A 144,179-nucleotide genomic window follows, 5' to 3' on the forward strand; every position below is an offset into this window, starting at 1 on the left:
CGAACGGGGTCACATTTGTGGTAGATGACATGTGGCCAAGGATAGATTGGATAGCCCAAGCCAAAGATCGTCGGGAGTGCTGGAGGGTTCGGATTGCTTGCTGAAGTTTGAGGAAGCGGTCCTCTGGGAGGAAGGCTTTCTGGAGAGTGGAGTCTATCACGGCTCCTATGAACTGGATTCGTTGTGTCGGGGTGAGATGGGATTTTTCCTGGTTTACAACCAGACCCAGGTCCTGCAAAAGAGACAAGGTGTAATGAATATCGTTGTGTAGTTGTGTTCTCGAAATAGAACAAAATAACCAGTCATCCAGGTACTGAAAAACTGTGATGCCTTGTTGGCGGAGATGTGCAGCTATGACAGACATGCATTTTGTGAACACTCTGGGTGCCGTGGACAAGCCGAATGCGAGAGAATTGAAGGAGAAGTGGTTGTCTTGCACCGCAAAGGTCAGGAACCTGCGGTGGGCCTCCCTAATTGAGATGTGGAAGTAGGCGTCTCGGAGGTCTACTGTCGCCAACCACGATTGTGGTGGAATGAAAGGGAGTATGTTAGGAAGTGTAACCATGCGAAATTTGCGGGGTGTAATGAAAGTGTTGAGTCTGCGTAAATCCAGGATGGGGCGTAGACCCCCATCTCTTTTGTCTATCAGGAAATATCGAGAGAAAAAGCAGCTGCTGGCATTCTGTGAAGGGCTAGGAGATATGGCGCCCTTTTGAAGGAGAGAGTGTACTTCCTCCCAGATCTCCTGGGAGGGTTGAGTGAGGAGGATCCTACCCACAGGTGGGTAAGAGTCGAATTCTATTGCGTATCCCCTTTCGACTATGTCCAGGACCCAGGCATCTGTAGTGATAGACTGCCATGCTGGAAGAAAGGGTTGTAGCCTGTTTAGGTATGTAAGTGGTTGTGTATGTATGGAGGGATGAGTGGTAATGGTTACTGGTGTGCTAAAAACGACGTTTGTTGTTGTTGGCAGGCCTGGTACCACGGTACTGACCTCTGAAGGGGAGCTGTGGCCGTCTTGGAGCTGTAGACTGGGCGTAGGATCTTTGACGTCCCCTGTAGAAGGAGGTATTGTAGGGTCTGTTGTAGTAGTGGGGGCGGTAGTAATATGAGCCCCACCGTTGCCGTTGGTGAGAATATGGTTGTTGGTCATATTTGAAGACCGTTTGTTTCATCTTATGAGAATGCTCAAGTTGTGAATCAGTTTCAGGATTGAAGAGTCCTGCCTCATCCATAGGAAGGTTTTCAGTAAGGGTGCGTTGTGATTGGGAGAGGATTGCAGCCCTTAGCCAGGCGTGGCGACGAAGGGCCACTGAGCCTGCAATGAGTTTCCCTGACGTGTCAGCTGTGTTCCTTGCAAGGTCTTTTTGCAAAGATGATAAAAGGAGGGCTTCTTGTTTAAGAGCCAGAGCCAGTGGTTGGTTGGCTGGAGGTAATAACTCTAAGTAAGGGGATATCTTGTTCCACAAATGGGTTTGGTACACACTCATGTATACTCCATAGTGAGCCATGCGTGCAAACAGGCATGCTGAGGAGTAAAATTTTTTGGCCATAGAGTCAAGTTTTCTTCCCTCTTTGTCAGAGGGGGAAGTCTGGTTTGTTTGTACAGGTTTTGGCTGAGCATCCGTTACAATGGAATTTGCTTTAGGCATTTTAGAAAGCCATGAAGCTGAGAACAGATCAATACGATATAAATTGTCTGCTCTTTTGGGAGTTGCCGGGACCATAGCCGGGGCAACTCCAGTATTTTTCAAGATTTTTAGTAAATAAGGTAAAGTGGGCAACACAGTGGAAGCTGGTTGTTGTTGTTCAGTAGAGGTGAAGCATGGGTCTGCCACAGTATCTGTGGGTTCAGGTGTGGCAAGATTCAAAGCTCTAGAGAGTCTTATGAAGAGGGCAGAAAATTTTTTAAACTCTTCTAAATTTTTAGGGGAAGGGTCAGAGTCTGGGATAGGATCATGGAGAAGCGGGGTGTCATCAGTGGATTCAAGCTCCACTGCTTCAGAGTCATGGTGAACTAGAGTGAGGGGGTCTTGAAAGGGTTGGGGAGGGTCCGGTTCCGTTTGATCTTCTGGAGGATGAGAGAGTGTAGCTGTTGGGGGTGCATGTGGAGGCTGTGGATAACTGAACTGCAGTGGATAATGGGCACTGTAGTCCTTGGGATGGTTAGGGGGGGGTGGATAGTAGAAGGGATATATTGGATAGGGAGGGGGAGGAGGGTAGAGATGGTAAGGGTAGTCCTGGGGACCATAAGGATGGTATTGTTGAGGAGGGTGAGATCTAGCCCTCTTGGGAGGGTGGGGGTTAGGAGAGGGCTGAGGGGAAGGAGAAGGAGAACGCTGGCGGCGGCGTGGGGCTTGCGCCGCGGAGGCTTGTTGTCCTGGAGGAGGAGTTTCCCTGGGAACCGGGGAATCTGGTGGGCTGAGGGAAGGAGGGGGTGAGGCTTGGGAGGGAGGGAGGGGCGGAGGAGAAAGCTCCGCTGTGGGCTGGGCTTGCAACTCAAGCTGAGGAGCCAGGAGCTCCAGGGGGGGGAAGATAAGAAGGATCGTCCATGTGGAGCATGGCTGGGAGGGGCTCCTGGAGCTGGAGGACGACACCGGGGAGATGAGGCATCGGTTCCAGCATAGGAGGACTCAAGGGCTGTTCGCCAGTGAGTTGCCGTCCCTTTTTCTGTTTGGTAGATTTTTCTTTCGATTTTGCAGCCCTTGAGGCTTGCTTAGAGGGCTTGGATTTCTTTCTAGGCGGCTCCGCGGGGGAAGCGCTTGCCTGGCCCAAGTCCCGCCTGTCCCCAACGCGTGGGGAGGAAGGCTGGGGGGGCTCTTGAGCTGGGGAGGAATGGGAGGGGGCGGGAAGAGCCTGGGGAGCCAAGGCACGCTCGTAAAGCAGAGCCTTCAATCTGGCGTCTCTGCCCTTGCGGGCTCTAGTGGTAAAACTCAAACATATCTCGCAAGTCTGGAGATTGTGAGCCTCCCCCAAACAAAGTAAGCATTTAGAATGCTTATCGGCCTCAGGGAGGGTAGCTCCGCAGGCCGAGCAATTTTTGAAATAGGGAGAAGACATCTAGCCTGATTAGAGAGTCGTCAGCCAGTCCGGGTCAGGAATGGAGAAGGTGGAAGCCAGAAAAAACAGTCCAAAGGTCGATATAGCCAGTAGATACAGAGAGAACGTTCCGAGATGCTGCCGGATTAGCGCGGAAAAAGGAACTACTCCTCAGCCGCATGCAGCGGCATATATACCGAGGGGGCGGGGAGAGGGGCGGAGCCTCACAAATAATCATTTTTAATTTCATTAAACTTTAGAATGTTCCGGATTTCTGCGCATGCGCAAAGGAAAACCCATAGGTGTGGATTTCGCAGAGGACACGAAGAATAAGAGGCATGATGAGGGCCATGTATAAATATGTGAGAGGAAATCATAGGGAGGAGGGAGCAAGCTTGTTTTCTGCTGCCCTGGAGACTAGGATTTATTTATTTATTTATTTATGCACTTGTATACCGCTAATATCTCAGCCTAAATCGGCGACTCATTGCGGTTTACAACACTTAGAAAACAACAATATTCAGTTTAAAAACATAAAACACATATACAATACACAGTATTGGGCCACCAATACAGACCAATGCATCTCTTAACTAAAATCATAATCCAATTTCATCGTCTGTGATTACCAGTCCTTGATCATCAACTTCATCGCACCGGATTAGCCGAATGCTTGTTCAAACATCCATGTCTTCAGTCTTTTTCGAAATACCATCAGCGAGGAGGCTGATCTTATCTCTATGGGGAGGGCATTCCAAAGCCGAGGGGCCACCACAGAAAAGGCCCTGTCTCTCGTTCCCGCCAGCCGCACCTGTGAAGCAGGTGGGATGGAGAGCAGGATGCAGAACAATGGCTTCAAACTACAAGAAAGGAGATTCCATTTGAACATTAGCTTCCTGCAAAAGCTGTTCAGCAGTGGAACTCTTTGCCCCAGAATGTGGTGGAGGCTCCTTCTTTGGAGGCTTTTAAACAGAGGCTGAATGGCCATCTGTCAGGGGTGCTTTGAATGTGATTTTCCTGCTTCTTGGCAGGGGGTTGGACTGGATGGCCCACGAGGCCTTTTCCAACTTTGATTCTAAGTTTTAGACTACAGACAGTCGGGTGGCTGGAGGCACACAATGTTGTACTAGAGCTCAGCAATTGTGTTCTATAATACCTCCTCACCATCACATGGATAGGCACAGTGCTAGTCGGTTGTCAGAGAAGACATTACAGTTTCCAAGGTTACTAATCAGGAAAAAACTCGGAGCAGGGCTTTGAGTCTCCTTTTTGGAGAAAAAGTGAGGTATAAATAAATATAGGTTACTTACCTGTAACCGTAGTTTCCTGAGTGGTCACCTGTGAATTCGCACATATGATGCTGCTCTGCGCAGGTGCAGAGATTACCATATGTGCGATTCACAGTTGAACATGATGGGAAATTATAGTGGTCTCTGCAGAAGATGCTCCAGCTGTACTTCATAGAAAGGAAAACCAGCCTATTTAGCAAGCCTTGCAAATGCTGGTTTGTTATCAGTAAAGGTTTTATTTTCTATTCCTGGGATCGCATACAAATGATCAGGCCAAAAGGAATCCCAAGTAAGAAAGTTTAAGAATTAATTATGTATACTGCACAACAGATTTGTGTAAATGACTAAAACAGTCACTTGTCATATTTTTCGGGCATCAAGACCCACAAAGCAGCAGTGACTTAGGCCCGTTCTACACTGCCATATAAAATCCAGGTTATCTGTTGGCAGTGTAGACTCCTATAATCCAGTTCAAAGCAGAGTCTCGCTTATCCAACAAACGGGCCGGCAGAATGTTGGATAAGCGAAAATGTTAGATAATAAGGAGGGAGCATTGAAACAGCTGTGGATCCGGGCAGGATGCAGACGGTGTTGGATAATACAGAATGTTGGATGAGCAAAGGTTGGATACACGAGACTCTACTGTAATCTAGATCAGTGGTTCCCACTATTGGTCTGCAAGAACAAAAATATGGTCTGCGGCCTCACTATTACACTGTTGTTTCAAAACCCCGTGGCAATTAGAGCGACTTAACCCTCTTATAGAGCCGAGGCAACGGGGAGGCTGACTATCCACAAAAGATTGCTACTACCACATCAGCTCTAGATTATTAAATATGGTGTTCTGTGGGTGAATACATGGCGACTACTGGATGTTCTGTATCAGAAACTAGAACTGATGTAGTCTATCCAATACAATTTTCTGAATCAGCACCCTAAATAACCAACCTGAATCTAAAGTTGACCAAAAACAGATGTAGTCCTTTAGGTACTAACGTTGAACAGTGGTCCCTGGTGAAAAAAAGGTTGAGAACCACTGATCTAGATCATCTGTTTTGATAATCTGGATTATTAGACAGTGTAGAAGGGGCTTTAGAGGCATGTTGGTACCTATGGGGAAATTCAATAGAGAAGATGATGGATACAGGTTCAAAAGCAGACTTGTGGGAAACCAACACAACATCCGTGAAATCCACTCACTTTTAAGAGATCCACTTGCACAACACAGCAAACAGTGAACACAGGAAAACACCCAACAGTTTGACTTTTTATTTTATTGGTTTTTTTAAACAACTTTTTTTGGTTTTTATTTATTAAACAAACCAGCTCGACCACCTGTTTAAAAACTCAACGCTTCCTATTTCAAACTCAGGGGAGCAAATGGACAGGAGAGGAGGCAAGCTCCCAGTCTCACTTCCCCCCGGCCCCCATAAATAGAAGAGGGGAGAGGTGAGACCCCCATGTGTTCATATTTATATATATTTACACTCCACATCTCAGAGCTGCTCCCCCCTCAGATCAAAAGGGCAACCTTAGCCCCTTGCCAGGAAAAAAAAGGAAAAAAATCAGAAACAAAACTTGGGTTGAAACCAAAGGAAATAAGCAAAGATACATTCAGCTGGGAGCTTCCCAAAATCCTGATCCTTGCCTCCCTCCCGTACACTAAGTGTCTAACACCCCCTAACTGAGGGGGCAAATTCCAGTGTCGCCCTCCTCACAAAACAGAAAAGGAATCAAGGAGACACCCCATATTCAGGATACACCAAGGGGGGGGGGGAGGAGGAAGAGGAGGACAGAGCCCCCACAAAACAGCCCCCTTCCCAGCATTTTCGAGGAAGGGGACAGAATGAAAAAGGGAAGGACTCCGCATCCTGGACTAGTGGTGGCTAGAGAGACTGGGGTCTTGTTTGTCGCTGTGGGAGCGGGGGTCCGGCTCGAGGCGTCGAGGGGGCGCACCGTCACGGGGTTGGGGCGCTCGCTCCCAGGCACGCGGGCTCCAGCGCACGTCCGACTGCAAAGCCAAGGAGGGAGAGGGAGGTCACACAAGGGCATCATTTATTTATTTGCGGTATTTAAATACCACCCTTCTCAATCCCGAAGGGGACTCTGGGCGATTCAATAAATAAAAAAATAAAATAAAATACCTGCAGTACCCGCACACTAATGACATAATAATGCGCTACATTTTTCTTTTTAAAGAAGAGCTAGCACTATCCATCCATCAAGAAGCCACTAACCTGCTGGTAGACCTCAAAGCGCTGGGCGCGGAAGATGCTACCATAGCCAGACGCAGGGGATTTCAGCCTGGCATTGAAGCCTCCAGAGAAAGGCCTGTGAATGAGAAGAGCGGAGCGGGTTTCAACAAAGGGGGAGAAACCCACATTTAGCCTCTGTCTAGCCCAGTGGCGCTCAACCTTCCTAATGCCACGACCCCCTTAATACAGGTCCTCATGTTGTGGTGACCCCCAATCATAAAATTACTTTTGTTGCTACTTCATAACTGTAATGTTGCTACTGTTATGAATCATTATGTAAATATCTGATATGCAGGATATATTTTTATGCACTGGACCAAATTTGGCACAAATACCTGATATGCCCAAATTTGAATACTGGTGGAGTTCGGGGGATTGATTTTGTTATTTGGGAGTTGCAGTTCCTGGGATTTATAGTTAATCTACATTCAAAGAGCATTCTGAACTCCATCAACAATGGAATTGAACCAAATTTGGCACACAGAACTCCCATCACCAACAGAAAATACTGAAAGGGCTTGGTGGGCATTGACCTTGAGTTTTGGAGTTGTAGTTCACCTACATCCAGAGAGCACTGTGGACTCAAACAATGATGGATCTGGTCCAAACTTTGCACAAATGCTCAATATGCCCAAATGTGAACACTGGCGGAGTTTGGGGGAAACAGACCTTGACATTTGGGAGTTGTGGTTGCTGGAATTTATAGTTCATCTAAACTCAAAGAGCAGTCTGAACCCCACCAAAGATAGAACTGGGCCAAACTTCCCACACAGAACCCCCATGATCAACAAAAAAATACTGTTGTTTCTGATGTTCTTTGGTGACCCCTCTGACACCCCCTTGCTACCCCCCAGCGGTCTCAACTCCCAGGTTGAGAAACACTGGTCTAGCCATTTCTGTTGGGCAAGTGGGCTTAATAACTAAGGAACCTCCCCATAAATGCACAGAAGAGTAACTTAACAGCAGCAGCTTGAGCCAGCACCAGTAGTCAAAAGTGATAAAAAGAACAAAAACACACAGATCAATGTTATCTCTTCCATAGGAGGCTTTTCTTTGAAGTAAAATAATATGGAACTAGGTATCCATTACACAAATAAACAAATACATAATAGCTTTACATGCTGTAGTCCCTTCACACTGGAGCTTTCTCACACAAGGATTCTCTCACACAGGGGTTTACCTCACAGTCCTCAGAACGACACTAGCTTTGGCCCACTGACTCTTAACAGGCTTTGGTCTACTAACTCTTTCAGTGCTTGACTCACACATTTGTAATCAAAACTATCCAGTTAATTTCTGACAGTTTTTTCCTTCCGCAGGTTACTCACCTGCCTCCAGAAGGGGGTCTGGCCCCTGCAGCCCCCAGGCCATTCAGCTTCCTGTAGTCTTGTAGTGGCTTCATTTCGAGGGCATGGAGCTGCAGAAGAGAATGGCCGTCAGAACCAGACAGAAGGTGGGGAGAAAGCCCTCACTCAACCCAAGCTCCCCTGCTCAAACCAGCTTCCTTACCTCACTACGGCCCACTCCGCCGTGAGGGAATGCTCTCACGGCTGGAGACATGAGGCGCCCCGGCATCTGTCCCGGCGGGCGCAAGGCCTGGGTGGCCATGGGGACAAGGGGCATGGGAGGCGGTGGTGGGGCGGTGGCTGTGGGCGGGGCTTGCTGCAAAGAGCCAAAGTTCACCACGGGTGGGAGTTGGGGCGGCTCCACCACTGGCAAAAGTACCTGGGCAAAAGAGAAGCAGAGAGCACACTAGAAGTGGAGGTGAGGAGGGGAACAGGAGCCCAGTTTCCTACCGGCTGTTAGGAATTGTGGGAATTGAAGTCCAAAACACCTGGAGGGCCAAAGTTTAACCATGCTTTGCTCACCTGCTGTGCTGGGCCCGTGGCTGTCAGAAAGTTGCTCTGGCTTCCTTGCCCAAGGGTAGCGGGGTAGTACTCCGACGGGGAGGCCAGCTCTTGGCGCATCTGCTGAAAAAGCAGACCGTGAATCACAAATAACAGGGAGACAATCACTGGGCTTATGCCGTGAAATAACAGAGCAGGCCGCAATCTGGACACTTATGCTCAGCGAAGGACGGCTGGCCTGATCAATGGTTTGGAAGCCAAGCCCTTTGAGGAGCATCTTAAAAGGCTGGGCCTGTTTAGCTTGGGAAAAAGAAGGCTAAGAGGGGACATAGCAGCAAGGTTTCATTCTTTGAAAGAATATCACACCGAGGAGGGAGCAAGCTTGTTTTCTGCTACTGTGGAGACTAGGACACAGAGTAATGGATTCAACTTGCAGGAAAAGACATTCCACTTGTTGAATATCCCTTAATCAAAATACTTGTGACTGGAAGTGTTTGGGATGTCTGAAAACCTGGATTTGCATATATGTACATAATCTTGGTGTAGCCCCCAGTGGTGCAGTGGGTTAAAGCGCTGAGCTGCGGAACCTGCTGACTGAAAGGTTAGCGGTTCAAATCTGGGGAGTGGGGTGAGTGCCCACTGTTAGCCCCAGTTTCTTCCAATCTAGCAGTTCAAAAGCATGCAAATGTCAGTAGATCAATAGGTACTGCTTTGGCGGGAAGGTAACAGCGCGCCATGCAGTCATGCTGGCCACATGACCTTGGAGGCGTCTATGGATAATGCTGGTTCTTCTGCTTAGAAATGGAGATGAGCACCACCCCCCAGAGTCAGACACAACTAGACTTAATCTTGGAAAGGAGACCTTTACTTAATCTTGGAAAGGAGGCCAAAGTCTGAACAAAACATTGAGTTATACATTTCAAATATATCTGATATCACATAGCCTGAAGGTAATTCTATGCAATATTTTAATCGTTTTGGGCAAGGAACTAAGTTTGTGTGTACTGACCCATGAGAAAGCAAGGGCATTACTGTTTCAGCCAGCCATGTGGTCAGTTTTGGGGTATGTCAGATAAGGGATATTCACCCTGTATGTGTGTGTGTGTGTGTGTGTGTGTGTGTGTGTGTGTGTGTGTGTGTGTGTATATATATATATATATATATATATATATATATATATATATTGGTCTCAGGACATATCCACTAGAAAGATCAACTGATGCTGTGAATGTTACACAGTGTATTGTGTTCTCTGTTTTATCAAGGGACTCGGAAATGAGATAATACAACTATATCTAAAGCGAAATCTATGAAGATAAATTACTCCCAGGGCACTCTTTGTTGCTAAGCACTTAGGGAGAAATACAGGTCCATTATTAATTTTAATCAGACAGAAAGTACAGCTATTTAAAGCTAAAAGGTGCAAGACTCTTACTGCTATTTTATGTAACATGACGATTTGAGATTTACATTGTGAACCAAGGCCTACACTTGAGACCATTGACAAAGGCATTCTATCCTGAGTTGTAGTGAGTTTACTGGGCTGTATGGCCATGGTCCATAATCATTTTCTCCTGACGTTACTGATATATAAACCCCACTTGCATAGTTTCCAACAGACCTCACAACCTCTGAGGATGTCTGCCATAGGTGCAAGCAAAACGTCAGGAGAGAATGCTTCTGGAACATGGCAATACAGCCTGGAAAACTCACAGCAACCTAGTGATTCTCGCCATGAAAGCCTTCGACAACACGGAGTTCTATCTTGTCTGCAAAATACATGTATACAAGTCTCTCTGACTATCTAAGCCTATGAAGACTCTATTTTCCATTTTTCCTTCATCCATTTTGAACTTCAAGGCACTTCACCAAACCATTTAGAACAGATGTGTCAAACTTATAGCCCCCCAAGGTGTTTGACACCCCCAACTCCTAGAGTCCTAACTAGATTGTCCAATGGCCAGGAATTCTGGGAAATAAAGTCCAAAACACCCGAAGGGCCACAAGTGTGACAATACTGATTTAGAAATTTTTGAGATGACTTCCTGATCGATTTTGGAACTGTCAAGGAAAAAAAAAAACCCTGGAAATTGTGTGGAACCTCCTGTATTGTTCCCATTTTACCAATGAGGAAACACACTTGCCTTTTGGCACCAGACAGGAATTGCATTCCTTTCTAGCATGGCTGGGAAGGGGCAAACCCATATCACAATTCTGGATCTCTCCACTTTCCAAGCACAACCAAAAGCTACTGAATCCCCCACAAATGCTGCCTTGGTGCGCCAGTACCTGAAGCATGGCTTGCTCTGGAGGAAGCTGGCTGCCGCAGAAGGCCGAGCTGTAGATGAAGGAAGGCGGGGGCGCCTGGTACAGCAACCCCGTGGCCGGCAGCTTGGGGAGTTCGGCCGCCTGCAGGGCCGAGATCTCCACGTACTGCCCCTTCAGTGCCACCCCCGAGAGCAAGGCCGAGCTGGAGAGAACAGCGCCCGCTGCCCCCTGAGCGGGAGAGGCCGGACCCGGGCTGGGCTGGAGGTACAGGTGCTGGGACCTAATGGAGAAAGAAGCCAATTGGGGTTGGTGGAGGAAGTCCGTAGAATGGGCAAATGGACAACACTGAAAAGGCCCATCTTATCCCTCTCCTTCCCTCCTCCCTTCCCACCTGTAAGTGTGCAAGGAGGGGGTGCTCGGACGGTGGTAATTGCTGGCCCCGCTTGTCCCATGAAGCTGCGACTCTAGCTGAGAAGTGGGGACCTGCAGGGGTGAGACACAAAGAGCAGTCAGTCAGAACATGAGGCAATGTTTCCAATGCGGGAGGGAGGGAGGCAGCCAGCAAGACACAGCACCATCGTGTCTCGTCCAGCTGCCGTTTGGAGCCCCTCTCACCAACTATCTGTCATTACATTGCCCACTGAGTGGGAGGGAGGTAGCCAGCCAGACATAGTAATATTGTGTCGTATGTAATACTAGCCTGGGTCCCTGGGATATTTGAAAAAGTCAATATTTTAATTGTACGAAATGCATAAGGTTGTGGGTGAACTACAACTCACATCATGCCAGGATAACCCTGAGAAACCCCACCAGTACTTAAAAGTTTGTTAAGTTGAGCAAGTTTGCTCTAGATGTCTCATCGGTGGGGTTCAGTGTGCTCTCTGGCTGTAGGGTAAACTACAATCCCCACTATGGTGAGTCAGTTCCCTCAAGTTGGTTGAGGTTGAGTTAGTCATGGGGGTTCTGTGTGCCAAGTTTGGTCCAGGCCCATCATCAGTGGAGGTCAGTTTCTCTGGTTGTGGGTGAACTACAACTCCCAGAAAGGAAGGTCAGTTCCCCTCAAACCCCTCCAGTCATCAAATTTTGGCATTATCAGGTATGTGTGCCAAGTTTGGTCCAGATCCATCTGTGTTTGGGATTACAGTCCTCTCTGGACGTAGGTGAACTACAGCTTCTCCAAATCAAGGTGAATTTTCCCCAAAGACTTGTAGTTTTTGCTGGTCATGGGGGCTCTGTGTGCCAACTTTGGTCCAATCCCATCTTTGGTGGAGTTCAGAGTGCTCATTGATTGCAGGTGAACTATACATCCCTGTACCTACAACTCCTATAAATCATGGTGAATTCTTCCCAAATCTCTCTAATATGTTCAGTTGCTGATCAATTCCTGTTTGCTGTGTGCCACAGAAAAGAATAGGAAAGGGTTATGAGAGAGGCAGTGGGTGGGGCCATGCAAATTATACACCAATGGAGAGAGTCAGAAACATTCGGATGTCTGTGGTGGAGGACAAACAGAAAATCTAAGATGAAACTGTCCCTGTATGAAAGTGTTAATTTGGGTGGTGGGCAGTATGGTCTTTGTGGAGGACATTGGCATGGCTCTTGTACATGTTTATGGCACTTTCTATAACCTGCAATGTCATTGGAGGACGAGCCATTGGTATCTCCTCAGTAGGAGTTTGTGGAAGTGGACACCCCAGACACACAAACACATATTTTCACTTTTATTGTGTGTATAGATGTATGTATGTAATAAAAGTCAAAGTATGTATGTATGTATGTATGTATTCATCTATGTATGGATGGAGCACATGTCCAGAGAGATCTGTGAACCCCACTAACAATAGATCTGGACCAAACTCGGCACATATGACCAACTCTAACTACTGGTGTGGTTTGGGAGCAATAACAGATGATGATGGGAGTTGCAGTTTACCAAAATCTTTATATGTTTTCTAATGGGACCATTTATAGAATCCACCCCCCCTCCCCAAAAAAACAACAACAAACAAACAAACAAACAATGACTATTTCTAATATTTATCGTTACAGAATACCTAACCGGGCATCACCGGGTGCCTAATCTCGTTTATGTAATAATCATTAATTTTATGTACATTTTAAACCTGAGGGCAAAATAATAATAATAATAATAATAATAATAATAATAATTGTTAAGGCACTCTGAGGAGTGGGATGAATATTCTCAAAAATAAAAAAACATTAATGAGGACCCATAATTCCAACAAGTTCTTTTTCGTCTCCCTTCTCCACCCCGGACTACCAAAAGGAACAGGAGATTGTACCTGGTTCCCATAGAAGAGCTCTGGGTAGAGTCGCTGGCCCTGGCCTCGCTCGCCTGCACAGACAGAAACACAGAAAGGTCATGCATCCACTGCCTGGCGAACACTGAAAGGACACCCTTCCTCCTCAATCCCAGGCCTCTCTTAACTACCTGAGAACATAGAGGACTCTGCTGGGAGGCTCTGCAGGCATGAAGCAGTGGAGACAGTAGCTGGGGCGACCGAGAATGGCCGGGCATCACAGGAGCGGCCAGGAAGCATCTCGGGGGAAGCTCTGTGGCTGGCAGGAGGCGGGGGAAGCAGCTCCCATTCCCGGGGGGCAGAGGCCAGCTGAGGAGAAGGAAGGTCAACAGGGACCATGAGAAGAGAGGAAAAGGCAGGCAGGCATACTACAGTTATCCTATTGCCTCCCTTAATTCTTGCTCAAAATACGCCAAGTTGATACCCTGTTTTTTCAGAGACTCTCACAAAAAAGATAGTGAAGTAGAATTGATGGAGTTGTTGTAAGTTTTTTGGCCTGTATGGTCATGTTTTAGAAGTATTCTCTCTTGACGTTTTGCATCTATGGCAGGCATCCTCAGAGGTTGTGAGGTCTGCTGGAAACTAGGAAAATTGGGTTTAGATCTCTGTGGAATGTCCATAGTGAGAGAAAGAACTCTTGTCTGTTGGAGGTAGGTGTCAATGTTTCAATTGGCCACCTTCATTAGCATTTAATGGCCTAGCAGTTTCAAGGTGTAGCTTCTTGCTGCCTGGGGGAATCCTTTGTTGAGAGGTGATTAGCTGTCCCTGATTGTTTTTTGTCTAGAATTCCCGTTTTTGAGTGTTGTTCTGATTTTAGAGTTTTAAAATATTGATAGCTAGATTTTATTCATTTTCCATGGTTTCTTCCTTTCTGTTGAGATTGTCAACATGCTTGAGAACAACACACAAAAACAGGGGAACTCCAGACAGGAAGCAATCAGGGACAGCAAAACTTACAACAATCTAGTGATTATGGTCATGAAAGCCTTCGACAATACGTAGAACTGATTGTTGTATAGTGAAGAAATCTGGATAAAATGCCAAAACAGGAAGAACAGACTCCATCTATTTCAGTCTACCAGGCATGGGTAAACTCTGACACCTTCAGGTGTTTTGGATTTCAACTCTCACAATTCCTAACAGCCAGTAAGTTTGCCCATACCTAGTATGCAGCAACAAAGAAGTATTTCGTGATGTTTAAGGAACCTGTCTGTTGAAACCTCTGTTTCAGGATGCCAATGGTTTCTGAGAGACCTTCAGAGAGCAGCCCCATATAATGTATTACAGCAGTCAAGCTATGGATAATTTTTGACTGTCAGTGAAGTAAGAGCCTGACCATAAGAGATGTTCAACAGTAGAACTCACTGCCTCATAGTGGGGTAGAAGCTCACTCTTTGGAAGCTTTTAAACAAGAGACTGGGTGGCCCTTGGGCTCTTTACCAATTCTATGATTTTATTGTGACGACTTGGCCATTGTAATTATATGATTGTATTTTTGGTATTTTAATGTGTTAGTGTATTACAGAATGTGATGTTTTTAAACGATCGCTTGTGATATTATTGCTGGAAACTGGCCTGAGTCCCACCACGGAGGTGAGAAGACTGGTATCTATAGGTTGCTCACCTGTAACCATGGTTTCCTGAGTAGTCACCTGTGAATTCGCACATGTGATATCTCAGCGCTTGCGCAATAGCTTTCGGAACCTTCTAGAATACAAGAAAAAACACTTGACTCCCGGTTGGCCCCACCCACCTCGCCCCGAGTATAAGTAGCCCGTGGGAGGGGCCAGCCGTCAGTTCTTTTCCGCCGTAATGCAGAGAGAACGCGGGCATGACACTCGAGGGGAGGACGGGTGGGGATGTGCGAATTCACAGGTGACTACTCAGGAAACCATGGTTACAGGTGAGCAACCTATAGTTTCCTGTCGTAGTCCCTGTGAATCGCACATGTGATAAATTAGCGAGCTCTTCACCTTGGATGGTGGGCGTCATGCCACCGCGGAAAACAACACGGCTCTGCCAAACTGCGCATCCCTTCTGGACACAACATCCATCTTGTAATGGGTGACAAAGGAAAGGGGGGACGACCATAGGGCCGCCCTACAAACTGCATCCAGCGGGACGCCCCTCCAGTGTGCCGTGGAGGCCGAGACGGACCTCGTGGAATGACCTCTCACTGGGAGAGGCAAGTGTGTACGGGATATGCGGTAAGCCAGTTGGATAGTGGAAACGATCCACGAAGACAGTCGTTGAGGGGAAACAGGGCCACCAAGAACATCAGGACGATACTTAATGAAAAGTCTAGGAGTCTTCCTGATAGGGGCAGTCCTGTCCACATAAAAGGCCAGCGCCCTGCGGACATCCAGAAGGTGAAGATTCTGTTCCAAGGGAGAAGTAGGACTCTGGAAAAAGGAGGGCAAAATCAAGTCCTGGGAGAGGTGAAAGGACGTAGCAACTTTAGGAAGGAAGGCTATATCAGTCCTCAGGACAACCTTATCAGCATGGAATCTCAAATATGGGGGGTCCGCTCTGAGGGCACAGAGCTCGCTAGCCCGTCGAGCCGATGTGACTGCCACCAAAAACGCAGTTTTCCACGAAAGGTAGGACAGGCTAATGGTCGCTAGCGGTTCAAATGGAGGTCTCATCAGTATTTTAAGCACCAGATCCAAGCTCCATGAAGGGACTACGGGGGTGGTGGGGGGGTCTAATGTTTAATATCCCCCTCAAAAACGTCTTTACTAGTGGGTCTGCAAAGCAAGAGGGCATACCCGATCTCCTGCGGAACCAGGAGATGGAGGCAAGGTAGCATTTAATAGAGGGGTGGGAGAGGCCCGCGTCCAAAAGGGACGCCAAAAAATCCAGTACGACGGGGATTGGTGCCGTATTGGGATCCAATCCGCGGGAGTTAGTGAAGGATGTAAACTTGGACCATTTGTACAAGTAGGAACGTTTGGTAGAGGGCCTATGGGCCGCCTCAAGGATTCGAAGTACGGGGTCGGGGAGGTCAGAGAAGGGAGTTAGGTGACGGGCAGGATTCGCCATGCCGTGAGCTTCAGTCTGTGTACCTCTGGGTACAACACTTGATCTTGCTGACATGTCAGCAGATCGGGTCTGGGGGGAAGCCGTACGAATATCCCCTGTGCCAATTGGCGGAGGGGGGAGAACCAAGGTTGCCTCGGCCACCAAGGCGTCACTAGGATGCAGCAAGTGGCGTCCCTCTGTATCTTCGCTACGGTGCGGAGGAGCAGGGGGAAAGGTGGAAACGCATATGTTGTCCAGCCCGACCAGATGTGCAGGAAGGCGTCCCCCAGACACCCCTCCTCCGTGGAGGGGTGGGCCCTCGCGCAGTAAAGCGGACACTTTGTGTTGAATTTTGACGCAAACAGGTCGACGTTCGGGGTCCCCCACGCTCGGAAGAGTCTGTGGACTTCCTCCCCGTTCAAGGACCACTCGTGGTGTGCAAGGGGGTTGCGGCTGAGGGAGTCCGCCAACACGTTCTGCTCCCCGGGTACGTATGTTGCTAAGAGATGAATCCCCCTGTCTATACACCACTCCCAAATCTGGAAGGACAACGTCAGTAGGTTCGGGGAGTGGGTGCCGCCCTGTTTGTTCAGGTAGTACATTACCGTCGTATTGTCGGTAAGCACCTGTACTACCTGACCCGTGACCACCTTTTCGAAGGATTTTAGTGCCCTGTCGACGGCCATGAGCTCTAGAACGTTTATGTGGAGCTCGTTTTCTTGGCCTAACCACACGCCGTGAGCTACCAGACCTTGGGAGTGTGCACCCCACCCCGTTAGTGAAGAGTCCGTAGTGACAGTTCTCGTAGCAGGGGGAATGTGGAAAGACAGGCCCGAGCAGGCCCAAGTAGGGTCCAACCAGCAGCAGAGTGACGAGCGGACCCAGGGGGGGGGGTGATAGTATGGTCGACGGACTGTCCAGCAGGGGATTGAAGGCGGACAGGAACCAGGACTGCAGCGGGCGCATGCGAAGTCTGGCATACAGGATGGCTGACGTAGTCGACGCCATGTGGCCTAATAGCACTTGCAGCTGCCTGGCCGTCACGTGAGGCTCTGCCAGAACCCGTTCGACCAGGTCTGCGATGGTGGTGAAGCGGTCTTCCGGGAGGTAGGCCTTCTCGTGGACGGAGTCCAGGAGCACCCCGATGAACCGGATCTGCTGCGTCGGCACCAGGACGGACTTCTCTCGGTTCAGGACAAGACCTAGGGACTGGAGGAGAGACAAGACCATGGAGATATGCGTTTGGAGTTTAAGGTAAGTGTCTGCCACAATTAACCAGTCGTCAATATAGGGGTAGACCGTGACCCCCCTGGTCCTAAGGTGGGCCATCACCACGGCCATACACTTGGTGAAGACCCTCGGGGCCGTAGAAAGGCCAAATGGGAGGACGTTAAAACAGTAGGACTGACCCTTAATCCTAAAGGAAAGGAACCGTCGGTGGTGCGGGGCGATAGAAATATGAAAATACGCGTCCCTGAGGTCAATGGTGGCGAACCAGGCGCGTTTAGGAATAAGCGGGGTTATCGAAGCAAGAGTCACCATGCGAAACCGTTTCGGTTTGATGTGTTTATTGAGCTCTCGCAAGTCCAAAATGGGACGCAGCCCACCACCTTTTTTAATCACCAGAAAGTAACGGGAATAAAAACAGAAGGGAGCAGAAGCAGGGTCAACCATGGAAACAGCCCCCTTATCCATCAACATTCTAATCTCTTGCATGAGTTGCATAGAAAATGGGGTCTCACGGAACAAACCAACCCTGGGGGTATCATCGAACTCTATAGCGTAGCCTCCTGAGACAATAGCTAGTACCCAACGGTCTGAGGTAATCTTCTCCCACTCCGAGTAGAAACCGGAGAGGCGGTCAGTGAAGAAGGGCAACGGCCCTGAGGAAGTCTCCTGGGGCTCAACATCTAGACAGAGGGGGAAGGGTAACTTGGGTTGCTCGGTCACGACGGAACTTGCAACTGGGGTCGTGCCCGGCTTAGAGGTGGGGGGAGAGGCGTCAAAGACGCTTCTTTGAGGCACCAGGAGCTTTGGCTTTTCCCTGGAAGGGTTGTGCCCTTGGTTTCTGGGAGTAGGGGGTTCGCCTTCCCCCCTGGAATCTGGGCTGGCCCCCGAATCTGCCCCTAAGGGGCGTGGAATAGGAGTTACCAAATGACCTCCGGTAGGAGGGGGTACTCGGTTGCCACCTCCCCTTTTGTTGGGAGTAGGGCTGCCATGTGTAGCCGAACTTGGAGGCGGATTGTCTCACATCTTGCTTCTGCTTAAGCCGGTCATCGGTGTTAGGATTGAACAGCCCCTCCTCGTGGAAGGGAAGGTCCTCAGCGAGGGCCTTCCCCTCCTCCGAAAGGTTGGCAGCCCGCAGCCAAGCGTGGCGCCTGATGGAGGTGGCGGTGGCAAACAAGTTGCCAGAGGCCTCCGCCATGTGCTTCGCGAAGTCCTTTTGGAGCTTAGCGAGGGACAGAGCTTCGGTTTGAAGGGCTCTAGTAAAGCGTTGATCGTCAGGTGGTAGGACCTCTATGTAGGGTAGCAACCGGTTCCAAAGGAGGGTCTGGTACCCTGACATATAGGTCGCATAGTGGGCCATCCTTGTGAAGAGGCCCGCGGAAAGATAGGCTTTCTTCCCCAGTGTATCGAGTTTCCTGCCCTCCCTGTCGGGAGGGGCAGTTTGGGAAGGCTTAGAGCGCTTCGACTTCGACACCTCGGCCACCACTGTGTTAGCCTTGGGAGGCGCCAAAACCCATTTAGCGGTGGCCATATCTATTTTATACATAGAGTCTAGGCGTCTAGGCACAGCTGGTACAGACGAGGGGGGTACATCAATTATCTTAGCCAACTTCAGGAGGTAAGGGAGATGGGGGAGGGTGGAGGACACAACCACGTTCTGTTCCTCCGAAGGGAACATGGGGTCCTCCACATGCTCCGGGGGTTTCGGGACGGGAATCTCCAGGGCCTTAATCATACGTTCCACTAAGGCAGCGAACTTATTAAAGTCTGCAGGCAAAACATTGTCCTCACCCCCCTGCAGCTGAGGAGCCTCAAGCGGCTCAGCGTCTGAGTCAGTGTCCGGCAGTTCCCCTTCGTCGTGGGTCACTGGATCAGGCGGATCCGCACTAGAGGCCATCAGTGGGGTGTTGGAGGCCTGTGGTGCGGGCAAAGGCACGGTAAGAGGCGCCACAGGTTGGTGGGTCAGGGCCAGTGCGCCAGCAGGGGCGGACCCTTCTGACCTTCCCAAGTCAGTCAGGTTCGAATTGGGGTCCCAAGCCCCGGTCCCGGGGGTGGGGTCCGTTGCAGGCAAGGGGACTACCGGCCTGGCAGGTGTGGCAGAGACCATCCCGGTCATCAGGGCAGCGGAAGGGTGCTGAGGCGCCGCCGGAGGAGGAGGAGGCATCGTCAGCTGTGAGGGCATCGACACATAGACGAGCTGTCCTGTTGGGCCCAGTTGCCAGCACCCCAGCGGTGGGACGTGGGCCGGTGGAAAGGCCCCCGGGCGGCAGGAAGAGGAGCGGGAGAACCTCGAGCCGCGGCGGCGTCTTCTGCGCGGAGGGGAGGAGGAGGAGGTAGAGGAGGAGGAGGACGATGATGATGATGAAGATCTCGCCCTGCTTCTCGTGTGAGAGCGACGTCGACGGTGTCGAGAACCTCCGCTCCGCCGGGAGGGTGATCGGGAGCGACGCCTGCGCCTGCTGGAGTGGCGCGCAGAACGGCCCCATCTCGTCGACCTCGCCTCGGGCGAGGGGGGGGCAGGAGGCGGCGGCGGCATGGCGAGCTCGTGGCTCCCTGTCAGCAATGCCGAACTCCCTGCCGTCGCTCCCATCCCGGGGCTCGTTTCTCTCGGCGTCGGGACGCTCGAGCCCTGTGTGGGCGGGGCTCCAGCAGGGACGCTCGAGCCCTGTGTGGGCGGGGCTCCGGCAGCCGCGCGCTGTGTGGGCGGGGTGCCCCTGCCGACTTCCTGTGGGGGCGGAGCTTGCTGCTCAGGGCTCGCGATGGTGTTTGGCGAGCCCTGGGTCCCAGCCGGGACCGAGATTACATTCGGGCCCGGGGAAAGGGCGGCAGGCATGAGAGGTGTTCCTCCTAAGGCTGGAGGAAGGGCAGTTTCGGGAGGCAGGAGCACGGGCATCGGCCCAGGCGAAGCGAGATCTCTCATCCCCTCAACGGTGGATGGCGCCGCAATGGAGGAGCCTGCAATGGTGTTGGTGGCCGGCAGGGGCCGCTGGAGGCTCGGCAAGGCTCTCCCCGAGAGGGAGGGGGGAGCGGAGGTCTTATCCGCGGTTCCCGCTCTTTTAGGAGCCGTTTTCTTCGGCAGGGCAGAGCGGCCGCCATCTTGAGCGCCCTTTTCTTTGGGTTTTTTGGCCTTCTTCTTGGCCCTGGGATCATCCTGAAGCGAAAAGGGTAAGTTGGGGCCGGGAGAGGGCCCTGCATGGCCAAGGGGAGACGGAGGAAGAAGGGCCTTCTCATACAAGGCGGCCTTAAGTCGCACCTCCCTATTCTTCCTGGTTTGAGCCGTAAAGGCCAAACAAACCGCACAGGATTGGGCGAGATGACCTTCGCCCAGGCAGGCCAGGCATAGAGAGTGGCCGTCGGTGTCAGGGAAGGTATTGGGGCAAGAGGGGTTAGAACACCTCTTGAAGGAAGTAGTCGACATAGCGGATCGTCGAGAGGCGGCCGAATCAGAGGTTGGGGAGGTGAGAATGGTCAGGCAATCCAAGTCTAAAGCCGGCAGAGGGAACAGTCCAAAACGCTAACCAATACCTTCGTCAAATCAAGCCAAGCCAAGTCCGTTAGGGTATAATCAGTCCGATAAAGAGTCAAGTCAGAGCAAAACAAGGGTTCCCAAGCTATCCGTGGAGCGCGGAAAAGAGAACTGACGGCTGGCCCCTCCCACGGGCTACTTATACTCGGGGCGAGGTGGGTGGGGCCAACCGGGAGTCAAGTGTTTTTTCTTGTATTCTAGAAGGTTCCGAAAGCTATTGCGCAAGCGCTGAGATATCACATGTGCGATTCACAGGGACTACGACAGGAAAACAAAAGTTCTAAATAAATAAAAAAAAATGTTCTTAGCAATGTATCCAACAATCCTGGCATCATGTACCATAAAAATAGAGAGGGCGCCTAAACAAAATAAGCCACTTGCCTCTCTGGCCAATACTGGAATATTTCAATGTCGTAATGTAATCCGGGGGACCACTGGGGAACACCACACTGCCTGTGACTACAATGGGGTTATTTGTATCTTCACAATTGGCAGGCAAGGATAGCAATTTACCAGAAATTGGGAAGCAGTATTTTTTTCCCCAATTACAACCGTCAAAACTCCCAAGCCAGCCGCTCTTTGGCCCCTTGAGCCCCCACATCATGCAGAACCACTCACCCCTTCAGTAAGTGCTTCTTTGTCAGCTTTCGGGCCTTCATTCACTATGAAGCGGAGATCAGCATCCTGAAGGAGATTAGGAATCCAATGTATTGCGCTCAGAAACCGGGGGGGGGGGGGGGGGGGGGGGCGGTGGGAGAAATGAGCCAACCCCACCCCAACTCTTTGTCCTTACCTTTTCACTGGCTCCAAACTGGATGGGTGGGCAGGCCCCCGAGTTATCCAGCTGAGCCCCTGCCTCTGACTTCATGGTGCCCAGACCCTCACTGCTGTCTTTTGCCTTCTCTGCTCGCTGGGAACGCTCAGTGCCGATTGCGCCAGGAGGAGGGTGGTCTCGGGGCGGAGGTTCAGGGGAACCACTCACCTAATCAGAAAAGGTAGAGTGGTGAGCCTTAGGGAGCCCTCTTGACCCAGGAAGCAAATGGATCAGTTGAGAGTCCATTTGCCCTTTGCAGCAAGGAAGCTGTACTTTCACTCATATTGCAGAGCAGTCTTTCCCAACCTTGTGCCCTCCAGATGTTCTGGATGGGAATCTCCATCTCTCTCCAAAGTAGGAACTGCAATCCAAGACATCCAGAGGACATAAGATTTGAGAAAACTGTGTGTGTGAAGGTTTCCTGGTCCCTTGAAGAGAGTTTCTACTAGTCACATGCATTCAGGCCAAAATGCATACTGTTTTTGGGTCTGTTTCTGTCTGATCCCTAATTTCGTTTACCAAAAAGTTAGCCAAAAAGGGAGGGGTGTTTTCACTTTCATTCGGCAGAGATTCGGCCCATTGGCTACAATGGGAAACATCATAAAGTCTCAATCTTCAGCCATTTTAAGGCCTATTTGCATGAAATACCTCGGTTGTAGACCCCATTTACAACTGCAGGCCTCAATATAATAATAAATAATAAAACTTTATTTATACCCAGCCGCCATCTCCCCAAGGGGACTCGAGGCGGCTTACATGAGGCCAAGCCCAACAACACACCAGTAAAAACAAAACAGCAAGCAAATAAAACAGTACAATTAATATAATTCACATATAAACAATAACACAGAGAATTTAAACCTTATGGCCAGGCCAGATGTAATAAATTAAATTTTTTAAAATAAACACTGGATGTGAACAGAGATTGGATGTATGCCTTCCAAGTTTCAAAACAATCCACCAAAGGACAAGAGGGTCCTCTCACCTCTGCAGGAGCCTACTGTATACCATGCAGCTGTGGACAAGTCTACATAGGGACCACCAAATGCAGCAGCATTGCCCAGACACAAATCAAAAAACATGAAAGGCACTGCAGACTAATTCAAACAGAGAAGTCAGCCATAGCGGAGCACCTAATTAACTAACATGGACACAGCATATTATATGAGAACACAGAAATGCTAGACCGCTCTAAAACTACCATGTCAGGCTACACAGAGAAGCCACTGAAATCCACATGCATGTGGACAATTTCAACAGAAAGGAAGGAACCATGAAAATGAACAAAATCTGGCTACCAGTATTAAAAAACTCTAAAAATTAAAACAGTAAATAAAAAACAAAACTCAAACACAGGGAAACTCCAGACAAGAATTAATCAGGAATACCTAATCATCCCTCAAGAAAGAAATTTCCCAGGTAGTAACAAACCACACCTAAAAACTGTCAGGCCATCAAGTGCTAATCAAGGTGTCCAATTGAAACATTCACACCTAGCTCCAACAGACAAGCTGGATTACATTACAACATTTCTCTCACCCTGGTCCTTCCAAGATATATAAACCCAATTTTCCTAGTTTCCAACAAACCTCACAACCTCTGAGGATGCTTGCCACAGATGCAGGCAAAATGTCAAGAGAGAATGCTTCTACAACATGGCCACACAGCCAGAAAAACTTACAACAACCCAATTTACCAATCTACTTATTTTTTAAGAATTATTTTAAGTTTTAAACGTAGCATTTTAAAAAATAAGACAAACCACAAGAGACAGTTCTGGGAATTGTAGTTGCAGCTTGTGTCCATTCTTAGCCAATTAGAGTATGGACACCACCAGGCTTTTAATTGATTGACAGACACATAAGGAAAAACTTCAACACCCATCATGCTCCAAGAGGAACTTCCAATGGCTACCCTATGCTAGTACCACTAGGATAGCGACTTCTAAGGGCTCTCTCTGGAGGACGAGGGAACTTTCCAAGAAAAAATGAAGGAATCTTCTGCTGGGGAGAGAAAAAGACTCCACAGATTCCCCCTGCCTCTGTAGAGGCAGAGAGAATTAACTCTTTTGTGGACTTAACTCTTTCCGAAAATATCATCTCTCTGAATTAGTTTCACTGGTCTTTTAGTCTCTCTCTTTCCCTTTCTGTTTTCGAAATTTGCACGAAAATGGCCATTCAAAAACTACAAATCATAGAATCATAGAATCAAAGAGTTGGAAGAGACCTCATGGGCCATCCAGTCCAACCCCCTGCCAAGAAGCAGGAATATTGCATTCAAATCACCCCTGACAGATGGACATCCAGCCTCTGCTTAAAAGCTTCCAAAGAAGGAGCCTCCACCACACTCCGGGGCAGAGAGTTCCACTGCTGAACGGCTCTCACAGTCAGGAAGTTCTTCCTAATGTTCAGATGGAATCTCCTCTCTTGTAGTTTGAAGCCATTGTTCCGCGTCCTAGTCTCCAAGGAAGCAGAAAACAAGCTTGCTTGCTCCCTCCTCCCTGTGGCTTCCTCTCCCATATTTATACATGGCTATCATGTCTCCTCTCAGCCTTCTCTTCTTCAGGCTAAACATGCCCAGTTCCCTAAGCCGTTCCTCATAGGGCTTGTTCTCCAAATCTTTTCGTTAACAGTGATTTGGGCCCAACTCTACTTTGTACCTTCTCCTTGAGCAGACTGGAGTCCCTGGTTGGTGGTGGCCGCCGTCTCTGCTCTTTCGGCTCAGCTCCTTCAGGTCCAGTTGCAACCGTCGTGTCACTGCTCCCCGTGCCGATGGCTCCACTGTGTTTGTTGCCAGTGTCCGGTGTGGCCTTCAGGCCCCCGTCAGGAGAACTTCGCTGGCTGCACGTGGCTGAAGAGACCTGCGAGTCGCTGCTGAGATCCACGCCACTGTCGGAGAGGCTCATCTGAGGAAAGAGCAGAAATGTTTTATCCAAGTGGGTTGGAAGCAGAAAGAAGAGCCCCAGATGGGAAGGCTTTCCAGTTCTTTTCTCTATAGGGAACATCTCTGGAGCAGGTTTTTCCCACCTTTTAACCGAACACGTGGCAGCTCGTGTCCTCACCTCTGTACTGGCAACCTCTTCAAAGGCATTCAAGGGGTCAATCCAGGGCTCCACAGATGCAGGCCTATAGCTTTTCCTGGAGGCGTCTGATGAAGAACCAAAGGGTGGATGAGAATGGTCTTGTCCTCCTCTCAAAAGGCCTTTGCTCCACCCTCCCAAGAACTTTCAGCCCAATACCAAATTCTAATTCAGCCACCCTCTCTTACCACCCCCCCCCATTACAAGATTCCAAAGGAAGCGAAGATTTTCAGAATGGATGAGGAATCACTCAATAATATAGCCATCTTTAGTAACTCAATAATAGTAAGAAAAAATAAAACTTTATTTATACCTCGCCACCATCTCCCAGAGGGACTCAGGGTGGCTTAAAAGGCACTCAAAGGTGCAGCACATAAAATACAAATAATGTAGAAATAGTAACATAAAACATTAAGAGCCAGCATAAATATCACATTCTCTCCATATCCTTCTCCACTCCCCCCCAACCCAAGTGTTTTGAGTCTATCCCTCTTGTCTCTTTATTTCAGGAAACTCACTAGAATTCAATTGGTTCCAAATCTGTGGGGCTAGCCCCTCAGACACTGGGACACTTCTGCTGCGCGGCTCCCCGGGAGCCTCTTCTTTGGGGGCTGAAAATCCTGGGCCACTGGGGAAGGCCAGGGATTCCTGAGAAAGAGGGAGAAGGGGAGAAAGTTATTTCTGAGAACTGGAAACAGAAGCCCTTTGTCATTCCACTCAAAAGGACGATGGAAAAATATGGGTTGTTTGCGTACCTGCTGCAATAGGTCTTGCTTGCGAGGCCGTTCCCGTTGCTTTGCAGGAAAGTTGCTCAATGTGCTAGAGTCTTTTAGGGGCCCGCTGTTGGAGTGGAGCAGTTGGTTCTTGTCTAGGAAGCAAGAATCTGGATGGGAGGAATACAGTATGCAGAATCTCTGGTCAAATGGGATCTTTTGGTAGGAACAGGAAACGAAAGGGATTGGGGGGGGGGTATACATGGAAACCTATCTCACTGAGGATGGAGGCCCTAAGATTTTCCATCTCTGAGTCTAGAAGCACTCGACTGCAGCATACGCCACAAGGACCCTCACCGCTTGACAGCAACTCTTAATAGTCTGTAGAGGCATGTTCTGAGGAAACACGGCCTCTAAAGCAGAACTTTCCAAACCTGTCATGTTGATGACACATTTTTTAGACTCAGAATTGAAAGGGATAACATGGGCCATCCATTCCACCCCCCACCATGCAGGGAAAGCACAATTAAAGCACCCCCAGAGAATGGCTATGCAGTCTCTGCTTTAAAACCTCCGTAGGAGCATTGAGGCAGTAAGTTCTACTGTTGAAAAACTCTTACAACTGCACCATTTCGCAACACCGTAACTGGCAAAACAGAGGTTAAACCAACCCCTTATAAGATATAGGGTCACACGCATGAATTATAACACAAAATGTATGGGGCCACAACATATCTCATAAAAAAACTCTGATTTGCACTTTTTATGGTAAGATACTATAATGAATTTCCATTTTTTTCATTTCTTGTTACGTTCAAGTGACAAGAAATGAAACTGCAAACCAACATACTTAATGTGACACAACAAACAGTTTGAGAAGTTCTGCTCTAGAGTTATTTGTTTGCTTCCAAAAAATCTAGGTTCACACAACAGAAGGCATAAATTCCCCCCCCCCCCCCCGCCTTCTTAAGAGCTACTGGTGGCAGATTCAGCTGAAGAGTTAATAAAGTGACATCCTCAGCAAAACAAGCTAAGTAACGAAGAAAGCTGCCTTACTCTGAGTCAGAGCATAAATCTCCAGTTAGTCCAGTGCTGTCTACTCTGGCTGGCAGCAGCTCACCAAGCTTTGATCCACGATTCCTTCTGAATCCTCCAGAAGCTCTCCCCCTTCAAGTACCAATCTCAATCCTGTGAAGCTTCATAAATCAGAGGCTATAAGACAGACGTGGGAAAACTTCGGCCCTCCAGGTATAAGCTGGCCGAGATTTCTGAGAGCTGAAGTCCAAAACACCTGAAGGCCAAAGTTTGTCCATGCCTGCTATAAGCTATGGCATACAAGGGGGAAAACATACTAGCTGGTTCTCCAAAACGCCTTCTGCCATCTCCTCCTCCCTTCCATCCAGAGAAATAGGGTTCCTTTTACCACCCAGCCCATGCTTCAAAGGGGTAAAAAGAGGACTGGGGTAGTCTAGTTCCAGAGAAGCCAGAGCTGAAGGCTGGATGTCCAAAGGCATCACAAGTTACCTGTGCTCCCACTGCTCCTACTTTCAAAGCGTCCCAAGGGGAGGGAAGAGGAATTGCTGTTTCTGGACCCCAGGAAGGGCGGCTGGGCTGGACCAGGGGAGGAGGCTGGCTTGGAATGGCGGCTCCCAAGCTCGGCCAAGGCCTGCTGGATCCCAGCTGGGTCGCTGTGGATGACGCGGTCCAGGCGATACACTGTACTGGTGGTGGGCGCTGGAGGAAGACTCAGGCCTGGAGAATGGTCATCTGTGTTCCGGCTGGGGAAGCAGGAGGACGGCAAGGGAGGAAGCATTACAAAATGGAAGGCGAGCTTCCTTGTTGTAAAGGAGGGTTCATGAAAAAATTGGCAACAGTGAAAAGTTTCTGAATCCCACTCGTTTACACAAATCTGTGAGCAACAATATGCAGCATTTATGGTGGACTCTTCACAAGATGCTTAAACTGTACTCCATGAAAAAAAATATCAGGCTGTTTACCAAGCCTTGGAAATTATCAGTAATGGTTTGATTTTATACCTATCTTATACCTCTAAATTCTTAGGAGTCATGTAAATATATCTCAGGCAGAAAGGACTCACAAGTGGGGGAAAAGCCCTTTTCTATGCAGTATGTGTGAAAAAGATCTTGGGAGGCCTTGTGGAAAACAATTCAACATGAACCAATAATGTGATATGGCAGCTATTTATGGCCTGCATCAATAGGAGTCGAGTCTCTAGATCCAGGGAAGTCATGCTCCCTCTCTATTCTGCCTTGGTTAGACCACACCTGGAATCACACTGTGTCCAATTCTGGGCACCACAATTTAAGGGAAATGTTGGCAAGCTTGAATGTGTCCAGAGGAAGGCGACTAAAATGATCAAGGGTCTGGAGAACAAGCCCTATGAGGAGCGACTTAAAGAGCTGGGCATGTTTAGCCTGCAGAAGAGAAGGCTGAGAAGAGACATGATGAGGGCCATGTATAAATATGTGAGGGGAAGTCAAAGGGAGGAGGGAGCAGGCTTGTTTTCTGCTGTCCTGGAGCAATGGCTTCAAACTACAGGAAAGGAGATTCTCCCTGAACATTAGGAAGAACTTCCTAACCGTGAGCGCTCTTCAACAATGGTACTCTTTGCCACGGAGTGTCATGGAGGCTCCTTCTTTGGAGGCTTTTAAACAGAGGCTGGATGGCCATCTGCCAGGGGTGCTTTGAATGTGATTTTCCTACTTCTTGACAGGGGCTGGAATGGATGGCCCACGAGAGCTCTTTATGATTATATGCCAAGGTGTACCTCACTCCCTGGACTGCATGCTTTTTTAAAATGCTCCTATATGCACCTTCTATGGTGCCTGGAGAGTATCTCTATTTTATTCTTGTTCCCTGGTTCACTCAAGGCCCAGGAGAACCCCTTTTCTCAGACAAAAAGCGAGTAAGATCTAGCCTCTGGTTTATATGTATCAGTCTTCAAAGGTGTAAAATGATCCAGTAAGCCCCTAGAAAATGAGGATTTTTTTAAAAAAAACCAAGGATACTCTTGGGGGCATTACGGGGCAAAAAAAGTTATTTTTTGCAGAGGGCATATCCAATTCCCCAAGGTTTTCTGTGGGGTTGCTAGGTTGCCCACCCTTGCTCTAGATCAGGGCTTATTAAATGTTTTCCACCCACAACCCCTTTCTGCCTGAGAAAGTTTTGCATGACTTCAGGTATACACGTATATAAAATAAATACCAAAATCAAAACATTTATTGATAATAAATCAGCATTTACAAGGTTTACTGAAGTACAGCTGAAGCATCTTCTGCAGAGTACACACTAAACACTACACCATAGATTCATGTAAATGTCTAAAATGGCTACTGGGTCCTATTAAGAAATCTTTACTGTTGTCAAATTTTTCTGACCTCCAACACTTAGCTGAGGAGATCCCATTTGGAGTCAGGACCTACAGTTTAAGAAGCAGCACTCTAGATAATACATCCCAATTTGCTAATGAAAAATAAGCCCAAGATCAATTCACCTACACCCACCCCGCATGCAAAGAACACATAATTTTTAGAATGACCATACAGTTTAATGAGTCTCATAACAATTTCTTTGAGATAATTTGGAAGGAAAGTGAGGTAACTTTTCACTTGCACCAAAGCTCCTGTCTGACTATCTGTCACCAGGAAAGCAGAATATAGATAAAATAAAATACAGTGGGAGTTGTCCCAGGACCTGCTATGGACACCAAAAGGGATGTTGAAATTCCATCGTAAACAGTCACATAGTAAAATGGTATTCCTTTTTTTAAATGGTCAAATCAAGGTCTGATTTTGGGATTTTTAGGAAGGGAGATATTTTCTGAGTGGTTGAATCTGTGGATACAGATACCCTTCTGGATAAAGAGAGCAGGCTGAAAGATAAAATAGCTACTGGCTGAAGCCTCAGAATCTGACATATGATGCATAACCAGTTTAAATGTGAACTACAGACGCTGTCATTTTTTAGGCTTTGACCCAAAATTTGTTTTGCTCTGCCTCCTTAAACATGGGTTATTTTATTATTTATTTTTATCTTATTTATACCCCGCTTTTCTCTATCCCTAAAGGGACTCAAGGCAGCTTATATATAGGCAATTATTCAATGCCTTAAAAACATACAATTCCAGTAACATAAAAATAAAATGAATACATATTAAGCCTTTAATATGTTTGCTTAATCTCCCTTATGCAGGTATACTTCTCTCCTATGGCACAACGGGCCTAATACTGACTGGCAGCAATCACACAAGCTACAATGACCTTCAGATGGTCTATATGGGATTGCCTTTGAATAGGCTACTTCACATATTGGCTATTTAGACACATCTTTATCAGCTAGCTCTTTCTTTCCCAGGGATGCTTTTGACTCATTAAGCCCTTAAACAGCCTGGACTTCATGTACTTGGGGAATGTCTCCTCCCATACAGGCGTTCCCCAAGTTAAGGCTGTCTTTAAATTCTTACTCATTCAGAAGTCAAATCAGTGAGAAACACAACAGCTTCCACCATGCCCCCAATGCATCTTTATGACTACCTTCCAAAATTTGTTTTTCAAATTTTATCAACTTTCACCCAGATTTGCCACTTTTTGTTTACTATGAACTACAATTTGCATGTTTGTATACAAATATATATAGCGAGTACTGGTATAAAAATATAAAAATAGGACTAGTGTCCACATTTTGCTCATATTCCAACTCACATCGCCTTTTCCACCAACCTAATGGTAAAGGATTATGAAAATAGTATTGAATTAGAAATATACATGCAAGTCCAAAAACTTTAGTTTCCAAACCAATGCCCTCCTAAATGGATCAATTTATCCATGGGTCAATATAAGCACTGTATTTTAACTCTTAATTTAAAAGGACTTACTCACTTCTCTGAGTGGCAAGAAGTCTTAGTCCAACCTGGGAGAATGTAAAAGAAGAGCTGATCTCCTATACTCTCTCTGCTGTGCCACTGCTTTTGATTTTCCTGAATATTCAAATGCTCCCAAGGCCATTTTACTATCTACCCAACAGGTTTTATCCCTCCTGTTGATCAATTCCTCATTTCAAGTTAGATATGAACCTCCCCTGGCTTTACCTGTCTCTTTCCCAGGTCAAGATTGTCCCCCCACCCTTCAGTCACACATGCCTACCCATTCCCTCATGGCCTTCCGCAAGGGCCTGAAAACCTGGCTCTTCGAAAAGGCCTTCAACTAAGTGCTATGTTTTTGGAATGACCACCGGAATGGATTATGACTACGAGATTGATTATGACCCCAAACAAGACGAAGCGGATTTTTAGTTTAATTAGCTGTGTATTAGTAAGATGTGTGTTATGGTCCTGATCTACTGTAAACTGTTGTCTTTATGTTCTATGTTCTGTACACCGCCACGAGTCGCCCTCGGGCTGAGAGTGGCGGTTAACAAGTGCAAATAATAAATAAATAAATAAATAATAATAAATTCCCCTCGAATCCCCCTCTTCCAAGGACTTGCCTGCGGTTCTTGGGAGAGGGCCAGCTTCTCTTGTCACCACCGCTTCGCCCGCTGCCACTCCCTCCACGGCCAGTCCTGCCGCCTCCTCCACCAGGGGCAGGATTGGAGCGGCGGTTCTGGCGGTCCATGCCAGGTCGCTGGCTGGAGAAGCTGCGCTTGGACATCTCCTTCCTCTGGGCTAAGCTGAGCTCATTGTTGGAAGGCCGTCCACCGACAGAAGGTGCACCCGAACAGCCCCCTTTCAGGAAGGCAGTAGGGGGAGGCCCGCCCGGTGCTGGCTCCTTCTCGCCTCCGCCCCTGCGCTCTGTGAAGTCGCTGCTCTCTGAAGCGGTTTCCCACTCCTCATTGGCCTGGTCAGAGTTCTGATTGGAGAGATCAGGGGACTTTGTGCCGGCCACGCGCCTGCTGGTTGATTCCTCTGGCACCGGGACCGAAGCTGTTGGGGGAAAAGGTTGTGCTGCTCTCTGCTCCCCGTTGAGCCGGGCTGCATTTTCGCGCTCCTGTTTCAGCCTCCGGAAGCGGGGAGGTTTGTCCTGCTGTTGAGAACGCCCATGGCGCCGTCGTCGGGGTGGCCGGTCAAAGCCACGGTCTGGGTTGGGACCAAGAGGCTGTTGTTTTGGGGGACCTTGGAAAACATTGGAGTCCTCTGGGGTCACTGCAGGAGGTCCAGATGGGACCTTCTCCTTTCCAGAGGACTCCATAGGTGCCTCTTGTTGCTTCTCAGGCTTCTTGTTGGGCTGGGGCTTGGATGGGGGGCTCCATCCACCAGGAGGGGCACGGCCACCACCTCTGCCCCGCCGTGAGGGCACACCGCGAGGGGTAAAGACACGCCCACCACGGGTGCCAGGATCCGAGAGACGTGGAGGCATCTTGTCAGCAAACCGAGGTAAGCCAGGGTGCAGCGAAGAGGGTGCAGATGTGTTTGTCATCGGGTGCCCTCGGTTGCGCTGGCTCGGGGCTGGTTCTTTAGTCACCTCCTTGTCTGAATGGGCCACGTCACTGGCACTCTCGTGAGTCTCGCTCCCCGTTTCTGATCCCCGCTGGCGTCGCCTTTTGGGTATCTCTTCATACTCCGAGCCTTCGCTCCGTGTCTCGCTGGCATTGCGTGGGCGGAAATTGGAGCCCGGCCCAGGGGGCTTACCAGGTCCATCGTCCAGCCGGTAGAAAGGTTCACGGTAGCTACGGAACTCCCGGCTTCTCCCCCGCCCCCCTCGCCCACGGCCGCTATAGGCTCCCCGGAAACCCCGACCTCTGGCAAAATACTCTCCGCGTCCCCTGGCTCGGCCACGGCCAGCATAGCCACCACCACGCTCAAAGGGGCCATCTCGACGCCGACGACTTGGCGACAATGGGCCCTGTTGTTGTTGTTGTTGCTGCTGCTCTTTAGGTGGCATGATTGTTCCCCCATTTAACACTGGCTTGGCCTTGTTCTCCTTTCCAGGTTTTGGGGACTCTTTAGGGGGCTCTGGTTTGTTGCTTACAGCCTCTGCAACTTCCTTGGCCTTCCCTGCAGGACGAGTCTCCTCACTTTCGTCCTTCATCTCCTTTGGAGGCAGAGGCTTCTTGATAGGCCCAGCTCGCCGCGGGGCCTTTTCCCCAGAGATCTCCTCAGTCCGCCGGCTGCTGCCAGGACGGGGCCCCCAACGTGTCTCCGTCTTGGACTCCCGCCGGGGCTGCTTATGGAATTCATGCTGCTGCCGCGGTGGTTTTTCCACTCTCCGCAGAACCTCCTCTTTGACAGGAACCTCTTCTTTGGGCTGTTCAGCAGGAGGCTTCTTGGCTAACACTGGCCGAATGACAGGAGGTTCGGCTGCTTTACTCTCTTCAGGGGGCTCGCGATGCAGCAGTGGCGGCTCTTCTTCATTTTTGCGAGTTGGCTGGATCTGGGGTTCAGGGCGCACATTTCTGTTCACCTCTGCTGATGCTGCCAAGGTTATGTTCGCTTGCCACGGTGGACCCGGCCTTGGTGGCTCGTCCACTGGGAAACGGTGCAGTGGAGCAGAACCGCCATTTTCTGAGAAACCCTGGTAGTTTCCCATGTAAGGCTGGGGGGTAACAGCATCGCGTAGACGAACCGGGGGTGTCTCACTCCTAAAACAAAAGGAAACGCATTTCATTGTAAACATTGTACCAAGAAGTGTATCTACCCCCTCTCCATCTGCCTAGCCTAAGATATTACGCGGGTTTCAAAAAAATTCCGATAATGTCTTCTATACACACCTTGGGGTATAGGATCTTGGCCAGTATCTGAAAATGTTACTTTTTTGTACAACAACTCCTGGAATAGGATTGTCAAACTCACTTTCAGCAAAGGTCGCATCTTTCAGAAATATTAAAAATCAACTAGGTATTTTTAATTACAAAAATGTGAGTCAAGCACTGAAAGGGTTAAATGGATGCAGTGACTCAGCAAAAGCTGCAGTTCTATAAACAAGTAGTTTAGTAGCCTCGATCTGTGAGAGGTCTCTGTAGGAGAAGGGCCTCAGTGTGTTTATGGAATTCAGGCTGCTGTCGCGGTGGCTTTTCCACTTGCCGCAGAACCTCCTCTCAGTGTGAGAGGCATCAGTCTGAGAGCCCTCAGTGTGAGGTAGATCTCAGTGTTATTTCGGCTCAGTGTGAGAAGACCTGGTGTGAGCAGCTTCAGTGAGAGAAGCCCATCACGTGTGAAGCTTGAGTGTAAAAGGGTGCTGTGCATAAAAGGCTACTGTATAACTTCGATGAGAAGAGGCTCTGTGAGATTGAAGCTATTTATCTGCGTGAGAAAGAAGCCCAGCATGGAAGCGAAGAAGAAAGTGTAAAAAACTTTATTTGTGTTATAGAAACCTTGTTATTGTAAATAGCATAACCGTATTATTTTACTACAAAGAAAAGCCGTCTATGGAAGAGATAACATTAGTCTGTGTGTTTTTGTGTTCTTTTTATCTCTTTTGGCTACTGGTGCTGGCTCACACCGCCGCTGATAAGTTACTTTGCTGTACATCAGGGGTCCTCAAACTTTTCAAACAGAGGGCCAGGTCACAGTCCCTAAAACTGGAGGGCCAGATTATAATTTGAAAAAAAAAATGAATGAATTCCTGTGCACTCTGCACATATCTTATTTGTAGTGCAAAAACACTTAAAAACAATACAATAATTAAAACGAGGAACAATTATAACAAATATAAACTTATTAGTATTTCAATGGGAAGTGTGGGCCTGCTTTTGGCTGATGAAATAGGATTGTTGTTGTGTGCTTTCAAATTGTTTCAGACTTAGGTTGACCCTGAGCGAGGGCTGGGTAAATGACCTTGGAGGGCCGTATCCGGCCCCCGCGCCTTAGTTTGAGGACCTCTGCTGTGCATTTATGAGGGTCTTTTGTTAATAAGCCCACTCGCCCAACAACATCAGCATGATGGTTGCCTTCAAAGGATCATTGAATCCATGGTTGGTGCTCTCTAGTTTTTAACCAATTTGAATACCCAGATGTTACTGAACAACAAGCCTCCTGCTTCTGAATATCTACCATACAGACTGGGGATAATGGAAACTGCAACCCAACAGTTCTGAGATTGGGGAAAGGTTAAAGAACATTTTAAACTCAGACATCATATCCAAAAGCCTTGTATCTAAATTGAAGCCCCACCATCCTGACTCAACAGAACAAACTGCAGCCTTCCAGGTGTTACTGTATCACAACGCCCATTAATTCTAGCTGTGATGTCTAACAGTAAGGAATACAGTGGCCTAGAACCTCCTTGCCAGCATGGCTATACTGGCTGAGGGATTTCAAGATCTCATCTCACCCGCTTTTATGGTGTCAAAGCAAGCAACACCATTAGTTGTTGTTGACCAGGATCTCCACTTCTGAGATGCTCCTGTGGTGCTAATAATTAAAGAGGAGCCCTTCCCTTACCTTAATGCTTTCTCTTCCTCTTCTTGCTGCTGTCGAAGGGCCGCTGCTTGAGGACGCGAGTCTGTGTTGGAAGGAGCATTCGTGAAGACATCTCCGGCCCAGGCCATTTTGGGATCCACAGGTGGAGTGCCCCGCTCTCGGAGGATGGGAGGGTGGCGGTCAAACTGCTCTGAGCTGGAGCCCCCACTGTCCGATCTCTCGCGAGGCAAAAGCCCTGATGGTGAGAAAGAAGGCCAACACAAAGCGACATCAGTCCTAACAGCTCAGGTCACTTCTCAAACCTCTGCCCACTACATTAGTATCAAAATTTGGGCTTCTCTAGCATCACCTTACCAGAAGGGTGTACCCCCGGGGGGAAGAAATCCATGGGGGGCCGCCCTTGCATCATGCGGGGGTCCATGTAAGGTGGGATCATCATCCAGCGAGGGTCAAAGTTCATCTGAGGCATCGGTGGGGGCCGCCCAATGGAGCCTGGGTACATGCCTTTGGGAGGAGCCTGCTGGGATGGAGGCGGGGCCGGAGGCTGTTGTGTCCCTGGTGGCCCGGCCTGAGGGTGGACGCTGCCTGAAGGGCCCATTGTAGTCAGAGAAGCGCTGGCCGCCTGCTGCTGGGCTGAAGAAGCCAACGAAGGCTGGACCTGATTGTGTTGTTGCTGCTGCTGCTGCTGTTGCCACTGCTGTTGCTGCTTTAACAACTGCTCCTGAAAGGACATAGAGGGGTGAAAGGGAGAATGAGTAAGCCAGAATAGTCATCCTAAGGAGGCCATTTACTGTGCTAGAGAGCCGCATTAGGTGGAGGAGATACAAACTGTTGCTCAGGTAGCTGTGAGGACATCAGTAGATGTCAGAGACTCTAGTCTAAAGACTCATCATTGCAACAAAACTTCAGTGTGAGAAGAGGCTTTGTGAGAGCAAAGCTGTTTTATCTGAATAAGAAAGAAGCCCAACGTAGAAGCAACGAAGGAAGGATAAAGAACTTCATTTGTGTTACAGAAATCTTGTTCTTGTAAATAGTGTGACCATATAATTTTCTACAAAGAAAAGCCTCCTGTGGAAGAGATAACATTGGTCTCTGTGTTTTTTTTATCACTTTGAGCTACTGATACTGGGTCATGCTGCTGCTAATAAGTTACTCTATACATTTATGAGGGTTTTCTTAATAAGCCCACTTTTTCAACAAGGGTTATGGGCCCAGTATAATCCAGTCTAGCCTAGTACAGGCTATATTGATGCTGAAGAAGTATGGCAATGGCATTTCAAGTAAGTGGACTGTCTTTTGAATAGTTGAATGCCTTATACGAGTCTAGTGTCTAGATCCAGGGAAATCATGCTACCCCTCTATTCTAGCTTGGTCAGACCACATCTGGAACCACGCTGTGTCCAATTCTGGGCACCACAATTGAAAGGAGATGTTGACAAGCCGGAATGTATCCAGGGGAGGGCAGCTAAAATTATCAAGGGTCTGGAAAACAAGCCCTGTGAGGAGCGGCTTAAAGAGTTGGACATGTTTAGCCTGCAGTAGGAAAGGCTGAGAGGAGACACGATGAGGGCTATGTATGTGAGGGAATATGTGAGGGGAAGTCATAGGGAGGAGGCTTATTTTCTGCTGCCCTGGAGACTAGGATGAGGAACAATGGCTTCAAACTACAGGAAAGGAGATTCCACCTGAAAACAATTAGAACTTCCGGACTGTGAGAGCAGTTCAGCAGTGGAACTCTCTGCCCCGGAGTATAGTGGAGGTTCCTTCTTTGTAGGCTTTTAAACAGAGGCCGGATGGCCATGTCAGGGGAGCTTTGAATGCGATTTTCCTGCTTCCTGGCAGGGTGTTGGACTGGATGGCCCACGACATCTCTTCCAACTCTATGATCCTAAATAAAAGCTATTTGTCTGACCTTGGGTGCACAGCTCCATTCCCCATACCTGCTGCTGTCTTTGGAAGCGAGGTGGCAATGATTTCTGATACTTTGAGTAGCCAAGAGTCTGGGCTGGAGGCGGCTGGCGTGTCTGAAGGACCGTCTCCCCTTTGGGTTCCACCTTCGCTGGAATAGGAGCTGCTGCTGCTGGCACAGCAGGTACAGGCAAGACTGGTGGCTCTTCCCTCAGTTTTGGTACTTCCTTCAAAGGAGCAGGCAGAGGTGGCTCAACTGTGGAGTATAGCAATGTGTGAGAGAGACAAGAGAACCAGCAAATGGCTTCCCCCTCTGTTAACTTCCAGTATTCATTAACTAAAGGGAAGTTCTTCCTATACCAAGTCACATATGTCAAAAAAGAGAAGATTTTCTCAAAGTTAACTTTGACTTACTAGGGGACAATCCATGGAACAACTTACTGGTGTATTTTACTGCCACTTCTACTATCCTTTAAACACCTTTTAAAGTGCATTTTGAGGTCATGTGAGTTTAACTTAAAATGCTCATACTAGACAACTGAGGATGAAGATCAAATGTAAAGATGGGCAACGGCAGCAGGTTCAGGGGCCATGCAGACCACATGCCATTCCCATGAATCCGGACATTCATAAATTCAACCACAGGGTATTGAACAATAAGACACATCCAGTGGCACCGAGAGTCAGTTCCCAAGACCAGGGAAATCTGCCTATTTTTTAAGGAGAAAGTTATTCTTTGGTTCAAAAATCCAACGAGAGTAGCCTGTTCGAATCAATGAATTCAAAATTTGCTATTCAAAAACTTGAATCAATTGTAGTTAGGATTACACTATATAACATGATCTTTGTTCCTGGGTTATAAATGTCATTTACTAAATGGTTCTGTCATAAAAACATGGAAAAGGTATAATAAACTGCAAAAACTTTTGTTTTTGTGGGACATATTGCAGCACATTTTGCTATAGTTTTTCCATGAATATCTCATTGGGTTTCAAACAATTCAACAGAATGCGTAACAGCCACAAAAATGAAGTTTATGGAGTACAACAATTGTTTTCAAAGTAAATACCACAAATTAAACAGGAAATAATACTTTCAAACCAGGAACAGAACATTTTTGAAATTTTGCTACATAATCTTATCAACTGGATATAGGCCTATGTGACCATAGGCATGGCCATTTTTGGTGATGGCGCCACAGTTATTGAACACTTCCTCAGAACACTCACTTGGTACCTATTTTCTTATAGGTACCTATTGTCTGAATTTCCTGAGCTTTCAGAAATTCCAGTTAGTATTACTCCTTTTGAAAAAGGCTGGCTCTCTAGTTCCACTTTCAAAGAGCTTTTCATTATCAGCCATTTGGAACAACAGATAGAATACGATGATGGCAATTATAGTAATAACAACAACTTGCCTCACCTTGTGATTCGAGGCAGGACACAACATAGATAAAACAATTCACATAAAGCCCTTTAACAATTGCTTTAGCAAACAAAAATAGAAGAGTTACCATGAATGGCAGAGTCTAGGTTGCCTCCGTTGCTGCTGCTGCCGCCGCCACTGCCACCACCACCACCACCACCACCAACAATACTGCGAGGCTTGCTAGGCAACACAGGCTCCTCATTTTCCCTTTTCTCCTCTGGGAGGACTGGGGGAGCTGGTGGATTAGGGGGCACAGGGGTGGGAGCAGGCGGAGGGGCAGGAGGCTCCTTTGGTGGCTCTGGCTTCAGGCGTTTTTCCAGAGCGCCAAACTTCTCGTCCAAGCGCTTGAGTTTCTCAGCACAGGCAGCTCGGCGCTCCTCTTGCATACGCCGCTCCTCCTCCTCCCTCCTCCGGCGGGCTCGTTCTACAGCAGCAGAGATCTCTGACGATGACTGCTTCCGCCGCTGACGCCAAGCCTCGTCCTCATCTTCCTGGGGAGGTGGCCGTATGGGGCGGTCCTAGGGACGGGTTTAGAGAGAAGAGACTTGGTTCAAAGCTGCCTGGCGCATGAAAACCTGAACTGAAAGCTCAACCAAAGTTCCAAAACAGTTCTTTTTTCGGACCACAACTCCCAAAATGCTCCAGGCAGTACCAGATTCTAAGAGCTGTAGGCCACTATCCAAAATACATAAAATGTCCAGGCCCTGCCCTCAAACACATTACTTGATTTGATGGAAATAGCTGGTATGCTCTTTCCATCAAATCAAGTAATGTGCTTGTTCAAACAAGAAGTGCAATGACTGGTAATGACTATAGGAATGGAACAACGGAAATGATACTGGATTGTGGCCTGGACGATGAGACGACGCTGAATGGTTTTCGTAGTAATGATGATGTTTTTGTATAATACTGGATTGTGAATTGTTTTATACTGTGTCTTGAATTTTGTGGTTCCTATGTTGTACACCGCTGTGAGTCGCCCCTGGGCTGAGAACAGCGGTATATAAGCAAAGCAAAGCAAAATAAATAAATAAATAAATAAATTGTGCACATCACATATGATCCAGAAATGCATGAACAAAAAACCCAAAAGCCATCCTCAAAATTTGTTGGCTTTTAGTAACCCAAAAGAATTCTAGTTGCAACAACGCAACCCAAATGCCACTAAGTCAGAGCTGAGAGGAGTTGTTTTAAACGATATACGCAGTCCAACTTACATATGACTCATAGTTAAGAACAGGAGTGAGACAACAGGAAGTGAGAGGAAATCTACCCATAGGGAAGGAAATTAACTCCTGGAAAAGTTACCATGGGGAAAAGGTGTCTCAGGTGAAGCTTTATCGCCAATCTTTGTTTCCACAACAAGCTACATGTTTCAAAATCTAATTATCACAGGAACACAAAGTGATCTGAAATATTCTGAACAGGGGCACAGACAGCAAAACAAATGTCACAGGGGTGTTAACCCTTCCCTATGCTACCCAAACTTTATATATAAATCTTGTTTCTAACCCGGGGACTGTCTGCAGTTACCAAACTCCCTGCCTGTCTACTCCCTGGCTAGTTTGTGAAGTTTTATAATAATAATAATAATAATAATAATAATCATCATCATCATCATCATCATCTTTATTTATACCCTGCCACCATCTTCCCAATGGGGACTCAGAGCAGCTTACATGGGGCCAAGCTTGGACAACATATTACATCAAAATAAAACCAAAACATAAACAACAAGCTAAATCATCAAAATTACATAACACACACACACAAAATGTTTTGGGCCCATGCAGCAACTTTTCCAAGCTCTGGAGGGAATCTATGCAAAATGTCCCTGCTTCCTTGTCCTGGTAAGCTGGCAGTCTGCCTCTTGCATACAACGAACAAGAATGGTGAAGCGCAGAAATGTCACTGCTATGCCACCCTTCCCCAAGCTGCTGTTGAAGATAAAGACTACCAATAATGTAAACTCACCGGGAAGTCATTAGGCTGCCCCCAGTTGCCCCGGTTGGGTGGAGGTGGAGGTGGGGGAGGCGGCGGTCGGACTGCAGGAGGCGGTGGCTCTTTGGCGCTTTCTGGGGGATGCGAGTTTTCAGCCCAGGCTGTTTTTACCAGGGGTTGATCGTCTTTTGGAGTTCCAGCCTTCTTCACATCTGTACCTGAAGTCTGACCTTCTGGGCCAGAAGCCTCATTACTGTTTGGGGGAAAAGAGAGGATGAAGTCACACAGTGCTACAAGAGGAGTGCTGCATATATGTCTTTGTTGGGCGAATGAGCTTATTAACAAAATACCCTCCCCATAAATGTACAACAGAACAACTTGTTAGCAGCAGCATGACCCAGCACCAGTAGACAAAAGTGATAAACAGAACAAAAACACACAGACCAATGTCATCTCTTCCACAGGAGGCTTTTCTTTGTAGTAAAATAATATGGTCACACTATTTACAAGAACAAGGTTTTTATAAGACAAATAAAGTTCTTTATACTTCCATGCTAGGCTTCTCTCTCATGAAGATAAACAGCTTTGCTCTCAGAGCCTCTTCTCATACCAAAGTTACCCAAGAGCTTAACACAGTAGTTTTTTTTACACACAGCAGCCTTCACACTGGAGTTTCACACACTATGGCCTCCAATCTGAGGTTTCTCTCACTGAAGCTTCTCACACCGGGTCTTCTCATAGACTAAGGCCTACCCCACACTGTGAGGTCTTCTCTCACACACTAAGGCCTACCTCACACTGTGGGGTCTTCTCACAGACGGAGACCTTTCTCCCATCGAGGCAAACTAGCACAGAGGAAAACTAAGCTACAGGCACACCTGCTTATATTGAACTACAGCTTTTTCAGAGTCATTGCATCCATTTAAGCCTTTCAGTGCTTGACTCTTAATTTTTGTAATTAAAAATACTTAGCCAATTTTTCATATTTCTGACAGTCTTGGGAGAAAGGGAAACCAAAAACAAGGACTCGGTGCCATCTGGGTTCCTCTGCGCTGTGGTCACAACCTGCTCTGTAAGGGCTGCATCTGAACAGAATACCATTGGTAGAGCTGACTGAAGCTGCCCACCTTGCCACAGCTCTGGCACTCCGGAGTCCATTTAATGGGACAGAGGACACATGTGTCATCAGCCTCACAAGGCCCTCTTACCAGATCTTAACAGTTTCCTCATCAGATTCTTTCCCATCTTCCTCATCGCTGAATTTGAGCTTCTCAGTGTAGTCCACTTCCTCATGAGCTCCTGAGAGTAGCAAAACAGGAAGACTTTAGATTGACAAGAGCCAACCGGGATGGTGTGGAAAGAAAAAGAGCAGCAGTTAATACTGGCTGCTGAGGCTAGGCCCTCCAGTCACCTGCCCAGCCTTCATCATTCTCCTGGTCCAACTCATCAAATTCTTTCAGGTCGTCCTGCTTCAGGACAGGTGGTCGGCCCACAGGCTCTGAGGTGCGTGGCGGAGGTTGTGAGGGCCGAGGTCCTGGGAGCCGCTGGAACCTGGGGGAGGAGGAGGAAGCATGAGTTTCTCATTATCCTGCTACACTCAAAACAAAAGATGGTGGTCTGACTGCCTTTAGTAGCTTTCTCTAACCAGGGGCTCTGTGTACCTTCGGAGCAATGGTTCCCAACTTGCGATCTGTGGACCACCAGTGGTCCACCAGAACGAAAATATGGTTAGCGGCCTCACCATTACGACACCATTGCCTTGAAACCACATGGCAAGGAGAGCGACTGGTCTCGTGAAATCCTCTTATAGTGCCGAGGCAACTGGGATGTTGGGAGGGGAGTGGCTGGCTATCCACAAAAGATTACTGCTACTGCATCAAGTTTAGATTATTAAATATGGTTTTCTGTGGGCGAGCAGATGGCGACTAGTGGATGGCATATGTTCTGTATCAGCAACTACAGCTGATGTGGTCTATCTATTGTAATTTTCTGAAACTGCACCACAAATAACCAAACCGAATCTAAAATTGACCAAAAATAGATTTGTAACCCTTTTGGTACTAATGTTGGAAAGTGATCCTTGGTCAAAAAAGGTTGGAAGCCACTGCTTTGGACCTTCGTTCTTGTCCAGACATTATTTTGTATGGCAGCTCCTATAATGGCTATGTTGGCTGGGAAATTCTGGGAGTTGTAATCCCTCCAGAGCAGTTTTTCAAACTCAACACTCACTTATTTGAGATGATCTGGAATGCTAGCACACAGGTTGCTGAATATTTATTTATTATTTACTGTACTTATACCCCTCCTTTCTCTCCCCTGGGCGGCTTAAAACTATGGCAATAATTCTATCCCAGATTCAGACAATAACATAACAGTAAAACACAATATTAGAGACCTGTAAAAATATACATACACATCAATTAAAGTCTTTCAAATGATTAAAACATATCAAACTTCTTTGGAGGGGTGTAAAGAATTGCAGAGTATGAAGTGAGATCTGCCCATGGAAGTCGTTCACTGGTTTCCCCACCGGTCTTTACCAAGGTTTGAATAAAACTACTTTTGGGGGCTACTGCTCTCAGAATCTGTACCAGGCTATATAGAGATTTCTGGCACTTGCAATTCAAAATTTTCCCAGGCCGTTTTTTCCCTTTAAGGGATCAGAGGGTAGATAATAGAAGAAACTGCTTTATGTGCTGGTTCACAGATTAGAAAGATTGAAAAGGCTCCTTTGAAATCAAGAAGCAGTTGTGTATTTAAGTGACTAAGTGTCAACTGGGGTATCCTTCTTGGATGTTAGTACACAGAAGGCTGATAGAACAACTGGCTTTTATTTGTGCAGAAATGCTGGAAAGACAGAAGGAAATGCTTTCCCTCAAAGAGTCTCTATTTTTTATTTGTTCTTCTTCTGTATATTTCAATATATTTATAGAAATATGTTTTAATGTATGCATTTTACTGAATGTTTTTATGATGATGTTTTCAAACATGTTGTGTCCTGCCTTGAGCCATGGGGAAAGACACATAAGAAATAATATATTATTATTATTTCCTCTTCCTTAGGTGCCATCTCCTGCAGCCTCTTCTCCCCCTTCCCCCCAACACACACTTTTCACTGGCATGGCACACACATTTGTTTCAAAGGAGAACGAATTCTGCTAACAGAACTGCCCTTTGTTCACCTTGATTGCTCTTGGGAAAGGCTGAAAGCAAGCCTTTTTAGTCAGAAAGTGAAAGCTGTTTCAAAACCCCTCTCCTGGCCTCTACTGTTCATAGAATCAGCCACAAAGAGTCCCTAACTTCTATCTCCTGCCAGCCAATGGACTCTAACCTCCTGTTGGAGAACATCCTCTTCCCTAACCAAGGCTCTGTATTTCCATACATGCAACTCTCCTTCACAAAGACTATTTAGTACTATTGCTGCAGTCCATTTTTTGTACCTACCTCTGTGCCTCAGGTGTGGGGTAGCGGTAAGGTCCCTGTGGTCCATAGGGAGGCGGGAATGGGAGGTATGGGGGATACATCTGTTAAGGAGTACAGGAGGAATCCGTTACTGGAATGTAACTTAACAACCCTGAGCCAACAAGCCTGAGTCTTCTTTCAAAATATACTTACAAATGGCGGCATCATCCCCCGGTAGGGAGGGAATTGAGGCGGGACGTTGGGCTGCAAGCCGACCCCAGCCCGCCCGTCCTCAGGCACCAGCTCCCCGTCAGTGCCTCGCCCGCCTCCATCCCGCCAAGTGGTTGCGTCTGTGAGCAATGGGAGAGAGAAGAGAAGCATTAAGGGCTAGGAAAGATTTCAATGCTTCTAACAACATGAAGCTCTTAATCTGCACTGTTTTCTGCTAGCCCCAGACTTGAGACTCAGCTGCCTTTCAAGCAACACTACTTACTCTGGGGGCGGAGGTTTGGTCCGGGCCCATACGACGCATCGGTAGTGTCCTTTTCTTTGCCAGCTTTGTCCTGGTCGCCAGCTGCCTGCAGGGTCGGAAATTCCTCGCGAGAGAATCGCGACAGTAGGCTTGATCCCTTTCCACCTTGACATCAAAAAGAGAAGCTCCCTTAAGAGTTTGTAGGCTACTCCTTCACCCTCTTATCTCTGTGCCTATGAGGGATGGTTCTGCTTCTACGATCCAAGAGATAACAGTCCCAAGATTTGGGAAAGCCAAGACTGAATGGCCAAACTGTACTGGGGCAAGCTTTCTCTGAGCCCCCACCCCAAATGTCGCAAGATTTTTCACATTGCAGGGCCTTGGTGATAACCAATAATCACAACCCAAGGCTCAAAATTCTGCACTTGTAAATGGTACAAAGGACCTCGCAAGCCGATCTGGAACAGGATACTGACAAGCTAGCAGTTTCTGTAAGGAGTAAACCGCCTTTTGCTTCATCTCCTCAAATATTTCAAGACCCAGTGTCACGCAAAATTAGCCGGAGCACAACTCACCATCTCCTTGCGCTCCATGGGTAACGCTGGCCTGTGCCCAAGACTTTACCCCGCTTGCTACTGTAGGGGGATTCTGAAAGAAGAGGGATGAGAGTTTAACAATAAGGAACATACTTTCTTTTTGGCTTTGCTTTAACAAAGGGTTTTAAGCATTTGGGCAAAATCTACAGGATCACAGCTTTTATGAACTCATGCTTGACCGGGATGCGACAGACTCAAAAAACTCAATAAATAGGGTAATGTTTACGCTGGTCAGGTTTACCAATAAAGCATTGTGTCTTAATGTTTAAGCCTCTTTAGTGGACATGAGGATATCTTGTGGCTATTGATGCCCCATGTTTCCTATTCTTGGATGCTGCTTCTGGAAGGTGTCCCACACACTCTTGGGAAGGCCTGGGAATCCAGGACTTTCCCTCATGAAAAGAAGGAGAAGTAAACCAGGAAGCTGTCTTGCCAAAGTGCTATCAGCCAAGATCCACAAATTGGTAGGAAAGATTGCTTGAACCATGCAGAAGTTCCATTCTCTGACATAAGGCACTTTGTGGTGGAAAAGTGGAAGCAGAAGTTTCCAGTGTCCTCCTTGCCAGAAGATGGGGAAGTATAAAATCACAAAGGATGTGAAATCTAGGTTATAGTGAACTTGCTTCAACAAATGTTGTTAGCAAGAGCAAATGTAGGTCTATGCATCCATCCTCGTGTAAAACAGAATATTCAAGGACTGTACTGCACCCCAACAAAATTAAGAGACTGAAAAAAATAACTTTGAATTATGGAAGAACTATTAGATCATAAATGGAATTTGAAGCCAGAAATATACAACTGCCCAGAGAAAGGTTAACTCCCAAGTCCTCTACTCTGGCCCATGATTTACCTCTGGGGCCGTTGGGGGTCGTTTCGGTTGGTTTGAGGCAGGCGTCTGTGAAGCCGGCGGTGACTGCGATTCCGGCGGCTGAGCTGTCGAGGCATCGGTACTGAGGACAAAAGGAAAGGGAGCATGAGGATAGACTCTAGAGAGGGCAAACTGGAAGCCCTGCTCCCATCCAGCCTCAGAAAACAGCCATGGCCCTCTAGTCTCCCCTCACCTCTTTGGGTCTGGCTGTTCCTGCTTGCTTGCCCATCCTGTCCCGTCTTTCGGTACTAGTGAGACGTTGGGGTCATTGCCTTTGTTCTCCGCTTTTAAGCTTGGCAGGTTCGCAGGGGGTGGCATGCGCCGGGCAATAGCAACCTTACCGAGACTCTGCAAGCCATGGCGGGGAGTGACTGCAACAGGAGTGAGAAGCAGGGGTTACAGATAGACTTTGGGATGTGACAGGATGCACCCGCTGCCCACCCTTCAATTTCAGTAGAAACAGCTTTTCTTCCTGACAAATGGAAGTTACCCAACAGCTGTCTGGCTAAGCCTCAAATGGGCCTTTTAGGATGAAATCCAGGTGGGGGCAGCTGCTCAGGGCGCTGCGAGTGCCATCAGAGGGCATCAGAAACAAAGCAGATTCATCATAGCAACTGCCTCCTCCTCCAAACTCAAAGGCAATTTTACCTGTGGGTTTTTGGATCTCTAAGGATTTGCCCTTGTATGTATCAAACAGGTTGAGCGACGAATACTTTTTTCCATCCTTCCCCTTTGCTGTTTGCCCCAAACGATCTGACATTGCGCTGTAAGGTCATTGAGTACGATGGTTCCTCCTGGCTCCCCGCGAAACGTGCCTCTGTTGAATGAGAAGAGTGGGAAATTTAGAGGGAGAACCCTCAACAGTTCCATCCTTTCCCATCAATTGATCGCTCTCTATTAGACAAGCACATGGTGTTCCAGGCTGATTATCAAAAGATGCACAGATTTTCAGGTACATGTCAGAAAAAGCGCAATCAAATGCAGCTACGGGAATGGCTTTATTCACAAACCACCTATTTCAAAGGGTTACTGTGAGTTTTTCAGCTGCATGGCCATGTTCCAGAAGCATTCTTTCCTGATGTTTTGCCTACACCTATTTCAAAGACTGGTCAGAACTATTTTTAAATAGGAGTATTGGTCCATTGACAGACATAAAGCTGTTTGTTAACTTTTGAAAGATTTAGCCAGGGTCAAACATTATCTGGAATGGCCCTATGTAGATGGCAGCCCATACTTCCAATTGCATCAAAGCACCTCTACCTCAAGAGCAAAAGGAAATTGGAATGCCTTGGCTCTCAATCTTTCAGTTATCTAGATACACAAACATCCCAAGGATGAGAAGGGATCTCAATTCATACTGATCGGAAATGACATCTCTTGCTTAGAAACACTGTACACATCTCCAGCTCATGTGGTGCTGCCCAACATCCAGGTGAGTTGGACTACAACTCTATCATATTCAACCAGCATGTATGGAGGTTATCAGGGTTTCCGTCTAGCCCACTTGAAAATTATCAGATTGATACTGTTGGTACATGGTTACATGATGCTGTCAGCCACAAGTCACTAACCACAGCAGAATTTAATTGCTGTTTCATAACAGTTAGCAAAATGGTAACTGCCTCCCCCAATAATCAACTTAAGTCTTTCTCTATTTTGGTCCTACTAAATTAATGCTTTAAACACCTGGCCAATAGTTGACCCCACCAATTGGCCAAGTATATTTCGATGAGACAAACCCTCAACATGATCTGTAATAGGATCAGCAACATCTGTTGGGGATAGTTTAGGATTAAAAGAGTCGATATCCTTTCCACAGATGCACCCATGATTATTTAAAACCAATGTTACTTTCTCCTTGAAGTCCTTGCCAGGGCACTGGAAGAAGAGATGGGTTTTCCTCATGCAGTAAAACTGAGCTACAAAGGCAGAGACTTCATCAATCTCAAACTATTGTTGTTATTATTATTCAGCTTTTTCTTTCTTAAAAGCTACTCAAAGCTGCAAAACACACTAAAAATCATCAACTATACTCAAACAATACAATTGGCATATGTAACAATGACATCTGAAGCAGAGCAAAGTGGTACAAGCAAAAATGCAGGCTTCTGGACAGGGCTACCCCCTGGAAAAGATGGGGGTACTTAAAGAGTGGGCAACCTCAAATTCTGCAGACCAAACAAGTATTGTGGGGTTCCCCCCAAATGATCACTCTCTCTTGCACCATGGTCCCACTTTTTGTGTTTGGATTAATTTTCACTCCCCCCACTCTAAAAGCTTGAGACATTTCCCCTAATAATTAATCACTGACAACAAAAAAAAAACCCTGTCAGGCTTCATCCTTTTGCATTTTATTTATTTACTTGCTTGCTTGCTAGCTTACTATATTTATACCCTGCTCTCTCTCTCTCTCCTCAAAGGGGACTAAGAGCAGTTTACAAACTGGCAATAATTCAATGCCATATAAACAAACATGTAAAAACAATTAAGTGTATACATTAAAAATAACACCTATGTATTAAAAACCAATTATTAAACCACACAAATCTAAACTCATAGCCCAGGAGCCATTAACATGCACTTGTTTCATATCCACTGATTGCACTGAATTACTCTCTGAAGGCTTGGTCCCACAGCCAAGTTTTTAAATTTCTTTCTAAAGGTCAGAAGGGAGAGAGCGGATATAATTTCACTAGGGAGGGAGTTCCACAGCCGAGGGGCCACCACTGAGAAGGCCCTATTTCTCGTCCCCACCAATTGCACTAGTGGGGAGCAGGGCCTCCCCACGCAATTTCAATCTCCAAGGTGGGTCATAGAGGGAGATATGTTTGAACAGGTAAGCTGGGCTGGAACGGTTTAGGGCTTTATAGGCTAAAGAAAGCACTTTGAATTGTGCTCGGTAGCAGACTGGCAGCCAGTGGATATAACAGGGAGGTTGTGTGCTCCCTGTATGCCTCTCTGGTGAGGAATCTGGCTGCTGCCCATTGGACCATTTGAAGTTTCCAAGCAGTCTTCAAAGGCTACCCCACAAAGAGCACATTGCAGTCGTCTATTCAGGAAGGCCTTGCTCCTTAGTGGTGGTCTGTACAATTACCGTATATACTGATGTATACATTGATTTACAAATAAGTCAAGGGCATATTCTAGGGCCAAGACTGTGGATTTTGATATGACCCATGGGTAAGTTGTGGTCATTCTGCAGAGAAAGGAAAGCACCAATGCCACCTCAAAGGGCCAGCTGCTGCCATTACTCCACCCAAGCATTCAAAATCTCCAGAAGCAGTGCCACATTGGATAGTACACATTTATTTAAGTTCTCCCAGGATAGACTAAGCTCTTTCCTTTTGCTAGTCTGGTCAGAGAAGGATGTGGTTCCTTTTTTGATATAGTATGCACACTGATCAGTGGATAGATCAACACGAATTTTTGAGGATTTTTAAAAATAAAAATTCTAGACGGATACATGAGTCCACAGGAACTCTGAAACTGATTCCAATCCTTCAATGGAAAGAGACTTTGGACTATAGTACTTGGTCCTCATACAATCCACTTCTTTTTCCTTGGGATTGCCTTTCACAGATACTTACCTTCCATCTGAGCTCCTGCCCACTTTGCAATCATCCCCTCCTTACCTTGCCATCTATTGCTACTAGAAGGAAACCCCCCCCCCACTAAAACTATTTTCTTGTAGGGAGGAAATAAATAAGAAGCTATCTTATTTATCAAATCGTCCCTGCAAGTATTTTGACCCAGGCCTCACATGACAGAAAAAATCTATTCATGGACACCAAGGTGTTTACATAGAAAACACCCACTCCTGTTTCAATGGATTATTTTAAATAATGATAATTAAAAATCACAAAGCACAAAGGAAAAATAAAAGTGAAATTTAACATGGCATAGCTGGACCTTTTTAATGTTAAGAAATACATGTCTTCCACCCCTATTCTGCATGGGTTCAATATATATCTCTGTGTTAGGAAGACAAATGGAATTTCTTTTTTGTTCTCTGTTCACACACAAAGACATTAAGATCAGTAATTGGAGAGGGAGCCAGAAAGCAGTATTGACACCATGGTTCAAGTAATTTTCCAGAAGCAAGTCTCATAACTACTTGGAAAAACAAAGTATCTCCATGACATGGAAAGTAAATGTCAACACTGCAGTATGGACATAAATGCTCACTATATGTCATAAAAAGAATGATTATGAAGAATCTTTGCCTCAGAAATAAAATATTTCACCTATACACCATTTTATTTAAATTTTCATTTTTGTTAATATTTCTTTAAAAAAATAAGTCTAGAAGGTAAGATAAAGCACCAAGGACTCTTAAAAAGACAACACAAAAACATGTATATGCTTTATCATCATATTTATTCATACATGGCTTTCCCACCAGAATCAGGAATCAAAGCAGATAACAACTTTAAAAGCCATCATTAAAAACATATAAATGGTAAATATTGAGCTAGAATTTAACTAATATAACCATTAAAACAATTCAATTAAAGCACAATTATAAAAACATGTAAAAACATGTGGAAGAAACTTGCCTGTACACACAATTGCCCATCTATACACATTGCTTTCTACTGATACTAGGCAGGCAAAGAATCGCTTTAAACCATACACTGTACACAGCTATGAATTGCTGATGGCTTCCTCTTACAATATGCCCTTGACTTTGCTCCTTGAAGCCAGGATCTGGGGAACTGACTCGGACTGATAAACAAGGTTTGGGTGACAGGTGCAGGACAGAGGGCAGGCAAGGAAGGAAGTTGGTGTGGGTCACGAAAAGGGTTCAACTTTCACCTGGCAGGAGGAAGTAATATCAGAAGACTGGCCACAACAATAATTGTTCAGCATGCATTTAATACAGGCAATGAAAATAACAGAAACCTAGGAACAACTCATGAGGACTGCTGACATCTAAAGTCCAGCTAGCATGGTACATTTTGTCTGACTGATATTGACCTTCCAAGAACTCTAGCAAAGGTTCTCCCAATGGGTTACTAGAATGAGATCAAGAACTAATATTCAGGTATACCTTAGATAAGAAATTCTATAGGATGAATGAGGGCGGATTTACTGGACTTACCACCTTATCCCATGGGGAAGTCATCCCCCCCCCTCCGGTGCTGTTTCGCCAGCAACTGTGTCACCCCACGCACTGCTTCCCCCATCACACAGGGGAAGCATTGTCCAAGCCAGGCAGCACAACACTGGAGCCAGGACAACATGGGAAGGCCTTATCTATCTTTGGGGAGAAGCATCTAAGGACGCTTCCACCCCAGTTGGGGGCAGGGTCTCCACCAGAAGCCACACAATGTCATGTAATGGCTGGTGTGGGGCTCCGTTCCCGAAGAAGACTCAAAGCGCCCTAGGATGTTTATTTTAGTAAATGTGAGGAGGTTGTATTTGTCTTCCCGGGTATGTTGGAATACCATTCCAGTAGCCTCCGAACTGCAATCTAATACTAATATATCTGAAGGGCAACCAATTGTACATTTTACAGGCATATATCAGTTAACAAACCAGGCTCTGCATACCTTTATTGTGAATTGTCAGTTGAAATGAACTGCAAATAAAACTGCTTTCCAAAGGGGGAAAATGTTCTTAATATGGAAGCAGTTCCATGTCGATAACTTGCAAAGGAAGTGGTAGAGAGCAGTCACTCCATAGCTTTCTTCAATGGCATGTTGAGGACTAGTACCTACCAAGGTTACAAATATACACCAAGTAATTATTGTCAGCTCTGCTAGTGACTCCAAGTGGAGTTTCTTCACCTTTTATGATCTTTAGACTTGGTGAAATATTTTTAGCACAACAAAATTATTTTGGAATCATACCAATACATATGTTCTTTTAAACTGGTGTTTTCACTGGGAATTGTGTTTTTAACTGATTGTATAAATTGTATTTTAATATGTTGTTTATCACCTTGAACTATGGTGGGAGGCAGGTAGGAAATAAAAACAACATCAATAACAAGATGAGGGGTGATTTGAATGCAACATTCCTACTTTTTGGCAGGGGGTTGGACTGGATGGCCCATGAGGTCTCTTCCAACTCTTTGATTCTATGATTCTATGAGTAGCAGCAGCAACAAGACCCTTGGTGATGAGACAATGTACAAACACCATAATAGAAACAATATCTTTACTCAAGAACTCAAAGTACCACATTCCAATATGCCAATATGCAAAGCCAGTAGATCTTTACAAAAGCAAAGACAAACAGGCTAGCCCACTCTTCCATCGTTCCATTCTATTATCACTTCCCTGGGAAACATACTGCAAGGTGGCCGATCTGGAGAAGAACTAGTCCAGTTCTTAGTATCTGCCATTAGGGGTGGGGGTCTTCAAGGCTATTATTTCACTGCCTAAGTGGTGGATGGAAAGGCAAGGGCTCATTCCCTTCAGTCTGTCAAGGGTATTTAAAAAAGCAAAACAAAGAACAGATCAGTGTTCTGAATGTTAGGAAGTAAGCACACTGGTGCAATGTTTAATATGGTCTTTGTTATGGTGATTTTATGTATAGTGTTTTAATGGTTTAATTCATATTTATATGTTATCAATTTTAGTTAATGTTATGTATTGCTTTTGTACGTATATTGCAGTATTGAATTTTGCCATGTTGTATACTAATCAGTGTCTCTCTGGGGTGAGAAACAGTGGTATAGAAATGCAGTAAATAAATAAATATATTTGCAAAAATTACTTGCAAATATACACATACTACAGGCAGCAGATGTATCCAGTCCTTAAGAGTATAAAACCACACAAATGTATGAGATACAGTATAATTAATAGAAAACGGAGACAACTGCACACTTTTTACTCAACATTTGCACTCTGAAGTGTCAACTGCCATTCTAAACAAACTATCATTTCTTCAGAAATTTGGTCTGACTGCAGTTCAAATAACCTTGCCAATGGCTGATTAGGAAAGTTACAATTGGAAACCTTAAGGTCAGATGAAACAGGCAAGAATGTCACACAAAAATGTAGCTTCTTTTCCCCTTTTAATAGCTGAGATGGCATGATTTGAAAACTGACCTTGTGACATAACTCTGGGGTAATTCGTGATTAACTAAGGTCTATTCCAATCCAAAAAGGAGTCAAAGAAGTGTAAATATAGAGAAGAAGCCATCTTCTGAAAGTGTAGTTTGCTGGAGCCCCATTTACTGCTCTGGTTTGCAGTATGAGAACAAGCAGCCTTGTGTCTTTCCTCCTTCTCTCATTCTGTACGCAAAAGAAACAGGCAAGAAACCTCCAACACTGACTTAACACAATTTTAATTTTCCATTTTGCTAGCAAACTATACCTTGTAGAAAGACGTTTGTCCATAAAATGGGATCAAATGATATTTCAGAATATATCTAAAAGCAGCCAGTGAAACAATTCCAAATACAATGACACTTAAGAACTGTTTATAGAGTGAATATGTAGGCCTAACTTGAATACTCTATTTCAGACATATGTGATATGGTATTTCAGGTTGTTTGCTACAGGGCAGGATAGGACTGCACTGATAAAAAGACTGAAATCTTCACCAAGAGAAGGAATAAAATGCATGAGCCAACTGAAGAGAATGAAAGGTAAAGTCATTCAAAATGATAGAGTTCCTTTCTTGTTTCTTTAAATATGCCAAAAAGAACAATGAAGTTTACTAAATATCCTTGCTGATATACAATGGACCGTTGGAATCTGCTAGGAGTTGGTACAGGACCCTGCCTCCCCAAGAATGCTCATCCTATTATACTACAATGGCGTAGTAAAATGGTGTCCCTTATCTATAATGGGAACAATCAAGGCTTATTTTTTTTATTGCTGTTTATATTTTCAAGCCAAGGGTGGTTAATCCATGGATGTGGAGAAATGACTATATATTTGCTTCTCTTAGCCCATTGTAAATATGTTTTGAATTAATTTGCTTGCTTTTGTTATAACCTGAAAAACTTGTAATACCATTGCAGTGGCCCACATAAAGAAAATGGTTGGGAACTGCTGCATTGGATCAAGGTCACCCCAAAATGGTTGGCCTGGTGGATCAAGGCTTGAAACCTAGTTTCCTATAATTTCAGTCAAATACTCAAAACACTACAAACTAAAATGCTGAGAGCTTCTCATCAGAGGGAGGCACAAAATGGCAGCACAAGAGACAGAGCTAATTAATTTCTTACCTCATTAACCATACCCTGTCAATTAAAAAAAAACTGAGACACAAGAGATTGGGAATCATCACACAAGTCTCTAAAATTGGACAGCAGAGCTAAACGAAGTCATGGCCAAATCCCAATCATTTGGTAGCCTGTTCTAGTGATGAGGGACACTGAGCTTGAGACAGAAAGGAAACATGGCTGGGAGTGCTTTCATTTGTATTATGATGGCCCTTGCAAACTCACAATGTTGAGGTGAGAAACCAATAGTGCAGTGTTTCTCAACCTGGGGGTCGTGACCCCTGAGGGGGTCGCGAAGGGGTGTTGGAGGGGTCGCCAAAGACCATCAGAAAACATAGTATTTTCTGTTGGTCATAGGGGTTCTGTGTGGAAAGTTTGGTCCAATTCTATCGTTGGTGGGGTTCAGAATGCTATTTCATTGTGGGTGAACTATAAATCCCAACAATTACAACTCCCAAATGGCAAGATCTATTTTCTCCAAACTTTAGCAGTGTTCCCATTTGGGCATATTGAGTATTTGTGCCAAGTTTGATCCCGATCCATCATTGCTTGAGTCCACAATGCTCTCTGGATGTAGGCGAACTACAACTCCAAAAACTCAAGGACAACGTCCACCAGACCTTCCCAGTATTTTCTCTTGGTCACGGGAATTCTGTGTGCCAAGTTTGATTCAATTCCATCATTGGTGGAATTCAGAAGGCTCTTTGATTTAAGGTGAACTAAAAATCCCAGCAACTCCAGCATTACCAAATGACAAAATCAATCCCCCCCAACCCCACTAGTATTCAGATTTGGGTGTATTGGGTATTTGTGCCAAATTTGGTCCAGTGACTGAAAATACATCCTGCATATCAGATATTTACATTACGATTCATAACAGGAGCAAAATTACTATTATAAAGTAGCAACGAAAATAATGTTATGGTTGGGGGTCACCACAACATGAGGGACTGTATTAAGGGGTCACGGCATGAGGAAGGTTGAGAACCACTGCAATAGTGTGATCCAGTGAAATAGTGTGAGACAGTGATAACCTTGAAAATGGGGATGACTCTGGCATGGGAAATGTTACTGGATGAAACACATCTGACCAGGATCCCCCTGTTGCAGTGTTGCAATGAGACCACGGCCTGCATGATACCATACAATGTTTAGGTGCAGAACAGCTTCTCTCAAACTGGTAAATTCTAAATGGTTCACATCTGCCACTAGCCACACTGGCTAGAAATTAATCCTGTTGTAGTCCACCACATTTGGAGGGTACTAGATTAGAAAGGTTGGTACGGTAAGGAGACATAACTGGACTTTCATGCCACCAGATACTCAAACAAGTCACACAAACTGAGCCAACTCGCCAACTTCCATGCTAGACTGAAAGAAGAGATGACCCACAACTGAAATGGAGCCTGCAAATTTTACTTTGGAGAACAGATGATGTCATGAAGGTTCACAAATCAAGATTTGCAGGAGAACAGCATAGCAGATTGCAACTTCTGACCACTCCGTTTGAAAAACTGAATCAGTGATATTCCCAGCAATGAAGTTCTATGATATACAGCATACGTGTTGCTCTGTAAGTATTAGTAATGGAAAATAATGAAATAAAAGGAAGGATAGAAGAGAAGGGGATAAAATTATGAGTATGTGACAGATTGTGTGAACTGACATACCGAGGAATACATTTAAGATTCCAGTGGTGGTTAATCCATTACAAGCACATGTCACAGTTAAGGCCTCTAACATCTAAATCATAATTATATCTAATTATAAGCATATCTGCAACATGTCACCCTCTTGGAAGGCAAGATCAGAATGAACTGCATTTTCGGAATACTATCACTACTATCAATAATCATTGTTTCTTTGTTGCTCAGCTAACCAAGAGTACTGGGAAACTAAAGGTATACTGAAACCAACCAACCAACCTGCTCAATAACATCGCCTATTTAAGATAGATAGTATTTAAGACACAACAAATTTTAAGCATAAGGTATGTAAATACTTTATATGTAGTGCTTTGGTGTTCACATACAGTAAAGGATACTGGAAACATTATTGCTAAGGATGCTCTATCCTATCACCCATTAGAGAGATAGTTCCTAATTGCAATGATTCAATGATCTGTGGAGGAAAGGATATGCAGTCAAATAGCTGATCAGCATTACTGTCTAATATCTGACCACAGCAGAATCAGGCATGGAACTGCTTGCCCGGCTGCCATTTCACTATGCATATCCTTCTTGATACACATTGTACCTTGGCAATTCTACTTGCTCATTATTTAAATCCATTTAAACTGCCAATACCTTAACTGGTACTACCAGATTACCTTAGAATGCCAAATGTCCAATATGTTTAGGAAGTGGCTCTGTTCAGTCTGCCCCCCCCCCCCCACAGCTTGTTTCAGCCACACATAATAGATGACATTTGTTCCCGTGTGTCAATTTTAGATGATTTTAAGTTAAGATGGTTTTACTTTGCTTTATCTTTTTGAAGAGCAAATAATGCCACAGACACTTTTACATCTTTCCTACATAATGCATAGCTAAGATGTCCAATTCCCACAGCACTGCACAATCAGATATAATGGCACCTGAGCAAAAACAAGCCAGGAGCAGTTTTAAAAATAGCACATCCTACTCACAGCAGCTGATAATTATTTATACAGTCCTTTCAGAATGTCAATTTCTGATCTTGCTGAATATGATTGGATGTCATCCTTTCAAACTACAAGAGTATACCACCTTTTTGGTTATTTATTATAAATCTACATGTTTAACAAGTACATAAATCTACATGACTAATAATGCAAGTAATTTAAACACTTCTATTTAATGGTTTTTGTCCAGTTACTTGAAAGGAAAAAGAAAGGCCCCCCATTTCAAAGCCATCTTGATACTGAACCAGCAATTATTAATTATTAATATATTCATTTTATCTGCAGAATCCCAAAGCTGCATTACAGACAAACGGATTTGGACATCAGGAAAGGCACTCCCAGTTTGAAACCACAGATGCAAAAGAACAGCATTTATCAAAATAGCCAATGAAAACAAAACCAAAATTCCATCAGTCAAGTAAGAAGATGCCAGAAGAAGAACCCCTTTTTTACATCAGCCATCTGAATCAAGGAAAGCATTAAGTATTCATCTCCATCCCCAAAATAAACTAGAAAAAAATGAGATCCAAGGCTATGAGGGAAGGGAAGTCAACCTAGCTCAACATGCTGTCATTTCACTATGGTATACTGAGGACACATGCAAATATATGGCAAATTCACTTGCCCTGAAATGCCAGAGTTGGCCACTTCATTTCATCTCTAATCATGTATAAAAATCACTATGCCTTTTGTGTGCATGAATGTGTGTGTGTGTGTGTGTGTGTGTGTGTGCCCTTGGAACACACACTAAATCAAAAGACCCAGTCAAGATACTCATTAAAAAGCTGTCTTGGCTTCCACTATTATCTAATATGTGCCTTTGTGCTGGAAAGGGGAGTTGTGTTCTTACTGCTGCATAAATACACCTATTTATTTTAAACAACACCCAGTTTAGAATGAATGCTTCCAAAATAAAAGGGGTCCATGTTTGCTTCCTTTTTCTCTCTGTGTCAGCGTACACCCAGAAATCACTGCCATCCCATCCTATCGCTTCAATACTGGAAAAGTCAAACTCCATTTTAAGCCAAATTAATTCTATTTGTATTATTTAACATCCATTTCCAAACTGCAGGGTATGTGATGACAACCTATTAATATTTTGTTAACCTCTCCCCCAATGGCAAGAGAACTCTTCCTGTTGTGGGGTTTTTGTGCTCCAATAAAACACAAGGTTTTAGATCTACTCACCAGCCTTCCTTTTTCACCAAAGGCACACCCCTGATTTCAGCACTATCCTCAAGGAGATAGCATTTATCTGCCCTAAACACAAAGATTTGTGACTGACTGGATTTCAAGACATAGAAAAGCCTCGGGTATCAGCCGCCCAGTACTAATGCGTCTAGATTTTTCGCTGCCATTTCAAAGCCAACATAAAAAAAACACTCCATTTTTAAAACCGGTTCAGATTTTAATGTGCAGCTGCAGTAAAATGGCATTTTATGTGAATCCGAATGGCTCATCTCATAATTATAACAGGGCAGTAACTTCACGGCTATTTTATTTAGGGGATCTCTTTTCCCCACAAGCTGAGAATATAATTTCATTTTCTGAACAGTATTACAGTTGGCAACCAAGAGGTTTGCTTGGATGCCGTTTCCATATATTAAATGCTGCACAAAATCCTGAACAGAACACCTGCCACACCTCCTCCCCTCCCATCCCACCCTTTCCCTTCATCTATCTTGACATTTGTGTTTTCTCTGGCAAAAAATAGAGATTTTTTAAAAAAAAATTAATGCAGTCTATATACTGCAAACTACAAAGACATTGCAATATGCTTTTTAAAAGCAGCAGGCAAACCAGTTTCTATGAAGCAATCCCTCTCTCCCTGAAACAGGTTTAGCTATTGCTAGTAGGGTTTTTTTTTGGGGGGGGGGGGGAGTTTTTAAACAGCATTTTTCAATAACACGAGTTTCGATTAACTCAATATTATTACAACAACCACCTATATGTTGATACTGTACTGAAGGTATGCTGGGATGAAAGAGTGCCTCTGCCCACACATACAAGACTGGCATTTTGGCTTGGAGACAAATTAAATCCCTTCCATCCCTTGCCTACCAGCTACAGCGATAAAGGCAAAACACAATGAGAGAAAGGAATCCTCCGGTCCAACAACAGATCCTGATATCTCCTCCTCCCTTCCCCACATAAAAAATAGGACTAAAATAATAATAATAATAAAACAAATGACTACTCCAGCAGCTCAGTTTGAGCTGCCATCTTTGGTTTGACGAGATACACACACACAGATACACACACACAAAATGTATCAAATGATATTAAGGATTGGGATGAAACACAAAATTGAGAGTTGGCAGTGAGGGAAGAAATTGGGGGTTTGGATGAGACATGCAATTGGGGAGGCACAGATCTGGGGGTTTGTCAGAGAGACAAAAATTGGGGGCTTTGGGGTGAGACAAACACTGAGGGTTGGTGGGACGAAACATATAATTGGGGGCAAGGCATAATGTTGGGGTGAGGGATATAAAATTGGGGGTAAGACCTGATACTGAAGGGCGAGAGATACAATGGGGGTGGGATATAAAGCAGGGGCAAAACATGATATGGGGGGGGGGCAAGTATAAAATTGAGGACAAGACATGATACTGGGGGTGAGATGTAAAATTGGAGGCAAGAAATATGGGGAGCAGGATATAAAATTGGGGGCAAGACATGATATTGGGGGTGAGATATAAAATTGGAGGCAAGACATATGGGGGGCAGGATATAAAATTGGGGGCAAGACATGATATTGGGGGTGAGATGTAAAACTGGAGAAAAGACATATGGGGCAGGATATAAAATTGGGGGGCAAAACATGATACTAGGGGTGAGATGTAAAACTGGAGGAAAGACATATGGGGCAGGATATAAAATCGGGGGGCAAGACATATATTGGGGGTGATATGTAAAATTGGAGGCAAGCATATGGGGGGCAGGATGTAAAATTGGGGGGCGAGACATGATATTGGGGGTGAGATGTAAAATCAGAGGAAAGACATATGGGGCAAGATATAAAATTGAGGACAAGACATGATATTGGGGGTGAGATGTAAAATTGGAGGCAAGCATATGGGGGCAGGATGTAAAATTGGGGGGCAAGATATGATATTGGGGGTGAGATGTAAAATTGGAGGCAAGACATATGGGGGCAGGATATAAAATTGGGGGCAAGACATGATATTGGGGGTGAGATGTAAAATCAGAGGAAAGACATATGGGGGCAGGATATAAAATTGTGGGCAAGACATTATATTGGGGGTGAGATGTAAAATTGGAGGCAAGACACATGGGGGGCAGGATGTAACATTGGGGGCAAGACATGATATTGGGGGTGAGATGTAAAATTGGAGGTAAGACATATGGGGGGCAGGATGTAACATTGGGGGCAAGACATGATATTGGGGGTGAGATGTAAAATTGGAGGTAAGACATATGGGGGGCAGGATGTAACATTGGGGGCAAGACATGATATTGGGGGTGAGATGTAAAATTGGAGGCAAGAAATATGGGGAGCAGGATATAAAATTGGGGGCGAGACATGATATTGGGGTTAGATGTAAAATTGGAGGCAAGACATATGGCGAGCAGGATATAGAATTGGAGGCAAGACATGGGGAACAGGATATAAAATTGGGGGCAAGACATGATATTGGGGTGTGATGTAAAATTGGAGGCAAGACATATGGGGGGCAGGATATAAAATTGGGGGCAAGAAATGATAGTGAGGGGTGAGACACACAATGCAGCGAGACATATTGGGGGTGGGATATAAAACTGGGGGCAAGACATGATATTGAGGGTGGGATATAAAACTGGGGGGCAAGACATGATACTGAGGGGTGAAACACACAATGGGAAGCAAGTCATATTTGGGGGTGGGATACAGAAGTGGGGGCAAGACTTGATACTGAGGGCCTAGATGCAAAATTGGAGGCAAGGCATATTGGGGTGAGACATCAAATTGGAGGCTTAGTGGGGGGACATCAAACTGGGGATTGACACATGAAATTGGGGTGCTTGGGTGAAATGAGATGCAAAACTGGGGGGGGGGGTAAAATTGGGAAGACTAGATATAAAATTGGGAGATTATGGGCAAGGCCTAACATTGGGGGGTTGGAGGAGAGAGACAACATTGGGGGGCTGGCAATAACAAGCTTGAAACTGGGGGTGTTGGGGGGCAAAGCATCCAACTGGGGGGGGGGCTTAGAGTGAGAAGAAATGGATGGATTGGGGCACAAAACTGATTGAGACAGAAAACTAAGGGGATGCACAATATTTGGTGGGGGGTTGAGACACAAAATTGTTTTTTTTGGGGGGGCTGAAACACAAATTGGGGGGTTGTATGTGAGGAAACAAAACATCCCCCCCTTAGTGGAACTCCTGCCCCCAAATGAAGCCTTTAATAGACCTGGAAGGCTAGACTAGAAGGAAATGTAGGGGATTAAACCACCACTAGGCCCAACCTAGGCCTCCATTTCATAATAAGGGGAATCCTCCCCACTATTTACATCCAAAGCCTAACTGACTCCCATTTGAATCCAAACATTCCCACAGGCCTCTCTTGTTCCGAAGCCTCTTCCCCCCCCCCCCGTCCCTCTTTAAAGGCGTCCCTTATTCGGGGAAGGCTTCACTTCGGGGGCCCAAACCCACCGCGAACAATAAGGAGAATCTCTGGGCCAAAGGCAGGTCTGGCTAAAAGATGCCGAAAGCAAGGCCCCAAAGGCGGATGGTGGCGGATTGAGTTGGGGGGGGGGGGATAAGAGATGAAGGCAGGATGAAGTAGGGGACAAGATGGCGGAGGCCTGAACGTTCTACGGGCTCCACTCTCCCCAGCGCCGCTTTTTCCCTCACGGCAGGCTTGCCGCTCACGTACCGGGACCGAGACTCACCTCGTCGGATCGGGCCGAGTCCGCTCTCTCCGGAGGCGAGCTTTCCGGGGGCGGATGGGCGTCCCAGACGGAGGATGACGGCGGATTACACGGTCCCACCCTCCCCCGGTTTCCCCCTTTGCTTTGTAATTTTGTCCAAGGGCCGATGTGGCAGCCTCGGCGTCTAAGCACCGACTAAACGGCCATCCGGGTCTCAGGGCCCGGCGGCGGCAGTGAAGCCACGCCCCTTCACGTTGCGTGAGGGGAGGAGCTAAACAAGGAAGGGAAAAGAAAAGAACCTCAAGCCCAGGGGTTTTGCAAACATTCAGGTGTTGCTGGAGGAAGAAAGTGATTGACTACTTCAACCAGAGAAGTCAGCCATAGCAGAGCACCTGATGAACCAGCCTGGACACAGCATATTATTTGAGAACACAGAAATGCTGGACCACACCAACAACCACCATGTCAGACTACACAGAGAAGCCATTGAAATCCACAAGCATGTGGACAATTTCAACAGAAAGGAAGAGACCATGAAAATGAACAAAATCTGGCTACCAGTATTAAAAAACTCTAAAATTATAACAGCTAAACAACAGAGAGGAAAAAACCAGACACAGATTAACACCTCCCAGCAACAGATTTTCCCAGACTCAGGCAGGCCTTCAAATGCTAATGAAGGTGATCAGCTAAACATTCACACCTAACTGCAGCAGGGAAGAGCTCCTTGCCCCACCCCAGCCATTCCACAGATATATAAACCCATTTTTCCTACTTCCAACAGACCTTCTCAACCTCTGAGGATGCTTGCCATAGATGCAGGCGAAACATCAGGAGAAATGCCTCTAGAACATGGCTCTATAGCCCGAAAAAAACCCACAAGAACCTAGTGATTCCAGCCATGAAAGCCTTCGACAATACAAGAAAGGGATTGTTTGAAAGGGCAATGTATGCAATCATGGAGCCGGGTTGGACAATATCTGCTTTGAACTGGGTACACTGAGTCCACACTACCATATAATCCAGTTCAGTGTGGATTTTATACAGCTGTATTGAAGGGGCCTAATAAATTAAAATCAGATTGGATCTACTCTGCCATATAATCTAGATTATCAAAGTAGATAATCCACATTACCTACTTTGAACTGGATTAAACTCCCCCTGAAGACGCAGGTTCGCAGCTTGGGTGTGATCCTGGATTCTTCGCTAAGCCTGGAACCCCAGGTCTCGGCGGTGTCCAGGGGAGCATTTGCACAATTAAAACTTGTGCGCCAACTGCACCCGTACCTTGGGAAGTCTGACTTGGCCACGGTAGTCCACGCTCTGGTTACATCCCGCATAGATTACTGCAACGAGCTCTACGTGGGGTTGCCCTTGAAGACTGCCCGGAATCTTCAGATGGTCCAGCGCTCGGCAGCCAGGTTGCTAACGGGAGCGGCACTCAGGGAGCACACCACTCCTCTGTTGAGCCAGCTCCACTGGCTGCCAATCTGCTACCGGGCACAATTCAAGGTGCTGGCATTAGCCTATAAAGCCCTAAACGGTTCCGGCCCCACTTACCTCTCTGAACGCATCTCCACCTATGAACCAACTAGGACATTAAGATCGTCTGGGGAGGCCCTGCTCTCGGTCCCGCCTGCGTCACAGGCGCGTTTGGCGGGGACGAGGGACAGGGCCTTCTCGGTGGTGGCCCCTCGGCTATGGAATGCTTTACCTGTAGACATCAGACAGGCCCCTTCGCTGTTGGCGTTCCGGAGGAAGGTTAAGACTTGGCTTTATGAACAAGCGTTTGGCTAATCAGTGCAACTGAACAACTGAACACAAGAAGTCGGTAAAATTGAACATAGGAATGGCACAAGGATTATGAGAATGGATCTTGTTCTGTTGAGGCGTCATGAATTGATAAGGAATTGATAATAATTGTTGATTTTGTTGTAATGTGTGATGTGTTTTTAACTGTATATTACTGTATAACTTGCACTGTGTAAACTGCATTGAGTCGCCTAATCTAGGCTGAAAAATGCAGTATAGAAATAAAGCAAATAAATAAAAATAAATAAATAATAAATTAAATCACATTGGATCTACTCTGCCATATAATCTAGATCAGTGTTTCTCAACCTGGGTGTCAGTGGGGTCACCAAAGACCACCAGAAAACACAGTATTTTCTGTTGGTCATGAGGGTTCTGTGTGGGAAGTTTGGCCCAATTCTATCGTTGGTAAGGTTCAGAATGCTCTTTGATTGTAGGTGAACTATAAATCCCAGCAACTACAACTCCCAAAAGTCAAGGACTATTTTCCCCAATCTCTACCAGTGTTTACATTTGGGCATATTGAGAATCCGTGCCAAGTTTGGTCCAGATCCATCATTGTTTGAGTCCACAGTGCTCTCTTGATGTAGGTAAACTACAACTCCCAAAACTTCACTTCACTTTATTCTCAAGGTCAGTGCCCACCAAACCCTTCTAGTATTTTCTGTTGGTCATGGGAGTTCTGTGTGCCAAGTTTGATTCAATTCCATCGTTGGTGGAGTTCGGAGTTCTCTTTGATTGTAGGTGAACTATAAATCCCAGCAACTTCAACTCCCACAGGACAAAATCAATACTCTGCCCCAATCCCACCAGTATTCAAATTTGAGTGTATTGGGTATTTGTGCCAAATTTGGTCCAGTGAATGAAAATACATCCTGCATATCAGATATTTACATTACTATTCATAACAGTAGCAAAATGACAGTTATGAAGTAGCAACGAAACTAATTTTATGGTTAGGGGTCACCATAACATGAGGAATCGTATTAAGGGGTCGTGGCATTAGGAAGGTTGAGAGCCACTGATCTAGATTATCAAAGTAGATAATTTACATTATCTACTTTGAACTGGATTAAATAGCGCACCCAAATACCTGGGAGTCACTCTGGACCGTGCTCTTTCCTACAAGAAGCACTGCCTGTACATCAAGCAAAAAGTGGGTGCTAGAAACAATATCATACGAAAGCTGACTGGCACAACCTGGGGATCACAACCAGACACAGTGAAGACACATGCCCTTGCGCTATGCTACTCTGCTGCTGAGTACGCATACCCAGTGTGGAACACATCTCACCACGCTAAAACAGTGGATGTGGCTCTTAATGAGACATACCGCATTATCAACAACCTTCATGAACCCTTTACATCTACTGAATTGGACATGGCTCTCAATATTTATTTATTTACCTTACTTATATACCGCTGTTCTCAGCCCGAAGGCGACTCACAGCGGTTTACAACAAAGAAGAACAGCAAGAATTCAATGCCAGTATAAAAACAATTAACAGCCCACACATTACACAGTTAATAAACAATTACTACAAAAGCCATTCACTATCATATCATCAGAAACAATAAATGAAAGAATGGCAAAGCAGCTGGCTTGGATGATCTACGGATGGAACAAATCAAGAACTTTGGTCCAAAAGCAAAGTGCTGGCTACTGGAGCTGATGAACAACTGCACTGCATCCTGTCAGATCCCCAAAATCTGAAGGAAAGCAAGAGTCATTGCCGTCTTGAAGCCAGGCAAAGACCGTAATGATCCAAAAAGCTACAGACCAATCTCCCTGTTGTGCCACCTCTACAAAGTTCTGGAGAGACTAATTCTGCATAGAATTATGGAAAAAATAGACCCTGTCTGATTCCACAGCAAGCTGGCTTCAGGAAAGGCAAAAGCTGCACATCGCAAGTGCTGAACCTGACCCAGCACATAGAAGATGGCTTTGAAAAGCAGCAGATCACAGGAGCTGTCTTCATAGACCTGTCAGCAGCCTATGATACTGTGAACCACCGCCTCCTCCTGAGAAAAATGTATAATATCACAAAGGACTACCATCTCACCCGTCTCATAGGAAACCTGCTACAAAACAGGAGCTTTTTTCTTGAGTTCCAGGGCCAGAGAAGCAGATGGCGGAAACAGAAGAACGGCCTACCTCACAGGAGTGTGCTCGCTCCATCCATGTTCAACATCTACACAAATGACCAGCCACTGCCAGAAGGGACAGAGAGCTTCATCTATGCTGATGATCGTGCCATTACCGCTCAAGCAGGGAGCTTTGAGATGGTTGAACAGAAGCTCTCCGAAGCTCTAGGTGCTCTTACTGCCTATTACAGGGAAAACCAACTGATCCCTAATCCATCTAAAATACAGACATGTGCCTTTCACCTTAAGAACAGACAAGCATTCCGAGCTCTGAGGATTACCTAGGAAGGAATCCCACTGGAACATTGCAGCGCACCCAAATATCTGGGAGTCACTCTGGACCGTGCTCTTTCCTACAAGAAGCACTGCCTGTACATCAAGCAAAAAGTGGGTGCTAGAAACAATATCATACAAAAGCTGACTGGCACAACCTGGGAATCACAACCAGACACAGTGAAGACACATGCCTTGCGCTATGCTACTCTGCTGCTGAGTACGCATGCCCAGTGTGGAACACATCTCACCACACTAAAACAGTGGATGTGGCTCTTAATGAGACATGCCGCATTATCATGGGGTGTCTGCGCCCTACACCACTGGAGAAATTACACTGCTTAGCCGGTATTGCACCACCTGGCATCTGCCGGGAAGTAGCAGCCAATAGTGAAAGGACCAAGGCAGAGACATCTCCAGCTCATCCCCTGTTTGGGTATCAGCCAGCACGTTAAAAACTTAAATCTAGAAATAGTTTTCTAAGATCTACAGAGACACTCACTGGAACACCTCAGCAAGCAAGAGTCCAAAAGTGGCAGGCTCAAACCCAGCACCTCAACCAATGGCTGATACCCAATGAGAGACTCCCCCCTGGGCACACAGAAGATTGGGTGACTTGGAAGGCGCTGAACAGACTGCACTCTGGCACCACGAGATGCAGAGCCAACCTCAAGAAATGGGGCCACTAAGTGGAATCCACGACATGCGAGTGCGGAGAAGAGCAAACCACTGACCACCTGCTGCAATGCAACCTGAGCCCTGCCACATGCACAATGGAGGACCTTCTTGCAGCAACACCAGAAGCACTCCAAGTGGCCAGATACTGGTCAAAGGACATTTAATCAACTACCAAACTCACAAATTTTGTATTTTGTCTGTCTGTTTGTTTTGTTCTGTTAGAAATGTAATACAATTGACGGGTTACCCTGACACGACAAATAAATACTGGATTAAATGAGTCTATGCCATCATATAATCCAGTTCAAAGCAGATAACGTGCGATCAGAAATTATTTTGTATGACAGTATGGATGGGGCCTGTGGTCCCTTCTACACTGCCATATAATCCAGGTTATGAAAGCAGATGATCCCCATTATCTGCTTTGAACTGAATTATATGAGTCTACACTGCCAAATTCAATCCAGTTCAAAGCAGATAAACTGGATTTTATATGGTAGTGTAGAAGGGGGTATAGGGCCCATCCACAGAGCCATATAACTCAAAATATCAAGGGAGATTATCCACAATATCCGCTTTGAACTGTGTTATCTGAGTCCACACTGCCATATAATCCAGTTCAATATGGATTTTATACAGCTGTGTGGAAGAGGCCTTGGGCATGCTTTAAAGCAAGGCCATGTTATATACAGCCAGCCCTATCTACACTGCTATATAAAATCTAGATTACTATGGGTGGTTGTAGGTTTTTTCAGGCTATATGGCCATGGTCTAGAGGCATTCTCTCCTGATGTTTCGCCTGCATCTATGGCAAGCATCTTCAGAGGTAGTGAGGTCTGTTGGAACTAGGAAAAAGGGTTTATATATCTGTGGAATGTCCAGGGTGAGACAAAGGACTTTTGTCTGCTGGAGCTAGGTGTGAATGTTTCAACTGACCACCTTGATTAGCATATAATGACCTGACAGTGCCTATAGCAAACTTTGTTGAGAGGTGATTAGATGTCCTTGTTTGTTTACTCTCTGTTGTTTTGCTGTTGTAATTTTAGAGTTTTTTAATATTGGTAGCCAGATTTTGTTCATTTTCATGGTTTCCTCCTTTCTGTTGAAATTGTCCACATGCTTGTGGATTTCAGTGGCTTCTCTGTGTAGTCCGACATGGTGGTTGTGAGCGTGGTCCAGCATTTCTGTGTTCTCAAATAATAAGCTGTGTCCAGGTTGGTTCATCGGGTGCTCTGCTATGGCTGACTTCTCTGGTTGGAGTAATCTGCAGTGCCTTTCATGTTCCTTGATTCGTGTTTGGGCAATGCTGCGTTTGGTGGTCCCTATGTAGACTTGTCCACAGCTGCATGGTATACAGTAGACTCCTGTAGAGGTGAGAGGATCCCTCTTGGCCTTTGCTGAACGTAGCATTTTTTGGATTTTCTTGGTAGGTCTGTAGATAGTTTGTATGTTGTGTTTCCTCATCAGCTTCCCTATGCGGTCAGTGGTTCCCTTGATGTATGGCAGGAACACTTTTCCTCTTGGTGGATCTTCATCTTGACTCTCGTGGCTTGTTCTTGGTCTTGCAGCTCTTCTGATGTCTGAGGTGGAGTATCCATTGGCCTGGAGAGCCCAGTTGAGGTGGTTCAGTTCATCTTTGGAGGAGGTGGGGTTCGCAGATTATTTTTGCACGATCTGGTGCTTCTTTTTTTGACTTGGGTGATGGTTGGAGTTTTTCTGTAGATATCTATCTGTGTGTGTGGGTTTTCTGTAAACGGTGTGACCCAATTGGAAACAGCAACAAAAAAGCCCACGATATGGTTCAGATATGTGGATGACACCTTCACCATTTGGAGCCATGGAGAAGAAGAACTCAACAGGTTCCTGGACCATCTTAACAGCATCCACCCAAACATCCAGTTCACCATGGAAAAAGAAAATGTAGGAAGACTGCCTTTTCTAGATATCCTAGTCATCCGCAAAGCAGATCAACAATTGGGTCACACGGTTCAAGTCATAGGGTAGAATTGGAAATGAATAAAAGGAACACAACAACAACTGAAGCACAGGAAACTTCTGCTTATCTGGCAGGTTAGGGATCAGACCACTGTCAGAAAGCGAAATTGGTTGAAAGGTGGAACCCTCGGTTTTTTGGGGGGGTTTTTGCTTGTAAATGAAAGATTAAACACTAGATGGCACCAAGTTGAGAGAGAGGGAAAAAACAGGGTGTCACAATTACAGTAGCAGGGTTGAAAGAGCAGATTAGAGGTTGAAAGTGTGGAACATGGGAAGGAATAGTCAACACGAGTCAACAGTGTAATGCAGCAGCTTAAAAAAGCCCATATGATTCTGGGCTGCATCAATAGGAATATAACATCAAGATCAAGGGAAGTCATAACTCCACTCGTAGAATCATAGAGTTGGAAGAGACCTCATGGGCCATCCAGTCCAACCCCCTGCCAAGAAGCAAGAAAACTGCATTCAAAGCACCCCCAACAGATGACCATCCAGCCTCTGTTTAAAAGCCTCCATAGAAGGAGCCTCCACCAATCTTCGGGGTAGAGAGTTCCACTGTTGAACAGCTCTCACAGTCAGGAAGTTCTTCCTAATGTTCGGGTGGCTTCAAACTCCTTTCCTGTAGTTTGAAGTCATTGCTCCGTGTTCTAGTCTCCAGGGCAGCAGAAAATAAGTTTGCTCCCTTCTCCCTATGACTTTCACTCACATATTTATACATGGCTATCATGTCTCCTTTCAGTCTTTGCTTCTACAGGCTAAACATGCCCAGTTCTTTAAACCGCTCCTCATAGGACTTGTTGTTCAGATCCTTCTTTGTTCTTCAGACCTTCTTTGGACACATTCCACCTTGTCAATATCTCTCTTCAATTGTGGTGCCCAGAATTGGACACAATATTCCAACTGTGGTCTAACCAAGGCAGAATAGAGAGGCAGCATGACTTCCCTGGATCTAGAGACTAGACTCTTATTGATGCAGACCAAAATCCCATTGGCCTTTTTAGCTGCAGCATCATATTGTTGGCTCATGTTCACCTTCCTGTCCACAAGGACTCCAAGATCTTTTTCTTAGCTACTTCTGTCAAGTCATGCGTTCCCCATTCCGTATATTTGCTTTTCATTTTTTTCTGCCTAAGTGGAGTATCTTGCATTTGTCCCCACTGAACTTCATTTTGTTGGTTTTGGCCAGATCTCACCCACCCGGAATAACACTGTGACCAGTTCTGGATATTGCAATTTCATATCGCCATCTAAACTGCTTTATAAAATCCAGATTATCTGATTTGAACTGTATTATATATTTATTTATTATTCAAACTCATATGCTGCTACTCCCCTGGGGCTCGGAGCGGCTTACAAGAACAGGCTAAAATCTAACACAATTTAAAAACAATTTAAAAACAACAATATCAAAGATCAAAGGCCTACATATGGCAGTGTAGACCCATAATCCAGTTCAAAATAGATAATGTGGGTTATCCGATTTGATAATCTGGATTATATGGCAGTGTAGAAAGGGGCTCAGTGTTTCTGAACTCTATAGGATTCACTTCTGATAAGAAGTTGAGTAGGTAACCACATATGCTGGACTTTTTATTTGTGTTGCGAATTCGGTCTGACCATCTAGTGCAAGATGGGCAACTGTTGGGGGTTTCCGGAGTTGGAGTCCATTATCGTATTGCCCTGCGTAGAAAAGGGGGCATGGAAGACAATTGCACTACTATTTGAAGCTCTGTTTTAGGTTTTTCGGACCCCCCCCCCCCTTTTTTTTAACAATAGGAAACTTCCATCTCATTTACTGATATGAAAATACAGACTTGGTCAAAATGTTTTGGGGGTGTATTGTAAAGCATGCAAAATTACTTTCCAGGTCATAGCAAAAAAAGAGAAAAAGATTGGATCAGGGGGGCTATGGCAGCCCATTTCCCCAGTTCCAATTTTTGGTCTGGAATAAACTCAGCCTAGTTTTTAAAATGGAGAAAGAAGGAAAAATGTAGAACCACAAGTAGGAAGAACACCTCCCGTCCCCGCCAAACACACACGCTGAGGCATAATTCTCCCATATGTTTGAGATCATCTTAAGAATGAACTCCTTTCTTGAGATTTCTTTTTAAAAATAGAAAAAAGTTTATCTATGTTTTGGTTGTTCTAGTAGCCACCTGAATGCAGGAGTAAATCATATGAATTGTGTGGGTGGGAAGGTCTTTAAGGAAGATCTGCTATTAGTTTCTTTGGTGGGGGTCCTGCTGGCTTCTCAGCCTTCTCTTTGGCTTTTTCCTCATACATCAGGATTCTGTAGAGAAAAAAAAAAGAAGACATAGATTCACAACTTGTGCAAATTACGGCTGTATAACTGCCCTTCCACACAGCCATATAACCCAGAATATCAAGGCAGATAATCCACAATATCTGCTTTGAACTGGGTTACTTGAGTCCACACTGCCATATAATCCAGTTCAATGTGGATTTTATACAGCTGTGTGGAAGGGGCCTAAATTGAGACACTGAGTATGTATTTCCTCATCATTAATTTATTTCACTTCTGTGCCACATTTCTTCTGGAGAAAGAGCAAAGGCAGAATCAACATTATTATTGCTATTACAATGATCTATATTATTGCTATTACAATTATTTATTTGATGCCTCCTCCTCTGTGCCCCATCTACACTGCCATATAAAATCCAGGATATCTGCTTTGAACTGGATTATATGGCAGTGTAGATTCATATAATCTAGTTCAGTGTTTCTCAACCTGGGGGTCGGGACCCCTGGAGGGGTCGCGAAGGGGTGTCAGAGGGGTCGCCAAAGACCATCAGAAAACACAGTATTTTCTGTTGGTCATGGGGGTCTCTGTGTGGGATGTTTGGCCCAATTCTATCATTGTTGGGGTTCAGAACACTCCTTGATTGTAGGTGAACTATCAATCCCAGCAAGTACAACTCCCAAATCTCAAGGTCTATTTTCCCAAAACCCCACGAGTGTTCACATTTGACCATATTGAGTATTCATGCCAAGTTTGGTCCAGATCCATCATTGTTGGAGTCTAGAGTGCTCTCTGGATATAGGCGAACTTCAACTTCCAAACTCAAGGTCAATGCCCACCAAAGCCTTCCAGTATTTTCTGTTGGTCATGGGAGTTCTGTGTGCCAACTTAGGTTCAAATTCATTGTTGGTGGGGTTCAGAATGCTCTTTGTTTACAGGTTAACTATAAATCCCAGCAACTACAACTCCCAGATGGCAAAATCAATCTCCCCGCCAACCCCACCAGTATTCAAATTTGGGCATGCTGGGTATTTGTGCCAAATTTGCTGCAGTGAATGAAAATACATCCTGCAGATCATTATTTACATGGCGATTCATAATGTTAGGGTTATGGTTGGGGGTCACCACAACATGAGGAACTGTATTAAGGGGTCGCAGCATTAGGAAGGTTGAGAACCACTGATCTAGTTCAAAGCAGACAATGTGGATTATCTGCTTTGATATATGCAGAGGCGGCCCTAGGTAATTTTCAATGGTAAGCAAACAGTATTTTGGCGCCCCCCCCCCCCCAAAACCAATCACTATCTATCTATCTATCTATCTATCTATCTATCTATGGGGGCATGGACAAATTTTGGCCCTCCAGGTATTTAGGACTTCCTACTGGCTGTTTGGAATTGTGGGAATTGAAGTCCAAAACACATGGAGGGCTGAAGTTGGCCCATGCCAGCCATACATACACACACACACACACTAGCCATCCCCTGCCATGCGTTGCTGTGATCCAGTCTAGTGATCTTGAAAAGAAAGTAATAAGAAAGTTGGTTTCTAATATATGTAATTTCTTAATGCTTGTGGGTAAATAGTATTTCTTGTTGTTTCTTTGTCAGTGTTGATGTAGTTCCAACACAAAATACTGAAGGGATTTGGGGAAAATAGACTCTGATACTGGAGGGGTTTTGGGGGAGCATGTACAATAATTTAGATTTGCAGTACCTTCAGTCACTTCCGTTCATGAAGAAACCTCCTTGCCGCCCTGAGAGGGGTGATGGCACAGCTGCCTGGAGAGGCACTTGCAATGCTGCCCCTCTTCACACAGGAGAAGAGGCCCTGTGCTCCATCGGCTCCTGGGTATGCGCTTTGCATTCTCTTCTCCCACACGCTTTGCAACTCCGGGAGAGGGACACGCGCCGGCATTACCAGGCGCACGGAAAAAGAGCCCTCATGCAGGGAGCATGCTCTCCCTCCATCCTTCCCTCACAAGTGCGCACGTTGTCCTCCTCTCCTCCTCCTCCTTGCAGGCCAAGGGAGACAACAACGCCAGTGTGCATCCTTCTCCCAGCGTTAGGAAGTGCATGGAGAAGGAGGGAGATGCAGGGCGCACATTTCCTAATGCCGAGAGAGGGATGCGCAGCGGCATTGCCGGGCACGAGGAAAAAGAGGCCTCGTGCATGCCTCTTTTGTGTTTCATCTTGGGTGCTATCTTTGAAATGTGTCATTGTGTATGTAAACAGCTATCCCATGATCCCAAACATTTTATTTATTTATTTACAGTATTTGTATACCGCTTTTCTCACCCTCAGGAGGACTCAAAGTGATTTACACACTTCTAGTTCAAAGCACTTTGGATCAGGGATACTCAACCTGTATTACATTACAAACTGCTAGACCGGCTGTTAGGTATTGTGGGAGTTGAAGTCCGAAACACCTGGAGGGCTGAAGTTTGCTCTTGCATGTGTTTGACCCAGAAGCAGATGAAGAGCCCTCCTTCCATCCAACTGCCACTGCTTTGGCCTTAGAGAAACAGGTGGCATGTGAAGCCATGGAGCCCTTCCAGACAGGCCCTATGCCGCATTATCACAGGGTGTTTACGCCCTACACCACTGGAAAAATTGCACTGTCTACCCGGTATTGCGCCACCTGACATCCGCCGGGAAGTGGCGGCCAATAGTGAAAGGACCAAGGCAGAGACATCTCCAGCTCATCCCCTGTTTGGGTATCAGCCAGCACGTCAACGACTTAAATCTAGAAATAGTTTTCTAAGATCTACAGAGACACTCGCTGGAACACCTCAGCAAGCGAGAGTCCAAAAGTGGCAGGCTCAAACCCAGCACCTCAGCCCATGGCTGATACCAGATGAGAGACTCCCCCCGGGAACACAGAGGACTGGGCGACTTGGAAGGCGCTGAACAGACTGCGCTCTGGCACCACGAGATGCAGAGCCAACCTTCAGAAATGGGGCCGCAAAGTGGAATCCTCGACGTGCGAGTGTGGAGAAGAGCAAACCACTGACCACCTGCTGCAATGAACCCTGAGCCCTGCCACATGCACAATGGAGGACCTTCTTGCGGCAACACCAGAAGCACTCCAAGTGGCCAGATACTGATCAAAGGACATTTAATCAACTACCATACTCACAAATTTTGTAATCTGCTTGTTTTGCTTTGTTCTGTTAGAAATGTAACATAATTTGACTGGTTGTTCTGACAAATAAATAAATCCCAGGTTTTCAGCTTTAAACTGGATCATATGAGTCCACTCTGCCAGATAATCCAGGATAAACAGAAAACCTGCAATCACATCCTGGGATATAGGGCCTGTCTGGACAGGCCCTTCATCCCTTCCCACACTGGCATCCCTTTGCCTTTGTGTCATGTTTTAATTAAATTATACACCTAAGGGCAGGGGAGCATTTTGTTGTTGCTTTACTCGTACAGTGACAGTGTTACACAGTTGGTGTTCTGCAACCACTGCTTCAACCATCCATGGTTTGAAAACATTTTTTTAAAAAAATCCCAAAGCAGTCTTTGATTTTGCCACTTTGTACTGTGGAAATATAAATATAGAGCTCCATAGTGTCTCGTCCAACAGCAGTTGGGATTGAGCCCTGGAACTGATGGAAGGATAAGGGGAAGGACAAGGGTTAGCAACCCAAAAGACACTGCTGCAAAATGTAATTGCTAAAATATCAAAGTCAAAATATTATCCAAACTATTCGGCCAGCAATGGAAAGGAATCACACAGGATCATATTTTTGCAGTCCATTAAGTGTGTTGATGACAAATCAGATAAAGGAATACTGGGGAAATTAATATAAAGCAGTGTGTATAAAGGGACATTGCATTTGGTAATCTAATGCAGGCTTTAAAAGGTTTTAAAGATCAAGTCAGGGTCTGCCGCAGTTTTTAGTTTTGGATATGTTTTTTATGGATTTTAACTGAATTTTTAAAATACCAATGATATTTAATTCCATTTTAATGTTTGCATATTTGTGGATTTTAAACTGTACTGAAATGTTTTTAATCTAAGCCAACTTGAGTCTTCGTGGGGAGAGAAAAAGCAGGGTATAAATAAACATAATAATGTGTTGTGGAAGGCTTTCATGGCCAGAATCACTGAGTTGCTGTGAGTTTTCTGGGCTGTATGGCCATGTTCCAGAAGCATTCTCTCCTGACATTTTCCCCACATCTATGGCAGGCAACCTCAGAGGAACAAAATCTGGCTACCAGTACCCTCTAAAATAACCCTCTAAAATCAGAATAATAAATAAAGAGCAACACTAAAAAAGGGGGGGGGGGAATTCCTGACATGAAACAATCAGGGCCAGTTAACCGCTCCCAACAAAGGATTCCTGGGCAGCAACTAGCTCGGCTTCGAAGCTGCAAGGCCATTAAATGCTCATCAAGATGACCAATTGCAACATTCACACTTACCTCAAGCAGACATGAGTTCTTTTTCCCACCCTGGACATTCCACAGATATACAAACCCCACTTGCCTAGTTACAAACAGACCTCACAGCCTCTTGAGGATGCCTGCCATAGATGTGGGTGAAACATCAGGTGAGAATGCTTCACCAAGCACCAAAGAGCATTCTGAACTCCACCAATAATAGAACTGAACCAAACTTGGCATACAGGACTTCCATGACTAACAGAAAATACTGGAGAGGGGGTTGGGAAAAATAGACCCTGACATTGGGAATTGCAGTTTACCAAGGACCAAAGAACATTCTGAGGCTGGATGGCCATTTGTCAGGGGTGATTTGAATGCAATATTCCTGCTTCTTGGCAGGGGGTTGGACTGGATGGCCCATGAGGTCTCTTCCAACTCTTTGATTCTATGATTCTATGATTCTGAGCTCCACCAACAATAGAATTGAACCAAACTTGGCATATAGGACTTCCATTACCAAATACTAGAGGGGTTTGGGGGAGGCATGTACAAAAGATGACATTTGCAGTACCTTTTGACGAGGCCTCCTTGCTGCCCTGAGAGGGGTCCAGGCTCAGCTGCAGGGAAGGAAAGGGAAAGAGAAAGAGCCTGGCTGGCTGCCTCCCTCCTGGCAGCACGTGGAGGGAGGGCTTCCCTCTCGCCTAGTGGGCGGGGCCTGCGCTTCTCCATTAGAAGGCTGTGCCTCCCGCCCTCAATCCTCTCTCTCTCTCTCTCTCTCTCCCAGGACCCTCCGTGCTTCTCTCTTTCTCCTGCACATGTGGCGAGGCCTCCAGGCTCCTTGCGGCTGCCTTCCCTTCCTGGCTGGAGGGCCCAAGAAGAGCGAGTGGGAGAAGAGGCCTTGGGAGCATGCACGCAGGAAGGGAGGGAAGGCAGCCGCATGGCGCCAGGAGGCCTCGGCACATGTGTAGGAGAGTCAAGCACGGAGGGCGGGGGTGGGGGGAGGCACAGCCTGCTGCTAATGGAGAAACGCAGGCCCTGCCCATTAGGTGAGAGGGAAGCCCTCCAGGTGCAAGGAGGCCTGCAGCTAGGCTCTTTCTCTCCTCTCTTGCCTTCCCTTCCCTGCCTCTCTCTCTTACACGCTGTTGAGGGCGCATGGGGCCTGCAGGAGGAGGCGTGGCCTAAGGAGACTCCGGTGCCCGGCTAGCAGAACAGCGCCCCCTGGCAAAAAAAGTATTCCGCGACCGCTTACTTCGCGTAATGGACGGGCCGCCCCTGGATATATGGCAGTATAGAAGTGGCCTGAGTCCAATTCTGCTTTACATAGGTTATGTTCAATGCACAAGTGAAACAGGTAGGGTCATAAAATGCCCTGCATCCATCAGTCAGAAAACTTGTGCCAATATCTACACTGCCATATAAAACCCAGATTATTTGCTTTGTACTGGATTATATGGAAGTGTAGAAGTGGCCCCAGAAGAACTCAACGTACCCACTACCCACCATTGCACTGTAAACTACTAAAGACAAATAAACCACTACACACACACACAATATTAGGAGAACAAGATAAGGATGAAGCTGGGAATCTGTGGGGGTGGGTAGAGAGAAAAACAATACTTACATTTTAAAGATAGCTGATTGCTTTCCAAGCATCATTCGAACAAAGTTTCCATAGGAGATGGTTTCACTCATACCTCCAGTCACCTCAGTGATCATCTTTTTGAGTTCCAAGTGGGTCTTGGCTGCTCCCATCTTTTCCAACATGCGTTTCAAGGCCATGATATCTTGACAGACAAGGTAAAACCATGCAGAAAATTAGCAAGGACTGAAAGTATTGAGCCAGAAGACCCAGGCTCAGGTTTCTGCTGAGCCATTAATCTCACTAAGTGATCTTGGGCCCATTTCTACACTGCCATAGAAAATCCAGATTATCTGCTTTGAATGGGATTATATGGCAGTCTAGACTCATATAATCTAGTTCAAACCAGATAGTGGATTATCTGATTTGATAATCTGGATTATATGGCAGTGTAGAAGGTGCTTCAGGCCCCATCTACACTGCCATATAAGACAATAGAGAGCAAGACTGAGGGTCCTTCCACACAGTCATATAACACAGAATATGAAGGTAGATAATCCACAATATCTGCTTTGAACTGTATTATCTGAGTCCACACTTCCATATAATCCAGTTCAATTTGGATTTTTTAGAATCGTGTGGAAGGAGCCTGAGTATGAAACAAAACGTACCTATATCGCCTTGTGCATTGAGGTCAAATTCCATGTATTTCTCTGCAAAACAGAACAGATGAAGATAAAAAACACAAATATTGCCTTACTAGATCACACATACATTCTCATAAAGGGATAGGGAACCTTTGGTGGCTCTCCAGTTTTTTTGGATTTTGGCTTCCATCAGCCCCATCCAGACACTGGGTTTACCTAATGAATCAATTAACAGTGTGCACACCATATTGGAGTAATATTAAGATTTGGAGATTATGAAAGGGGAGAAAAAAAGCTCTAAGGATGTCTTTGCCTCCACCCCAAATGTAGCTTCGTAATCATTTTGTGGCATGAAATGCTGAGTGAATGCAATGGCATGACAGTTGTGCTGGAGAGGGAAGTGCAATGAAGTGGGTGAGAAAAGGAAGAAAAACATTGATATTAAACAAAAATGTAGAAAGAATCATCACATTATCTGAACACGTTCCAACTGCAATGTTATTTTAACATTTTTCCAGAGATGGGCGGAAAGTAGTCTATGGAATGGCTGAATGTGGCTAAAGACTCAGCACCACTTTATTTATATACATTGAACTGAGCTGTTGTAGGTTTTGCCAGGCTATATGGCCATGTTCTAGAAGCATTTTCTCCTGACGTTTCACCTGCATCTATGGCAAGCATCCTCAGAGGTAGTGAGGATGCTTGCCATAGATGCAGGCGAAATGTCAGGAGAAAATACCTCTAGAACATGGCCATAAAGCCCGGAAAAACCTACAACAACCCAGTGATTCCGGCCATGAAAGCCTTCGACAATACATACATTGAACTCTTTGCATTCTCCTCCCTTCATCCTTCATCATTACTGCTCAAGTAGGGAGCTTTGAGATGGTTGAACAGAAGCTATCCAAAGCTCTAGGTGCTCTTACTACCTATTACAGGGAAAACCAGCTGATTCCAAATCCATCTAAAACACAGACATGTGCTTTTCATCTTAAGAACAGACAAGCATCCCGAGCTCTGAGGATTACCTGGGAAGGAATCCCACTGGAGCATTGCAGCGCACCCAAATACCTGGGAGTCACTCTGGACCATGCTCTGGCCTACAAGAAGCACTGCCTGAATATCAAGCAAAAGGTGGGTGCTAGAAACAATATCATACGAAAGCTGACTGGCACTACCTGCGGATCACAACCAGACAGTGTGAAGACATCTGCCCTTGCACTATGCTACTCTGCTGCTGAGTATGCATGCCCAGTGTGGAACACCACGCTAAAACAGTAGATGTGGCTCTTAATGAGACATGCCGCATTATCACGGGGTGTCTGCGCCCTACACCACTGGAGACACAACACTGTTTAGCTGGTATTGCACCACCTGACATCTGCCGGGAAGTAGCAGCCAGTTGTGAAAGGACCAAGGCAGTGACATCTCCAGCTCATCCCTTGTTTGGGTATCAGCCAGCACGTCAACGACTTAAATCAAGAAATAGTTTTCTAAGATCTACAGGAACACCTCAGCAAGCGAGAGTCCAAAAGTGGCAGGCTCAAACCCAGAACCTCAATCAATGGCTGATACCAAATGAGAGACTCCCCGCTGGGCACACAGAAGACTGGGCAACTTAGAAGGCGCTGAACAGACTGCACTCTGGCACCACGAGATGCAGAGCCTATCTTAAGAAATGGGGCCACAAAGTGGAATCCACGACATGCGAGTGTGGAGAAGAGCAAACCACAGACCACCTGCTGCAATGCAACATGAGCCCTGTTACATGCACAATGGAGGACATTCTTGTGGCAACACCAGAGGCACTCCAAGTGGCCAAATACTGTTCAAAGGACATTTAATCAACTACCAAGCTTGCAAACTTCGTGTTTTGTCTGTCTGTTTTGTTAAAAATGTAATACAAATGTCTGGTTGCTCCTGACATGATAAATAAATAAATATCCTTCATCATGGCAACTTACTCTTAAATATTTCTAATTTTTCCGCTAGCTCTTCAACGGTGCTATATTTGGGATCATCCAGGAATTCCTATAGAAGGAAAACAAAGGCTGATTATATACAGTGTCTCTGTTGGAGCAAGTTGTGGAGCTGGGCTACCAAACCATGGACTCCAGCTGTGTTTTCTGCTGTCCAACTCCTTCATAAATGGCAAATACATTTTAATTAGTAATATAGGTTCAGTATCCCTTATATTAAATGCTTGGAACCAGAAGTGTTTTAGATTTGTGATTTTTTTTTAAAATTGCATATACATAATGAGATATCTTGGAAATGGAACCCAGGTCTAACTGAAAAATTGATTTATGTTTTGTATATACCTTACATACACCATGATGGTAATTTTAGAACTTTTTAATAATTTTGGCCAGGAAGCAAGTTCTGTGTATGCTGAATTAATGAAAAACAGAGGTGTCTCTACCTTTTGGATTTTGGAGCATTGTGGCTTTTTTTTTATAAGGGGTACTCAGCCTATAAGAAATTGACTGTTGTAAAATTGCAGCAGAAATAATCATCTAATGGCATTACAGGAATCATCAGGCTATGCTCCACTAGCTGCCTTTTAGCTTCCAAGCACAATTAAAAGTGCTGGCTCTGGCCCATTTTACCTGTCCAAACGTGTCCCTTCCTATGAACCATCAAGGACTTTAAGATCATCTGGGGAGGCCTTGCTCTCAGTCCTACCACCATCGCAGTCGTGTTTGGTGGGGACGAGAAACAGGACCTTCTCCGTGGTGGCCCCTCAGCTGTGGAATTCCCTCCCTCCCTGCCCCCTCCCTCCTGACTTGTCGCAAGACACCTAAGACTTGTCTGTGGGAGCAAGCGTTCGCAAAATGGATGGTACTTACTGGCTTAGATGAGATTGGATGGACCACATTTTTTGGACTGACTTGGAGCACGTTTTAAACTAGGCAAACTGTTTTTAAATGTATATTTATTATCATTTTATGTAATTGTGTATTTTATTGGCGTTTTTATATTGTTGGAAGCCGCCCTGAGTCCCTCTTCAGAGGTCGAGAATAGGACGGGATACAAATGTTCTAAATAAATAAATAGGCCCCCTTCAAAACTGCCATAGAATCCAGATTATCAAATCAGATAGCCCACATTATTTGCTTTGAACTGGATTATATGAGTCTACATTGCCATATAATCTAGTTCAAAGCAAACAATCTGGATGTTATATGACAGTGTAGAAGGAACCTCAGTCTTCCTGAGTATGAAAAAGTAGCAGATTGAAATCCTGGCAATAAATGAATAAATTTATTTTATTTTATTTATTTACAGTATTTATATTCACACTAATTTGATTAATAATAAATTCCTGGATGCAATTGCAGGTTGAAATCCTTGGGATATTATGAAAACATACATGCACTTTTCTAATATGGAATTGTTCCTACCAACATCACTGCCCAAATGGGCTTCTTTATGATCTGCTGGAAAATCTTTGAGCTTCCAAACACGCTCCTTATATCACTCATCCCACATGTTTTGTTCACTCACCTCTGAGGGAGGGTTGGCATCATATTTTAAATGATACCAAAATGGATATGAGATCATCTTTCTCCCAAATCCACATCTTATACAATAGATTCACATATTATGAAACCTGATGTTTAATGACACATCAGTGCCCATCCTCTCACAAGCCTAAAAGCATTTGGTACTAGGGATGGCAAGATTTTTTTTAAATGTCCATAATGTTCAAACATGCAGATTACAGTCAACCTTCCACATTTGTGGATTTGACTCTCTTGGATTTGATTTAAAATGTAGAAACATCTAGGCTTTCCAGTTCTACTCTGTGGTCTACTGGAAGCTGATCAGAGACTCATGGTAAGGGGCCAGGCTTAGCACAGCAGGTTAAACCGCTGTACTGCAGAAAAATCCTGCCAATCAAAAGGTCAATAGTTTGAGCCTGGGTCAGGGTGAGGACCCGCCATTAGCCCCAACTCACTTGCACCTCATATCAGGTTGAAAGCAGAAATAAGAGTAGATAAATAAGGTTCCACCTTTCAACCAATTTCGCTTTCTGACAGTGGTCTGATCCCTAACCTGCCAGATAAGCGGAAGTTTCCTGTGCTTCAGTTGTTGTTGTGTTCCTTTAATTCATTTCCAATTCTATCCTATGACTTGAACCGTGTGACCCAATTGTTGATCTGGTTTGCAGATGACTAGGACATCTAGAAAAGGCAGTCTTCCTTCATTTTCTTTTTCCATGGTGAACTGGATGTTTGGGTGGATGCTGTTCAGATGGTCCAGGAACCTGTTGAGTTCTTCTTCTCCATGGCTCCAAATAGTGAAAGTGTCGCCCACATATCTGAACCATATCGTGGGTTTTTTTGTTGCTGTTTCCAAACGGGTCACATCGTATACAGAAAACCCATACACACAGATAGATATCTACATAAAAACTCCAACCATCACCCAAGTCAAAAAAGAAGCACCATTAAAGCCTTGGCAGACCGTGCAAAAAGAATCTGCGAACCCCACCTCCTCCAAGATGAATTGAACCACCTCAACTGGGCTCTCCAGGCCAATGGAGACTCCACCTCAGACATCAGAAGAGCTGCAAGACTGAGAACAAGCCACGAGAGTAAAGACAAAGATCCACCCAGAGGAAAAGTGTTCCTGCCATACATCAAGGGAACCACTGACCACATAGGGAAGCTGATGAGGAAACACAAATTACAAACTATCTACAGACCCACCAAGAAAATCCAACAAATGCTACGTTCAGCAAAGGACAAGAGGGATCCTCTCGCTTCTGCAGGAGTCTACCGTATACCATGCAGTTGTGGACAAGTCTACAAAGGGACCACCAAATGCAGCATTGTCCAAACACGAGTCAAGGAACATGAAAGGCACTGCAGACTAATTCAACCAGAGAAGTCAGCCATAGCAGAGCACCTGATGAACCAACCTGGACACAGCATTTTATTTGAGAACACAGAAATGCTGGACCACTCTCATAACCACCATGTCAGACTACACAGAGAAACCATTGAAATCCACAAGCATGTAGACAATTTCAACAGAAAGGAGGAAACCATGAAAATGAACAAAATCTGGCTACCAATATTAAAAAACTCTAAAATTACAACAGCGCAACAACAGAGAGGAAACAAACAAGGACATCTAATCACCTCTCAACAAAAGATTGCCCCAGGCACTGCCAGGCCATCAAATGCTAATCAAGGTGGTCAGTTGAAACATTCACACCTAGCTCCAGCAGACAAGAGTCCTTTGTCCCACCCTGGCCATTCCACAGATATATAAACCCTTTTTCCTAGTTCCAATAGACCTCACTACCTCTGAGGATGTTTGCAATAGATGCAGGCAAAACATCAGGAGAGAATGCCTCTAGAACATGGCCATATAGCCTGAAAAAACCTACAACAACCCAGTAGATAAATAGTTACTGCTTTTAGCGGAGAGGTAATAAAGGCGCCCTTAAGGACATGGATCAGAGGGAAGCTCCTCGGTCTGGAAGGTGGAGTGACAACACCCCCACCCCAGTGGCTGGAGTCAAACACAGCCTCCAAGATGCCGGAAATAAGATGGGAACAACTGCTTTTATCTCTATTTGTGTTGTCTGTCCTTGTTAATTGTATAATTGGCATTGAATGTCTGCTGTATGTGTGTTCTGTAAGCCACCCTGAGTCTCTTTCGGGGTGAAAAGGACAGGGTATGAATAATGTAAATAAATAAATAAATAAATAAATAAATAAATAAATAGAGAACATAGAGATTCATCAAGTGAATACCTCTTGAGGAATCTCTAGATCCTCCAGTATGATCTGGTGGAAAGTGACCACCAAGTCATGCTGGAAAAACTAAATAATCCTAGAGAGATGTTCACTCAGGTTTTTAAAAATAGCATTTTTTATTATTTTCAGACTTTCAATTTTGTGTGGGTGTTCCTCAGCATATATAAGGGCTGAATCTATTTTTCAAAAAATTGAAAACGACAAAAAATAGTTTCTATTGCACTGGGAGAATTATGAATGTGTGGGAATTATTCTGTGTAAAAAAAGGACTCTTTTGGTGTAGAAAATGGCACTGTCTAATTAGAAGATGTTTTCTGCACAGAAAAACCGCTTTTGTGCAGGGAATTAGTTTCTGCTTAAAATGATGAAATAAAGTAGGATCTAACCAATTGGGAAAATCTCAACTTGTCATTTTTGGGGAGAATAGCAATAATAAAAATGAATGTGCTTCCCAAATTGTTATATCTTTAAAAAAATCTCCCCATAATTCGTAAGATGAAAATATTCGGAACCTGGAATAAAGACATTTTAAAGTTCATCTGGAATGGTAAGAAACCTAGAATAAAATTCAGAACATCGACCGACATGAAAAATAGAGGTGGCTTCGGCCTCCCCGACTTAAAAATATACATTGAAGTCTGCACCCTAACATGGGTAAAAAATGGATAGCATTGTGAAAAGAAAAGATATTGACATTAGAAGGTTTTGATCTGAAGGTGGGATGGCACTCATATATTTGGTATGTGAAAATCAAAATTTAAAAAAATCACTAATTATTGTATTAGATCCTCTCTTATCATAATTTGGGACAAATACAAAAGATATTTCTATTCAAAACCCCCAATGTGGCTTTCACTGCTAGAAACCAAGCAAAGATCTGGCTACGGTGGTCCACACTCTTGTTACACCCCATATAGATTACTGCAACACACTCTACGTGGGGCTGCCTTTGAAGACTGTTCGGAAATTACAACTAGTCCAACGGGCGGCAGCCAGATTGTTAACTGGAGCGACATACAGGGAGCATACCACCCCCTTGTTGTGCCTGCTCCACTGGCTGCTGGTCCACTTCCGAGCTCAAATCAAAGTGCTGGTTTTGACCTGTAAAGCCCTATACGATTCTGGCCCAGCTTACTTGTCAGAACGCATCTCCCTCTACGTCCCGCCTCACAGTTTAAGTTCATCCGGGGAGGCCCTGCTTTCACTCCCGCCAGCGTTGCAAATACGTCTGGCAGGGATGAGAGACAGGGCCTTCTCGGCTGTGGCCCCCCGCCTGTGTTACTCGCTTCCCACTGAGTTAAGATCGGCTCCATTCCTCCTGTCATTTCAGAAAAAATTGAAGCCGTGGTTCTGGGACCAGGCTTTTGGACAACAGACATAGATAGCACTTTGGACATGGAATCGGATATGGAATTGACTGGAATGGTAATATGGCTATTAATTCTGCTTTTATTTATCTGTTTATTTATTTAGAGTTTTTATACCCCAGTCTTCTCACCTCCGGGGAGGGACTCAGGCCAGCTAAAACATAAAATTCAATACAATAAGAAAAACATTATAGGTCATCAATATAAAATATATTAAAATACACTTCATACAATTCATACAAATTACAGCAAAAATCAGTTCGTCCAAAAGAATCACAAATTCATCGCCATCCGCCAGAAAGGTCAGCAGTTATTGACTCAGACATCATTCTGTGAAAGCAGTATCCCAAAGCCATGTTTTTACCTGCTTTCTAAACATCAGGAGGGAAGAGGCAGATCTAATCTCCATCAGGAGGGAGTTCGGTGGAGGGGCCACCACCGAAAAGGCCCTGTCCCTCGCAGAGGCGGCCCTAGGTAATTTTCAAAGGTAAGCAAACAGTATTTTGGCACCCCCCCCCCCCCAACCAATCATTGATATATATTTTCTGTTCTTCGTGGGAGTTCTGTGTGCCGTATTTGGTTCAATTCCATCATTGGTGGAGTTCAGAATGCTCTTTGATTGTAGGTGAACTATACATCCCAGTAACTACACTTGCCGCACTTGCTCCCTTGCCTGGCCTGCTTTGGGTCCGGAGGCGTTCCTGAAGACCCCGGCATGTGCACCAAAAGTCACCTCTTCTCCTGACTTTCTCCTCAGCCATTGGGACCGAGAGAGAGAGACAGAGGTGGAGATGCCCACCTTTCCTGAAGGTAGGCGCAAAAACAAAGGAGTGAGCGGAGGTGGGAGATACCTCCAGCTGGAGGGTCTCTCTCTCTCTCTCTCTCTTGGTCCCAATGGCTGAAGAGAAAGTCAGGAGAAGAGGCGACTTTTGGTGCACATGCTGGGGACTTCAGGCACACCTCCAGACCCGAAGCAGACCAGATGCGGCGGCTCCGCCCCTTGGCCCACCTGCGGATTGGGGAGAGGAGAGGAGGCGGGTGGAGCGCTGGGGGATCGCGAAAGGGAGCCGGTCATGGGGAAGGGATCGAACGCGGAGAACGATTGAGCACCGGCTCTGCTCGCGCACCCGGTGCCCAGGTGGAGCAGGAACGAGAGGGGCTAGCCGAGGCTCAAGGGCCCAGCCCCTTTGGGAAGAGGATCGCCTGGCAGCGAGGGAAGAAAGCCAAGGCTCCCCCTGGACTGCTAGGGCTGTTGTGAGCTGAGGGGGCGCTCCTCAAGTGGCAGTCGAGGGGCATTTACAGAGGTGCCTCTGCGCCCCTGGCAAAAAAAAAGTGTTCTGCGACCGCTTACTTCGCGTAATGGACGAGCCGCCCCTGGTCCCTCGTCCCGACCAAACGCAATTGCGAAGGCGATGGGACCGAGAGCAGGGCCCCTCCAGAAGATCTTAACAACCTTGATGGTTCATAGGGGAGAATCAGTTCTCTTTTTACTATTTTAATGAATGTTTTATTTATTGTTTTAATTGTTATTATAGTGCTCTGTTATATGTAGTGGCATTGAATTGCTGCCAAATGTAAGCCATCCTGAGTCCTCCTTCGGGGGTTGAGAAGAAACGGGATATAAAATACTGGAAAAAAATAAAATAAAATGCAGACTATAAGAGCTATTTTGACTTAGGTGAGTTGATGCAATGGACATAATTTTTTTATTCACTTTGGACCTGTCCTCTTGTATAATCGGATCACGTTAACAGCCTGCTGCCTTACCTTATTGAAGGAGTCCAGAACTTCCTCCTGCTGGGCCTTCATTGCCCCGAAGGCCTTTCCTCCTAAGAGGTGAAGCAAAAGGTTAACAGTCATCCTTGCCACTTCCTCTGCCTCTCACCCAAGGATTGCACTCTTTCAGAGGCTCCCAGTTTCCCTTTCCAAATGCAATTTCCTGGCTGAGGCATCTGTGTTGTGTGTGTAAGCTATATTTCTGACTTCTGTCAACGATTTTAGTTTTGGGTCACTGTCTTGCTTGGCTAAGCAAAGAGGAACTCGACTAAATGTCCTGACGCTGGGGTTTTTTTGTACGCCCCAAATAGCAGAGAGGAAATGAAAGAGGGGGCAAGCGACCATTAGAGTAAGAGACTAATGGCTGGGGCAAAAGGGAGAGAGTGAGAAGTGAGGAACTTTGTAAAATTGAAGGTAGTGATGGGAGAGCAATATTGATGATCTCCAATAAGAGGGAATGCACCACCAAAATAGAGGACAAAAGCAAAGTAAGAATGGTACACATTCAAAGCTCCTGCTGGCCCTCCAACCTGTGGGTTTGACTTGTGAGGATATCATTATTTAAGGATTTGATTGATATGTAATCTCTGGGAAACTTTAGATCTTCCCATGCAACTCTGTGTACTTTCAGATTAACCGGGATTGTGGTGCAGCTGGCTGACTGTCAGCTGCATTAAGATCACTCTGACCAAAAGGCCATGAGTTTGAAGCCGGCCCAGGTTGGAGCGAGTTGCCAATCAATTGTGTAGCCTGTTATCGACCTTTGCAACCCAAAAGGCAGTTGCATCTGTCAAGTAGGAAAATTAGGTACCACCTTAAAGTGTGGAAAGGCTAAATTAACTAATTTATGAGGCCATAAAAAAGACTCCAGCAAAGCACTCCAGCAAAAAAGCATGCAGGGAATGCGGAAGTACTTCATCAGTGTTGCAGATGGATGATCAAAGTGACAGCTCCCCTGGTGGCCAGAAAAAGTTAAATAGCCTCTGTGTATGTCTGTATATGTTGTATGTTAAAATTGACATTGAATGTTTGCCATATATGTGTACACTGTAATCCACCCTGAGTCCCCTGCGGGGTGAGAAGGGCGAAATATAAATACTGTAAATAAATAAATAAATAAAATATATAACATTCTATTTATCTGAGGGTTAGTAGGAGCCGCGGTGGCACAATGGGTTAAACCCTTGTGCCAGCTGAACTGCTGACCTGAAGGTCAGCGGTTCAAATTTGCGAGATGGGGTGAGCTCCCGTCTGTCAGCTCCAGCTTCTGCGGGGACATGAGAGAAGCCTCCCGCAGGATGGTAAAATATCAAATATCCAAGTGTTCCTTGGCCAATGTCCTTGTAGACGGCCAGTTCTCTCACACCAAAAGTAACTTGCAGTTTCTCAAGTTGCTCCTGACATAAAAAAATCTGAGGCGTTCCTACTTTTGCAGTGATTCTGCACTCACGTTAAACTTGTAAATGTGGAGGGCCCAATGACAAATGCACACAGATCAAACTTTTTTTTTATAATTGCAACTCTCAGTGATTGGCCTTGCTGTCTGGTAGATTTTCGTTCAAAACAAAACCACAAACACAATGTGTAATACAGATGCAATTTAAGGGAAAGATTGTTTCCCTTGATTGTTTGTCATTCCTTGTGTTATTTTGATGCTATTTTGTTTCTTTGAAATCTGTTTTGTTTTGTTGTATTGTTATTTCTGGGCTTGGCCTCATGTTAGCCGCCCCGAGTCCCCTTTGTTATTGTTATTATTATTGAGACATTATGTAAAAAGATGCAAATTTAGGAACAGATGCATCATGTATAGATGCAAATTTAGGAAGAATCGTTATAATTGAAGTGGGAAAAAATACAGTTCACCATAGTGGGAAATATGCAAATATCATGCATACGTCACACTGGAGAATGAATCCACTTTAAATCAGGTTTCTGCCTCTTGCAGAATTCTGGGGTTTGTAGTTCAGGGAGGAGCCTTTAACAGCTTCACTAAACTACAAACACCAGAATTCTGCAGGAGGCAGAAACGGGATTTTAAGTGGATTCATTCTCTAGTGTGATGAGGTCTCCATAATGAGCCTGCTGTCCAGGTATTAAAGCAGACACTGTTGCACAGCAACTCCTGTCATTCCTCATTCTCGACCAAGCAATGGGAATTGCATTCCGGCAGTATCTTAAAATCACCTGTTTGGTAAATGATTATGAGTAACCTCAAGACCCTTACATTCCCTCATCTCAAGTTTCTTTGCCTTTACATTGGACTTAGGTTGAAAAACATAAAATAGAGGAAGTTGCTCATCGAGGATTGCCCTCTGTTAAGAAGTGGTTTGTCTGGCTGCTCTAATGGGAACACCAGATGACACAGTGCATTATTAAAGACTGGTAGATAACCTTAGCAGTCAGGACTTCAGCAAGACAAACTGGGTGTAAAGTTCCATTCAGACTGCACCGGTACTGTACTAATATTCTAGCTTAACAGCCAGGGAATCCTAGGAGCCATAGCTTTTTGCCATTGACTGCCATCAAGTTGACTTCATGAATGAGAGACCATCAAGTCATCTGTCCTCAATAGCTTTCCCTTATCTGGAAATAGAGCATCCCTTATCTGGAATCTGAAATTCTTCTTGTGGGCTGCTGAGATAGTAACGCTTTTGCTTTCTGATGGTCCAAGGAACCCAAACTTTGTTTCATGCACAAAATTAGTACAAATGTATTGTCAAAGGCTTTCATAACATTAGTGCAAACGTTATGTGTGTAAAAGTACTTTCAGACAGTGTATATAAAGTTTACATGAAACATGAATGAATGACATGTTTATATTTAGGCCCCATTTCCAAAATGGCATAGTTTGTACAGGGAGCCCCCGGTGACCGAGCTGCTAAACCAAAATGTCACAGGTTCGAATCCGGGGAGCAGCATGAGCTTCCGCTGTCAGCCCCAGCTTCTGCCAACCTAGCAGTTCAAAAACATGTAAATGTGAGTAGATCAATAGGTTCCGCTCCGGCGGGAAAGTAACAGTGCTCCATGCAGTCATGCTGACCACATGATTTTGGAGGTGTTTATGGACAACGCTGGCTCTTCGGCTTAGAAGTGGAGATGAGCACCACACCCCAGAGTCGGACACGACTGGACTTAATGTCAGGGGAAAACCTTTACCTATAGTTTGTACATATATGCAAATCTGAATAAATCTGAAATCCAAACCATTTCTGGTCCTTCTCGGTGGTGGCCCCTTGGCTGTGGAATTCTCTTCCGATGGAGATTAGATCTGCCCCTTCCCTAATGACTTTCAGAAAACTAGTGAAATCCTGGCTCTGGGACAGAGCATTCTCAGAATGATTGGCGAGTCAACAATAACCTAATAACTACTGACCACACTGGCGAACTGTGATAAATGTGATTTTATCTTGACGATTTGGCTTTATGTATTTATTCTGTTTGTATTTTAATTATGATGTCGCCGTTAGGCTGAGAATTGCGGTATATAAGCGAAGTAAGTAAGTAAATAATAAATAAATGTTATGATGTTATTAGCTTACTTGTGTATGCATTTATATTGTTAGCTGGCCTGAATCCCTCTGCGGAGGTTGAGAAGACTGGGATATAAAAGTTTTGAATAAATAAATAAATAAATATAATCCAGTTCAAAGCATATCATCTGGATTCAGAAACTGGATTATATGTCATTGTAGGTGGAGCCTGAGGCTGAGAGACTGAGACTTGCCTCATCCAGGAGATTTCATGGTTGAGTGGGATTTCGAACCCTGGCCTCTGGTGATAGCTCACTCTCTTAAAAACTTCAGCAACTGATTTTCAAGGCAAACAGAGAATAACAAACATCAAGCTGGGGTTAAAGGTTCAAAAACATGACAAACTCCGGTGGGAGGTATTAGGTGACAAATTTGTCTAGATGGGTTTTGATATCCTGTCAGCTTCATTTTTCCTAGTTTTTCTCTCTATTTTGCCGTACTGTGCCTAAACCTTAATGTTGATTCATTGATTTAATCGCAAAGTATCTTGTTGCTTGTTGACTTCTGTGAATCATTTCTCAGCCTCTCCCTGTGCTTGTCATAGAGCCGGGAAAAGTTACATTTGTGGGGAATGCAGCTACGAGAAACTTCCCAGCCCATATGAAGGGTTTTGGGACTTGTGCTCCCCAAAAGGAGCAGATCTTGGGTCGCCAGAGTGAAAACTGGAGTAGGGTTGTATCCCTTTAGTGCAGCCAGGTAACAAGTAACTAAGGGGAAATGTCCTTCTTTACACAGACATAATAAATACAAGGCCTCCTCCAGTTTCCACTTTGGTCTTCTTTCTGCCTTCCCATTGTGAGTCCCATTCTTGCCCCATGTGTTAAATTCCCCAGGTGGTAGGTACCTTGTGGATTCATAGCCTTGTCCTTCTGTCTGTTCCTCGGATGGCTCCCCTGCGTCCGAGGCACCCTTGTTGGTTGCTCCGCGTGGCCTGCCTGAAGTTCTCCCTCTCTTCAAATGTTCCTTCCCCCTTACGCACACACACATCTATCTATCTCTGGGTGCATGAGGTTGGCTATTTCCTCTTTTGCTCTGAGCAGGCTGCTTTTCATTGACACCGAGGCTAGAGGGATTTTTTTTGAGAATGTGTCTGAGGAGAGCAATGCATGAGAGCGGAAGTAACAATCTCCCTTTTGAGGGGAGCAAAATGAAAGCTCTGTGCAAAGAAGGGGGCAAAGGGCTGCACGCCTGAAGCCATCATGTGTGCAGCAAACTCAGGTCCTTGATGTCATATAGTCTTCAGATTTTTACCCACATGAGTTGGGGTGCTTTCTATAGCTTTGTAGTGGCTTTTTGTCTTTGCCGTATTTGTGTGCCGCCTTCTCTGTACCCAAGGTGGCTTCCAAATTAATTGCAAATATTCACAGCAGACATCTAAAAACAATTAACAGCAGATATAATGCCACAAACACATTTATAAAACACAAGATTATAAATAATACAATAACTCCATAAACGGCTCTCCTGCCTACATGTCAAAAGGTTTCCCATAAAGACAATGAGTTACTAGATTGGGATGGCATAAATCTTCCATATGGATAGCATGGATATTTGGACATACGCTGCCCTAGAGCCCAAGATGACTATAAACAGAGCCATAGAATCATAGAATGATACAATCAAAGAGTTGGAAGAGACCTCATGGGCCATCCAGTCCAACCCGCTGCCAAGAAGCAGGAATATTGCACCCCTGACAGATGGCCATCCAGCCTCTGTTTAAAAGCTTCCAAAGAAGGAGCCTCCACCACACTCCGGGGCAGAGAGTTCCACTGCTGAACGGCTCTCACAGTCAGGAAGTTCTTCCTCGTGTTCAGATGGAATCTCCTCTCTTGAAGTTTGAAGCCATTGCTCCGCATCCTAGTCTCCAAGGAAGCAGAAAACAAGCTTGCTCCCTCCTCCCTGTGGCTTCCTCTCACATATTTATACATGGCTATCATATCCCCTCTCAGCCTTCTCTTCTTCAGGCTAAACATGCCCAGCTCCTTAAGCCGCTCCTCATAGGGCTTGTTCTCCAGACCTTTTATCATTTTAGTTGCTCTCCTCTGGACACATTCCAGCTTGTCAATATCTCTCTTGAATTGTGGTGCCCAGAATTGGACACAATATTCCAGGTGTGGTCTAACCAAAGTAGAATAGAGGGGTAGCATTGCTTCCCTAGATCTAGATACTATGCTCCTATTGAGTCAGTTGCACTTTATTTTTTTATTTTTTTCTGCCTTTCTCCTGACATAGGGACTTAAGGCTACTAACATATTTTGGCCATATGCCTCATCGAAAAGACAATAATGCTTGGCACTACGAAATAGAAAGATGCAATCAAGGAAACCGCAGCCCCGAACCTGTAGGATGTGAGCAGAGCTATTGTGAATAGATTGACATTGAGGTCTTTCATTTATGGAGCCACCAAAAGTAGAAGCTGACTTGATGATAGCTACCCCGGGTCACATTATTAGCCTTTTCTTTAGGAATGTAATTCCTGTTGGATTAGGTCTGGCTTCATGTTTGCCAAAGTGGATCCCTAACCGGGTTCCTTGTGGTTGCTGTGTGCCTTCAAGTCATTTCTGACGTATGGCAACCCTATCAAAGGGTTTCTGGGGATGAGAGTGTGTGACTTGCACAAAGTCACCTAAGTTGTCTAGCAGAGAATTGAACTCTGGTTTCCAGAGTCATAGCCCAACACATAGACCAGGAGTCCTCAAACTAAGGCCCGAAGGTCAGATACTGCCCTCCAAGGTCATTTACCCAGCCTTCGCTCAGGGTCAACCTAAGTCTGAAATGACTTGAAAGCAAACAACAACAACAACAACAACAACAATTCTATCTCATCAGCCAAAAGCAGGCCCACACTTCCCATTAAAATACTAATAAGTTTATAGATCGGCCAGCTCCCTTTTAGCATTCACCCATAAAAGCCCACTCCTGAGTACTTAGTCACATTCCGGAAAAAAGTCAAGTTGAGGCTTTTTGAACAAGCGTTTCCAAATGCAGAGTAATTGACATAGGAAAACGGAATGACGACAATGAGACCGGACAACGTCTTTAACAAGGAGACACTATGAATTTATATTTTATTGATTTGTTTAGTTTTTATTATGTTCTGTTTTTAATTATATTTATGATATTGTAAGCATTGAATTTTACCCTGTTAACCACCTTGAGTTGCCTATGGTATATAAATACAATAAATAAATAAATAAACAGTTTGAGGGACTGTGACCTGGCCCTCTGTTAAAAAAAAATTGAGGACCCCTGACATAGACCATTGTACTACACTGGAGTATATTCAATACCTCCCTCTTTCTAGTAGACACAGCTTGGAAGTGGTACTGTTAGAGACCCTAAATTGGGTCTTCTTAGGTCCACATCACAGGAACACGTAAGGAAGGGGACAGTCCCCAAAAAAGATCAAAAAACAAGGTTTATTTTAGTTTCTTCATGAAGAAGATGGACAGCCTGGCAGAATACGCAGATGCTACCCTTCAAGTGACTGCCGCGCCCCTCCTCTGTTTCTGCTGACTTTTATACTCAAGTAATAGGTCATGGAAAGTACTCTCTTTCCAGCCCCTCTCCCTTGATCTTTTGATGGAAAGTACCTTCTTGTACCTGCAGACTCTGCGCTTAACCACAACCTTTGAACTTAACCACAACACAACTACTTCCTATGTAGGCTTGAACTTTGTATGACCTCTACATGTCACATCTTGTTTCTTAAAAACATTTTTTTCCCTGTTGCTCCTTTTCTACAGAGAAAGGGTATATTTCTTTTTTGCTGTTAATTTCATTCAAAGCCCCTTGCTTAGCATTTGCAAATTTCACTCAAAGACCCTTTCAGTACAAAGCATTGTTCAGTTTCTGGTTCTCCTTTTGCAGTTGGACAGGAAGTGGAATCCTTGCATAGAACCCTTGAGAAGAGGAAGTAATAGCTTCATATAATGTATGTACTTAGAAACAGAAAGGAGCAGTGTCATGTGAAGGAGGAAGGATCAGATGTGTCAAACAGTGTGAATCTCTGTTCAGATCAGCATCAAACGTGTCTTCCATTTCATTTCTGCAATATGTACCTTTTTTTTGGTCCCTGGTTTCACTTTGATTTATGGCAACCCTATGAATGAGAGACCGCCAAGGCTATATCCACCCTGCAGAATTATAACAGTTTGACACTGCGTTAATTGCCATAGTTCAATACTATGGAATTGTGGGATTTGTACTTTTATAAGATGTTTACCCATCGCTATCAGAGTGCTGCAGTGCAATAACAAGCTACAAGTCCCAGGATGCGATAGAATGGAATCATGACAGTTAAAGTGATATCAAATTGTTATATTTCTGCAGTGTGCATAATCTCCAAGACAGCCTGTTATTAACTGCCTTCCTTCTTATTGTTTGGCTGGTACAATCCTGATTAATCATTTTTCGTCCCACTTTTTTCAGCTGCTTCTAAAAGGCCCCCTTTTCTTCATTCTCCTCATCCTTTCTCTCTATGTCAGTAGTTCTCAACCTGTGGGTCCCCAGGTGTTTTGGCCTACAACTCCCAGAAATCCCAGCCAGTTTACCAGCTGTTGGGATTTCTGGGAGTTGAAGGCCAAAACATCTGGGGACCCACAGGTTGAGAACCACTGCCTATGTCATCTGGCTGCTTCCCTCACTGCAAACTGAGTTCGAAGTGCAGTAGCAGTTTGCATTTGATTAATTCAGGATCTTTCCCTTCCCTCCAAGGCAAGAGCAAACTGCTGCATACTCTTCTAATTTGTGTGTTTTTCATCATTAGTAACTTTTGCTCTGGGGTTAACTGGTCACACGTGTTCCTGCTTTCATCTGTAAGTGCTATGTCCTTACAGTCTTAGTAGCAAACCTATACGTTCATAATTCACCAGGTTAATCTCGTCCCATCACCAGGTTAATCTCGTCCCACAACCATGAATGGCAGCTTTGGACATAGAGGGAGATGCTTTCAGACAAGCAAGCTGGGCCAGAACCATATAAAGCTTTATAGGTCAAAACCAGCACTTTGAATTGAATTCGGAAGTGGATTGGTGGATTGCTGGCCCATTATCATAGTGCCTATGCTTTTTTTATTTTTCATATTATTCATGTGTTTTATTGTTATGTATTAATGTTTTAATTTAACTATGATGTTGTTTATTGTTCGCGTTTTCGGTTTGTGTTTTGGTTTTCTTTATTGTAACTGTCGTTTGGGCTTGGTCTCGTGTAAGCCGCTCTGAGTCCCCATTGGGGAGATGGTGGCGGGGTAACAAATAAAGTTTTATTATTATTATTATTATTATTATTATTATTATTATTTATTGGCAGCCAGTGGAGCTGACACAACAAGGGGGTGGTGTGCTCCCTGTATGTTGCTCCAGTTAGTAATCTGGCTGCAGCCCATTGGACTAGTTGAAGTTTCCAAACAATATTTAATACTGATATTAAACTATGCTAATAATATAATATATTGTATGCATATATATATTGTAAGCCGCTCTGAGTTCCCTTCGGAGCTTACAAGAGAAGGGTGGCATATAAATGTTGTAAATAAATAAATAAATAAAATACACATATAATAACATCAAATAAAAGGCAGATTACAGCAGTAGTGTAATAGTGTAGTCAGGCTGAATTAAACAACTAACTGGAAGTGCTAAACTGGTGCCTGGGGCCAGCAATAGTATGACTATGTTCAAAACTATGTTCAGATAAACCTGATGGAAGTACATGGGCCAGGAGCATATTGCATTTTGATTGTTTGGTGTTTTGGAAATTCTGTATTTGCAAATACCTGTCCTGTATGTACATAAATAAATATCTTGGAGATGAGACCAAAGTCTAAACACAAAATGCGTGCACATGGAACGATCAGAAAGCAGAAATGTCAGTCAGCCAGGGTGACAGCTTTGGATGTTGGAGCATTTTGGAATTGTGGATTAGAGATGTCCAAACACAAGTAGGTGATAAAATGATGTAAAATCATGCCTGCCATTTATGCCTTATTTCAGCAGTGATGATGGGGCAGAGAATAAGGGCAACATTGTCTCTGGGGACTATGCTAGCACGTATACTTTTGTCCAACCTCAAGAAGATGTGGCCGGGGGCTTTAGAAAAGTATTTGAAGGTCTGCCATTGTTCCTTGTTGGCATCTATTCAAGGCCAACCCTGTGCCCAGTCCGCTTTGAAAGCAGTTGAAATCCTTATTTCTGAAGCCCAGGTTGGCTGATTAGCCAATTGTCTGATCTCCTGGATAGATGTAGCCTGGCTACTGTTCTCCGCGTGTTGATAAAGCTCCCCTTTGAACTAGCACAGTGCATTGTAATGTGGGACCGTCTTTGAGGACTGCCTGGATACTGCAGTGTGCACAGAATGTGGTTGCTAAGATACTAACCGAGTCTGGCGGTTTTGGGATCATAGCCTAGCCTGGTACTTAAAGAGCTAGCAATGGCATCTGATCTATTTATGAGCACAACTGAAGGGCTGCATTGTATATGCTGGAGATAGCCCTTCCGTTAAGGACAATGAGGTGTGCCCATCTCCAGCGAGGAAGCACCAGGAGTAGAGCAATGTGCCTTTCCCCTGGAAGTACCCCTACCCCTATTACTCCACAGAGGCATGCAGCTTCCCAGAGCTTGGCTCTGATGAAGTAATGCCCAGGGCCAGGCATTTCGGGACATACCCCATTTTGTGGACAGCTACTGCTGTTCTTCCCTTAAGACTTTATCACACAAGGGTGGTATAATACTCTTTGCAGCAGGGTAATGACATCTTTATATGGGACTTTATAAGACCCAGCAATGTATCATGCATCCTCTTAATATTCTCTTCTCCAAGCTAAAGATACTCTAAAGTGGGTTGTTGTAGGTTTTTCCGGGCTATATGGCCATGTTCTGGAGGCAATTTTTCTCCTGACGTTTCGCCTGCATCTATGGCAAGCATCCTCAGAGGTAGTGAGGTCTGTTGGAAATAGGAAAAATGGGTTTATATATCTATGGAATGACCAGGGTGAGACAAAGGACTTTTGTCTGCTGGGGCTAGGTGTGAATGTTTCACCTTGATTAGCATTCAATGGCTTGGAAGTGCCTGGGGGAAATCTTTTGTTGAGAGTGATTTTATGTGCCTGTTTGTTTCCCCTCTGTTGTTTTGCTGTTGTAATTTTTGAGTTTTTTAATACTGGTAGCCAGATTTTGCTCATTTTCATGGTTTCTTCCTTTCTAAAGTGCTCCTCATTGGACCTTTAATCATTTTGGTTACCTTCCTTACTTGATATTCAAGCAGTACTCCTTGTAGGCCAGAGTAACTCCCAGTTATTTTGGTGTGCTGCAGTGCTCCAGTTGGATTTCCTCCAAGGTAATCCTCAAAGCTCCAGATGCTTGTCTGTTCTTAAGATGGAAAGCACACGTCTGTGTTTTAGATGGATTAGGAATCAGCTGGTTTTCGCTGTAATAGGCAGTAAGAGCACCTAAAGCTTTGGAGAGCTTCTGTTCAACCATTTCTTGGTCGGTGATGGCACGATCGACAGCACAGGTCGGTCCCTTCTGTCAGTGGCTGAACATTTGTGTAAATGTTAAACATTGTTGGAGCGCGCACATTCCCTTCAGGCAGGCCGTTCTTCAAAAGTCAGAAAAGAAGCACCATTAAAGCCTTGGCAGACCGTGCAAAAAGAATCTGCGAACCCCAACTCCTCCAAGATGAACTGAACCACCTCAACTGGGCTCTCCAGGCCAATGGAGACTCCACCTCAGACATCAGAAGAGCTGCAAGACCAAGAACAAGCCACGAGAATAAAGACAAAGACCAACCCAGAGGAAAAATGTTCTTGCCATACATCAAGGGAACCACTGACCGCATAGGGAAGCTGATGAGGAAACACAACATACAAACTATCTACAGACCCACCAGAAAATCCAACAAATGCTACATTCAGCAAAGGACAAGAGGGATCCTCTCGCTTCTGCAGGAGTCTACCGTATACCATGCAGCTGTGGACAAGTCTACATAGGGACCACCAAACGCAGCAGCATTGTCCAAACACGAATCAAGGAACATGAAAGGCACTGCAGACTACTTCAACCAGAGAAGTCAGCCATAGCAGAGCACCTCATGAACCAACCTGGACGCAGCATATTATTTGAGAACACAGAAATGCTGGACCACACCAACAACCACCATGTCAGACTACACAAAGAAGCCATTGAAATACACAAGAATGTGGACAATTTCAACAAAAAGGAGGAAACCGTGAAAATGAACAAAATCTGGCTACCAGTATTAAAAAAACTCTAAAATTACAACAGCGCAACAACAGAGAGGAAACAAACAAGGACATCTAATCATCTCTTAACAAATGTTTGCTCCAGGCACTGTCAGGCCATTATATGCTAATCAAGGTGGTCAGTTGAAACATTCACACCTAGCTCCAGCAGACAGGAGTCCTTTGTCCCACCCTGGTCATTCCACAGATATATAAACCCTTTTTCCTAGTTCCAACAGACCTCACTACCTCTGAGGATGCTTACCATTGTTCATTCGTTCAGTCGTCTCCGACTCTTCGTGACCTCATGGACCAGCCCACGCCAGAGCTCCCTGTCGGCCGTTACCACCCCCAGCTCCCTCAAGGTCAGTCCAGTCACTTCAAGGATGCCATCCATCCATCTTGCCCTTGGTTGGCCCCTCTTCCTTTTGCCTTCGACTTTCCCCAGCATAATTGTCTTCTCTAGGCTTTCCTGTCTCCTCATGATGTGGCCAAAGTACTTCAACTTTGTCTCTAGTATCCTTCCCTCCAGTGAGCAGTCGGGCTTTATTTCCTGGAGGATGGATTGGTTGGATCTTCTCGCAGTCCAAGGCACTCTCAGCACTTTCCTCCAACACCACAGCTCAAAAGCATCGATCTTCCTTCGCTCAGCCTTCCCTAAGGTCCAGCTCTCACATCCGTAGGTGACTACAGGGAATACCATGGCTTTGACTATGCGGATCTTTGTTGCCAGTCTGATGTCTCTACTCTTCACTATTTTATCGAGACTGGACATTGCTCTCCTCCCAAGAAGTAAGCGTCTTCTGATTTCCTGGCCACAGTCTGCATCTGCAGTAATCTTTGCGCCTAGAAATACAAAGTCTGTCACGGCCTCCACGGTTTCTCCCTCTATTTTCCAGTTGTCAATCATTCTTGTTGCCATAATCTTGGTTTTTTTGACATTTAGCTGCAACCCAGCTTTTTGCTTGCCATAGATGCAGGCAAAACATCAGGAGAGAATGCCTCTAGACCATGGCCATATAGCCCGAAAAAAACCTACAACAATTCAGTGATTCCAGCCACGAAAGCCTTCGACAATACCTAGGCCGTTCTTCTGTTTTCTACATCTGCTTCTCTTTCCCTGGAAACAAAAAAGCGCTTGTTTTGTAGCAGATTTCTTATGAAGCAGGTGAGATAGTAGTTTTTCTCAGGAGAAGGCAATTATTTACAGTGTCATGAGCCTCTGACAGGTCTATGATGACAGTTCCTGTAATCTGCTGCCTTTCAAAACCATCTTCTATGTGCTGAATCAGGTTCAACACTTGTGATGTACAGCTTTTGCCTTTCCTGAACTGGGTACTAGAAACAATATCATATGAAAGCTGACTGGCACAACCTAGGAATCACAACCAGATATACAGTGAAGAAATCTGCCTTTGTGCTTTGCTGCTCTTCTGCTGAATATGCATGCCCAGTGTGGAACACATCTCACCATGCTAAAATAGTGGATGTCGTTCTTAATGAGAAATGCTGCATTATCACAGGATATCTACACCCTACACCACTGGAGAAATTATACTGTTTAGCTGGTATTGCACCACCTGACATCCACCGAGAAGTAGCAGCCAATAATGAAAGGACCAAGGCAGTGACATCTTCGGCCCATCCTCTGTTCAGATATCAGCCGGCACACCAGTGCCTTCAATCAAGAAATAGTTTTCTACCATCTGCAGAGATACTCGCAGGAACACCTCAGCAAGTGAGAGTCCAAAAGTGGCAGGCTAAAACCCGGAACCTCAAGCCATGGCTGATACCAACTTTGAAGGAGCTGAACAGACTGTACCATGAGATGCAGAGCCAACCTTAAGAAATGGGGCCAAAAAGTGGAGTCTGCGACATGCGAATGTGGAGAACAAACTGCAAACCACTTACTACAATTGCAGCCTGAGCCCTGCTACATGCACAATGGAGGACCTTCTTATAGCAACACCAGAGACACTCCAAGTGGTCAGCTGCTGGTCAAAGGAAATTTAGTATAATACCAAGTTTTAAAGAAACCTTTGTGTTTTAAAATATGTTACAACTGTGCCCTTGGTTCGTATCTGATACAATAAATATACCTTCCTTTCTACATGTCTCTCCTGTTGCTACATCACATTTCCATTGTGATTGGATTGCATTTTTTTCTTGATGGAGAAATCCTGTTGATGGCTGCAGTATTGCTGCTGTTCAAGTATTGGTTTCTGGGGTGAGGCTTTCATTCTGCTGTGGTTTTGATATTCCAGCAGTCATGTGGTTCGAGTGAGCATGGTTCTTCTCTTCTCTTTTTCCTCAAGTGGGGTGTAGTCATGCTCCTTTACTCCATTTTCTGGGTTTTATTTGTTGTGGGTAGTATTGCCAGAACATGCTGCAATTATGTAATCACATCACGGCCCTCCATGTGCAGGAAGTGTTGAATCTGCACAATTATGCAATTGCAACGTAGACTCGATACAGGTCGGAAGGCAGGATTAAGTAAGGCAGGGCAGAAACTGTGAACATGTGCACTACTAAAGTGACACCACAAAGTGGCTATTGGAGAGGAGATATGAAAATGATCATTCCACACTGGTTGGCTCCATTTAGTTAAACAACACAATTGCTGTAAGACAGGCCCGTAGCCAGGATTTCGTTTTTTGGGGGGGGGGGGCTAATTTTTTTCAGGGGGGGGTTTCGGGGGGGGCTGAGTTTCGGGGGGGGGGGGCTGAATCTGAGTGAAAGAGGGTCTAGCCTAGCAAACCTTTTGTATCATTACCCCAATATCCCCATACATATGAGATATATTGAGTATGGTGATCAAATCATGATACAAATAAACATAACAGTTTAAATAATGCACCAGTAAGGCCTTTTCGCGAACAACCATGAGAATTTCATGGGGGGGGGGGCTGAAGCCCCTCAAGCCCCCCCCCCCCCCCCCCCCCGGCTACATGCCTGCTGTAAGACCACAAGCTGGTGTGCTAAAGGCCTTAATAGCAGTTTGCTGGTCAATAGTGGACCATTCTGAACTGCTTTAAAAATCTATGTATATGTTTTTGTTTGTTGTTTGTACCACAAAGGCTTGATGCCCCACGGATTTGCCATGCTTCCCCAAGGATGCCCCCACTGTCCTCTGGCTTAAGACCTCCATGTGATGAGGTCCTTCTCTCAGTCTGCCATCCTCGCAGGCAGAGGCTGCCCTAGGTAATTTTCAACAGTAAGCAAACAGTATTTTGCCCCCCCCCCCCCCCCCCCGGCCAACAAACCAATCACTGATATATATTTTCTGTTCGTCGTGGGAGTTCTGTGTGCCATATTTGGTTCAATTCCATCATTGGTGGAGTTCAGAATGCTCTTTGATTGTAGGTGAACTATACATCCCAGTAACTACAACTCGCATATGTCAAGGTCTATTTTCCTCCAAGAGTGCCTCAAGAGCACCCCTGGGCAAAATCAACTATACTGCAAGTGCTTACTTTGCATAATGGGTTGAGCCGCCCCTGCTCGCAGGTGCAATTGGTGGGAACAAGAGACAGGGCCTTCTCGGTGGTGTCCCTCTTCTTTGGAACTCCTTCCCCAGTGTAGATTAGATTGGCCCCCCTCCCGCCTAGCATTCCAAAAACAACTTAAAACTTGGCTATTCAAGCAAGCATTCGGTGAGTGATAGCAATATTGAATTAAATGAAAACCTCAGGATTGGTGCAATGTCTAAAATCTTTTATGTTTATGTCTATGTTTGATGTTTTTATAGTTTTAATGGTTTTAATCTACAATTATGTTATAATTTAGATATGTTTTATATATATAGAGAGAGAGAGGGCATTGAATTTTGCCCTTTATTATGTTGTACACTGCTTTGAGTCTCCCCAGGGGTGAGAAAAGAAGAATAGAAATGCAATAAATAAATAAATTAAATACAAGTTACTTATTTTATCAATGAGATCACAGTGAAGTTCCATTTCAAAAGAAATGGTGAGCAGAAAAGAGGGTTCATATATATCGAGGGCTTAACAACATTTTCTTGTCCCTTTTGGTTACTTTCTTAGGATATTTGAAGAAATATAAGGAGGGGACTTCACTTCAAGCTTTATGCCATAACTATTTTAATATATATATTTGTAGTGGAAAAAGAGCCAAATAAACCTAACACAAGAAACCAATCATTATTTTATCTTTTGCTTGCTTGTTGTTGTTCATTCGTTCAGTCGTTTCCGACTCTTCGTGACTTCATGGACCAGCCCACGCCACAGCTCCCTGTCGGTCGTCACCACCCCCAGCTCCTTCAAGCTCAATCCAGTCACTTCAAGGATATCATCCATCCATCTTGCCCTTGGTCGGCCCCTCTTCCTTTTTCCTTCCATTTTCTTTTGCTAAGTGACTGATAATCATTTACCCTTTGGAGCTTTGCGATAAGTTACATAGCAAAGTGCTGTAACTTTTAAAAAGTAGCTCTCCAAGTTGTGTGTTTATATTTCTCAGCAAGTGGCAAAAGTGTAACAGTGCCATTTTTTGTATCAGGTAGCTTGTAATATAGCAGTAGTAATTTTATTGATTAGCCCTTAGGCCATATCACAATACGAAACAGAGCAACAAGGCCTGACAAGACCTGATCACACTCCACGTAGAAAGTTAAAATAAGACACTTATAATAATACAGTAAATACATATGATAAGACATGATAAAACTGATAAACTGATCAAGCTGTGTATATACATCATATTTCATTATCACCCCTACAATTTACCCCAAGCTTGTAATATAGTTACTTGTATCAACTTATTTGTAAAGTTTTAGCATAGTTATACACTTGTAGAAGTTATTTATTTATACATTTATTTTTGACAAGTTGTGTGTGTGTGTGTGTATATATATATATATATATGTGTATATATATATATATATATATATATGTATGTATATATATATATATATATATATATATATATATATACTTCGTTTATATACCGCTTTTCTTAGCCCTTAGGCGACTCAAAGTGGTTAACAACAGCAAAATTCAATGCTAAACATCATAAAAACAATTAAGGGACAGTTAAAACAGTAGCATAATAAACAATTAAGCATCAATATTACAAATCATTAGCGTCTCATCAATAGAATCAAAATCCAATCTCATCATCCGTTATTCCGTGTTCCTATGTTAATTACACTGCCTAATCAAATGCCTGCTCGAACAACCAGGTCTTCACTTTCCTCCGAAATGCCAATAGGGAGGGGACAATCTAATATCTGTAGGAAGGGCATTCCACACCTGAGGGGCCACCACTGAGAAGGCCCTTTCTCTCATCCCCGCCAGGTGTGCCTGTGATGCAGGCGAGACTGAGAGCAGGGCCTCCCCAGATGATCTTAATGTCCTAGCTGGTTCATAGGAGGAGAGGCGTTCGGAAATGTAAGTTGGGCCAGAACCATTTAGGGCTTTATAGGCTAATGCCAGCACTTTGAATTGTGCCCGGTAGCAAACCGGCAGCCAGTGGAGCTGGCGCAACAGAGGAGTTGTATGCTCCCTGAGTATATATTTGTATATATTTGTGTGTGTGAGTATATATTTGTGTGTGTTTGTACACACACACACACACAACAAACAGTGTAGGTTGACAATGAGATAACAATGGCATTTAATTTCAAAAGTAATGTAACAAAGTATAACCAAAATGATGGATGGAGGGAGGAAACTAATAATGTTCAAAGACATGCTGGAAACAAGACAGTGGATTCCTGATGAGGAAGACTGTACTCCTTCAAATGGAAATTTTATTAGAGCATATATATATATATATATATATATATATATATATAATGTTAGGAACGATTTCAGAAACTGCAAACATATATAATATAATGTCAATGGCTTCAAATAGACACATGCTTTCTGAAACTGTGCAATCGAGACAGCAGGCATTCATAGTGGTTTTGGTTCTTGATAGCCGCTCCTTCCCAGATCAAATGGCACCAATAAATCTATAAAAACCCCTCATAGTTTGCTGGCTGCATTCATGTAACACAGTTCAGCTCTCAGGACTGAGAAGGAGAGATAAAAAGAGAGAAACAGAATCTATTTGAAAAATCATATACTGATTTTTTAAAAAATAGTCAACTTGGAAGTTCAATTGAAAGAGTGGCTTCATGTGATGATGCATTGCTATAAATTCTACATATAAATTATTTACATTCTTAATATGCCTTTATGTAAAACAAGTTCCTGATCCACTTTTGGCAGTTGGTAGTATGTTAATCAGCTTCTTCATTACCTTTAAAAAATTTCATTACTAGCTAGACTTTTCCATCTACACTGATGATTTAATGCAGTTCAAAGCTAGCTTCAAATTGTGGTGGCCAGGTAACAAAAACATGGGAAAGGTCCTAATGCACATCAGTGGTCTGTGGTTTGTGTCAAACTGGATATCCTATATCATTATTCACACAGTGAAACCACTTTATTTAAGTGGCTTTGGCTTAGCACAGTGAGTTAAACCACCAGACTGCAGAAAATCTTGCCAATTGAAATGTTGAAGCCTGGACTGGGGTGAGCTCCTACCATAAGCCCCAGCTTCTGCTCACCTAGTAGATTTTTTCTAAGTTGCATAACTCACCTGGCTGCTGTTGGGAGGGTTGTATTATAATCCACGGTGAATGCTTCTGCATTCCCTCGCCCATCAATGATCAGGACATCTGCCCTAGGAGCACAACAGGTCGACCTACAACAGTGGAGGAAGCACAAGCGAGATATAAACTGAGAAATTGGAGAAAGAAGGCTAAGGACATGAAATCTACTGGAAATAAAATTCTAATAGAGAAATCCATATACACATGTCGTTCAGTCTCTTGAAAGAGATGGATTTCTTTTAGATGGAAATTGTGTGTTTTATGTAGCCCATATTTGCGGGCTTGACTTTTGTTGATTTGATGTTTCATGGATTTGATTAAAAAACTAATTCTGGGAATCTCTTGGCCCTCCAATGCACCTTTATGGTCCACTTCTGCTTGTAAGTTGACCATAGGATCACACTAGAGGACTTAGAGTTTCTCAGAGAAAACACTTTTCCAACAGAGGTTGACCACAGAATCATGCTTGAGGGATGTAGAGATTCACAGACTTTTCCAACAGAAATTGACCACAGAATCATGCTTGAGGGATGTAGAGATTCACAGATAAGTGTTCTCTTAGGTTAAAAAAAATTGGCAAATTTTTTGCTGTAGTCCTATGCCTTTAACCTCCAGGGCCGGGCTTTAGCACAGCAGATTAACTTTCAGAGGCAGTAAATCTTGTCAACTGAAAGGTTGACAGTTCAAAGGATACACTATTCCACCAGATACACTATTCCATTTACCTATCTCACCTAGGGTTACATGATTTTATCCCTGTATTTGACCCAACCCACTGTGTTCAAATCTTTGTTTTTAACTATTTTATTTTATTTCATATCTTGTGTTTACCCCATTGTATTACATTTTATTGTTTGTATTTTATTTGAGTTATTACCTGTTGTATGTATTTTAGTTTGCTTTATTGTAATTGTTAAGCTTGGTCTCATGTTAGCCACCCCAAGTCCCTGTGGGGAGATGGTGGCAGAGTATAAATAAAGATATTATTATTATTATTATTATTATTATTATTATTATTATAAAAAACACCGGGACTGTGGCGCAAGCACTGGAACTGTGGCGCAGCTTTCTGAGTGTCAGCTGCATTAAGATCACTTCTGACCACAAGGTCATGAGTTCGAAGCCAGTCCAGGCCAGAGTGAGCTTCCAACCAATTGTGTAGCTTGTTGTTGACCTTTGCAACCCGAAAGAGAGTTGCATCTGTCAAGTAGAAAAACCTATGTGTGGGGAGGCTAATTTAACAAAGTTTATGAGGCCATAAAAAAGACTCCAGCAAAAGCACTCCAGCAAAAGCATGCAGGGAATGTGGAAGTACTTCATCAGTGTCAGAGATGGACAATGAAAGCGACAGCTCCCCTGGCGGCCAGAAAAAAGTTAAATAGTCTCTGACTGTTTGTCTATATCTGTTGTGTGTCTTTGGCATTGAATGTTTGCCATATATGTGTACATTGTAATCTGCCCTGAGTCCCCTGCGGGATGAGAAGGGCGGAATATAAATACTGTAAATAAATAAATTATTATAATTATTATAATTATTATTATTAAACCTGGGTCAGGGTGAGCTCCTAGCCTTTAGCTCAGTTTCTGCCTAACTAGCAGTTTCAAAAATAGCAATGTGAGTACATAAATAGATACCATTTAAGTGAGAAAGTATTTAAGGCACCCATAAGGAAATGCCAGAAAAAGCCAGCGATTCTATCAAGGAGGAAGTTTACAAACAAAGCTCTTCGGCAGGGAAAGTGGAGTGACAGTACACACACACTCCACCCTGTGGCTGGAACCGAACACAGCCTCCAAGATGCCGAAGATGGGAAAGCCTACATATACCTCTATATATGTACAGTTGTCTGTCTTGTTAGTGTATAATGGCATTGAATGTTTGCCGTATATGTGTTCTGTGATCTGCTCTGAGTCCCCTTTGGGGTCAGAAGGGCAAAATATAAATAAACAAATAAAGTGAGCTGACTGTAATAGATTGTGACATTTTTAATGAATCTTTCTAGAGCATAAATCAGTTTTTAAAAAGATACTAATATGTTTACTATATGTAAAATGGTGTCTGTGATGCATATAGTTATATAAATATATGCATCTACTATAGATTTGGGCAGTTTGACTGCAGTGAGGAGTCCATCCAGCCCTTGTTCACTAAATGATTCATTTCAATGGTTCTAGGCATGTCTCTATGTTACAGTAAGCCATTGTTTGTTTGTCTTAGCCATTTTATTTATGGCCAAAGCCATGAAAGGCATGACAGGCAATCAAATAAATTATAGCTTATGCTCCTCATTTTCATTTCCCCCCTATTTACCCTATTTTTTGAAATTATGATACATTGGCAGATAGAGGAGGAAAATGCCAGGGATAAATCATGATTGTATGAATGGATGTTACAAGAAACTATGGCTTAAACAACTCTGAATATGAAAATGACCAACAAGCCATAGGTTTAGGTTGTGCATTGTAGCCTTAATAAACCATGGTTTGCTATCAGAAGCCTGCTTATATATCACAATAAACAAGACTATATCAACAAATCACATCATAGCTTGTGGTAGTACGTGGCTGGATCTACACTGCCATCTAATGCAGTTTCAGAATGCAGATTAACAGCATTGAAGTGGATTATATGAGTCTACACTGCCATATAATCCAGTTCAACACAGTTAATCTGCATTCCGAAACTATATTAGATAGAAGTGTAGACCCAGTCTGTGAATGCAGTTATTACTCCAGCTATTCATCCCATACTGTCAGTTGATTCTCAAAAGCATAGAGGTACGAACTTATAGTCGCAGATGACATCCTTGTCGCCGTCAGTCCCTGCTGAATGGCAAGACACACCAGTGGGATTTGGGTTGACTTTAACATTGACATCACTGTGATCATCCTTAACAGAAAAGGTCATGCGCCAAATTTGCCGAAAGCACTCTGGTTGGTCCTGGCTGTCTTCTGCACATGGCATCCTGAGCTGCGTTAGGGTGTAGCCTGGTGGAGTTATGTCAGTTTCCTGCAGGATGCAACAAATTGGTCAGTGGAACCAAACACATGGGTGGTTTAATAATAATAATAATAATAATAATAATAATCTTTATTTGTACCCCGCCACCATCTCCCCCAACGGGGACTCGGTGCGGCTTACATGAGGTCAAGCCCAAACAACAAATTACAATAAAATAAAATATAAATTACAATAAAATAATAGTCACGTAACTGAAAAAAAATCCTTTAAGAAAAGTGCTAAAACATTTTTTTATATTTATGCTTGTCAATTGCTGTTTCCATTTATGGGTACTTCATGAATGAGAGACCTCCAAGTCACCACATCATCAACAGCCTGGCTCTGGTCCTGCAAACTCAGGGCTTCCTTCATTGAGTCTACTGAGTCCATCTAGGAAGTCACTCCTGTCACTATCAGCCAGCATGCCAATGACTTAAGTCAAGAAATGGTTTTCTAAGTTCTACAGAGACACTTGTTGAACACATCAGCAAGCGAGAGTCCAAAAGTGGCAGGCTAAAACCCAGAACCTCATTCAGTGGCTGATACCAAATGAGAGACTCCTTCCTGGGCACACAGAAAATTGGGCGACTTGGAAGGCACCGAACAGACTGCACTCTGGCACCACAAGATGCAGAGTCAACCTTATGAAATGGGGCCACAAAGTGGAGTCCATGACATGCGAGTGTGGAGAAGAGCAAACCACAGACCACATATTACAATGCAGTCTGAGCCCTGCCACGTGCACAAGGAGGACCTTTTTTCAGCAACACCAGAGGCACTCCAAGTGGCCAGCTACTGGTCAAAGGACATTTAGTATAATGCCGAATTTTTAACTTGTTTGTGTTTTTAAATACATTACAACTGTACCCTCAATTCACTTCTAACACAATAAAAAATAAACAATGGGAAACTCTTCTGAATAAATCTTGTAAGGAAAACTCTTTGATAGCTTCACCTTAGAGTCAGCTGAGGCCAGAATCAACTTAAAGTCACACAACAATAGAATAAAGAAAATTAACAATTTGCAGCAGCTGTGAATAGTTAACAAGAAGTCAGACTCACCATGGCTGTCTCAGTGATCACAGCGATGGGCAACTTCAGGTAGTTCTGGGCCGTAAAGCTCTCAGCTGTGAAAGTTGCAATGCTGGAAGAAGGTTCAAAGTTTATTCTGAATTGTGTGTGTTCTCAAATGTGTTTCCCCCCTGTAACCTTAACCCTAGCCAATGAGGAAGGTTAACTACATTTGTCATTTATAAAGATGTTGGAGTTGGAATCAGAGTTGGACAATGGAAAACGAGGGGCTGCAGTCAAAGGCTTGGCTTACTGACTATCTGTTGCACCCCAGGCCTGAAGCCACCAATACCATAGCATCACACAAGTGTACAGAGTAGAAGCAAACAGTTTATTGCAAAAACACAGAAAAGATATATGGTAAAAAAGGAGGAATAATGAAATAAGGTGCAGAATCCAAAAAGCCAGCAATCAATTGTCTCTTATAAACTGAAAAGCAATACAGTCCAAACATAGCCCGAAAATACAAAGGCAGCTTAAGTCCATAAGCTAAACTTGAACAAGAATACAAAACAAGAACATGGAGAACTCCCAGAATATTAAAATCCAAAACTAAGACTTGAATGTAAGAACTAGAGAACCCAGACCTAGCTGTACTTGAAAGCCATGTTGCCTGAACTGAAAGCAAAATGCCCAGTAGCTTCTAAGAAACAGACATGAAAGTGTTATGTCTGCCCCAGAATTTCCGATTCCCATGAAGCTGTGTTAATCTACAAAGCTCACTATCTGCTCTAATCTGCAAAGCATGCAGATCTGTATACCATGCAGCTGTGGACAAGTCTACATAGGGACCACCAAACGCAGCATTGCCCAAACACGAATCAAGGAACATGAAAGGCACCACTGACTAATTCAACCAGAGAAATCAGCCATAGCAGAGCACCAGATGAAGCAACCTGGACAGAGCATATTATTTGAGAACACAGAAATGCTGGACCACTCTCACAACCACCATGTCAGGCTACACAGAGAAGCCATTGAAATCCACAAGCATGTGGACAATTTCAACAGAAAGGAGGAAACCACGAATATGAACAAAATCTGGCTACCAATATTAAAAAAAACTCTAAAATTACAACAGCAAAAAAACAGAGAGGGAACAATCAGGGACAGCTAATCACCTCTCAACAAAAGATTCCCTCAGGCACTGATAAGCTACACCAAAAAACTGCCAGGCCATCAAATGCTAGTCAAAGTGGTCAGTTGAAACATTCACACCTAGCTCCAAGAGACAAGAGCTCTTTGTCCCACCCTGTTCATTCCACAGATATATAAACCCATTTTCCTAGTTCCAACAGATCTCACTACCTCTGAGGATGCTTGCCATAGATGCAGGTTAAACGTCAGGAGAGAATGCCTCTAGAACATGGCCATATAGCCCAAAAAAACCTACAACAACCCAGTGATTCCGGCCATGAAAGCCTTCGACAATACATGCTGCCTTGTTTAGGTCAGTACTGTCATGTGAAGAGTTTCTCATCAATTGGTCTTATCTAGAGAGGATGAATCTAACTCCTGTGAGTGGCCTTGAGATTCAGAAGCAATTACATTCTTAGACCCTGCATTTGAATGAATCCCGGGAAAGCCCACAATCCCGTCTGATTCTAAGTTATCAGTGAACCGATTGGCCCCTGGCTGCTGAACTATAATACCATCTCAAGTACACCACCACCTTCGTCATATTAGTTTGTCCATTTTGCAGCTTTACCATAATGCCTTACAGAAAAGCTCAATCATTAATGCCTTATCACCACTGATACATTTTTATTAAATTCACCAAATTTCATTTCATGCACAAAGGATCTGTAAGATGGTGGTACCATCACCACTGCCATCCTGCCAAGGTGAACATATGAAGCCTCTTTTCCAGGGCATTTTGCACCTATCAGAACCACTCCTAGTATCGAGACTTTTGCCCCTGCCCAAATAGGCTTTCATAACACATTCTGCTCTCTAACCAAATTGATATTCCAGTCCCAGAGCACCCAGCAGTCTTGAGCTTCAACAGGAGTCCTTCTTACCTGGAGACAAACTTGTTCTGTCCTACAGGTGCTTCGAAGGTTGCAGTGAGGGTGATATTCTGCCCTGTCCTTAGAAAACTGCTTTTTGGTGAGAAGCTTCTCAGGAAACTATGGTCATCCCAGACCTTGAAAGAGAATGAGGCTGGTGTCCCATCATTCACCACCACGACAGAGAGCGTCAGGATCTCACCAGGGGACATTGTGCCTGCAAGGAACAGAGAAATGTGTCCACAAGATGGTATCAAGGTTGATGTGGGCAGATTTGGTGGGTCTGGGGACCAGTGTTCACCCCAGTCACCACCTCAGGTTGCACCTAGGATTCCACTGGATTCATCCATGGTCCCTTCCTAGAACTAGAAGACCTAAAGATGGTAGTGCACGTGCTAGTCACTTCATGGTTTGACTTCAGCAATGTACTGTACATTGGGTTACCTCTGTACCAAGTTCAGAAACTCCAGTACTATGATGCTGGAGACCAGGATCCAAATCTCAACTTGCCCATAGAAACACACTGGGTGACTTTGGGTAAATCACACTCTCTTAGTCTCATAAGTACAAGCCAGCTTATTCAAAGGAACATCTGGGAGCAAGCATATTACATCTTTACTGAAATCACTTCGCTAGCTCTGTATTCGTTTCCAGTACTTTGAAGCCCTACATGGCTTGAGTCCAGGTTACCTATAGGATTGCTTCCTTCCATATATTCCAGCCCATACACTCAGATCCTCTGAGGGACATGTCGTATTTCAACCATCCACAACCCAGTTGACAACTGTCACCCAGAGGACTTTTTAAATTGTTTGCCTTTGCCAGAGAGAGCTGACAACTCAACGAGATGTCAAAATTAAAGACACAACTAAGGACTTATTCCTTTTGGCAGGTCTTCCCACACAATTTAAACAATCAATATTAACTTTGCATTTCATTACTACTGAGTTAAAATATATACTCAAGTACAGCAGAGGCAATAATTCAATGGTTTAAACAATTCAACAATTAAATAAACATTCAATTAAAATCTAAACCAAGTTAAAAGCAATCAAAACATAAACATTATGACTTACAGCTATAAAATCACATTATCCACAATCAAGGTCAGTTCATTCCAGTGATCGTTACACATAGATCCAAATCCATCTATTTCACCGCATTCGTTACCAAAGGCTTGATCCCAAAACCATGTTTTCACCTTTTTTTGAAGGTCAGGAGGGAAGGGGATGATCTAATATTGCCGGGGAGAGAGTTCCACAGCCAAGGAGCCACTACTAAAAAGGCCCTGTCTCTCGTTCCCATCAAAACTGCCTGCAAAGGAGGTGGGACTGAGAGCAGGGCCTCTCTAGATGATCCCAATCTCTGAGATGATTCATAAGGGGAGATAAATTCGGACAGGTAAGCTGGGCCAGAACCATTTAGGGCTTTATAGGCTAAAGCCAGCACTGGTATTATGTTTTATCTGTGTGTTTAACTATGTTGTATCCTGCCTCGAGCTGTGATAAGAGTTGAGTAATAAAAAAAATCGTAATAATGATAGTGACAATGATTTATATGGTACCAAAGTGTTGTACGTCATTATTCCTGTTAACTGTTGTCATGGCTACCCCGCATCTGTATGCTTGTCCGCAGGCATGTAGCTGGGGGGGGGGGGCTTTGGGGGCTTCAGCCCCCCCCCCCCCCGAAATTCTCATGGTGGTCTGCGAAAAGGCCTTACTGGTACATTATTTAAACTGTTATGTTTATTCATATCATGATCTGATCACCATGCTCAACATATCCCATATGCATTGGGGTAACGATACAAAAGGTTTGCTAGGGTAGATCCTCTTTCACTTAGACTGCTTGTCCACAATGTCCTGTCTCATGTACAGAGGAAGAACTGTTGGGAGCTACAGACAATGTGGTCGCTGTTGCCCATTTTTGGTTAAAAGATATTTAGAAGCTTTTGCTCCTTCGATTTTTATCAGTTTTATACTAATTTATGCAATGCTTTTGATACGAAATAAAAATAAATGTCGACTTCAACTTATGGAAACCCCCAGAATTAGTGACATCTAAGCCACACTATCATCATCAGCTCTGCTCAGATCTTGCCATGGTTTTCTTGACTACATCTATCCATCTTTCCCTTTTTTTCCTCACTGCCATCCACCTTGCCAAGCTTTGTTGTCTTTTCTAGTGAGCTCTGGCTTCTCGTGATAATTGCCACAGTACAGCAATCTCAGTTTAGCGATCTTCTCTTGTTGGGATAGTTCAGGCTTGATTTACTTTACGACCCATTTATTTGTCTTTTTAGCTGTGTGCTGGATCCAAAGTGCTTTCATTATTTGGTACTGAAAATATTATTTGGGGACGGTGTGCTTCTGTCGACACAGTAGCAGTTGTTATCCTAAATACATATTACTGTAGGGGACATGAGGTTTTGGTTTTTATTCCAGCAATTAAATACCTCATTAAACAGTTTATAAAGTCAGTGATTATGCAAAGCCTTGCTCATATTCCCAATATACCCCATCTAGCACTAAAACTAAACACTAACCCTCCCACTCCCCCATAAACTCTTTAACTATAAATGCCATCATAGAATAATTTTAAAAGATAAATAACAACTACAATTGGACTTCTCAAAGCCAACCAAAGCAAACCGAGACTACAGTTGTAATGTATTTTAAAAACACGAAGTTTTCTTTTTAGAAACTGGGCATTATATTAAATGTCCTTTGACCAGTAGCTGGCCACTTGGAGTGCCTCTGGTGTTGCTATAAGAAGGTCCTCCATTGTGCATGTGGCAGGGCTCAGACTGCATTGTAATAGGTGGTCTGTGGTTTGCTCTTTTCCACACTCGCATGTCGTGGACTCCACTTTGTGGCCCCATTTCTTAAGGTTGGCTCTGCATCTTGTGGTGCCAGAGTGCAGTCTGTTGAGTGCCTTCCAAGTCATCCAGTTTTCTATGTACCCAGGGGGAAGTCTCTCATTTGGTATCAGCCATGGCTTGAGGTTCCGGGTTTTAGCCTGCCACTTTTGGACTCTCACTTGCTGAGGTGTTCCTGCGAGTATCTCTGTAGAGCTTAGAAAATTATTTCTTGATTTAAGGCATTGGCCTGCTGGCTGATATCTGAACAGGGGATGGGCCAGAGATGTCATTGCCTTTCATTATTGGCTTTACTTCCTGGCAGATTTCAGGTGGTGCAATACCAGCTAAACAGTATAATTTCTACAGGGGTGTAGGGTGTAGACATCTTGTGATAATGCATCATGTCTCATTAAGAGCCATATCTACTGTTTCAGCGTGGTGAGATGTGTTCCACACTGGGCATGCATGCTCAGAGTAGCAAAGCACAAGGGCAGATGTCTTCACTGTGTCTGTTTGTGATCCCCAGGTTGTGCCAGTCAGCTTTCGTATGATATTGTTTCTAGCACCCAGAAGTGACCAGAAGCCATATGATGAAAATATGGTTATCATCCTGCTTATTCTTTATCTTAAAACCATCTCTATTTCAACCTTGCAATCTAATTATATATATTGGTACTTAATTTTCAAAACCTCCAAGCACTTTTACATTTTATGAACAGAACAAATGGTTTCTATTTTTTTAAGAAAAGTGTTTCGGACTTTCATCAGACATTTCTGGCAATTCCAGAATTCCTGTAATCCAGATTTCATATAATGTAATAATAACTTAGAATTCCAATTGTTTTTTGAGTGGAAATTCCATTAAGAATAAAGTTGGATCTCATTGTGCTTTGGTTTTAAAAATCTCTTCTATTGGACTCTCTATCTGTCTCCAGTTTCCTTTATCACATGTCCATCCAAATGATGAAAAGGATCTTGATGTATTTCACATTTTCATCATAGCTTTTTAGCATCTTTGACAATTTAGCTGGGGTCAAATCTTATTGGTACACCCTTTTGTCCACATTCTCTTGAAAGGCAAAAGCAAAGGACAGGAGGTGCCAGTGGTATATGTAGCTCTGTTGAGGATGGTTATTGCAGTGGAACCAGAAAGGTCATACTGGTGTATTCTACCACATAAGGGATACTCACCTTTTTGGCCTGGTAAGGGCAAGACTTCCACAGACTCTGTGCGGATGGGGCTACTGCTAACTCTGGAAAAAGGATGGTTATTTGGAGACAGGCCTTCCACCTTCAGCAGAGACATCTGAAAAAGAAAGGAGAAGCATGAAGAAGGTAATGCTGACCTTCTTTTAGGCTGAGATCACTTTTGTCAGTTTTCAGAGACTCTCTCGAATGCTTTGACACCAAGCAGGAGAAACTGTGATTATTACTGCACATGTAATTTTATGGCTGACATTAGCCCTATCTATCAATCTATTTATCTATCAATCATAAAAGTGAAAATATGTATGTATGTATGTATGAAGGCAGGTTAGACCACACCTGGAATATTGTGTCCAATTCTGGGCACCACAATTCAAGAGAGATATTGACAAACTGGAATGTGTCCAGAGGAGGGCGACTAAAATGATCCAGGGTATGGAGAACAAGCCCTATGAGGAGCGGCTTAAGGAGCTGGGCATGTTTAGCCTGAAGAAGAGAAGGATGAGAGGAGATATGATAGCCATGGATAAATATGTGAGAGGAAGCCACAGGGAGGAGGGAGCAAGGGCTTGTTCTCCAGACCCTTGATCATTTTAGTTGCCCTCCTCTGGACCTCTTGTAGTTTTTTTTTTAAATTGTTTGTAAAAAATTCAAAAATTCCTCAAAAATTAGTGGATGAGTGTAATACTCTGAAACTTGTTGAGATAACTGTGGAAAATGATACGATTATAGCAAGTTTCATCACAATAACTTTAAAAATGAGGGAGAAATGACCCCTGAAGTTTCCGCACTTGCTCAATTACTTAACAAAAAAAGTAACAAAAAAATTCATTACTTCGTTAGAGTTACAATTATTTTTAGGTCCACAATTTCAGAAACACCCTAAAAATGATTTGCCCCCCTCCCAAATTTTGTAATAAGTATTGAAACATTTTTTTCATTGATTGCACAGGCCTAGTATGTATATATCTAACAGCCTTATCACACGGGGCAATTGAAGTGGGGTTGCCTTTGAAGACAGCTCGGAAGCTTCAACTAGTCCAACGCTCGGCAGCCATGATACTAACAGGAGCGGGACGCAGGGAGCATACAACCCCCCTGTTGCGCTAACTCCACTGGCTGCCAACTTGCTACCGGGCTCAATTCAAAGTGCTGGTGTTGACCTTTAAAGCCGGCCCAAGCTACCTTTCCGACCGCATCTCGGCCTATGAACCCAACAGAACTTTGAGATCTTCCGGGGAGGCCCTGCTCTCGATCCCGCCAGCTTCACAAGCACGCCTGGCGCGGACGAGAGACAGGGCCTTCTCGGTGGTGGCTCCCCGGCCGTGGAACGCCCTTCCCACAGATATTAGATTAGCACCATCTCTAATGGTCTTCCGCAAAAAAGTAAACTCCTGGTTATTTGTGCAGGCGTTCGAATAATTAGTGCAAAGACTGGTAATGACATAGGAATGAACAATGGATGACGAATCTGGATCATGTTTTTAGTGACGAGACACCAGTGAATGGTTATCGTAGTAATTGTGTATTAATTGTATATTAGATTAGGTTGTTAACTGCTTTATATTGGTGTTTGAATTCTGCTGTGTTCTGTGTCTTGTGAACTGCTGTGAGTCGCCTTCGGGCTGAGAACAGCGGTATAGAAGCAAAGTAAGTAAGTAAATAAATAAATAAGTGTCCTAGGATGCTTCTGCCCCAGTTTGCCCATGGAGTCCCACGTGACTTCTGGTGGAGCTGCGTGGGCAAAGTGGGGCGGCAGCATGGCGAGAAGGAAAATATACATACCGATGCATCAAAAGGAATGGTGGTAATGGCCAAGACGTTGCCCAGAGCATCTGAGGTTTGGTTTAAGGGGACTGACCGAGCAGTTCCTTGATCAGAAACAGAGACGAGGCGGTTGACCCTAACTCCTTTGGCATCCCCCAGCATCTTCAAGGAAACAGCATAGTTTGATCCTAGAAAAGATGGTGGTATTTAGAACAAAAGTCATGACAAAGGTGGGATTCCAGGAGCTTTAGGTTCACAAATGATTTCTTTTCCTTTTTTAGTTTTTATTGAGGAATATAGAGATACAGAAACAGAGAAAGAAAACCAAAACAATATTAGGAACAAAGTTTTTCATGATATATAAAACTAAACTACTACAATAGCTATCATATGGTAACTATATCTCATGCAATCACCCTCACAAAAGCAAAACCACACTAAGAAACACATTCTTAACATACAAAAAAGCCAATGGGATTTTGGCATACCTGAATAGGAGCCTAGTGTCTAGATCCAGGGAAGTCATGCTACCCTCTATTCTGCCTTGGTCAGACAACACCTGGAATACTGTGTCCAATTCTTGGCATCACAATTGAAGGGAGATGTTGACAAGCTGAAATGTGTCCAGAGAAGGGTGACTAAAATGATCAAGAGTCTGGAGAAAAAGCCCCATGAGGAGCGGCTTAAAGAGCTTGGCATGATTAGCCTGAAAAGAGAAGGCTGAGAGGAGACATGACGAGGGCCATGTATAAATATGTGAGGTTACATCATAGGGATGTTTGCAGCATTGTGATGTAACACTCTGAATTTATTGTTGTTCCATGTTCAAGCAAATCAACATGAATAACACCATCTGTATCCCAGAACACTGTTGCCATGATTTTTCCACCTGAGGGCTGTGTCTTGAATGTCTGTTTCTGGGGTGAGTCTTTCTGTTAATATTCGTAAACTGATGCTTCGTCTCCGGGTTGTAATGGTGTACCCACGTTTCGTCTCCCGTCACAATTGAATGGAGAAAAGCATCACTATTTTCGTAACGCGAGAGGAGTTCCTGGTAAATTTCAAGTCTGTGCGTTTTCATTTCAGGCATCAGCATCCTGGGTACCCATCATGCACAGATCTTCTGATAGCCAAGCAAAGCAATAATGGGACCCATACGTTCTTGTGAAATGCCGATTATGCTTGAAATTTCTCTCTGAGTGATACGACGATTGTCCTGACTCAATCTGTCAACCTTTTGCTTGTGAAACTCGGTGGTTGCTGTCACAGGACGTCCAACTCTTTGTTAGTCATGCAAGTCAGATGTTCCCACCTCAACATCTTTAAACTTACTCACCCAACAATGTACAGTACTCACATCAGCACAATCACCATAAACAGCTTGCATTCCCTGATGAATCTCCTTTGGGTGCACCTTCTGCTGTCAATAATTCAATAATTGAACGTTGCTTAAGTCGCATTGACCAACCGTCTGTGCAGGGTTCCAAACTTTGCACTTTAGCAACACGACCATTCACTGCTAAAGCTTCCTGCCAAAATGTAACTGTACAGGGGAGTCTACTGAACAAACCAGTACCTGCCACATACCAGTACTGCCATCTGTTGAGGAGTTATGTAGGTGGAGGCATTACTTTTCATTCAACCCTCATAGAACTGCCTGTATACATCTTAGAAAGTGTCAAGTTCCACTTGTACATCATTTTCTTTTAAATCATGACTCAAAGTAAATTTCAAACTCTTTGTCCTTCACCTATTGTTCCAATTGGATTCCTGTGCCAAAGAAAGTAACTTTTCTAAGTGCAGGGTAGTAGAAACTTACTCCAGAACATTTACCTTTAACAGGTCGTCCCTGGATTGGGAGCATATAGTCTCTCTGCTTCTGCAAAATCTGGTAGGAGAAGTCAAGCAAGCTCTTGCCTCCGATTTCCACCTCATAGGAACTGCTGGGAGAGACTGTCACAGTCCATGAACCCCTCTCTTGAATAGGGGACACCTTCACAATCTTTTGGTTGGTAGTGTCAATCAGGGTCTTAGTATTCCTTGCTGTAGCACCTGGCACAGGATGACACAAAACCAAATGAGCTGCACCAACTTCAATGGGCATTAATGAGACTACCATATAAGGCTCTAAGAATGCGTCCTGGTGTTGCAAACACACATTGCTTACAGCAAGAGCTCAACAACATTGCCACTCTCCTCACTGCACCAATTGCATCTGCTTTGAGGAAACTTAAAGATTTTTTATTTTAATGTATTGTCGAAGGCTTTCATGGCTGGAATCACTGGGTTGTTGTAGGCTTTTTTGGGCTATATGGCCATGTTCTAGAGACATTCTCTCCTGACGTTTCGCCTGCATCTATGGCAGGCATCCTCAGAGTTTGTGAGGTCAGTTTGGTTATTTGGGGTGCTGATTCAGAAAATCCCATTGTATGGACCACATCACCTCTAGTTTCTGATACAGAACATATGCCATCCAGTAGTTGCTATCTGCTTGCCCACAGAAAACCATATTTAATAAGCCTTGGCACTATAAGAGGGTTTCGTGAAACCAGTCTCTCTTGTTGTAATGGTGAGACCGTGGACCATATTTTAGTTCTTGCATACCACTGGTGGTCCACGGACCATAATTTGGGAAATGCTGGTATATACTGATAGCAGACCTGATGTATAGTTGTACATATAGCAACAGCTCAAGTGCCTTATTAAAGCAGTGAGTGGTAAACAAGGTCAGAGGCTGCGCTATAAATCTCTGCTAACTACAGATAAAGACTTTGCAGTGTTTTGATTCGACTTAACTGCTTGCTTTGAGACATTCAGTCCCTTGTGCAGCTCTGGGAGGACTTGAAAGGAGGGAATAATTCATGTACCTACCCAGCTGGGTGTTTGGTCATTGATTTAACCCCACGACAAATCCACCCACTTGTTTTACCTGATGGTGTCAGTATGGTCATGCTGAACCTTCTAGAGCGCAAATTCTTGACTGAGATGGTGATTTCGGTGAGGGTCTCATCCACTGGGAAGGAGAACTGGGTCCCATCCAGACGATCCTGAGCCACCTTCACTGGGGCGGCATTCAAGGAGAGCTCCATGACCCCCAGAACCCTAGAGAGCTCCGGTTTGGTGGTCAGTACATAGAAGCCGCCTGAATAAGTAGCGATCTCTTCATAGATATTTGCGTAGCCTGTCTCAGAAGCCCTAGTGATCCTTTTAGTGACGCCTGCAAAGATTAAATATAGATTGGCAAATGAAGACTGCTCCCTTCATCTTCTGAGGTCCCACAAGAAAATTTGAACAACATTGAATTGAATCAGCAGACACAGTTCTGAGGTGACGCACCATTATTCACCTACTTTGTTAAGCTATCTGAAAGTAAATTGACTTTAAAAACAAACAGAGAGATTATTTAAATATTCTCATAAGGCTGTGTATGTAGGTTTTCATAATATTTTCCTCACTTATCCTTATCAAATTATGCACCGGGACTGTGGCACAACTGTCTGGGAGTCACCTGCATTAAGATCACTACTGACCAAAAGGTCATGAGTTCGAATCCAGTCCGGGTCGGAGTGAGCTTCTGACCAATTTGTGTAGCTTGCTGTCGACCTTTGCAGCCTGAAAGACAGTTGCATCTGTCAAGTAGGAAATTTAGGTACCGCTTATGCGGGGAGGCTAATTTAGGACGCCATAAGAATGAGGAAGTACTTCATCATTATCACTAATGGACGGTGAACCGAGAGCTCCTACCTCATGAAAAAGCTGGAATGTTCAATAGCCTCTGTGTGTCTGCCTATATATGTTGTGTGTCTATGGCATTGAATGTTTCCCATGTATATGTACATTGTAATCCGCCCTATGGCCAGAACAGAGCACAGCCACCAAGATGCTGAAGATAGGAAAGCCTACATATACCTCTATCTATGTACAGTTGTCTGTCTTGTTAGTGTATAACGGCATTGAATGTTTGCCTATATGTGTTCTGTGATCCATTCTGAGTCCCCTTCGGGTTAAAAGGGCAGAACATAAATATTGTAAATAAAAAAAAGTTGTTGTTGCTGTGTGCCTTCAAATACGTAGTTTTAGACGTATAGTGACTGTAAGGCGAGAGTGTCAAATTCATTTTCATTGAGGGCCACATTAACCTTATGGTTGAGTTCAAAGGGTAATGGAATTCATGGATAAAGTAGACCAACTATAATTTTTTTACATAGTAAATGGTGCTCTTGAGCTTTGACCCATTTGGCTAACCAGATGTTATTGAATGACAACTCCCATCACTTTGATTAACTGCCCTATAAATGAGAGACATCATTGATAGTCTTGCCTAAGTATTGCAGTTCCAAGGCCATGGCTTCCTTTTTTGAACCAACCCATCTGTAATGTGACTATTGTCCTTTCCATCTGACTTTGACTTGAACATGCATTAATGACTTTTCCAATGTCATGAGTATCCAAACTAGGATTGCTTCAGTGAAGCCATCTTAGGCCCCATCCACACTGCCATATAATCCAGTTTCTGGATGCAGATTATCTGTTTTAAACTGGATTATATGGCAGTGTAGTCCAGTGGTTCTCAACAAATATCTCTCCCAAGATATTTTAGCCTTCATCTTCCAGAACTTCAACAGTTGGGAAAGTGGCTAGGACTTCTGGGAGTTGTAAGCCAAAACACCTGGGCAGGCCCGTAGCCAGTATTTTGTTTCGGGGGAGGGGGGTGAGTTTGGTTCGGGGGGGGGGGCTGAGTCTGAGTGAAAGAGGGTCTACCCTAGCAAACCTTTTGTATTGTTACCCCAATACCCCCATGCATATGGGATATATTGAGCATGGTGATCAGATCATGATATGAATAAACATAACAGTTTAAATAATGTACCAGTAAGGCCTTCTTGCGGACCACCATGAGAATTTGGGGGGGGGAGGAGGGGCTGAAGCCCCCCAAGCCCCCCTCCCCCCCGGCTACATGCCTGCACCTGGGGACCCACAGGTTGAGAACCACTGGTGTAGACTCATAAAATCCACAGATACTCTGCTTTCAACAACTGGATTATATGCTCAGTGTAGATAGAGCCTTAGGTTGTAAGAATAAAGAGCAGGTCTGATGCATTGAGTTTTGGTAAGAAGACTTCAATATTGGAGGCAAATTTCATCAAAACATTAGGGAGAAATTCCTGATGGCAAGAATTGTTCAACAGTGGAAAACTTGTCAACTGACAGCTTGACAGTTCAAAGCTAGGATCAGGGTGAGCTCCTGGCCTTTAGCCCAGCTGGGTTGCCATCATATTTCAGGAGGGTTTTGATTATGTGTTCTTGCATGGGTTAGACTAGATGGTCCTTGGATTCTCTTCCAAAATTATTATTATTATTATTATTATTATTATTATTATCTTTATTTATACCCTGCAAAATCTCCCGAAGGACTCGATGTGGCTTACAAAGGCCAAGGCCACCAACAAACAACAGCATACAAATACAACAGTAAAACTCATAAGCAAATAATAAAACATCAAGCAAAACAATAAAACACTAAAAACAATGACACCATGACGCATTTAAAACCTTATTTTGTGATTCTATTACTATTTAAAATTTTCCGCCAGAAAGCTCTAGTGCCCCACCAAACTACAAATCCCAGGATTCCACATTGTATGACTATTTCATCCTTTCACCCCCCCCCGACTTTTGCCGACTTTTGCCAAGATTTTACGTACTTCGGCGTTTCCGTTTTGAGCAAGTCCCTGTGAGGAGATAGTTCACCTCCGATAGAGTAGAATCAATCTTGATCTTGACTTCCCTCTCCAGATGTTCATCTTTTGCTGCAGCATCAGTAAAACTGTAGATTTTAGAACTGGAGAAAGTGGAAAGATAGTTACGATGGAGATTACAATAGAGTGGATAAAAGGTGTGTGATAGAGTTGTTCTGTTGCCACTGGGCCTGTACACAATGTCTTTATTCTACAGGACGCACACTTTAAACCCAGTGGGAAGCCGGGGTGCCCGAAGAGAGATTGTTAGAGACTTCCAGATGTAATGGGCTTTAGAGTTCTTTAAAAGTACAACAAAGTCTTTATTAAGGAACAAATCTTCAAACAGCACTTCAAGGCTTTACTATTCTAGTCTTTAAGAGACTGGCACTGACTTGGTTTAACTGTACTATCTCAGCATAAGGAAGAATATAATCCCTCTCAGGCCGCTTTATAATCTTTATAATCCCTCTCAGGCCGCTTTCTATCTATGCCTAGTTGGCATGGGTGCTTCTACCGAAATCCACGTGCATCTGGGTACCGAGCAGACCTTACCGGCTGTGGCTTGAAGATATAGCAGCTGGAACTCCGTGGTTCTACGATGCTGTCTAGTGGGAACTTCAGGTCTGTTTTCCCCTCTGGTGCTCTGAGGCTGAGAGGCTGTGAGCTCTCAGCCAGAGCCTTTGGGACCTTTTCCTTCCGTTTCCCTGGAACTGGATAGTCAGTTAAGACCCCAGATGGTCTTGAGGAATGAAGCCTTTCCTACGGGACAAACTGATTTGCGTCCTATAGGCTGGCTTCCTTGTGTGTGACTGACTAAAATGGTTCATCTCTCTTCCCAAAACCCAGGAAAAGGGGCAGAACCAAAGCTAAATGAAGATGGACAGGGGGCTTGCCCTATGACTGCAAACTATAACAGAATCCCACCCTGCTGCAAAATCCCAAGTGAGGTTGGCAGGGATGAGGAGCAGGGCCTTCTCGGTGGTGGCCCCCCACCTATGGAATTCACTCCCCGGGGAAATTAGATCAGCGACATCACTCCTTTCCTTTAGGAAAAAACTGAAAACATGGATTTGGGACCACGCATTCGGACAATCGGGCAGTTAAAGAAAGGACTTTGACAATGGTCAGGAAATGATTAATGGAATGGAACTATGGAAGTCTGAAAGACGAAACGCTGAGCATGAAAATAGTTTTATATGATGTGTTATATACTGATCGTTTTGATTGTTTTAACTGTGATAGTTGTTTTAACTATGGTTTTGTACATTATGTGTAATTTGTATAGGCATCGAATTGTGCCTTTTTGTAAGCCGCCCTGTGTCCCCCCTCGGGGGTTGAGAAGGGCGGGGTAAAAGTACCCGAAATAAATAAATAAATAAATAAATAAATAAATAAATAGTAGAAAAACAAAGACAGAAATATAGCTTAGAAAAACACTACTAAAACAATTACTCCTAGTACAGGTTGCGTGTCCCAAATCTGAAATGCTTGGGATGAGAAGTAGTTTGGATTTGTGTATAAATACATAATGAGGCTGGATCTACACTGCTATATAATCCAGTTTCTGAAATCAGATTATCTGCTTTGAACTGGATTATGTGAGTCTACACTGCCATATAACCCAGTTCAAAGCAGGTAATATGGATCCAGAAATGGATTATATGCCAGTGTAGATTGGACCTTTGTCCTCCTGATTAAGATGGTCTGGCACCTAGTTGCTCTCTCGTGTCTCAACGGGTTAACCCTTATGCCGGCAGGACTGAAGATGGACAGGTCAGAAGTTTAAATCCAGGGAGAGGCGGATGAGCTCCCTCTGTCAGCTTCAACTCCTCTTGCGGGGACATGACAGGAGCCTGCCTCAAGGATGGTAAAAACCAAAACATCTGGGTGTCCCCTGGGCGACGTGCTTGCAGACGACCAATTCTCTCACACCAGAAGTGACATGCAGTTTCTCAAGTCACTCCTGACTCACACACACAAAAAGAAAAACCTAGTCGCTCAAGATGGTGGCTGTATGCTGATCTGTTTTAGTGAATCTGATCAACTCCATCTTAACAATAGCTGACATCTCCCCATTGTTTGCTAAGCTGTGCCATTTGTGCTAGAAATACTATAACTGCAATCTTATGTCCAAGGGCCAGCAACCAGAGGTTGTGGCTACTTACAGTGCCAGACCTGAAGAACATCCTTTTAAACAACAAACAAGTTCTGGATACAATCTATGCAGGTTACAGATGAGGTCCTACAGATGAGGATTACCATGAATGCATCAGATATTGATCATACTTCTCTGCAAAACTCTATAAAATTCTATGACATTCTGGTGCTTGGAATAAAATATACCTAGAAGCATAAAGCTGGAAGAGACCTTGTGGGCCATCCAGTCCAACCCCTGCCAAGAAGCAGGAAAATTGCATTCAAAGCACTCCTGACAGATGGCCATCCAGCTTCTGTTTAAAAGCCTCCAAAGAAAGAGCCTCCACCACAGTCTGGGGCAGAGAGTGCCACTGCTGAACAGCTCTCACAGTTAGGAAGTTCTTCCTCATGTTCAGGTGGAATCTCTTTGTGAATAGGTTGGACTGAAAGCAGAACTAGGACTTGATATATCATTTGGCTGAAGTTATTACTTCTTGACTTTTTACTATGTTTCAAGTCTCATCCGAGTTTTGTGTCCCACTTGATTTGACTTGATTCATATTCCATCTCAGATGATTGTAAGTAACTACAAAGAGAATTACCTTGGCAAACTCTCATCCAAAGCCAACCTCAAACCACTTAATGACATTTCTGGGCAGTCACCACCACCTTCAACGTTGAGGTTGGATATATAGTTTTTCAACTCATTCACACTATGAGTTTTAAAGGCTGGACCATGATCTATAAGAAGAGAATTAAAGTCAATGTGAATTAGAGATACAGTTAGAACAGGTACTGTATTTCACCACAAATCAACCAAGACCCCATCTACACTGCCATATGATGCAGTTTTGGAATGTAGATTGACTATATTGAACTGGATTATAGGGGAGTCAAGCCCGTAGCCAAGGGCCAACCCTAAGTAGTCTATTTTGAATGGGGTTGCACTAACCTGAAGGATTAGATAAATAGTCAGAATGCACTTCTGTGGTGCATCTAGACTGTGCAACAGGGGTTTGTTGTTGATTCATTCAGTCACTTCCAACTCTTTGTGACCTCATGGACCAGCCCACGCCAGAGCTCCCCGTCAGCTGTCACCACCCCCAGCTCCTTCAAGGTCAGGCCAGTATTCTAGTTGGCCCTCTGTATCCACAGATGCCCCATCCATTGATTCAACAACCCTTTGAAGGCAACCATAAGGCTGATGTGTCCCTTGATGAAAAATGAGTCTATCCTTGAAATGAATGGTATTCTTGAAGTGACTGGCCTGACTTCATAAAACTACAATTCCTGTGATTCCATAGCATTGGAAATGCTGACAAAGTCTCAGGAGCATTTTGGAATCAATACCAAAGAAGATGGTGTTATATTTTATTATCTTCATTCCTCAATCACAAAAAGGACATTACTTAAAAGCCATGGAATAACACAGCCCAGCAAACTAGGGAATGCAGCAATTTGGTAGCAAAGTCAATTGGATTCTGTGTAACCACTGAATGCAATATCAGTCTGTTCTAACCTGGATCATTGAAGGGCACCACAATGTAGTTGAAGGGTGCGTCCGGCAAGGTGGAAAATCTCTGGATAATTTCGATACTTTTTTCTTTGACCTGGGCGATGTCGTCAGTCATGCTGCTCGTGGTGTCTATCACAAAGACGAGAGAGTAGCCTTCCAGGTTGAAAAACTTCCGGAAGATGTTTTCGTCCACCATGGAGAGGAGGCTGGCATCTGAACAAAGGCAAAAATCAGGTTAATATCCATACTTAAATCTTGGAAATAACTATACTTTCCACATTTTCTTAATTAGCCCATTTTTAACAGTTACATTTGTGGAAGGGGGAGACAGTTTTAGTCCCAACAATATAGGGAGAGTAATAGAATGCTTATTATCCCCAAACTGTCTTCTATATCTAATAAACTGGATAACCAGGGTGACGGCCCTCCTAGGTTGAAAATGCTGCTGTTGCATGACAGGTGAGTGAATGGAATAACAACTGCCATCAAGGACTTGATGAGTATGCTGACCTCGTTTGTATCACAGAGACCTGGCTGGATGAGACTAGATGAGACTAGGTTGTGGTGGTGTGTGTGTGGGTGGGGGGGGGAGGGGTTCATCTCAGCTCTGCCCACCAGGATTCTCCGTGCAGCAGCAGGCGAGGCCTGGCGGGTGGGTAGGTGGAGTTGCAGTGGTCTATCATGATTCCATCCCCTGACCAGGTTCCCCATCCCACATTCAACACTATTGGAGTGTATTTACCTAAAAGTGGCTAACTGGGAATAGGAATTCAGTTTGTGTACTGCCCAACCCTCTGCTCAACAGTTTCCCTTCCTGAGCTAGCCAAGGTGGTCTCGGGGTTGATGTTGGAGTCTCAGCGGCTAATAGTGCTGGGAGACTTCAACATCCCTGCTGAGGCTGCCCTGTCAGGAATGGCTCGGGACTTCATGGACTCCATGACAACCATGGGTCTGTCCCAAGTGGTGTCTTGCCCTACCCATGGTCTTGGATACACTTTGGACCTTGTTTTCTGTGCAGGATGGGATGATGGCGATGGTGGTATGGAGGAACTTGTTGAAGTTCTGATGTCATTACCTGATCAGGTTTAGACTTGCTGGGACTCCAAACCTCTGGAGGGGTAGGGGACCGATTAAGATGGTCTGCTACAGAGGCTTATGGATACGGATGAATTCCTGACTGCTCTTGGGGACTTTCCTGTCAACTCAGCATGCGATTCTGTCAAAGCTTTGGCTGACCTCTGGAATGGGGAAATGGCCAGGGTGGTGGACACAATTGTTCCTGAATGTGCCCTTTCATGGAGCAGAGCCAAACCGGCCCCTTAGTTTTCTGAGGAGTTGGTAGTGGTAAATCAAGTGAGATGGAAACTAAAGCAAAGTTGGCGGAGAACTCAAAGCAAATCTGACCAAGCATGGGCTAGAACATATTTGAAAGCCTACTATGTGGCAATGGAGGCAGAATATGGAAAAAATCATTAATTGCTGCCATAATTGCATCTGCAAGGAACCATGCAGCTGAGTGGTCAGAGGGCTACTACTAGGGATGTGGATTTTTTTAGTCCTTGTCATATCAAATTCGTTAAATTCATACTTACGAGGCAATATCTGACATGTGGGTGAAGATATCTCATTATGTACACATGTATAAAAATACATGTTTTCCAACATTAAAAAAAAACCCCTACAGAATTGCAAATACCTCTGGTCATGCTTGAAGAATTAGAATGTCTTTCTCTTTTTCTAGCTCTGGGTTCACAAGCTGTAGACTTACCCCCTTCTACAAAGAAGTTCTTTGTGGCTTGAATAGCTAGTTCAGCTGCTTTCTTGTGCAGGTGAAAATGAGGGGAGAGCTTTGGGTCAGAAGTCTCTTTGTTGATGCCCCCAGTGGGATAAACGTCTTGAGTGGCATCATCTTTCCCTCCGTGCCCACATTTGCCTGTGGAAAAAGCAGAAACAGGAGAGAAGATGAAGCAATGTTCACTTTGCTAGATTGGACCAGCAGTTTGTCTGCCTAAAAGGCAAAGTACAAAGTATTGGTTTTGACCTTTAAAGCCGTACAGGTTTTGCCTGTGAAATTAAAAATAATTTCAATAAATATAAATGGACGTAATTCACCCAATAAATGATGTAAAGTTGTATAATTTTTGAAAACCTGCTTTACAAGAAACCCATGTGAAGACATCAGATGGAAAATATTTGGTACAAAAATGGGAAAAGAATTTACAACATTCAGTAGAATTATGAAAAATAGACTATAAGAAATTTGGAGACTTCCCTAAAAAGACTTCTTCCTGAAAGAGTGTGTTTGCAGCATGGGAGTGCTCCTCGATCTGTCTCTTCAAATAAATATCAGCCCAGGTAGATGTGATGGTCAGGAGTACTTACTACCAGCATCGGCTGATATGCCAGCTGCACCCCTTCCTAGATTTGGAGAACCTAAAGATGGTTGTGCATGTGCTGGTAACCTCAAGGTTGGACTTCTACAATGCGGTTTACATTAGACTACCGCTGTACCAAATTTGGAAACTCAGCTTATTCCAAAACACAGCAGCCAGATTAGTCCAGAACACCCAAAAGTAAGCATATCACACCCATATTAAAATCACTCCACTGGTTACCAATTAGTTTCTAGGCAAAATACAAAATGTGTGTGTGTTACATTTAAAGCCCTACATGATTTGGGTCCAGGTTACCTACATAATCATTTTCTCCCATACATTCTGCCCCAAACACTAAGGTCTGTGGAATGACCTGCTAGAAGATCTCTGACAGCTAGATCACGTGTCAGAATTTAAGACACCATTGGGGACCTATATCTTCCGGCAAGCCTACCCAGTTAGTTTGAAGTTGTGAATTTGAATCTGCATGTCATAAGTACAGTTATCACCACCACCACCATCATCCTCTACACCAGTGGTTCTCAACCTGTGGGTCCCCAGATGTTTTGGCCTTCAACTCCCAGAAATCCCAACAGCTGGTAAACTGGCTGGGATTTCTGGGAGTTGTAGGCCAAAACGCCTGGGGACCCACAGGTTGAGAACCACTGCTCTACATCCTGTGTTTAGAAAACAAGGATTAATGCATGGCAAGGGATCCTAGTAAGAGGAGTTGATCTCACCTTGTGGTTTAGTCTTGCAAGTTGCTGATATCTTGTACCCACTTACGAGCATGTCCTTCACAAGTATGTTGTCCACACATGTGTACACCCCACTATTAAATGGAGAAGTAGATTAATGAATCGCTTTGGAATGAACACACCTGAAAGTAATAGCAACTATACAATAAGCTACAATACTCACATTAACCTGTCAATAAGTCAACCCAGGTTTTTTGGAGTTATTTTTGCCTAAAGTTTGTAGACTGATACATGAATGATAGTTTCTATAAGGGCTATTCCAGACAGGACAAAAAATCCAAGAAGAAGTGAACTTTTAAATCCCTATATTTGATTACTATACTTTTAAGTTAAGCTGAAATGATTTTGTTATATCGCTCTATTCCTATGTTACTATTAAGTTCTATCCACCTTATTGACCAGCCCATCCTTTAATTCGTTTTGCATATTGGTCCCCTCTTCCCAAAAAATGAGACTGGAAATATCTAGGTTGTTGCTTATGATGCTTGTTTTATAATTTATGATGATGTTATTCTTATCTTGTTTTTAATATTTTACTGTTTTGTTTGTAATTGTATATTGCCTTGGGCATGGCCCCATGTAAGCCACCCCGAGTCCCTTTGGGGAGATGGAGGCGGGGTAGAGAAATAAAGTTCCTCCTCCTCCTCCTCCTCCTCCTCCTCCTCCTCCTCCTCCTCCTCCTCTGTCGCCGCCTCCTCCTCCTCCTCCTCCTCCTCTGCTTCTTCTGCTTCTGCTTCTTCTTCTTCTTGGAATTGAGTCCCTACAGCTGGCCTAAACCCTGTGTGTTTGCAGGTGTGGTGTCCAGATACTTACCCATGCTGATCTCAGAACAGCATGGGTGGCCATGGACACTGTCAGCCAACCCTTCCTGCCCTCCATTCCCTCCCGCACTTACCAGAAGAAGCTATATTTGAGACCTACAGGCTTTCCCCTTCACTCCCCTCTCCCTTGGAACATTTGAAGGAATACTTTGGGTAAAGGAAGGAGAATTTCTCCTCCAAGCTCTCCTGTTGGCTGTTGGAGGGAGAGGGAAAAAGGCTGCAGGCCTGCATTGGAGGAAGGCTTCAGTAAGTTGAGAGTAAAACGGGAGCAAGGAGGGAGTCCAGACCGCGGGGAGGGAAGCAAAACACGTGTTTTTTATGCTTGCAGCAATATATAGGCATGGAAATAAAGTATTATTATTATTATTATTATTATTATTATTATTATCTGGACAGGGGATCAAAGGGACGAAAGTAGGGTTTAATTGCACTAGTCCCAAGTCCTAGAAGCACTTTAGTATAATTAAGATCGCTGCACACTGCACTATTTTAATCCTACGTTCCTCCTGCCACTTAGCACTTTTAACCCTGTACCCACTACTCTGGCCGGCCCAGTTTTAAAGTGTCCTGATGTATTGTTTTGTCGGCCTGTGTAAGTCGCATTGAGTCCTTCGGGAGATGCTAGCGGGGTACAAAAAAAGTTAATAATAATAATAATAATAATAAGTGCTTCTGAGGGCATTTTTTGCAGGGTTTGGTCAGGTCAGGGGTTATAGTACAGTTCATCATTCCTTGGAGGCACACTGGAACAGCCAAGTTTTCAAGCTCTTCCTAAAGACTGCCAGGGTGGGGGCTTGCCTAGGCATGAAGAGAAAATTTTACCTTGCACAGCACAGTCCCATTGCCCAACCCTGCCACCCCCACAAATGCATGCCATCGCCCCTCTCCTTGTGTCTTACCTGGCACTTTTGACGCAGTCTTTACATGTTGCTATAGAAGCAGGGGCAATGGGTACTTTAACATCACTGTCTTCATTGACTACAAAATACAAGAGTAAGACATGCATTTTAATTGAATTGTACATATATTTAAAATTCAGATACTGTTCTTTGACACTTTTCTTTGATATTTTTATATGTTCTTTTCTTTGTTCTTTGAAACTTTTTCTTTGATACTTTTATATGTTTTTTCTTTGTTCTTTGATACTTTTCTTTGATACTTTTATGTGAAATTGCATATTGGAATGACTCAGATGATGATTTTGGACAACGAGGCTAGCAGTGAAGGTACTGGTTTTGTATATTGGTTTTATATGTTTTTTTAAAGGTCTTATGTGTACTTTTTAATTCTGTTTTGTTTATTTATTTATTTGACATTTATTCAAAACTTTTATATCCCGATCTTCTCTACCTTCACTTAAAATGTGGTTTTAAGTATATATTGTTAAGGCATCAAATGGCTGCCTGGTTGTAAGCCTCTTTGAGTCACCTTCAGGTTCAAGAAAGGCAGGATAGAAATATCGTAAATAAATAAGTAAATATTTTTTCTGTTTTCAGGGTTTTTGTAAGTTTTTCGGGCTGTATGGCCATGTTCCAGAAGCACTCTCTCCTAACATTTTGCCTCCATGTAGGACAGGCATGTTCAGAGGTTGTGAAGTCTGTTGGAAATTAGGAAAATTGGGTTTATATATCTGTGGAATGTCCAGGGTGGGAGAAAGAAATCTTGTCTGTGGATGTTTCAATTGGCCACCTTGGTTAGCATTTAATGGCCTACCATTTTTCAAGGTGTGACTTCTTACTGCTTTAGGGAATCCTTTCTTGAGATGTAATTAACTGCTCCTGATTGTTTCTTGTCTGAAGTTCCCCTGTTTTTGAATGTTGTTCATTGGTTGCTTTGTTATGCCTGACTTCTCTGGTTGAAGTATCTAGAGATACCTACATAAAAACTCCAACCATCACCCGAGTAAAAAAAGAAGTACAATTAAAGCCCTGGTAGACTGCGCAAAAAGAATATGTGAACCCCATCTCCTCCAAGACAAACTGAACCACTTAAACTGGGCTTTACAGGCCAATGGATACTCCACTACAGACATCAGAAGAGCTGCAAGATGAAGAACAAGCCATGAGAGAAAAGACAAAGATCCACTCAGAGGAAAAGTGTTCTTGCCATACATCAAGGGCACCACTGACCTCATAGGGAAGCTGATGAGGAAACACAACATACAAACTGTCTACAGACCCACCAAGAAAATCCAACAAATGCTACGTTCAGCAAAGGACAAGAGGGATCCTCTCACCTCTGCAGGAATCTACTGGATACCATGCAGCTACAAGTCTACATAGGGACCACCAAATGCAGCACCCAAACACGCATCAAGGAACATGAAAGGCACTGCAGACTACTTCAACCAGAGAAGTCAGCCGTAGCAGAGCATGTGGTGAACCAACCTGGACACAGCATATTATCTGAGAACACAGAAATGCTGGATCACTCTCACAACTACCATGTCAGACTACACAGAGAAGCCATTGAAATCCACAAGCATGTGGACAACTTCAACAGAAAGGAGGAAGCTATGAAAATGAACAAAATCTGGCTACCAGTATTTAAAAAACTCTAAAATTATAATAGTAAATAAAGAACAACATTAAAAAATGGGGGAAATCCAGACAAGAAACAATCAGGGACAGGTAATCACCTCTCAACAAAGGATTCCTCCAGACAGTAAGAAGCCACACCTTGAAAACTGCTAGATCATTAAATGCTAATCAAGGTGGCCAATTGAAACATTCACACCTACCTCCCACAGATGAGTTCTTTCTCCCACCCTGGACATTCCACAGATACACAAATCCCATTTTCCTAGTTTCCAATAGATCTCACAACCTCTGAAGATGCCTGCCATAGATGCAGGTGAAACGTCAGGAGAGAATGCTTCTGGAACATGAACATACAGCCTGAAAAATTTACAACAGCCCAGTGATTCCGGCCATGAAAGCCTTCGACACTACATTTTCTGTCTCTATTTTACAAATTAAGGTTCTAGTGGATGAACAAACATATTATGAAACAGGAGAAAAAAAATCTCCCTTTTATTCATTCCTTTAGGTGATTTTATACACTTCAATCAGGCATTAGCTCATAGTATTCACTTTCCATTTAAGCTAAAAAGCTACAAAAAGTACAATTCTTCCAATGCTACAACCATTTTGGTCACCCTGTTCTGTATTATGGCACATAATACTGGTATAACACATTTCATGAAGAAGATGTATTTCTGTAATTTACTTCTGTCAGATAATATTTGGTACCAGAGGCAGAAATAACACGGAAAGAACAGATAGGTGTAAGGGTAATATTCCGAGGTATGACCATAGAATCTCACTGGAGGATCTAGAAATTCCCAGACATTAGTGATGAGGTCTGAATACCTCCCAACAGTCTCCAAACATGCCAGTAATCATTCAGTCATGTGCTTACAAATAGCAGAAAGGATCTCCTTCTCCGCATACAATTGAAACCTGGTAAAGTAGTTGGGGAGTAGTAGGCAGGATCTACAACTGTGGCCAACATTTTTATAGCAGCCTCACAAAGATTGTTGTCCTTCCACAAAACAACTGGTGAGACGTCCACAGAAAAACAAGTGAAACCCATTTGCCAATGTCTATATCCAACGTGACTTACTCAGAAATTCGTAAATCTCATCGTTTCCCATTTCAACCCAATTGGTGTTGCTGTAGAACTTCTGGAGCACGTGGAGGGCCTTCCCAGCATTTAGGCGAGCTGACTCCAAGCCTGCTAAGGTCACAGGCTCTACAAGACTCGCTAGCATGGCCTTCCTCAGGGCTCGAAGCTGGGCTATACCTGAGAAGGAAAAGCAGTTTGGATTTTAATACCTTTTGGACTGAACCTCAACCAATGGCATTTGGTTCAATTCCATCGTTGGAGGAGTTCACAATGCTGTTTGATTGTAGGTGAACTATAAATCCCAGCAACTACAACTCCCAAATGACAAAATCAATTTCCCTTCCAACCCCACCAGTATTCAAATTTGGACGTAGCGGGTATTTGTTCCAAATTTTGTCAATTGAACGAAAATATATTCTGCATATCAGATATTTACATTACAATTCTTAATAGTAGCAAAATTATAGTTATGAAGTACGAACAAAAATAATGTTATGGTTGGGGGTCAGTACAACATGAGAAACTGTATTTAGGTGTCATGGCATTAGGAAGGTTGAGAAACACTGATGTAGAGGATTTTCAGACAGGCTTCGACTGTCTTAAGTCTTCCTCAGGTGGAAAAATATGAAGAGTACAATGTAATGGACATCAAGTTCTCCAAAATCATTGTATTCTCATACCTCATCATTATATGTCTGTGATTGATGTACTACTGCTTGTAGTGGATTTATGTTTTTGCAATTTTGGGAATCCATTGTCTTTTTAGTACACCATTAAAGTTTCCCATCCTGTTATATTGCCCACCCCTGTGCAGGGCAATTTTATCCCATGGAAAGAAGAGATTTTAAACTGGTGTACTGTCTCCTTTATCATAAAGGGTTTGGGACAGGGCAATTTCATTCCATGGAAAGAAAAGATAGATTTTGCTTCTTTCATCTACCTCCCAAGTACTGCTTCATATTCTATTGCACACACAAACAACACTCACAGAAAATCCCTTCTTACTTTTGGCAATTTCTCCACAGTGGAAGAAGTAACTGCTGTCCTCCCCGTTATCGACCTCCACTTGGTTATTCCCTTTGACAATTTCCTCAAGGGCTTTGACAAACCGATCAGGAGACACATCAGCTGGGGACAGAAAAGAGACAGATCCAGTTATGATTTTAACATCATCACACAAACATGAGCCAACAATGTGATGCGGCGGCTAAAAAAGCCAATGTGATTTTGGCCTGCATCAATAGGAATCTAGTGTCTAGATCCAGGGAAGTCATGCTCCCGCTCTATTCTGCCTTGGTCAGACCACACCTGGAATCACACTGTCCAATTCTGGACACCCCAATTGAAGGGAGATATTGACAAGCTGGAATGTGACTAAAAGGCGACTAAAATGATCAAGGGTCTGGAGAACAAGCCCTATGAGGAGCGGCTTAAAGAGCTAGGCATATTTACCCTGAAGAAGAGAAGGCTAAGTGGAGACATGATGATAGCCATGTATAAATATGTGAGGGGAAGTCATAGGAGGGAGCAAGCTTGTTTTCTGCTGCCCTGGAGACTAGGACGCGGAACAATGACATTGATTTCACCAGCTTGAACAGATTCTTTAACGTTCAGTCAAACTTAGACCATATTCTTAGAGTACCAGGGGGACTCGGAGCCAATTCCTTACTGGAAGAATGACAAATATTGTATTGTCTAGTTCAAACTCTTGGTTTGTTGGGGGATTCAGGGAGCTGCAGTCCAACAAATCAACATTTCTAAGCTTAATCCTGTTAAGTAAGGAACAACAACAACAACAATCTTTATTTCTAGACCACCTTCTCTCCCTGAAGGGACTCAGGCTGGTTTACACACAAAAAGGCAAACATTCAATGCCTCAAATGAGTAAAAAGGTCAAGGTAGTCCCCTGACATTAAGTCCAGTCATGTCTGACTCTGGGGTGTGGTGCTCATCTCCATTTCTAGGCCGAAGAGCCAGCGTTGTCCGTAGACACCTCCAAGGTCATGTGGCCGGCATGACTGCATGGAGCGCCGTTACCTTCCCGCCGGAGCGGTACCTATTGATCTACTCACATTTGCATGTTGGCAGAATGAGTACAACACATCAAAAATAATACGGGATAATGCACGGTAATAACAATAAACTTACAATGAAGAAATGAAGCATCAAAATGAAAAATAAAACAGAAACAATCCAATAAGACATAATAAACTGAATCACGAGTAAACATTATAACACATACCCTAAAAGCAATTAAGATACAATTATATTTAAAAGGTTAATATCGGTATTCATTAGGTTAAAGTGACCTAGTCCTCCTCCTCTGTATATGCTAAAGTGCATAGGTGAGTTTTCAGAAGTTTCTTAAAGGAGAGGAGGGTGAGGAGGAAAGACTTCATGTCCCTTCTTCAGCCCCAACTCTATTACCTTCAAAATATGCTTTGAACAATTCAGTTGGGTTCTTATCATCCAGCTCTCCTGGGGCTTTGTTAGATTTTCCAGGAAGGGGAATTGTCTCCATGAACCAAGAAACAGCCTTTAGTATGCCTTTTTCGGTGATGTCGGCATCGGTGAAGTCACCTGGAGCAATGCCCCCTGATTCATGGTTGGGGCGAAATCCATTCACAGCACTCATTCAGAGGAGCAAAAGAATTGTTCTGGGAAACATCATACTTTCCTTGGGACTGCTGCGAAGATCAGGAGGTGGAGGGTAAACTGTTGTGATGGGATCTGCTTGCCTCCCAAATATATAGCTGAGGCAGAAGTGGGTCACTCGGCCAGCTAGTAAACATGTTGCCACATATTTGACTGGGCAGAGAATTCAGGGCAGCTTGCTTTACAAACTCTGACCTTTCATTGAGCAGCATTGTAGGTAGAAAAAAAAACCCTAACAAAGTAAATGGTGGCATAAAATGAAAATACAGTCGATTCTCCACATTTGCAGCTTTCACTCTTGTGGATTTGATTTTATTAATGGATTTGGTTAGTATGTTCTCTCTAGAAATCTCTAGAATGGTTGGGGTGGGGGGGTGGTGGGGTGGTGGTGGTGCCAAAATACTGTTTGCTTACCGTTGAAAATTACCTAGGGCCGCCTCTGGTCCCTGGTCAATATAATAATCTATTTAAATAAAAATGTAATGTTCGCTTGTGGAATTAACATAACTCAAAAACCACTGGGCAAATTGCCGCCAAATTTTGCCACAAGACACCTACTAACCCAAGGAGTGACTATCACTAAAAAATGATTTTGTCATTTGGGAGTTGTAGTTGCTGGGATTTATAGTTCACCTACAAGCAAAGAGCATTCTGAACTCCACCAATAATGGAATTGAACCAGACGTGGCACACAGGACTCCCATGACCAACAGAAAACACTAGAAGGGTTTGGTGGACATTGATCTTGAGTTTGGGAGTTGTAGTTCACCTACATCCAGATAGCACTGTGGACTCAAACAATGATGGATCTGGACCAAACTTGGCACGAATATTCCATATGCCCAAATATGAACACAGATGGAGTTTGGGGAAAATAGCCATTGATATCTGGGATTTGTAGTTACTGGGATGTATAGTTCACCTACAATCAAAGAGCATTTTCAACCCCACCAATGACAGAATTGGGGCAAACTTCTCACATAGAAACCCCAGGACCAACAGAAAAAACTTAAGGCCATCCAGTCCAATTCCCTTCACCAGGGCAAGAAAATGTAATCAAAATTCTCCTGACAAAGAGCCATCCAGCCAGAGATAGATATAGATAGATAGATAGATAGATAGATAGATAGATAGATAGATGATAGATAGATGATAGGATTCACACACAGAGGTATAGTATGATAGATGTGAAAGGGACTCCTAAAGAAGGACAATCTGTGATTTTTTTTAAAAAAAACCTCTTTCTTATAAATAAGTGGCATTATCTACAACTGTTATATATGTCTGTTATATCAGACATAAGACAAAACATCAAACATTGAACAGAAGCATCAATTTCCCAGTTCCTCGAGGGCAAATAGATTGATCATTGCTCAAGACATCTATTGAGCTGATGGGGTGAACAGGGCATGGATCAGGATGGTAGTTATTAATTTGAGGTATAATGGTAGTACTGTATTACCAACTACTCTCCTCCTCCTCGTAAGCCAGTGAGCAAAGTTACGTCTTTCGCTGTTGGCACTGTGCTCTGTGTACAGGACTATTTTCCCTCCTGACCCTTGGCCTGTCTAGCTGTGATCTGAGCCAATCCAAACACATCTAGTTCTGAAGAACTCTCCTATCTCCAATGAAACCTTGACACTGGGACATCCAGATTGATTTTGCAACCTTTAGGACTGAGGAATTCACCAGAAACTGGAAAATCAAACTTTATATGAAAGTGGGGGAGGGGTGAATATCTCTACAGAGGAAATTACTTACTGTACTTACTTACTTACTTAGGCAATCACTCGTTGTCCATGTATGATAGCGTTCCAAGTGTAGGGTCTTGGCAGTGGATACGTAGGTGACTGTAGAGCCCTATTCTTGACCTACATGTTCTTCCACAGTGAGGACATTGGTTTCCATGTACAAGGTGGTTGGAACTCTCTGTCCCAGAGTGTGGTGGAGGCTCTTTCTTTGGAGGCTTTTAAGCAGAGGCTGGATGGCCATCTGTTGGGGGTGCTTTGAATTCAATTTTCCTGCTTCTTGGCCGTGGATTGGACTGGATGGCCTATGAGGTCTCTTCCAATTCTATGATTGTATGATTATATGACTATTTCTTTACCTATTTTTGGTTGTATTTCCCCTATTACTTGGTCCACTCCATATTGCTCAGATTGTGGGAAGACTGAGGTAAAGAAGGTGTTGAGTACTTCTGTCTTTTCCCTAACCCCTGTCAGTATTTATTTATTTATTATTTATTTATTATTTATTTATTTACTTCACTTGTATACCGCTCTTCTCAGCCCTCAGGCGACTCAGAGCGGTGAACAACCAATTCAACAGTACAAAACAGATCATTAATCAATTAAAACAGCAATATCAATTAATTCACATCAAAACATCAATCCAACAATACAACAAAATAACAATCCATCACGTCTCATCAATAGAATCAGCATCCACTCTCATTGTCCATTAATCCATATTCCAATAATCAATCAATTGCACTGCTTAGTTGAAAGCCTGTTTGAAGAGTCAGGTCTTCACTCTCTTCCGGAATGCCAGATAGGAGGGGGTCAATCTGATGTCTGTAGGAAGGGCATTCCACAGCCGAGGGGCCACTACTGAGAAGGCCCTGTCTCTCGTCCCCGCCAGGCATGCTTGTGAGGCCGGCGGGAACGAGAGCAGGGCCTTCCCCAGACGATCTTAACATCCTAACTGGTTCATAGGAGGAGATGCATTCGGACAGATAGATCGGGCCAGAACTGTTTAGGTTATTCTAGCCATCTATAAATAGATAGGGGCCAGATCCTCCCCCTGCCCCCATCTATTTATAGATGGCTAGAATAACTGCATCAGTGCACAAATTCTTTTTTACCAATTACTTTCCTCCTAATACCAAAGTTGCTCCAGAATGGTTCGTTATCGCTTCGTTATAAAAAAAAAATAACGAATTTTTAATGAATTACGAATTGACGAAACGAAACCGCCCAGCCCTACTGAACTCATCTTGCACTTCAGCATTACAAACCTTTTCCTTACATATGTTGATTATTCGTTTGAATTCCTCTTTGATAATTTCCCTCCTTTTCTATTTCTTGTGCATGTCTCCTTCAAACCTTAGCTCAGTTAAAAGTTCTTTGGATATCCATCCTGGTATCTTTACGCTTCTCATATTTTTTCTCTTTGCTGGCACTGTTTGCAATTGTGCCTTCAGTATCTCACTTTTAAGAAACTCCCATCAATCATTAACTCCCTTTTCTTTTTGTATTCCTGTCCATGGAAATACGCTCAGTATTTCCTTAAGTATAGTTTCCTCAATACAATTCTGTGCATTCTATAATAGGGCAACTACCCAATGGCAGCCTTGCCTAGAAGCATCCTATTTTATTCCTTTTCTCCATCTTCTGGTTCCCTTGGCATATCAGCCTCATTCTTTGTCCCCATAAGTCCTGTTTCTCAGTCTTTGAGTATATTTTTGCTTATTCTTAGTTTTCATCTCCCTGGATCACTTCACTTAGCCTTTGCCTTCTCAAATGGTTTGTAGTGATTCCAATTCAAACGCCTCTAGTTCCAAAGAAGAACTCTCATAGCATTAGATAGGCCTTGACTCTGGAATTTCGCAATGGACTTTGCAACCTGTTGGTATTTTATGAGTGTATTCTCCTATTTTTTGTCAATATTCCACTGAAATGGGAGTAAGAAGGTTGTTGACTTCATGCTATTCTGGGTTAGCAAAGTATTAGGACAATTTCATAGGTAAAACCCTAGTGACAAGTGGGGTCAAGTTGGCAAAGCCATTGATGAGGGAAGAAAAGTTAGGCTATGAGGGGCTGTACCATTTTACTTTTGCCTAAGACTAATTAGACTGTAAGGACCTAAATATCCCAAACACTCCAGATCCTGTATGATTTTGGAAACTAAGTAAGGTCCAACCTAGTTGGTTCTTGGATGGGAAACAACCAAGGAATAATGTATAGTCGAAAGCTTTCATGGCCAGAATCACTGGGTTGTGTAGGTTTTTTGGGCTGTATGGCCATGCTCTAGAAGCATTCTCTCCTGACATTTCACCTGCATCTATGGCAGGCATCCTCAGATGCTTTGAGTTTGTGACCTCACAACCTATGAGAATGCCTGCCATAGATGCAGGCGAAACATCAGGAGAGAATGCTTCTAGAACATGGCCATACAGCCCAAAAAACCTATAACAACCCAACCAAGGAATCCCTAATACTGGGAGCTATGTTTCAGTGAGAGGAAGGAGGGAAAGAAGGAGAGAAAGGAAGAGGGAGGGAAGGAAAGAAGGAAAAAGAGAAACAAGGATGGAAGCAAAAAGCAAAGGAAGGAAGGAGGGAAAGAAGGAGAGAAAGAAAGGGAGGGAAAGAAAGTGAGAAGCAAGAATGGAAGCATAAAGCAAAGGACAGAAGGAAAGAGGTAGAGAAGGAAGAAAGGAGAGAAAGGAGAAGGAAAAGAAAAAGTGGGAAAGAAAGGAAAGAAGTAGAGAAGGAAGGAAGGAGAGCAGGAAAGAAGAAAAGGGAAAAAGGAAGGAAGGAAAGAGGGAGTGAAAGAAGGAAGGAGGGAAAGAAGGAGAGGAAGAGGGAGGGAAGGTTGGCCACAACAATGCATGGTGGGTACAGCTAGTCCAGAATAAATGAAATCCCTGAAGAAATGTGTTTCCAGATCCAGGGGGCATGACCAGATATACCAGGCACTCGGCCTAGGAGAGATAATTGTAAACCTTAACTTTCAGTGTGGTCAGAACTAGCAAGGGTTTCTGCAAAGCCATGCATTGTTGCTGAGCAGATCCTAACCTCATGAGGGTGCTGTTGGTTAATCTTTAGATAGAGACCAGTGGAGAAAAAAACCACTGGAAGAAGTTTCCTCTTGTGAGAGGTATTGATATTACTTTACTGGTCCCAAAAGAAACATATCACCCTTCTCTAGGTGTTGTTTTTCTATTTTAAATATCTCCTATTTAAAATACCACAATTGGACAGCAAAGAGAGAATTTACCATCATAGAATCATAGAGTTGGAAGAGAACTTGTGGGCCATCCAGCCCAACCTCCTGCCAAGAAGCAGGAAATTTGCATTCAAGGCACCCTCAACAGATGGCCATCCAGCCTCTGATTAAAAGCCTCCAAAGAAGAAGCCTCCACTACTCTCTGGGGCAGAGAGTTCCACTACTGAACAGCTATTACCGGTAGGAAGTTCATGTTCAGGTGGAATCTCCTTTCCTGTAGTTTGAAGCCATTGTTCTGTGTCCTAGTCTCCAGGACAGCAGAAAACAAGCTTGCTCTCTCTTCCCTATGACTTCCCCTCACACATTTATATATGGCTATAATCATGTCTCCTCTCAGCCTTCTCTTCTTCAGGGTAAACATGCCTAGCTCTGTTAGCCGCTCCTCATAGGGCTTATTCTCCAGACCCTTGATCATTTTAGACCCCCTCCTTTGGACACATTCCTGCTTGTCGACATCTCCCTTCAATTGCGGTGCCCAGAACTGGACACAATGTGATTCCAGGTGTGGTCTGACCAAGGCAGAACAGAGGGGTAGCACGACTTCCCTGGATTCCTATTTATGCAGGCCAAAATCCCATTGGCTTTTTTTTGCCGCCACATGACATTGTTGGTTCATGTTTAACTTGTTTACGAGGACTCCAAGATCTTTTTCACATGTACTGCTCTCGAGCCAGGCATCATCCCCGTTCTGTATATTTGCATTTCATTTTTTCTGCCTAAGTGGAGTATCTTGCATTTGTCACTGGTGAACTTCATTTTCTTAAAGTTTTGGCCCATCTCTAACCTGTTAAGGTTGTTTTGAATTCTCCTCCTGGGTTCGGGAGTATTAGCTTTCCCTCCCAATTTGGTGTCATCAGAAGAATTTCAACACATGAAAGGACTACCCATGAAAGGACTCGATCCGTGGTTCCCAATCCATGTGTCATGAGTTCAAAATGGGGCTGCAAAGGGTTTTTTGTGGGGTTGCTGGGCAGTGATTAGCTATGAACAATCAAAATTTCCCATCATTGCATCCTGCACAGAGATTTGTTTGCATAAACCTGTAACAATATTTCACTCACTGGGTTAGCTTGTTGTGAGATCCAGCTCCATGTGCAGTTTGGTTCTGAATTTTTAAGCTTGTTAATGAGTTACAATTTCAATCATCGTGTTAAACATGTCGCAAGTGAACATTATTTTGAATTATACTGAAAATAGATCTTTGATGCTTTTTCCTTTACCCTATTAAAAAGTCTGTTTTTACTGTATCAATGTCTCAGGTCACTTTGCCACTATAAAATGGGGTCGCAATTCGAAAAAGGTCGGAAAGTGCTGCACTAGATAATACATACAATTGAATTTCAATTAATTGTTTGCGACTCACAGTATCTAAATTGAATCTCTAGTTCACTGTTTCTTAACCTGTGGGTCCTAACCCCAAATGGGATCCCTTAGCTCAATGATGGGGTCCCCTCAAAAACTGACAACAGTAAAAGATTTCTCAACATCACCCCGTGGCTGTTTTAGACATTTGCGTGAATGCTGTGTTTATAATGAATGAAACAGAACTTGATTCAGCTGTATTTCATATAAAGGGAAAACAGCCTGTTTAGCAAGTCTTGCTTTATTTTTATACCTTTTTTATATACCTATATACCTGGGGTCAGGTAACATTTTCTCAGGCCAAAAGGGGTCCTGAATAGAAAAGTTTAAGAAGCCCTACATTTATTCAGTTTGATGTTGGTTTGAAGCTCTTCAAGAGAACCAGGTCATCTGAGACCTTGAAGAAGTGTAAAATGAAAATTCAAGAGAACAACATAAGTATATAATATCTATTATCTACATTAGAGGTGTCTCATTTTCACTGAAGTCCACATTAATGTTGTGGTTGCCTTTAAAGGGCTGTTTGTGTTGTTTGGACACCTTGGATAAAAAGTAAGACAGGTTCCACATTTTGGACCTGTCTGGAAGGGCCCCTACTATCCTTTTGATGTCTGATTTTAAAAATTACAGAGTTAGTCTCAACTTCAGTTGTTTAATACTGACTCCCAAGTGAGGGCCCGTCCACATAGTACCTATCCCAGGAGCTCCTGGTTCAAAATAGAGGTTGGCCAAACAACGTCCACTGAAAACATGGGTGGAATCCCTACAAATCGCTAAAAACACAATATTTTCAGTTGTGGGAATATCCCAGTCCTGGCTGGAAAATGTGGATATTTGAATCTCTGTATGTCCTTACACTCAGAAAATATAGGATTTTTAAATGTTGGTTTCTTCCCAGGTTATACCTGTTAGTTTCTGATTGGTTGTATCCAAAAATATGGCAACAATTGGGTTGTTGTAGGTTTTTTCGGGCTATATGGCCATATCCTAGAGGCATTTTCTCCTGATGTTTCACCTGCATCTATGGCAAGCATCCTCAGAGGTAGTGAGGGCTGTTGGCAGGCATGTAGCCGGGGGGGGGGGGGGGGGGCCTCGGGGGGCTTCAGCCCCCCCGAAATTTTCATGGTGGTTCGCGAAAAGGCCTTATTGGTGTATTATTTAAACGGTTATGTTTATTCATATCATGAACTGATCACCATACTCAATATATCCCATATGCATGGGGGTATTGGGGTAATGATACAAAAGGTTTGCTAGGCTAGACCCTCTTTCACTCAGACTCAGCCCCCCCGAAACTCAGCCCCCCCCAAACCCCCTCCCTCTGAAAAAAAATTCAGCCCCCTCCAAAACGAAATCATGGCTACGGGCCTGGCTGTTGGAACTAGGAAAATTGGGTTTATATATCTGTGGAATGACCAGGGTGGGACAAAGAACTCTTGTCTGTTGGAAATGAAAGCCTTCGACAATACATGGCAACAATTGACTAGAGGGTGAAAGAGAAACTGCCAAGAGAAACTTCATTCTCCACTTCTTTAATGAAGTTTATGACACACAAACAAAGGTTTTGCCATGTACTCAACTTTCCCCCTGTTTTATGATAAAAGCAACAAGGATTAGATAGATAACCCAGGAACATCACCCTGTTGTTCCCAGGCACAAGTACATGACCAAACCTGTCTGGACAGATGGTCATGCAGCCTCTGAATGATAATAATAATGACAATGTTCTGTTCCTGGTTTGAAAGTGTCAGTTCCTGTTTAATAGTGTAGTCCTGACTTTGAAATTAGGGGTCCTACTCTGAAAACTTTCATTTGTGCTATAAAATTCATTAAATGTATGGAAGACAAAGTTTCTCTTGTCAGGACAAAATTTTCGCCCTCTAGTCAACTTTTGCTTTTTAATCCCATAACAAAGCAGCAAGTCAGGGTGTCGCGGGCTGAAATCCTGGGACCAACAGGTTTGTGTGCAGACCTGCTCTCAGGTCCCAGGTTTTTTTGTCTTACCTATTAGACTCGTAATTTGGTGCTGTCTGGAAGCACCCTGAATAACAAAGCATTGCTCCATCTGCT

General features: G+C 44.1%; 3 protein-coding genes and 1 non-coding gene across 7 annotated transcripts; all 4 read right to left on the reverse strand.

Annotated features, from left to right (window-relative positions):
* Window positions 1-5,583: 5,583 nt before the first annotated feature.
* PRRC2A (proline rich coiled-coil 2A) lies at window positions 5,584-61,359 on the reverse strand. Of its 3 annotated transcripts, none has more exons than XM_067463312.1 (32): window positions 61,130-61,359; window positions 46,039-46,207; window positions 45,584-45,761; window positions 45,373-45,472; window positions 44,502-44,574; window positions 43,948-44,091; window positions 43,668-43,804; window positions 43,497-43,576; window positions 41,464-41,603; window positions 41,261-41,351; window positions 40,086-40,305; window positions 38,197-38,629; window positions 36,716-36,939; window positions 35,130-35,496; window positions 34,797-35,010; window positions 30,905-32,995; window positions 26,924-27,177; window positions 25,442-25,569; window positions 25,205-25,334; window positions 24,669-24,754; window positions 24,267-24,512; window positions 21,587-21,775; window positions 21,412-21,477; window positions 13,151-13,328; window positions 13,002-13,054; window positions 11,090-11,181; window positions 10,720-10,978; window positions 8,452-8,550; window positions 8,093-8,308; window positions 7,912-8,000; window positions 6,566-6,659; window positions 5,584-6,339 (listed from the first exon to the last, which is right to left on the reverse strand). In XM_067463312.1, exons 2-32 carry the CDS (start codon window positions 46,148-46,150, stop codon window positions 6,205-6,207), a joined length of 6,918 nt encoding a protein of 2,305 aa, XP_067319413.1. In that variant the 5' UTR covers window positions 46,151-46,207; window positions 61,130-61,359; the 3' UTR covers window positions 5,584-6,204. The 3 variants fall into 3 exon arrangements, with proteins under 3 accessions (XP_067319413.1, XP_067319411.1, XP_067319412.1); XM_067463310.1 differs by having other exon boundaries at window positions 8,452-8,553; XM_067463311.1 differs by having other exon boundaries at window positions 8,452-8,553; window positions 61,114-61,359.
* On the reverse strand, window positions 35,608-35,672 carry LOC132769555 (small nucleolar RNA SNORD52). Its single transcript, XR_009630880.2, has one exon. It is a non-coding gene; the product is annotated as a small nucleolar RNA SNORD52 (small nucleolar RNA).
* Window positions 61,360-69,580: 8,221 nt separating the features above from the next.
* AIF1 (allograft inflammatory factor 1) lies at window positions 69,581-90,356 on the reverse strand. 2 transcript variants are annotated; one of them, XM_060761077.2, is made up of 6 exons: window positions 90,184-90,356; window positions 85,801-85,862; window positions 78,857-78,923; window positions 76,917-76,958; window positions 76,288-76,450; window positions 69,581-70,301 (listed from the first exon to the last, which is right to left on the reverse strand). In XM_060761077.2, exons 1-6 carry the CDS (start codon window positions 90,194-90,196, stop codon window positions 70,214-70,216), a joined length of 435 nt encoding a protein of 144 aa, XP_060617060.1. In that variant the 5' UTR covers window positions 90,197-90,356; the 3' UTR covers window positions 69,581-70,213. The 2 variants fall into 2 exon arrangements, with proteins under 2 accessions (XP_060617060.1, XP_067319414.1); XM_067463313.1 differs by lacking the exon at window positions 90,184-90,356 and having other exon boundaries at window positions 85,801-85,964.
* Window positions 90,357-103,469: 13,113 nt separating this feature from the next.
* LOC132765229 (von Willebrand factor A domain-containing protein 7-like) lies at window positions 103,470-135,820 on the reverse strand. The gene is made up of 18 exons (XM_067463314.1): window positions 135,513-135,820; window positions 134,091-134,213; window positions 133,083-133,262; window positions 130,358-130,436; window positions 128,620-128,711; window positions 127,273-127,437; window positions 125,508-125,717; window positions 124,591-124,729; window positions 121,817-121,953; window positions 119,041-119,328; window positions 117,945-118,163; window positions 116,130-116,299; window positions 114,330-114,444; window positions 110,291-110,495; window positions 108,261-108,342; window positions 106,984-107,207; window positions 104,185-104,289; window positions 103,470-103,612 (listed from the first exon to the last, which is right to left on the reverse strand). The coding sequence occupies exons 1-18, from the start codon at window positions 135,718-135,720 to the stop codon at window positions 103,600-103,602; spliced, it is 2,754 nt and encodes a 917-aa protein (XP_067319415.1). The 5' UTR covers window positions 135,721-135,820; the 3' UTR covers window positions 103,470-103,599.
* Between the last annotated feature and the right edge of the window lie 8,359 nt (window positions 135,821-144,179).

Source organism: Anolis sagrei, chromosome 2, assembly GCF_037176765.1.
Source record: "Anolis sagrei isolate rAnoSag1 chromosome 2, rAnoSag1.mat, whole genome shotgun sequence".
Taxonomy (NCBI): Eukaryota; Metazoa; Chordata; class Lepidosauria; order Squamata; family Dactyloidae; genus Anolis; species Anolis sagrei.

Bases quoted from the DNA above. Each gene is read 5' to 3' on its own strand.
- PRRC2A (XM_067463310.1), bottom strand. From the start codon at position 46,150: ATGTCAGATCGTTTGGGGCAAACAGCAAAGGGGAAGGATGGAAAAAAG. The intron at 21,776-24,266 runs GTACAAAGTAGA...TTTTCTGATTAG, and splicing joins CCAGTCTGCTCAAGGAGAAG to GTGAGTGGTTCCCCTGAACC. The intron at 8,554-10,719 runs GTACTGGCGCAC...CTGCTTTTTCAG, and splicing joins CAGAGCAAGCCATGCTTCAG to CAGATGCGCCAAGAGCTGGC.
- AIF1 (XM_067463313.1), bottom strand. From the start codon at position 85,893: ATGACTGTTAACCTTTTGCTTCACCTCTTAGGAGGAAAGGCCTTCGGG. The intron at 76,959-78,856 runs GTAAGTTGCCAT...TCTGTTTTGCAG, and splicing joins AAAATTAGAAATATTTAAGA to AGAAATACATGGAATTTGAC. The intron at 70,302-76,287 runs GTAAGTATTGTT...TTTTCTCTACAG, and splicing joins CAATCAGCTATCTTTAAAAT to AATCCTGATGTATGAGGAAA.
- LOC132765229 (XM_067463314.1), bottom strand. From the start codon at position 135,720: ATGAGTGCTGTGAATGGATTTCGCCCCAACCATGAATCAGGGGGCATT. The intron at 128,712-130,357 runs GTAAGACACAAG...TCCATTTAATAG, and splicing joins GACTGCGTCAAAAGTGCCAG to TGGGGTGTACACATGTGTGG. The intron at 119,329-121,816 runs GTACGTAAAATC...TAATCTTTGCAG, and splicing joins CTCAAAACGGAAACGCCGAA to GCGTCACTAAAAGGATCACT.